At 46.4% G+C, this 144,179-nt stretch overlaps 4 protein-coding genes and 1 long non-coding RNA gene across 8 annotated transcripts; 3 read left to right on the top strand and 2 right to left on the bottom strand.

Moving 5' to 3' along the window:
• The first annotated feature begins 12,366 nt into the window (after window positions 1-12,366).
• On the top strand, window positions 12,367-18,038 carry LOC140420130 (uncharacterized). Of its 4 annotated transcripts, none has more exons than XM_072504153.1 (2): window positions 12,367-12,513; window positions 16,666-18,038. In XM_072504153.1, exon 2 carries the CDS (start codon window positions 17,020-17,022, stop codon window positions 17,947-17,949), a length of 930 nt encoding a protein of 309 aa, XP_072360254.1. In that variant the 5' UTR covers window positions 12,367-12,513; window positions 16,666-17,019; the 3' UTR covers window positions 17,950-18,038. The 4 variants fall into 4 exon arrangements, with proteins under 4 accessions (XP_072360254.1, XP_072360255.1, XP_072360253.1 ...); XM_072504154.1 differs by lacking the exon at window positions 12,367-12,513 and adding an exon at window positions 12,523-12,720; XM_072504152.1 differs by lacking the exon at window positions 12,367-12,513 and adding an exon at window positions 12,523-12,898.
• An 18,402-nt stretch (window positions 18,039-36,440) lies between these two features.
• Window positions 36,441-122,136, bottom strand: LOC140420137 (uncharacterized). Its single transcript, XM_072504165.1, is given in 4 exon segments — window positions 36,441-39,189; window positions 55,547-55,780; window positions 61,945-63,062; window positions 121,975-122,136. Coding segments are annotated over 3 exon segments (1,947 nt in total). The 5' UTR covers window positions 62,710-63,062; window positions 121,975-122,136; the 3' UTR covers window positions 36,441-38,241.
• Window positions 41,479-46,329, top strand: LOC140420143 (uncharacterized). Its single transcript, XR_011946200.1, has 2 exons — window positions 41,479-41,835; window positions 42,840-46,329. It is a non-coding gene; the product is annotated as an uncharacterized lncRNA (long non-coding RNA).
• LOC140420119 (uncharacterized) lies at window positions 70,528-76,938 on the bottom strand. The gene has a single exon (XM_072504136.1). It carries the CDS (start codon window positions 76,581-76,583, stop codon window positions 75,396-75,398), a length of 1,188 nt encoding a protein of 395 aa, XP_072360237.1. The 5' UTR covers window positions 76,584-76,938; the 3' UTR covers window positions 70,528-75,395.
• Window positions 122,137-122,317: 181 nt separating the features above from the next.
• Window positions 122,318-132,789, top strand: LOC140420121 (uncharacterized). The gene is made up of 2 exons (XM_072504138.1): window positions 122,318-122,495; window positions 124,465-132,789. Exon 2 carries the CDS (start codon window positions 125,016-125,018, stop codon window positions 126,132-126,134), a length of 1,119 nt encoding a protein of 372 aa, XP_072360239.1. The 5' UTR covers window positions 122,318-122,495; window positions 124,465-125,015; the 3' UTR covers window positions 126,135-132,789.
• The last annotated feature ends 11,390 nt before the right edge of the window (window positions 132,790-144,179 follow it).

The following is a 144,179-nucleotide window of genomic DNA, read 5'->3' as shown; positions in this document are numbered from 1 at the left end:
TGAGTAGTGAGTTTAAAAGCTCTTACCTTTACAGGAGCAGCCCTTTGGATTTCGGCGGCAGCGGTGCGCAGGGGCCTTCTGGGAGGTGAGTAGTGTATTTAAAAAGCCTTACCTTTACAGGAGCAGCCCTTTGGATTTCGGCGGCAGCGGTGCGCAGGGGCCTTCTGGGAGGTGAGTAGTGAGTTTAAAAGCTCTTACCTTTACAGGAGCAGCCCTTTGGATTTCGGCGGCAGCGGTGCGCAGGGGCCTTCTGGGAGGTGAGTAGTAATTTAATAAGCCTTGCCTGGTCCCGTGTCTGTTCTTCTTTTCTGTTTTATTTGTTTTTATATAAGGCGGGAACCGGAAGTTCGACCTCTGGCAAGTCCCCCCCCCCCCAACCAATAAATTCTGGTGGAGAGGAAACCCGAGACACTACACGTGTAGTGTCTCCCACCCGCCCTCCTCCTCTAACCTAATAATAAGACCCATTGGTGTAAGGTAAGTGCCATATTATATTATTATATTATTAGCATTGTGCAGGTCAAGGATCGGAGGTGGAGGAGCAGTCTCTGTCAGCGAGAGAACCTGAGAACATCTCAGACACTCAGAAGGTAAGAAGGTAAGTAAGTGATTTTTACTTTTATACCTTTTTTCAAATTGTGTGTGTCGGGGGGAAACTGAAGTGACATCACAGAAAAGCTGTGGCCAGAGTGGCTGGTTGGGATTCTAACCTAAATTTTAAAAAAATTTGAGTATTAGGGAACTAATTAAACATAATAACTTAATTATAATTTAGAGGATATCTAAGCCAGAGATCGGAGAGTATTATAGTTAGCTATCGCATTTCTATTAGAAATCTAGTGCTAGGAAACAGATAGTTGACAGTAACTTTGCAATTTAAAAAAAAAAAAGTATTAAAAAAAAAAAAGACAAATTTTAATTTTAATTAATTGACGCAATGTCAGTTAGAGGGGTGCTGTGCTCTGACTGTGAGATGTGGCAGGTCCGGGAGGCTTCCAGCGTCCCGGATGGCTTCATCTGCAGAAAGTGCACCCAACTGCAGCTCCTCACAGACCGCATGGTTCGGTTGGAGCAGCAATTGGATGCACTTAGGAGCATGCAGGTGGCGGAAAGCGTCATAGATCGCAGTTATGTAAATGTGGTCACACCCAAGGTGCAGGCAGAGAAATGGGTGACCACCAGAAAGGGCAGGCAGTCAGTGCAGGAATCCCCTGTGGTTGTCCCCCTCTCGAACAGATATACCCCTTTGGATACTGTCGGGGGGGATAGCCTATCAGGGGAAAACAGCAGCAGCCAGAGCAGTGGCACCACGGCTGGCTCTGATGTTCAGAAGGGAGGGTCAAAGCGCAGAAGAGTAATAGTAATAGGGGACTCTATAGTCAGGGGCACAGATAGGCGCTTCTGTGGACGTGAAAGAGACTCCAGGATGGTATGTTGCCTCCCTGGTGCCAGGGTCCAGGATGTCTCCGAACGGGTAGAGGGAATCCTGAAGGGGGAGGGCAAACAGGCAGAGGTCGTTGTACATATTGGTACTAACGACATAGGCAGGAAGGGGCATGAGGTCCTGCAGCAGGAGTTCAGGGAGCTAGGCAGAAAGTTAAAAGACAGGACCTCGAGGGTTGTAATCTCGGGATTACTTCCTGTACCACGTGCCAGTGAGGCTAGAAATAGGAAGATAGAGCAGACAAACACGTGGCTAAACAGCTGGTGCAGGAGGGAGGGTTTCCGTTATCTGGACCACTGGGAGCTCTTCCGGGGCAGGTGTGACCTGTATAAGATGGACGGGTTGCATCTAAACTGGAGAGGCATAAATATCCTGGCCGCGAGGTTTGCTAGTGTCACACGGGAGGGTTTAAACTAGTATGGCAGGGGGGTGGGCATGGGAGCAATAGGTCAGAAGGTGAGAGCATTGAGGGAGAACTAGGGAATAGGGACAGTGTGGCTCTGAGGCAGAGCAGACGGGGAGAAGTTGCTGAACACAGCGGGTCTGGTGGCCTGAAGTGCATATGTTTTAATGCAAGGAGCATTACGGGTAAGGCAGATGAACTTAGAGCTTGGATTACTACTTGGAACTATGATGTTGTTGCCATTACAGAGACCTGGTTGAGGGAAGGGCAGGATTGGCAGCTAAACGTTCCAGGATTTAGATGTTTCAGGCGGGATAGAGGGGGATGTAAAAGGGGAGGCGGAGTTGCGCTACTTGTTCGGGAGAATATCACAGCTATACTGCGAGAGGACACCTCAGAGGGCAGTGAGGCTATATGGGTAGAGATCAGGAATAAGAAGGGTGCAGTCACAATGTTGGGGGTATACTACAGGCCTCCCAACAGCCAGCGGGAGACAGAGGAGCAGATAGGTAGACAGATTTTGGAAAAGAGTAAAAACAACAGGGTTGTGGTGATGGGAGACTTCAACTTCCCCAATATTGACTGGGACTCACTTAGTGCCAGGGGCTTAGACGGGGCGGAGTTTGTAAGGAGCATCCAGGAGGGCTTCTTAAAACAATATGTAAACAGTCCAACTAGGGAAGGGGCGGTACTGGACCTGGTATTGGGGAATGAGCCCGGCCAGGTGGTAGATGTTTCAGTAGGGGAGCATTTCGGTAACAGTGACCACAATTCAGTAAGTTTTAAAGTACTGGTGGACAAGGATAAGAGTGGTCCGAGGATGAATGTGCTAAATTGGGGGAAGGCTAATTATAACAATATTAGGCGGGAACTGAAGAACATAGATTGGGGGCGGATGTTTGAGGGCAAATCAACATCTGACATGTGGGAGGCTTTCAAGTGTCAGTTGAAAGGAATACAGGACAGGCATGTTCCTGTGAGGAAGAAAGATAAATACGGCAATTTTCGGGAACCTTGGATGACGAGTGATATTGTAGGCCTCGTCAAAAAGAAAAAGGAGACATTTGTCAGGGCTAAAAGGCTGGGAACAGACGAAGCCTGTGTGGCATATAAGGAAAGTAGGAAGGAACTTAAGCAAGGAGTCAGGAGGGCTAGAAGGGGTCATGAAAAGTAATTGGCAAATAGGGTTAAGGAAAATCCCAAGGCTTTTTACACGTACATAAAAAGCAAGAGGGTAGCCAGGGAAAGGGTTGGCCCACTGAAGGATAGGCAAGGGAATCTATGTGTGGAGCCAGAGGAAATGGGCGAGGTACTAAATGAATACTTTGCATCAGTATTCACCAAAGAGAAGGAATTGGTAGATGTTGAGTCTGGAGAAGGGGGTGTAGATAGCCTGGGTCACATTGTGATCCAAAAAGACGAGGTGTTGGGTGTCTTAAAAAATATTAAGGTAGATAAGTCCCCAGGGCCTGATGGGATCTACCCCAGAATACTGAAGGAGGCTGGAGAGGAAATTGCTGAGGCCTTGACAGAAATCTTTGGATCCTCGCTGTCTTCAGGGGATGTCCCGGAGGACTGGAGAATAGCCAATGTTGTTCCTCTGTTTAAGAAGGGTAGCAAGGATAATCCCGGGAACTACAGGCCGGTGAGCCTTACTTCAGTGGTAGGGAAATTACTGGAGAGAATTCTTCGAGACAGGATCTACTCCCATTTGGAAGCAAATGGACGTATTAGTGAGAGGCAGCACGGTTTTGTGAAGGGGCGGTCGTGTCTCACTAACTTGATAGAGTTTTTCGAGGAGGTCACTAAGATGATTGATGCAGGTAGGGCAGTAGATGTTGTCTATATGGACTTCAGTAAGGCCTTTGACAAGGTCCCTCATGGTAGACTAGTACAAAAGGTGAAGTCACACGGGATCAGGGGTGAACTGGCCAGGTGGATACAGAACTGGCTAGGCCATAGAAGGCAGAGGGTAGCAATGGAGGGATGCTTTTCTAATTGGAGGGCTGTGACCAGTGGCGTTCCACAGGGATCAGTGCTGGGACCTTTGCTCTTTGTAGTATATATAAATGATTTGGAGGAAAATGTAACTGGTCTGATTAGTAAGTTTGCAGACGACACAAAGGTTGGTGGAATTGCGGATAGCGATGAGGACTGTCTGAGGATACAGCAGGATTTAGATTGTCTGGAGACTTGGGCGGAGAGATGGCAGATGGAGTTTAATCCGGACAAATGTGAGGTAATGCATTTTGGAAGGGCTAATGCAGGTAGGGAATATACAGTGAATGGTAGAACCCTCAAGAGTATTGAAAGTCAAAGAGATCTATGAGTACAGGTCCACAGGTCACTGAAAGGGGCAACACAGGTGGAGAAGGTAGTCAAGAAGGCATACGGCATGCTTGCCTTCATTGGCCGGGGCATTGAGTATAAGAATTGGCAAGTCATGTTGCAGCTGTATAGAACCTTAGTTAGGCCACACTTGGAGTATAGTGTTCAATTCTGGTCGCCACACTACCAGAAGGATGTGGAGGCTTTAGAGAGGGTGCAGAAGAGATTTACCAGAATGTTGCCTTGTATGGAGGGCATAAGCTATGAGGAGCGATTGAATAAACTCGGTTTGTTCTCACTGGAACGAAGGAGGTTGAGGGGTGACCTGATAGAGGTATACAAAATTATGAGGGGCATAGACAGAGTGGATAGTCAGAGGCTTTTCCCCAGGGTAGAGGGGTCAATTACTAGGGGGCATAGGTTTAAGGTGAGAGGGGCAAGGTTTAGAGTAGATGTACGAGGCAAGTTTTTTACGCAGAGGGTAGTGGGTGCCTGGAACTCACTACCGGAGGAGGTAGTGGAAGCAGGGACGATAGGGACATTTAAGGGGCATCTTGACAAATATATGAATAGGATGGGAATAGAAGGATACGGACCCAGGAAGTGTAGAAGATTGTAGTTTAGTCGGGCAGTATGGTCGGCACGGGCTTGGAGGGCCGAAGGGCCTGTTCCTGTGCTGTACATTTCTTTGTTCTTTGTTCCTTGTTGACACGGGGGAAACTTCGGCAGCAGTGGTTTGGGAAGCACTGAAGGCGGTGGTAAGGGGGGAGCTGATCTCGATCCGGGCTCATAGGGAGAAGCTTGAGAGGACAGAGATGGACAGACTGGTAAAGGAGATACTACAGATTGATAGGAGGTATGCGGAGACCCCAGAGGCAGGGCTATTCAGGGAACGACGGAGGTTGCAGGCGGGGTTTAGTTTGCTGATCACAGGGAGGGCGGTGGAGCAGCTGAGAAAGGCGAGGGGAGCGATTTATGAACATTGGGAGAAGACCAGTAGAATGCTCGCACAGCGGCTTAGGAAGAGGGAGGCAGCTAGGGAGATAGGGAAAGTAAAGGACTGAGATAGGAACCTGGTTGGTGATTCGGTAGGGGTGAATAAGGTGTTCAGAGATTTTTACAGCAGGCTGTACAGGTCGGAAACCCCTGCGGGGCCGGAGGGGATGAGGCGCTTCTTGGAGGGGCTGAATTTCCCAATGGTGGACGTGGAGCGGGTAGAAGGGCTGGGGGCCCCAATTAGGCTGGAAGAGATAGTGGACGGCTTGAAGGCAATGCAGGCAGGTAAGGTCCCGGGTCCGGACGGGTACCCAGTAGAGTTCTATAAAATGTTCTCGGGGATATTGGGGCCAGTGTTGTTGCGGATGTTCACTGAGACAAGGGAGAGAGGGATGCTGTGCCCGACGATGTCACAGGCAATGATTTCGCTGATTCTTAAGCGGGACAAGAACCCGGAGCTGTGGGTCTGACAGGCTGATCTCCCTGCTGAATGTGGATGCCAAGTTACTGACCAAAAACTTGTCCTCCAGGATTGAGGATTGTGTTCCGGACGTTATTGGGGAGGACCAGAAGGGGTTTGTTAAGGATAAGCAGTTGGTGGCCAATGTAAGAAGGCTGTTAAATGTGATCATGATGTCCCCGGAAGGTAGGGAGGTTGAGGTAGTGGTCGCAATGGATGCAGAAAAGGCTTTTGATGGGGTAGAATGGGATTATCTGTGGGAGGTACTGGGATGGTTCGTATTTGGGCGGGGCTTTATTGACTGGGTCAGGTTACTGTATCAGGCTCCTGTGGCAAGTGTGTGGACGAACAGGACAACTTCGGACTATTTTGGACTGCAGGGGAGACGAGACAGGGATGCCCCCTCTCCCCACTACTGTTTGTGCTGGCTATAGAGCCGCTGGCAATTCTCTGAGAGCTTCAAGGAGCTAGACTGGTCGGGGGTGGGGGGGTGGGGGGTGGGGGGGGGGGTGGAGCACAGGGTTTCGCTCTATGCGTATGATCTTCTGTACGTTTCTGACCCAGTAGACGGGTTGAAGGAAATCATGAACATTTTCGGGGAATTCGGCTGCTTTTGAGGGTGTAAGCTAAACATTCAGCAGAGGGCAGTAGAGCGGAGCTGCTGATTGACTGTTGCAAGGGAAATTTGCATACCTCCGTTGTGGTCACCCTAACTTGAAGGTGGTTTGTGGAAGAGCTGTTGTCAAGTGACACTTAAACCCGAAACACTTCTTCAGTGTTTCCCTCCCTACCTCCTCCTCTAATCAAAAAAAAACAACCGCTGTAAAGATCAAGAGGAAGGCACGAGGGCAGGTAGAAGTAGAAAGAAGTTGAACTGTGACATCACAGCCTGCAGGTAAGGGATTGGCTGGTGACTGGTAAGTAGTTTTTCTTTTATTTTCCCTCGGGTGTTATCGTGCAGGGCGCAGAGGTTGCTGAGTGAGTGCTTGCTGAGAAGGGGAGTGAATAACAGGTAAGCTCTTTCTTTCGTTTTCTTTTTTAAATCTAGATAGGATGGCAGGGAAGGCAGTGCAATGTTCCTCCTGCAGAATGTTTGAGGTGAGGGACGCCGAAAGTGTCCCTGCTGATTTCATCTGTGGGAAGTGCACCCATCTCCAGTTCCTCAGAAACCGCGTAGGGCACTGGAGCTGGAGCTAGATGAACTTCGGATCATTCGGGAGGCAGGGGTGGTCATAGATAGAAGCTTCAGGGATGTAGTTACTCCGAAGAATAAAGATAGATGGGTGACGGTGAGAGGGGCTGGGAGGAAGCAGTCAGTACAGGGATCCCCTGTGGTCGTTCCCCTTAGTAACAAGTATACCGCTTTAGAAACAGGAAAGAAGAGGTCACCCTCGTAGGGGTTTTCTATAGACCTCCGAAAAGTTCCAGAGATGTAGAGGAAAGGATTGCAAAGATGATTCTGGATAGGAGCGAAAGCAACAGGGTAGTTGTTATGGGGAACTTTAACTTTCCAAATATTGACTGGAAACGCTATAGTTCGAGTACTTTAGATGGGTCCGTTTTTGTCCAATGTGTGCAGGAGGGTTTCCTGACACAGTATGTAGATATGTATGAGAGGCGAGGCCATATTGGATTTGGTACTGGGTAATGAACCAGGACAGGTGTTAGATTTGGAGGTAGGTGAGCACTTTGGTGATAGTGACCACAATTCAATTACGTTTACTTTAGTGATGGAAAGGGATAGGTATATACCGCAGGGCAAGAGTTATATCTGGGGGAAAGGCAATTATGATGCGATGAGGCAAGACTTAGGATGCATCGGATGGAGAGGAAAACTGCGGGGGATGGGCACAATGGAAATGTGGAACTTGTTCAAGGAACAGCTACTGCGTGTCCTTGATAAGTATGTACCTGTCAGGCAGGGAGGAAGTGGTCAAGCAAGGGAACCGTGGTTTACTAAGGCAGTCGAAACACTTGTCAAGAGGAAGAAAGAGGCTTATGTAAAGATGAGACATGAAGGTTCAGTTAGGGTGCTCGAGAGTTACAAGTTAGCTAGGAAGGACCTCAAGAGAGAGCTAAGAAGAGCCAGGAGGGGACATGAGAAGTCTTTGGCAGGTAGGATCAAGGATAACCCTAAAGCTTTCTATAGATATGTCAGGAATAAAAGAATGATGAAGGTAAGAGTAGGGCCAGTCAAGGACAGTAGTGGGAAGTTGTGCTTGGAGTCCGAGGAGATAGGAGAGGTGCTAAATGAATATTTTTCGTCAGTATTCACACAGGAAAAAGACAATGTTGTCGAGTAGAATACTGAGATTCAGGCTACTAGACTAGAAGGGCTTGAGGTTCATAAGAAGGAGGTGTTAACAATTCTGGAAAGTGTGAAAATAGATAAGTCCCCTGGGCCGGATGGGATTTATCCTAGGATTCTCTGGGAAGCTAGGGAGGAGATTGCTGAGCCTTTGGCTTTGATCTTTAAGTCATCTTTGTCTACAGGAATAGTGCCTGAAGACTGGAGGATAGCAAATGTTGTCCCCTTGTTCAAGAAGAGGAGTAGAGACAACCCCAGTAACTATGGACCAGTGAGCCTTACTTCTGTTGTGGGCAAAATCTTGGAAAGGTTTATAAGAGATAGGGTGTATAATCATCTGGAAAGGAATAATTTGATTAGACATAGTCATCACGGTTTTGTGAAGGGTAGGTCGTGCCTCACAAACCTTATTGAGTTCTTTGAGAAGGTGACCAAACAGGTGGATGAGGGTAAAGCAGTTGATGTGGTGTATCTGGATTTCTGTAAAGCGTTTGATAAGGTTCCCCACGGTAGGCTACTGCAGAAAATACGGAAGCATGGGATTCAGGGAGATTTAGTTTGGATCAGAAATTGGCTAGCTGGAAGAAGACTGGAAGAGATTTACCAGAATGTTGCCTGGTATGGAGGGAAGATCTTATGAGGAAAGGCTGAGGAACTTGAGGCTGTTTTCATTAGAGAGAAGACGGTTAAGAGGTGAATTAATTGAGGCATACAAGATGATCAGAGGATTGGATAGGGTGGACAGTGAGAGCCTTTTTCCTCGGATGGTGATGTCTAGCACAAGGGGACATAGCTTTAAATTGAGGGGAGATAGATATAAGACAGATGTCAGAGGTAGGATCTTTACTCAGAGAGTAGTAGGGGCGTGGAATGTCCTGCCTGCAACAGTAGTGGACTCGCCAACACTAAGGGCATTCAAATGGTCATTGGATAGACATATGGACGATAAGGGAATAGTGTAGATGGGCTTTAGAGTGGTTTCACAGGTCGGCGCAACATCGAGGGCCGAAGGGCCTGTCCTGCGCTGTAATGATCTATGTTCTATGGATAAGACTGAGATGTTTGTGGTTCAGGTGCGGGGACAGGAGGGGCAACTGGTGGAGCTGCCGTTCAGGTAGGTAGGGTGTAGTTTTAGGTACCCGGGCATCCAAGTGGGACGGGAATGGGACCGGCTGCATAACTTGAATCTGGCCCGGCTAGTGGACCAAAGGAAGGACTATTTTCGGAGATGGGACGCGCTCCCGTTGTCTCTGGTCGGGAGGATGCAAACGGTGAAAATGACGGTCCTCCCGAGGTTCCTATTTGTATTTCAATGTCTCCCCATTTTTATTCCGCGTTCCTTTTTTAAGCGGGTCAACACGGTGATCTCGGGCTTCATCTGGGCAGGCAAGACTCCGCGGGTAAGGAAGGTAATGCTCGAGCGGAGCCAGGGAGAGGATGGGCTGGCGCTGCCATATTTTAGCAATTATTACTGGGCAGCTAACATAGCCATGATCAGGAAGTGGGTGGTGGGAGGGGGGTCGGCGTGGGTGCGTAAAGAGGCGGCTTCTTGTAAGCACCAGTCTGCGTCTCTGCCATTCCCGCTGGCACGGTACTCCACGAGTCCAGTGGTGGTGGCGGCCCTGAGAGTTTGGGGCCAGTAGATGTGGCATGTGGGAGCAGTGGGAGCATCGGTCTGGACCCCAATTTGTGCTAACCACCGGTTTGCCCCGGGGAGTATGGATGGGGGGTTCCAGGTATGGCGGAGAGCGGGGAATGAGAGGATGGGGAATGTGTTCATAGAGGGGAGTTTCCCGAGTATGAGGGTGCTGGAGGAAAAGTTTGGGCTGGCGAGGGGAAACAAATTCAGGTATCTGCAGGTGCGGGACTTCCTTCGTAAACAGGTGTCAACCTTCCTGCTCCTACCGCTGAGAGGGATACAGGACAGGGTAATTCCCAGAGGGTGGGTAGGGGAGGGGAGCGTCTCAGACATCTATAAGGAGCTTATGGGGTCGGAGGAGACGTAGACCGACGAGCTGAAGCGTAAGTGGGAGGAGAGATAGAGGATGGTTTATGGGCAGACGCGTTTAGCGTCAACACGTCTGCCACATGTGCCAGGCTCAGCCTGATACAATTTAAGGTTGTGCACCGGGCTCACATGACAGTGGCCCGGATGATCAGATTCTTTTAGGTGGAGGATAGGTGCACCATGTCCACATGTTTTAGACATGTCCAAAGCTTCGGGGATTCTGGCAGGGGTTTGTGTACGTCATATCCACGGTGTTAAAAACAAGGGTGGCGCTAGGTCCAGAGGTGGTGATTTTTGGCTTGTCGGAAGTTCCGGGAATCCGGAAGGAGAGAGAGGCGGATGTTCTGGCCTTTGCTTCCCTGGTAGCCCGGAGACAGATACTTTTGGCATGGGGGGGACCCAGAGCCCCTGAAGTCGGAGATCTGGTTATCGGACATGGCTAGCTTTCTCTGTATGGAGAAAATTAAGTTTGCCTTGAGAGGTTCACTGTTTCACTCGGAGGTGGCAACCGTTCGTCGACTTCCTTGCGGAAAATTAAACGTCATCAGACGGGGGAGGGGGGGAGAGTAGGTTAAGTTAGAGTCGGGGGTCATTAGGGGGAGGGGGGGGGGCGGGGGGAGGGGGAGAGTAGGTTAGGTTAGACTCAGGGGTCAATGAGGGTGAGACCTGTACCAAAGGTAAACGGTTTTTGCACGATGTTTATGGTTTCATGTATCTTTTCTATTTTGTTGTTTCTACACCAAGAATACCTCAATAAAATGTTTATTAAAAAATAAAATTATGGCTGGACCATTCAAGAGAGATGTTAGGAAGAACTTCTTTACTCAAAGAGTTGTAGAAGTTTGGAACTCTCTCCCACAAACTGCAGTTGAAGTTAGATCAGTTGTTCATTTTAAATGAGATAGTTAGATTTTTGTAAATCAAAGATATGAAGGAATATGGGCCAAATGCAGGTATATGGAGATAGGTCACAGACAAGCCATAATCTCATTGAATAGCGGGACAGGTTCCAGGGGCTGAATGGCCTGCTCCAGTTCCTGTGTTCCAAAAAGTTGTAAATCTCCATCCCACACACTCTCCCTCCATTCGCTCTCTGCTGTATTTAATATAAACCTCCCAATTTTCCTGAAGGTGCTGATTCAGGCTGTTTGATAGATCCATGCTCACTGCTTTATAATAATAATAATCTTTATTGTCACAAGTAGGCTTACATTAACATTGCAGTGAAGTTACTGTGAAAAACCCCGCGTCGCCTCATTCCGTCGCCTGTTCGTGTACACAGAGGGAAAATTCAGAATGTCCAAATCACTGAGGGGCTGGTTTAGCACAGGGCTAAAGCGCTGGGTTGTAAAACAGAACAAGGCCAGCAGTGCGGGTTCAATTCCCGTACCAGCCTCTCCGAACAGGTGTTCGAATGTGGCTTTTCACAGTAACTTCATTTGAAGCCGACTTGTGACAATAAGCGATTTTCATTTCATTTTTCATTTCACCGAACAGCACGTCTTTCGGAACTTGTGGGAGGAAACCCACGCAGACACAGGGAGAACGTGCAGACTGCACAGACGGTGACCCAAGCCGGGAATCAAACCTGGGATCCTGGAGCTGTGAAGCAACAGTGCTAATCACTGTGCTTTCATGCGTTTCAACACAGAATAAATAGGAGCTGCATTAGGCCCATCAAGCCTGCTCAACCATTCGATGAAATAATTGGCCCCTCTACCTCAGCACCATTTTCCCCAGTATTGTAACCCTACAGGAGGCCAAGGAATCTGCAACCTCCGATTCCCTGGGGCCTCACCCGAGTACAATCTACCTGGATGAGGCGGGCAGAGCGACCCCCTTAACCCAGGGGCCTTTGTGACATAAACACCTCGGCCCAAGTGTGGGTCGGAGACAGGAGACCCTTCAGGCGACCGCTGGGCCAAGCACATTGGAACCACCCAGGGGCTCGGTCCAAAAGCCTGGTCCCACTGTCTGTGCGGCATCTGCATGTTCTCCCCGTGTCAAGCTGAGGGAGCAAAGGATGTCAATGTCTTTCAGAGAGAGAGAGAGAGAGATCTGGGCCAAGCTTTCCAGAGTCTGCACCCTCCCTGGATTCACTTCCTTTCACTTCAGTTGCTGCAAGTGACCAATTGAAGGTGAGAATGAGAAAAGAAATGGAATGGGGAAGAAAAGAAAGTGTTTTAATCACAGATGTTGGAGACAGGAGGACGTTTCAGTCTGTGTGAAGCTCAATCTAATTTACACAAAGCCCGCGTGCTGATTGGCTGGAAGACCGGAGACCTTCCGGTTCTCCAACTCTTCCCATTGGCCATTACGTCACAGGAAGGTCAGGGGGGTGGGCGCCGCCGCAGCCGCACATGCGTAGTTCCGGGCCGGGGCCGGGGGAGGGGAGGGGGAAGGTCACTGAGTGGGGTTGTCCTCCCGTCAGACCCGCAGCACCGACCGGCGACACCGAGCAGTGAGTCCCGAGGCTCTCGGCAGCTTGACCAGGCTGCACGGAAAGAGCTGAAGCGGCTCCCTGTCGGAAGGGAAGCCGCGCACCTCCCGCCAGACACCCGCAAATGTAAATATTTTTATTTATTTTCTTTTCAACATTTTTCAAACAATGAAAGCAGCAGAAAAACTGGCGGGAAATGGGCCCAGAGAACAAGAGATATTGCCGCAGAAATACAACCAGACATTGAGAATTCATTCAGAACAGGATATCTGAGGGAGCACAGCCTCCAGATCAAATGTCAGCAATTCAACAACCAGTCAACATGTTCACATAGTGAGTGGGGAAAGAGGGTTAGATTCTATAAAAACAGGAGGATAACAATGCAGCTCACACACCCCAAAGTATTGGCAAACTGACTAACAACAGAGTCAACTTGAAATGGATAAATTGAATTCGCTCATGGAAAGCCCAGGAGGAGCAAGCCAATAAAATTGAAACATCTGAATTTGAGGTTGGGATCTCGTACGTTACAGAATGTGGGGGGGGGGGGGGGGGGGGGTTTAAAAAACATAAGACAGAATCAGCGCACATGGCGGCACGGTAGCCCTGGTTAGCGCTTTGCTTCACAGCTCCAGGGTCCCATGTCAAGGGATATCCAGGGTTGGATAAGGAATTAAAGGTGAGTCTTATCACAGATACCGAGGACTCAAAGCAGAAGTCCTAGAGGAACAGATAAAGTGCAAAGGATTACTTAAGAAAGGAATTAGGAGAGCAAAGAGGGAGCATGGAAAAGCACTGTCAGGTAAAATACAGGAAAATCCAACAATGTTTTATAAGTGTATTTGGAGCAGCAGGTTGACCAGGGTAAGAGTAGGGACCAATGTGGCAATGTGTGTATGAAACTGGAAGACACAGGTGAGGTGTTAAATGAGCACTTTGTTCACTACGGCGAAGGATGATATAGGTATAGAAATCACAGAGGCACATTGTGATTTGCTTGAACAACTTAACATTGAGAGGGAGAAGGTATGAACAGTTTTACCAGGTCTGAAAGCGAATAAATCCCCAGGGCCAGATGAGATGTGTTCCAGGCTGCTGTGGGAGGCAAGGAAGAAGATTGCAGAGGCTCTGACAATTTTCAAATCTTCTCTGGCCACAGGAGAGGTGTCTGAGGACTGGAAGACAGCTAATGTGGTGCCATTGTTCAAGAAGGCAAGTAGGGACAAACCAGGAAATTACAAGCCAGTGAGTCTATCTTCACTGCCAGGGAAACTACTGCAATACATTCTGAGGGACAGAATTAATCTCCACTTGGAGAGGCAAAGATTAAACAAGGGAGAGCATGTCTTACAAATTTGATTGAATTTTTTGAAGAGGTGACGAGGTTTGTCGATGTGGGTAGTGTGGTTGATGTAGTCTACATGGACTTTAGTAAGGCTTTTGACAAACTCCCACATGGGAGGCTGATGCTGAAGGTAAGAGCCCAGGGGATTCAGGGCAATTTGGCAAACTGGATCCAAAACTGGCTTAGTGGTCGGAGGCAGAGGGTGATGTTTGAATGTTGTTTTTGTGCCTGGAAGCCTGTGTCCAGCGGTGTTCTGCAGGGATCAGTGCTGGGTCACTTGTTGTTTGTAGTACACATTAATGATCTGGATGTGAATGTAGGAGGTATGATTAGTAAGTTCACAGATGACACAAAAAATGGTGGTGTGGTAATAGTAAGGAACAAGGCCTTAGATTACAGGACAATATAGATGGGCTGGTTAGATGGGCAGAAGAGGGGGCAGCAGGATGGTGCAGTGGTTAGCACTGCCACCTCCCGGCGCCGAGGGTCCAGGTTCAATCCCGGCCCGGGTCACTGTTGGTGTGGAGTTTACACATTCTCCCCATGTCTGCTTGGGTCTCATCCCCACAACCCAAAAGATGTGCAGGGTAGGTGGATTGGCCACGCTAAATTGCCCCCTAATTGGAAAAAAATTATTGGATGCTCGAAATATATTTGAAAAAAAGATGGGCAGAAGAGTGACAAATGGAATTTAAACAAGAAAAGTGTGATGTTGTGCATTTTGGTAGGACTAACGAGGCAAGGGAATATACAATGAATGGTCGGACCCTATGAAGTACAGAAGAGCAAAGTGACTTGGTGTGCATATCCACAGATCTCTGAAGGCAGCAGGGCAGGTGGATAAGCTGGTTAAGAAGGCCAATGGGATTCTTTCTTTTATTAACAGAGGCATTGAATATAAGAGCAGGGAGGTTATGCTGGAGCTGTATAAAATGCTGGTTAAACCCCAGCTGGAGTACTGTGTGCAGTTCTGCTCACCACACTATAGAAAAGAAGTGATTGCACTGGTGAGGGTGCAGAGGAGATTCACTAGGATGTTGCCAGGGCTGGAGTGTTTCAGCTATGAAGAGAGACTGGGGTTGTTTCCCTGGAACAGAGCAGGCTGAGAGGGGAACTGAATGAGATGAAAACAATTCTGAGAGACAGAGATAGGGTGGCTCGGAATGTACTTTTTCCCTTAGTGGAGGGGTCAATAACTAGGGGCACAGATTTAAAGAAATCGGCAGGACGTTTAGAGGAGATGTGAGGAAAAGCTTTTCCCCCAGAGGTTTGTTGAAATCTGGAACTCACTGCCTGAAAGGGTGGGAGAGGTGGGAACCCTCTCCCTATCCACCCGGATTCCTCCCTAACTACTGCATCCCACAGCGTGGTGGCTGGGACGTCCTCCATATCGTTCTACTCGACATAGCAGCTGTAACCCACTCACTCACCCCCTCATCCGCCAATAGCCCCACATCCAACCTCCACTGCAACTGTTGCCCCTCCCCCATCCTCAAATCCACCCAATGCAGCGCGTGGTCGAAAAACACAATGGCCGAGTACTCCGAGTCGGGATCCTCTCTAACACCCACCTCACAAAGGCCACAGTGTCCCACATTCGGGGCATAAACATTCACCATGACCATTGGCATTCCCTCCAGCTTCCCACTGACCATCCCAGAGCTACCCCCACCCTCCGGATCGGCCACAATGCACCCCCACCTCAAAAGCCACTCTCTTATTAACCAACACTGCCACCCCTCGTCTTCGTGTCTAACCCCGAGTGGAACCCCTGCCCCACCCATTCGTCTGATCCCCAAACTTCAGCTGCATCTGCTGCAAGAGCACAACGTCCGCCTTCAGGTTCCTCCAATGACCAAAAACACGCGATCGTTTAACCGGCCCATTCAACCCTCGCATGTTCCACATGACCAGCCTGGTCAGGGAGGGGGGCCCCGCTCCCTTCCCCTGCCGATCAGCCAGATCCCCTTTTAAGCCAGCCCCCAGCATGCACCCCTCCAGGCTCGCCCTTGGATGTTCACCGTCATCTCTCCCTTTACCACACCAACCACACCCACGTCAGCACCTCCCCCCTTTCGCACTCTCACAACCAAACAAAGAACCAACCCAATATCTCCCCCCCCCCCCCCCCCCCCCCCCATGCCTTCCATCCAGCAACCCCCCACTTCACTCCCATTAACTACCCTGCCCAGCTCGCATGGCGGTCCCTGCCCAAGGCCTCTGACTTCTTCTCGCCCTTCCAGTCCACCCCTTCCCTCAACCCTCCCGACCAGCAACAAACAAAGAGAAACAAAAGGCACACTCCCCATCACCGCTCGGGGAATAACCCAGAGATTATAACCCTTGGGACCTGTTCTTTAATTTTCTTCCTAGTTCCTGATATTCCCAAACAGATCCTCTTTCCGAGTCTTGCTGATGTTGTTTGTCCCAATTTGGACCACAACACCTGGATCCTCCCCCTCCCTCTCCAATATCCTTTCAAGCCGGTTAGAGATGCCCCTCACCCTGGCACCGGGCAGGCAACATACCATGTGGGACTCTCGGTCCTTATTCCAAAGGATGTTATCAGTTCCCCTAATTATAGAATCCCCGACAACTACCACTTCCATCCCCCCCCCCCCCCCCCCTTCCACTTGAATGGCTTCCTGTACCAGGGTGCAGTGGTCAGCTAGCTCATCCTTCCTACAGTCACTGATCCGATACCCTGCCCCTCCGAGTCCGCTCCCTGGAGACTTGGCCGCGAATCCCCGAGGTACGGTTGTTATACTTACTGTTCCAATACTCCATTCCTCCTTGGAGACTAGATATTGGGGAATAGGTATTGGAGATGTGGTATTGGGGAATGAGAGAGGAAATAATGTTATTCTGAAACTAGAATTGTTTGTTCTGAATTTCTATCCGATACTGAGTTGACTTTGTAAACTCCTTTTAAGGATATTACAAGAGGAGGAATTACAGACAGAAATCTCAATCGTCACTTCTCGATCTGAAAGAGCCACTTGATTTGTTAGGATCTGAATATCATCGACCTTTGAATCCAGAAGAATTAATGTTAACCCGATCTGTCGCCGTCATTTAAACCATCAGTGTGACTGGAAAAGCACCGAGACACACACACCCGAGTGAGTGTGTTCCAGAGCACTAACTGTGGAAAGAGCTTTAACTAGTTACAGAGCCTGAATAAACATTGTACCATTCACAGGGGGGAGAGACCATACACGTGTTCTGTGTGTGGACGAGGCTTCAACTGATTGTCCAACCTGGAGAGACACGAGGAGACCCAAAACATGGAGAAACCGTGGAAATGTGGAGATTGTGGGAAGGGATTCAGAGTCCCATCTCAGCTGGAAGCTCATCGACGCAGTCACACTGGGGAGAGGCCATTCACCTGCTCTGTGTGTGAGAAGGGATTCAGTCGGTTATCTGACCTGAGGAAACACCAGCAAATTCACACTGGGGAGAGGCCGTTCACCTGTTCTCAGTGTGGGAAAGGATTCAGTAGGTTATCTGACCTGCGGATACATCAGCGAGTTCACACTGGGGAGAGGCCATTCAACTGCTGTCAGTGTGGGAAGGGATTCAGTCGGTTATATGCCCTGCGGGTACATCAGCGAGTTCATACTGGGGAGAGGCCGTTCACCTGCACTCAGTGTGGGAAGGGATTCACTCAAATCTCCAGTCTGATGTCACACCAGCGAATTCACACTGGGGAGAAGCTGTTCATCTGCTTACAGTGTGGGAAGAGATTTAGACAGTTATCCAGCCTGAAGTCACATCAGCGAGGTCACACTGGGGAGAGGCCATTCACCTGTTCTCAGTGTGGGAAAGGATTCGCTCGGTTATCCCACCTGCAGACACACCAGCGAGTTCACACTGGGGAGAGGCCGTTCAGCTGCTCTCAGTGTGGGACGCGATTCACTCATTTATCTAGTCTGAAGACACACCATCGAGATCACACTGGGGAGAGACCATTCACCTGCTCTCAGTGTGGGAAGGGATTCACTCGGTTATCTAACCTGAAGACACACCAGCGGGTTCATACTGGGGAGAAGCCGTTCACCTGCTCCCAGTGCGAGAAAGGATTCAGTGATTCATCCACCCTGCGGAAACACCAGCGAGTTCACACTGGGGAGAGGCCGTTCACCTGCTCTCAGTGTGGGAAGGGATTCACTCAGTTATCTAACCTGCAGAGTCACCAGCGAATTCACACTGGGTAGAGGCCATTCATCTCCTCTCAATGTGGGAAGGGAAAGCATGATTCATTGCATCTGCTGAGACACCAATAAATTGACAAGTGATTACAGGAGTTAGATTCTGCTGTTATTGTTTCTGCTCTTAGTTACATCCAGGACTGCATTTCATTCATTCTGTCAGTTGCTCAATCGGGAACGTCGGAGGGTTTCATTCTGCTGGACTTTCCGGTCTCACGACTTTGCCTCCAGTGGGCTGATGCTCTTTGTCTTGTTGCGAATACCTGGTTTCAAATTTCATAAGGATCACAGAGTAAAAGGATGTTTTGCAAGAGAGAAGATATTCAGTTTGCATTCCTGTTTGGATCCCCCAAAACAATGCCACATTGCCATGAAGTTGGGCCGTGATGGTTACATGGGATTTTTTTTCGTTTAATTTATCTGGGTGTTGCTCACAGAAGAACGCCATCAGGGTATGAGGGGCAAGTTGTCTGAGGTGGACTGGGAAACTGATGGGAGACCTAGAATAGCTAATATTTAAGGAATGATTACATATTTACCAGGGGCTTTTTCTCTATTGAGTTTTTTGTGGTATACAGAAGAAGGATCAGTGTGTACATACAGACACGGTTGTTCTTTCTCTCGCATTATTCACAGTGGTGGTTGTGGTTTCCTGGTTTTCGTTCCCCACTGTTTATTTTGTTCCGGCTGTTGCCCCGGCCCACCCCCCCTTTTTCTCTTTTCCTGCCCGCCCCCCCTTGTTTCCCATGCTTCTTTTGTTGGGCGTGGTTGGGTTCCATGTCTCCTGCCCCCCTGTCATTCCCCTATCCCACCCCCCCCCCCTTCCTTACTGTGTCATGACTGCCTTCTCCTGTTCTTTGTCTTCTAAGCTATTAGCTACTAACAGGTCTTGGAACAGTCGGGTGAATGGCTCCCACGTTTTGTGGAAGCCCTCTTCCGACCTCGGATGGCAAACTTAATTTTTTCCATTTGGAGAAATTCCGATAGGTCGGACAGCCAGTCTGCAGCTTTGGGTGGTGCTGCTGACCGCTAGCCGGGCAGGATTCTCCGGCGAAAGGAAAGGGCGACCGCCCTCCTCCCCATGAAGAGATCTGGCTGCTCTGATACCCTGAAGACTGCCACTCTCGGACATGGCTCCACCCTCATCCCCACCACTTTGGACATTGCCTCGAAGAAGGCTGTCCAATACCCAGCAAGTCTGGGGCAAGACCAGAACATGTGGCCGTGGTTGGCTGGGCCTCCTTGGCACCGTTCACATCTATCCTCCACCTCCGGGAAGAAGCTGCTCATTTGGGTTCTAGTTCAGTGGTCTCTGTGTAAAACCTGTAGCTGCATTTGGCTTAGTCTTGCGCATGTGGAGGTGGAGTTGACCCTGTGCAGTGCTTCGCTCCAGAGTCCCCACCCTATTTCAAACCACAAGTCCTCCTCCCACTTGTGCCCTGTCTCATCCAGTTGGATGTTGGCCCCCATTAGCAGTCGCCCGTACATGTCACCACAGTTCCCTTTCCCTCAGCTGTCTGTGTCCAGCAGGTCCTCTAGCAGTGACTGGCGTGGTGGTCGTGGATACGTCCATGTTTCCCTTCATAGGAAGTTTTTCAGTTGGAGGTACCTAAGTTCATTACCACCTGTCAGCTGGAATCTTTCAGTCAGTTCTTCGAGCGTTGTTAGCCTGTTGTTGGTGTAAAAGTCCTGAACTGTCAGTGTCTCCCCGTCCTGTCCCCACCTTTTGAAGGAAGAGTCCATGGTCGCCGGTGCGATCCTGTGGTTGTTGCAGATGGGGCTTTATCGAACATCTCAGTTAGCCTGAAATGCTGTCGCGGTTGGTTCCATGACAGGAGAGTTGCTGCCACTGGGCTAGTTGAGTATTTATTAGGTGGGGATGGGAGTGCTGCAGTGGCTCGCCGCCAGGGTGAGTGGGAATGTGTTCCATCTCTGCAGGTACTCCACCAGGCTGGTCAGGTCCCACTTGTGGATCCCAGTCCAGTGATGAGCGATTTGGATCCCCAGGTAGTGGAATTTGTGCCGGGCCTGTTTAAACTGCAGCCACTCCAGCTCTGCTCCTCCCCCTTCCGGGTTCAATGGGAAGATCCCGCTTTTGCTCTGGTTAAGTTTGTCGCCCAAAAAGATTCCAAACTCTTTCAAAAGCACCATTATTCCTCCCATGCTGCTTCGCGGGTCCGAGATGTAGAGGAGGTCATCTGCATAGAGTGAGACTCTGTGCTCTGTGTCTCCTCTCCGGAGCCCTTTCCAGTTCTTTGCTGTCCTAAGCACGATCACTAATGGCTCGATCGTTCATGCAAACAACAGCGGGGACAATGGGCATTCCTGCCTTGTGCCTCTGTACAGTTGGAAATACTTAGAGCTGCTGGTGTTTATCCGAACACTCGCCGTGGGAGCGTTGCACAGGAGTTTCACCCAGGTGGTGAATCCTGTTCTAAGCCCAAACCGCTCCAGTAACTCGATGAAGTACTTCCATTCGACTGTGTCAAAGGCCTTTTCTGTGTCCAGGGAGATGTTCACCTCAGGTTTTCTCTCCCCAGATGGTGTCATGATCACATTCAGCAGGTGCCTGATGTTCGAGTTCGCTGCTTACCCTTAACAAAGCCCCTCTGGTCTTCTGATACACCTCTGGTAGGCAGTTCTGCAGCCTTTAGGCTGGGATCTTGGCCAGTAATTTTGTGTCTACATTTAGCAGCGAGATGGATCTGTAGGAACTGCATTCTTTTGGGTCTTTGTCTTTCTTGGGTATCAGCGAGATTGAGGCTGGTGCTGGTGTAGGCGGCAGGGTGCCCCTTGCCAGTGAATCTGTGAACATCTCCGGCTGCTGCAGGGCCAGAGCTGTCGCAAATCTTTTGTAGAAGTCCGCCGGGAAACCGTCCGGTCCCGGTGTCTTCCCCGCCTCCATGGAGCTAATATTCTCATGATCTCTCCCAGTTCTAACGGTGCTTCCAGGCCCCGTCTCCTATCCTGCCCCACAATGGGCACGTCCAGTCCATCGAGGAACTGCTTCATCCTCAAGTCACCTGCTGGGGACTCGGAGGTGTACAGGCCCCAGTAGAAGGTCTCGAATGCCTTGTTGACCTTTACCGACTCCGCTACTAATTTGCCTCCGCTGTCCCTAATCTGGGCTATTTCCCTCATTGCTGCCGCTTTCTCAGCTGGTGAGCCAGCAGGCGGCTGGCCTTCTCTCCGTGTTCATACAGGGTCCCCTGTGCACTGCTTTCCTCGTGGAGATCAGGTCAAAGACCATCCGTAGCTTTTTCCTCTCTGCCAGGAGCTCTACAATCAGGGCCCCGGAGTATCGCCGGTCTACCTCCAGTTTGGAGGCGACTAGCTGTTGCCTAGCCACCCCTATTTCTTCATTTGTTGTAAGCTATAATTTCGCCCCTGACCACAGCCTCCACATTCTGATTATTAGTCATATATTTGCCGATGGCCTGTGAAATGTTTTTGCAGAAAGCCTTATTGGCCAGGAGGGCCATGTCCAACCTCCTTGGGGGAGGTGGTCGGAGATTAGCAGGAATGGTAGGTCTGTCCCACCCAGCCCTTCCTTACCCACAGTCAGTCCTTCTCCCTCAGGTGTGTCCCTTGGAGGAAGACTATGTCGGCTTTCAAACTTTTCACATGGGCGAAGACTCTGGATTTTTCCACTGGGCCATTGAATCCTCTGACGTTCCAGGTGATTGTCCTGGTGGGGGGTTTCTCTCCCCCCGTTACTGCGGGATCAATACTTACCTGGTGGATGCGCCCTGCAGTCCGGGGTTTCCCTTTGTTTGGGGGTCGTTCAAGATGGCCGCGGTCACTGTTCTCCCCATGAGGTCGGGCCCCTGCGCTCCGGGGTTTCCCTTTGTCCAGGGGACACCGAACATGGCCGCCAACTGTGAGTTCTCCACGTGGGTGAGCCCCTGAACTCTGGGGTTTCCCTTTGTTCAGGGACCCTCCAAAGTGGTTGCTTGCAGAGCCATTTTGTTCCAAGTCCCCACGTGTGACCTAATGTAGCCGGTCTAATGCCCTAAATCTTTACCTGTCTCTCCCTTGTGGTTACTTCCCCTGATTGTCCTCCAATTCACGATGTCTGGCCCCCCCTCACCAGGCGCTTTCCCCCTTGCAGGAGACGCACCACAGACTCTTTCCTGCACGCTTCCCGGTGCTAACTACCTCTTTAGTGTGGCCCCCTTTCCCGTGGTGAGTTATGCATCCTCTGTCGCCCGATCCCTGGGCTCCCTGTCCGCCATTCCCCACAGCTTCTCTCTGCTGCCCTCGTTCATGCCCCCCTCTCTTTCCTCCTTGGTCCCTAGAACGAGGCAGTACTCTCCCGCACCACGTGGCCGATGTGGTGATGGTTCACAGTTGGCTGTACAGAATGTAACAAATAAACACTAAGCATTAAGAGTGTCTTTCTATGGGCTCTCCATCGCTGTCCCTGCTGTCGCTTCTCCAGTCCATTCTCCGCGACGAACTTGTCCGCGTCCGCAGGGACCGTGAAGAAGTCTCTCTGCCTTGGGACGTGACCCAGAGCTTGGCTGGGTCCAGCATCCCAAACCTCACACTGTTTTTGTACAATGCGGCCTTTACTGTGTTAAATTCAGCCCGACACTTGGCCAGGTCAGCCCCAATGTCCTGATAAATCCAAATCCGGTGGCCTTCCCAGCTGCAGTTTGTGGACTGCCTGGCCCAGCGCAGGATTCTTTCCCAGTCCTGGTACCGGTGCATCTTGCCGATTATCGCCCTAGGCTGTTCCCCGATTTTGGGCTTTGGTCGGTGCGACCGGTGCACTGTGTTGATTTCTGGTGGGTTGGGGAAGCTGTCCCTTCCCAGCAGGTTACCCAGCAATTGGGCCACAAAGTCTGTGGGGTTCCTACCTTCAATCCCCTCCGGAAGGCCCACGATTCGTAGGTTTTGCCACCCGTTCTTCTGGTCCTTGATTTCCCCTTTTAAATTCCCCAGAGTCGCGACCAACCTTACCACCTCCTTTTCCAGGGCAATGATCCGGTCGCCCTGATCTGATGCAGCCCTTTCCAGCTCCTTGATATTTCCCCCTGGACTTCCAGGTGCCTTTCCGCCTTGTCCAGGTCCACCTGCATGGTCGCCATTGCTTTGGCAACCATACTCTTCACCACAGCTTGGATGTCCAGTTTAGTTTCCTCCCAATGTTGTCTCATTTCTGTTGAGAGAAACATCCTCCACCCATCCCCTGGTGTGTGGAGTGGGGGGGGGCTTCTCGTGTGGCAGGCCGGTCCCTCTCGCTCTGGCGAAGCCTGCGTTTCACTGCCTCGTGTGTCAGCCGGTTCGGTCGTTTGCTTGTCCAGGCTTTTTCCACTCCTGGTTTCCACTTGTCCTCTGGATTGGCTGCTGTTTGGTATTATTCTCTCTCTGCCGTGTTGTGGAACTGGTGTGGGGGTGTTTTTTGGTGTTCGCATTTTTCGGTCAAAAAGAGCCTATTTTTCAGGTTCGTGGGAGGAGAGCCACCTGATGTGGGACTTCTCAGCACATCCCCATCACTGGAAGTCCAGCTCTCTCTCTCTCTCTCTCTCTCTCTCTCTCTCTCTCAAAGGGGAGAGCAGCCCACAGGCCTCTCAGACTCTGGTGACTTTCACTTCACATTTATACAACAACTATAGATTCCTTGAAGAAACAAAAATCCAACAGGAAAAGTGAGGAAACCATGGCTAACATTTGATCAAAGGAAGAGGCTCATAATGTGGCCAATATAGTAGCAGGTCTGAGAATTGGGAACTTGTTTTGGAATTCAGCAAAGGAGGACCAAGAAACTGATCATGGAAAATAGAATATGAGAGCAAACTGGGGAGAACTGGAAAAGCTCCTAAAGGAATGTGAAAAGGAAACGATTAGCAAAGACCAATGTGGGTCTATTCCAGGCAGAGACAGGAGAGTTTATAATGGGTATAGGGATTCTTATTTTTCTCTTTGAATAAGAATCGGTAGTCCAGTTGGTGGAGGTGTCAGAAATACGACTTTGTTGTTAGTGACTCATTGGTATATTCTTGAATAAGAGGCTTTGTCCTTCTGTCCATGAACAGCAGCTAAACTGTATGTTTTTTTTACACCATCATTGCTCTCATTACCCATCACATAGATTCCACTTTTAATTCCCTCCCGCTTTGTTCCACTATCGCCCATCCTGTTCTTGGCTCTTCATTCACTCCGCCAGATCCCATCGAGAAACAGGGTCCCAATGGCCTCCTTTAATCGTTCTTCTCCTACCCTACTCACTTCCTCAATTCCAATCTTTTCCCCCTCTCCTTACCTTTTCTCCCCTTTGCTTCCCCCCTACATCTGTCACACTTTACCCTCTGATTTTAGTTTCTCTGCTGTTTGGCCTTTCACATCTTTTATTCTCGCTGGGGACTGCCATTAGCACTCTTTTCCCTTGGTTTCTGTGGCTATGACTCATCTTTCATTCCCTCACCCCACAGTATAAATATCTCCCACTTTCTAAGCCTTTTAGCTTTGACAAAGGGTAATCTGAAACATTTGAAACGTTTGCTCTTTTTTCTCCCTACAGATGCTGCCAGACCTGCTGAGATTTTCCAGCATTTTCTCTTTTGGTTTCAGATTCCAGCATCTGCAGTAATTTGCTTTTAATACTCTTAAGATTTCTGCCATTTACTGCATATTTCCCATCTGTATTTGACCTTCCAAAATGCATTACCTCACATTTGTCCGGATTAAACTCCATCTGCCATCTCTCCGCCCAAGTCTCCAACCAATCTATATCCTGCTGTATTCTCTGATCGTCCTCATCGCTATCCGCAATTCCACCAACCTTTGTGTCGTCCGTAAACTTACCATCAAACCAGTTACATTTTCCTCCAAATCATTTATATCCATTACAACAGTCCCAGCACTGATCCCTGCGGAACGCCATGGCCCTCCATTCAGAAAAGCACCCTTCCACAGCTACCTTCTGTCTTCTATGACCGAGCCAGTTCTGTATCTATCTTGCCAGCTCACCTCTGATCCTGTGCAACTTCACCTTCTATACCAGTCTGCCATGAGGGACCTTGTCAAAGGCCTTACTGAAGTCCATGTAGACAACATCCACTGCCCTACAGTCATCAATCATCTCCGTCACTTCCTTGAAAAACTCAATCAATTTACTGAGACACGACCTCCCCTTCACAAAACAATATTGCCTCTCACTAATACGTCCACTCATTTCCAAGTGGGAGTAAATCCTGTCTCAAAGAATCCTCTCCAATAATCCTGCCACTGACATAAGGCTCACTGGCCTTTAAATACCTGGATTATTCTTGCTGCCCTTCTTAAACCAAGGAACAACATTGGCTATTCTCCAATCCTCTGGGACCTCTCCTGTAGCCAGTGAGGATACAAAGATTTCTCTCAAGGCCCCGGCAATTTCCTCCCTTGCCTCTCTCAGTATTCTGGGGTATATCCCAACAGGCCCTGGGGACTTGTCTACCTTAATGTCTTTCAAGACCCCCAATACCTCCTTTTTGATCTCAACATGACCCAAACTATTTACACACCCTTCCCCAGACTCATCATCCACCAAGTCCTTCTCTGGTGAATACTGACACAAAGTACTCATTTAATACCTTACCCATTTCCTCTGGCTCCACGCATAGATTCCCACCCCTGTCCCTGAGTGGGCCAACCTCTCCCTGGCTACCCTCTTGCTCTTTATATATGTATAAAAAGCCTTGGGATTTTCCTTAATCCTGCTGGCGAATGACTTTTTGTGACCCTCTTTAGCCCTCCTGACTCCTTGCTTAAGTTTCTTTCTATTTTCCTTGTATTCCACGCTTGCTTTGTGTGTTCCCAGCCTCCTACCTTTGACAAATGCTTCCTTTCTCTTTTTGACTAGGCTCACAATATCTCTCGTTATCCATGGTTCCCAAAACTTTCCATACTCATCCTTCCTCCTTTCCAGGAACATGCCGGTCCTGAATTCCTATCACCTTACACTTGAAAGCCTCCCAAAAGCCAGATGTTGATTTGCCCTCAAACACCTGCCCCCATCTAAATCCTTCAGTTCCTGCCTAATGTTGTGGGAATTAGCCTTCCCCCAATTTAGCACATTCACCTGAAGACTACACTTATCTTTATACATCAGTACCTTCAAGCTTACTGAATTGTGGTCACTGTTCCCAAACTGCTCCCCTACTGAAACGTCGATCAGCTGGCTGGGCTCACTCCCAAATACCAGGTCCAGTACGCCCCCTTCCCTAGATGGACTATCAACATACTGTTTCAAACATTGGTGCTCCTTACAAACTCTGCCTCATCCATGCCCCCAGCACTAAGTAAGTCCCAGTCAATATAAGGGAAGTTAAAATCACCCACAACAACCCTGCTACTTTTACACCTTGCCAAAATCTGTTGACATATCTGTTCCTCTCTCTCCCGCTGGCTGTTGGGAGGCCTATACTAAACCCCCAACATTGTGAAGCCACCATTCCTATTCCTGAGCTCGACCCATATTGTCTCGTTGTATGAGCCCTCTGAGGTGTCCTCCCGCAATACGGCTCTGATATTCTCCTTATGCAGTAGTGCAACTCCCCCACCTCTTTTACAACCCTCTATATCCCGCCTGAAATCCTGCCAATCCTGTTTTTCCCTTAACCAAGTCTCTGTAATGGCAATAACATCATAGTTCCAAGTACTAATCCAAGCTCTAAGTTCATCTGCTTTACCTGTTACTCTTCTTGCATTGAAACAAATGCACTTCAGTCCACCAGACCCGCTTTGATCAGCAACCACACCCTGCCTGCTCTTCCTCTGATTCTCTTCCCTGGTACAAAGCAATCAGTCTCTCACATCTCACCTCTTGATTCTTAGTACATTGAGGTGCCTGGCAGGGGTCTATACAATACATTTCTATACAGTCCCCTCTAACTTTATATTTCACAATAGAGCGATTGGGGTTGTTGAGGGCACTGTATTTTCTGCTCCGTCATTTTAAAATACACTGTCATCTTGCCTGGGAGGAAGGGTCCTGTGTCCCAGCTTTCCCTATTACCTGTAATTCCCTTGATCCTGGGTTCCCCAACTGATATAGGGCCGAGGTATTTCAGAACTGCAGGTAATTGGTAAAAGCTGCCCCGCAGGACGTATAAAGTCCCATTGGTACATACATCCTGGGTCTCGTCATAATAAAAACCTATACCGCTCCTTCCCCTTATGTCTCTTATTGCAATTATAGTGGCCCAACACACCCACGTGACATTAGTATACATGTGATCATTGGTTTTCGTGTCAGTGATGTCCGGCTCCTTCTGTGTCCATGGTGAGGAGGTCGATGTCAGTGTTTGAAACCAGATATTGGATGGGGCCCCAAAACGCGCTGGCAATACAATTCTGGAGGTATAAAGAGACGCCTTCCGGATCTCAGTTAGTATTATATCATTTGTATCATTTCCAATCCTCCTCTTCTTTGTCCTTTTGGTTCCGTTGTCCCATAACCTGGGCTGCACTCGTGGCCCACTTACAAATCCAGATGATTCCTTTCACAAATGCAGCGGCTGCAAAAGCCACGTCTACCCCCAGTTCCGTGGGTTCGTTGACCTATCGGAGGGTCTCTCAATGTTTGTGATTATGGGACTAATTGGGGTATGATTTTTAACTGTCTCCAGTGGGTTTTTCATCTATTAGGACACGTTTGTCCAGTGACTATTAATTCATAGGGTTCCTCCCATCAAACCCCTAGTCCCTTTTTACCTGTCATGTCTTTGACTATTACCCTGTCCCCTGGCATGGGTAGTTTAGGGGTTTCCTCTCCTGTCAGTTTGGTCCAGTCTCTATGCTGTTGCTGTGTGATTACTTGACCTTTCAGGACCAGCAGGCGGTCTACCAGATCTTTCATACATTGGAGCACAGTTCCTGTGTTTATCTGAAGTTCCACCCCTCCGGTTATCACCTCCTCCAGGAGGCGCATTGCTCTTCCTGTCATTAACTCAAAAGGGGTTAATCCTGTTCCTCGGGCTGGGGTGGCTCTTTGACACAACAATATTGCGGGCAAGGCCCGTACCCAATTATTCCCTTCCTTCAGCATGGCTTTGGCTAGGCTGTTTTTTAAGCTTCTGTTCATCCGCTCTACCATTCCCGAACTCTGAGGATGGTCTGGGATGTGGAATCTCTGCTCGATTTCCAAAACTTTACAGGCCTCCTCCATGGCTTTTCCCGTGAAGTGGGTCCCTTGGTCAGAATCCAGTTGGAGGGGCACCCTCCCACCTTGGTATTATTTTGTTAGCCAATATCAAAGCCATGGTGCCAGCGGTGGCGTCCTTATACAGGAATGCTTCCACCCACCGGTGAATTGACGTAGAACCAGCAGACAATATGTTTTACCCTGTATTCCAGGCAAGGGTCCAGGAAAATCTAGTTGCAGGTTTTCCCAGGGTCGTTTGGGCCGGGGCTGACTTTGATCGTGCAGGGACGGCCTGGTTCCACCAGGGTGCACTATATTCATCATTGGCAGTATTTGGCCACATCCCTGACCATGAAGTGTGTGATCAACCCCACATACTTCCTTGCTCCATCCAGATAAGGAAAGTGAGTTATATTCATAGACTCTATCTCACTGTATTTTCCACCAGAACCATTGACCTGCACATCTTCTATTTGTTTATTCCATTCATGGGATGTGGGCATCGTTGGCTGGGCCGCTTTTGTTGCCCATCCCTAATTGCCCTTGAACTGAGGGGCTGCAGCTAAGAGTCAACTGCATTGCTGTGGGTCTGAAGTCTCAAGTAGGCCAGACCAGGTCAGCATGGCAGATTTCCTTCTCTAAGACATCAGTGAACCAGATGGGTTTTTACAACAATCGGCAATGCTTTCATTGTCATCAACTTAAATTCCAAATTTTTTGTGACTTCAAATTTCACCATCTGCTGAACCTGAATTCCTATTGCATTACCCTGGGTCTCTGGATTGCTAGTCCGGCTTTTGATTTCCCAGATGTGTCTTGTGAGAGATGAAGTCATTCTAGCCGATAAGCATGAGCTGTTATCAAGTTATATTTTGTTTTCCGTAAGTCCTGTACTTTCCCACTAACTTGCAGATAAAGCAGCCTGGCCAGCTGCAACTGGACTGTGTATAAATGTGGGTTATTGTAACTGCTCCTTCAGATACTTTGGTTCACTGAAGCATTCCCCTGCGTGCTTGTAATAAAGATTCCCAAACTTCTTTAAAAAAGATTTAGAGTAGCTGATTGTGGGGGGGGGGGGGGGGGGGGTGGGGGGGGGGGGGGGTGGGGGGGGGGGGGGGTGGGGGGGGGGGGGTGGGGGGGGGGGGGTGGGGGGGGGGGGGTGGGGGGGGGGGGTGGGGGGGGGGGGTGGGGGGGGGGGGACTGGAACCTGGTGCAGGAGCCAAGGTTGGACAGATCACGGCCGCGCTCGCTGGTCCCATCAGGGGGGGGGCGAAGGCGTTGGCTGGGCTAATGGTGGAAATGGGAGGGGTGGTTCCTTGGAGGTTCCTGCACCCAAGGGAACGGGAGTATTCGTTTTTCTCAGCGGTCCGTAAGGTATACTCGCGGATCAACTTTCTTGTGGTGGGGAAGGCTTTGCTGGCTGGAGTCAAGGAGTCGGAATACTCTGCAATTGCAGTGTCAGATCACGCTCCACATTGGGTGGATATGGTGCTAGAGAAGGGGGCAGCGCAGAGACCGGGGTGGAAACTGGATGTGGGGCTTTTGGGGAACCAAGTATTCTGTGAGAAAATTGAAAACGTAATTAAGGAATATGTAGGTTTCAATTGTACGGGTGAGGTGTCGAAGGCAGTCGTCTGGGAGGCTCCAAAGGCGGTGGTGAGAGGTGAGGTAATTTCGTTTGAGGCTAGGGTGGATAAGGAGGAGAGGTTGGAGCGGCAGAGGGTAATAGATGAGATGTTGGAGGTAGATAGGAGGTATGCAGAGGATGGGGACCCGGCGAAGCTGGAAAAGAGGTCGGAACTACAGGCGAGCTTCGACCGACTGTCCACCAGGAAGGCGGTGCGCCAACTGAGACGAGCAAGGGGTGCAGTTTATGAACATGGAGATAAGGCGTATGTTAGCAGGTCAGCTCCAGAGGGAGGCAGCGGCAAGGGAAATTCTTCAGGTGAAGGATAGGGCAGGGAAGTTGGTGGTGGCCCCAGTGCTGATTAACAAGGTTTTTGAGGAGTTTTATGAGAGGTTGTACAAGTCAGAGCCACTCGGAGGAGACCGTGAGATGCAGGAATTTCTTGATGGGTTGGAGTACCCGAGGCTAGGGGAGGGGGACAGGGCTACATTAGAAGGAGCAATAGTGGAGCAGGAGATAAAGGATGCGATTGGGAGGATGCAGTCGGGGAAGGTGGCAGGGCCGGATGGGTTTCCGGTGGAATATTATAAAAAATTTAAGGATAGGTTGGCACCCCTGATGGTGGGGATGTTTGAGGAGGCGATAGGGAAGGGGGTGTTGCCGCAAACCTTGGGGCAGGCATCGATTTCCCTGTTACTAAAAAAAAATAAGGATCCGACGGAGTGCGGGTCGTATCGGCCCATATCACTTCTGAATGTGGACGTAAAAGTGTTGGCGAAGGTACTGGCGGGTAGGCTGGAGGAGTGCCTTCCGAAGGTAATAGGGGAGGATCAGACGGGGTTCGTGAAAGGGAGGCAGCTGTTTTCGAACATTAGGAGGGTTTTGAACGTTGTTACGGCACTGGTGGAAAGAAAGGAAACAGAGGTAGTTGTGGCATTGGACGCCGAGAAGGCGTTTGATCGGGTAGAATGGGGGTACCTGATGGCAGTGCTGGAGCGGTTTGGGATTGGACCCAGGTTTGTGAACTGGGTAAAGCTATTATATAAGGATCCAAAGGCGAGTGTCCGCACAAATAATATCAGTTTGAGATATTTCTCTCTCCACCGTGGGACGAGACAGGGATGTCCTATGTCCCCCCTGCTGTTTGCACTTGCGATTGAGCCGCTGGCCATCGCATTGAGAAGTTCGGGTGCATGGAAAGGAATAGTGCCGGTTGTGGGGGGGTGGGGGGGGATAGAGCATAGGGTGTCCTTATATGCCGATGACTTGCTGCTGTATGTGTCGGAGCCGAGTGCGTCGATAGGAGGAATATTGGAGCTACTGCGGGTATTTGGGTCTTTCTCGGGGTACAAGTTGAACCTGGACAAGAGTGAGTACTTTGTGGTGTCTCGGCCGGGGGTGGGGGCAGGGGTGGGGGGGTTGCCATTCCGTAGAGCAGGGACTCATTTTAGGTATCTGGGGGTGCAGGTTGCCCGGGAGTGGGGGAGGCTTCGCAGGTACAACATCACTAGTTTGGTGGGGAGAGTGAAAGCTGATCTGGCAAGGTGGGATGGCCTTCCGCTGTCACTGGCAGGTCGGGTACAGGCGATTAAAATGAATGTGTTGCCGCGATTCCTGTTTATTTTTCAATGCCTACCGATTTTCCTGCCAAAGTCTTTTTTCAGGGAGATTGAGGGAGGGATTACCTCATTCATATGGGGAGGGAAGGTGGCCAGAGTGAGAAAGGTGCTGCTACAGAGGGGAAGGCAGGCAGGGGGTTTGGGTCTCCCGAACTTGTTGTACTACTACTGGGCGGCGAATGTGGAGAAAGTGAAGAGCTGGGTCAGAGGGGTGGATTCTCAGTGGGTCAGAATGGAGGAGAGTTTGTGCAGGGGGTCGGGGCTGAAGGCACTTGCAACAGCGCCGCTCCCAATAGCTCCGGGGAAATATTCAGGGAGTCCGGTAATAATAGCTTCATTGAAACTCTGGAGGCAGTTTCGCCAACACTTCGGGTTGGGTTTAGGGTCAAGGGAAATGCCGATTTGGGGGAACCACAGATTTGAGCCAGGGAGGTGGGATGGAAGTTTTCAGAAATGGGAAGAGAAGGGGATTAAGACGCTAAAAGATTTGTTTCTTCGGGATCGATTTGCAGGATTGAGGAAGCTGGAAGCGAAGTATGGGCTAGAGCAGGGAGAAGTGTTTAGGTACATGCAGGTTCGGGATTTTGCCAGGAAGGAGATACAGAGCTTCCCAGAGGAACCGGCCTCCACATTGCTGGAGGAGGTGTTGACGACAAGGGGACTGGAGAAGGGGGCAGTGTCAGCGGTGTACGGAGCTATTCTGGAAGAGGATAAGGCACCACTGGAAGGGATCAAAGCAAAGTGGGAGGAAGAGCTGGGAGAGGTTATAGAGGAGGGGGCCTGGTGTGAGGTGCTCCGGAGAGTGAATGCCTCCACCTCGTGTGAGGTTGGGGCTGATACTGCTGAAGGTGGTATATAGAGCACACCTCACGAGGGCGAGGATGAGCTGATTTTTTGAAGGAGTAGAGGATGTGTGTGAGCGTTGCGGGGGGTGGGGGGGGGGGGGGGGGGGTGGGGGGGAGGGCGCGAATCACGTTCATATGTTTTGGTCCTGTCCAAAGCTAGGGGAGTACTGGAAGGAGGTGTTTAGGGTAATTTCCAAGGTGGTGCGTGTGAAACTGGACCCGGGTCCCCAGGAGGCCATATTCGGGGTGTCGGACCAGCCAGGGTTGGAAACGGGAGAGGAGGCAGATATCATAGCCTTCGCCTCGTTGATCGCCCGAAGGCGGATCCTGCTGGGATGGAGAGCAGCCTCTCCACCCAGTGCCCTGGCGTGGCGGGGGGGACTTGTTGGAATACTTGACCCTTGAGAAGGTTAAGTTCGAACTGAGGGGAAACTCGGAGGGGTTCTACAAGTCATGGGCACTATTTATTATGCACTTTCAAGAACTGGATAACATCGAACATTAGTTGGGGTGGGGGGGTGGGGGAAGGGGGGCTGTGTAGATTAAGGGTGACTATGGGTAATCCCTGATTCCTTTGTGTCATTTGTTTATGTAAACATGTGGGCTGAGGTTTGGGGGTTGGTGGGCGGATGGGATCGTTGTTATTATGGGGATTAACATATCTTGTTGATTATTGTTGATGGGTGTAAATGTGGGAGAAAATGTGAAAAAAAATTTTAAAAGAAAAGATTTAGAGTGCCCAATTCATTTTTTCCAGTTAAGGGGCAATTTAGCGTGGCCAATACACCTACCCTGCACATCTTTGGGTTGTGGGGGAGAAACCCACGCAAACTTGGGGAGAATGTGCAAACTCCACACGGACAGTGACCCAGAGCCGTATCGAACCTGGGACCTCGACGCCGTGAGGCAGCAGTGCTAATCACTGCGCCACTGTGCTGCCCAAGATTCCCAAACTTTAACCAACTCTGGACCCCGAGTGACATTTGTCCCACAACAATCTGGTGCCAGGAACAGGATCCACTGACGGCTCTGATTAAAGGAAAGTCCCCGTAGACAGCAGATACCGGGGTGAGTTTTATACCACCCGGATTTAGTTCAGTCTGACTGACCACTGGGGTCTCCTGGAATCTCAGGGATCTGCTCTGGTTTGTTTCTTTGGCGTCCATTTGATGTAATTTCAATGACTGGAACATTCCAGACAGAGAATTGTTGGTTTTATACCAAGGATGTGTTTGGGGGCGATGTTGAAGTCCCCGTGATCGAGAGGGTTTTGTTGCTGCTGACAAATTAAGGCTTAAAGCTATATGGGAGGCTAACCAGAAAGAGTTAGGCAGGTGGAGAGAGTTTGGCGTGTTCAGAGATCCCAAATAAGGGGTCATTTAGCATTATTGCCTCGATGGATCTGCACAGAAAAGCTCCAAATTGTGTGATCAATGCAGGAATTTCAGAAATATTGTGTTATAGATATTTGGTGCATTAAGGGTTAAAAGTCTCGGTTAGTGTGTGACTGCTGTAGTCATGTTTATAAAAATCCTGGTTTGTAAAGCAGCTCGGCATTTTTGAGAGAGGTGCAATTAAGGCATCGTAAAATCTTGGGAAATGTACTTTTTTATATAAAGAAGCTTCTCTGGTGAATAAATAATTGGATAAATTGTGTTTAAACTTGAATAATCAGGTCTTGATATCCGGGAAGTGGCAGAAGGGTAATGTAACTAATGGGAGGTGTGAGGGTACCAGATATCTATCAGGCCAGCGGTGTTTTCGTTTTTTGGCTGGAAAGTGAGCTGAGAAACATTTTCTGAAGAATACAGCCAGCAATTGTGCATTATTCTGACTGTACTCCAGTTTCTTCAAAAGACCTCTATCCAATATTAAGCAAGTATGCTTGGTCTGCTAACTGTATTTAAACGTGGATTTTGACCAGAGATGGGTTTGTTTGAGTGCAGATAAAGATAGCAGTTAAGGGTTATTTTTTCATTGTATTGTTAAGCATTGTTTAATGGGTAATTGTAAGCTATTTTCTTTGTGATGCAAAAATTAGTAATAGTGTGTTAGTAATAAAGTTTGTTTTAATATCGCTACATGTGTGTGAAATCAATCACGCCTGGAGCGAAGTATCCTTTCCTCGCAGTCTTACAAATTGAATAAAATATTGGGGTTTCTGTCCGGTATCCCAGCAACTGTTGTGGTCTGGTCCAGGATCATAATACCGAATGGAACTTATCAGGCCAAGACTAGGTTAGCGGCTCAGGGATTTGAAGAAACCCTTCGGAGATAAAGAGGTCAGAGTGGACTCGCCCACAGCGGAAAAGGTCATTTAAATGTTTTATCATTCCTTTTAACGACTTTTTCTTGTGAATGTAAATCAATAGATTAAAAAGCTCCTTTTCTGCCAAGGATCACCTCCAGAGGGCAGTTTTTTGTAACTTCCTAAGATCTTCCTCCGAAGATCAGAGGCTGAATGCCTTTGACTGCTGAAGTGTTCCCCGACTGGAAGGGAACATTCCTGCCTGGCGATTGTCGTGTGATGTCCGTTCATCCGTTGTTGCAGCGTCAGCATGGTCTCGGCGATGTACCACGCTTCGGGACATTCTTTCCTGCAGCATAGGAGGTAGACAACGTTGGCTGAGTTGCATGAGTATGTACCGCGTACCTGGTGGGTGGTGTTCTCACGTGTAATAATGGTACCCATGTTGATGATCTGGCCAAGCAGGAATGTTCACTTCCAGTCGGGGAACACTTCAGCACTCAAGGGCATTCAGCCTCTGATCTTCGGATAAGCATTCTCCAAGGCAGCCTTCAGGACGCGCGACAACGCAGAATCGCCAAGTAGAAACATATAGCCAAGTCCCGCACACGTGTACAGCCTCAACCGGGACCTTGGATTTGTGTTGCATTACATTCACCCCCCACTCTTTGGCCTGGGCTTGCGAAATCCTACCAACTGTCCTGGCTTGAGACAATTCACACCTCTTTAACCTGTGATTATCCCTCTCTCCAGTTGCTCAGTCTGGACCTGTAAATTTAATTACCTGCAAAGACTCGCATTCAAAGTATTGGCTTGCATCTTTGACTTTGTCTATGTATATGTTTCTGGAATCCACCTCCTCATTCACCTGAGGAAGGAGCAGTGCTCCGAAAGCTAGTGATTCGAAACAAACCTGTTGGACTTTAACCTGGTGTTGTAAGACTTCTTACTGTGCTCACCCCAGTCCAATGCCGGCATCTCCACATCATAAGAAGGTGCCAGATGTAGAATGAAGACTTTGGAAGTTAAATAAGTTTGTCTCTGTTTTGAACAATGTTTCAGAGTGTATGGCACTTCACAGTTAATCAGTTTTGTCCAAGTTGGATTGTCTCCTCCTGAAGGCAGAAGCTGCCGTGCTTTATTGGTACCATGGCAGGAAACTCTCGGACATCTTTATGATGCATGTTAATGACTGCCTATGTGGTGGTACTAGTGAGTTCCAAAATAATGTTACTGACAGCAGCAGAACAACATTTAAGATTTGGAGTCAGGCTTCTGGGACCTTGAAGTAAATTGGATTGGAAATCGGGCAGTGTGTGGTCTGACATCACTTTACATCAACAATCTCAGGGAGACAGTATGAACCCTGTCACAGTCAATGGGGCCGGGGCCTCACAGAAAGATGAAGATGTTTCCAAAGCTGGGACTGAGCAGCTGCAAAGTCGAAGCCAATTGGATTGGTTGGGCTCACAGACAAGGCCGGATACAAGTGTTGATGTCTTCGAGATGAGTTCTGTAATGAAACGTCCAAAGGTCGAGGACATTTAACGGGAGAACAGAACATTAAAAAATACAAGGTGGTTGGGTGAGCTGAAGAATATAAAATGGATTGTTTTTCGTGATGCCTTTCACTGGCAGGAGCCTGTCTCAGTGTCTGGACACTGAGTGATGTTTAAACATCTCTTTTAGCAGAACAGACAAACATTTCTCCTTCTAAATTCAAAGGCCATGATATTCAGCTCCCATGAAGTGACTGACACAGTCTGGTCTTGGCCTAATGTTTGACTTGCGATTTCTGACTGTAAATCCTCCCCTTCTAATATTCTGGAAAAGGAGTTTACAAAGGTTATCACTGACAATATAGGATAGAAATTCAGAACAGATCATTCTAGCTTCTCTGGAACATTGTTTCCTCTCTCATTCCCCAAAAGGTGTAAATCTCCGTCCCGCACATCTCTCCATTCTCATGTTATTAGTTAGTAATTTCCTGCTTCTGGACTGTAGTAGAAAGATTCAACAATGCTCGTTAAGGCAAAATAACAAGGCTTTATTTACGAAGACTGCATGCAGTAATGGCTGAAACATGAGGTCAGAGAGCAGTTTGTACCACTGCTGATTCCTTCCCAAGTCCACGCTTTCACAGAGAATCAGCTCAGTATTTATACATTATCAAGGTTGCGTGACTACAGCTTAGTCAGGAATTCAATCTGAAGTAGAAACGGAAGCAATGTCATAAACCTGCTGACCTGTTGATCTTCTCGGACTCTTTGTCTCATCCCTCATACCATTATCTTGTCCTTTGATAGAACATTAAAAGGTCGGTGAAGACTCATTCATTCCTTATCTTGTCTTATTCATACCGCCCTAGGTTATGACGGGTTAGCCTTATCAGAAATACCAGAGGTCAGGCATTTTGGATTAGCTATATTAGCATTCCTTACAAAGGGCTCTGGTACATTGAAGTGGCTAGGTCAGCTTTTCTTACATTGTACTGAATAGTTGACCAGTTTTCCCATCATGCCATTACTTAATTCGTACAACATCACACTCACTCTGCTGTATCTAGTATTCACCCTCCCAGTTCTTCTGAAGGTGCTGATTCAGGCTGATTGACAGATCCATGCTCACTGCTTCCTGTCCTGGTTTGAATTGGATTGGATTGGATTTGTTTATTGTCACGTGTACCGAGGTACAGTGAAAAGTATTTTTCTGCGAGCAGCTCAACAGATCATTAAGTACATGAGAAGAAAAGGGAATAAAAGAAAATACATAATAGGGCAACACAACATGTATCCTGGACAGAGAAACCTGAAAATCTTCCTGCAGACTGCTAGTCTAAATACATATAGATATCTGTATATTTATTGAGCGAAAGATACGTTTAATAGTCACAGTTACTTGAACAGAGATACAAGGATGATGTGAGGAAGAGCTTTATTAAACAGTGAGTAGTCATGACCGGGAACTCGCTGCCTACGAGGATGATAGAAGTGGAGACAATCAACAATTTCCAAATTTAAATTCTTGGACTTTTGAAGGAAATAAACTTACAGGAGAACGGGGATAGAGAGGGGGATGGGACAGACTGGATTGTTCTACAGAGAGTCTGGACTCGAGTTATTGAATGGACTCCCCCTGTGCTGTAAGGACTCTATGACTGGAGATATAGAACGTAGCTACAGTACTATATTACAAGAGTAGAAATAGTAAAAATTTACTTCATTACAGAATCTTGAATAACATATGTTATACCACAGTATTAAACATTTAATCTCTATTATACAATTATACTCAAAATATTTCTGTCCTATGTTAGTTTATAGTCCCCATAAATGTCAGCCAACTCCTGGGAAACCGCTGCTTTATTTGTGGACATTAGGAAAAAGACCGTCCTTTTACCCAAATAAATGTGTCGAGAGGGCGTGAAGGATGTCAGAATGGGCGGCACGTTAGCACCGTGTTTAGCACTGATGCTTCACAGCTCCAGGGTCCCAGGTTTGATTCCAGGCTTGGGTCACTGGCTGTGTGGAGTCTGCACATTCTCTCCACGTCTGCGTGGGTTTCCTCCGGGCGCTCCGGTTTCCTCCCACAGTCCAAAGATGTGCAGGTTAGGTGGATTGGCCGTGCTAAATTGCCCTTAGCATCCAAAAAGGTTAGGTGGGGTTACTGGGATGGGGTGGAGGCTTCAGTAAGGTGCTCTTTCCAAGGGTTGATTAGACTTGATGAGCTGAATGGCCGCCTTCCGCACTGTAAATTCTATAAATGAACACGGTTGATCCTGGATGTGATTAACAGCAACACCGACAGCAGAATCTGACCCCGTGTAATCATCTGTGAACTCTTTGGTGTGACTGCTGGTGGGATAACTGAGAGAATCCCTTCCCACACACAGAGCAGGTGAATGGCCTCTCCTTGGTGTGAACTCGCTGGTGCCTCTGCAGGTTTGATGAATGAGTGAATCCCTTGCCACAGTCAGAGCAGGTGAACGGTCTCTCCCCAGTGTGAACCCGCTGGTGTGTCATGAAGTGGATTGAATGGTTGAAGCCCTTCCCACACACACTGCAGGTGAACGGTCTTTCCCCGGTGTGAACTGTCTGGTGCGTCTGCAGGGTTGATAATCGAGTGAATCCCTTCCCACACACAGAGCAGGTGAATGGCCTCTCCCCAGTGTGAATCCGCTGGTGTTGCAGCAGGCTGGATGACTGAATAAATTTTTTCCCACACACAGAGCATCTGAACGGCTTCTCACCTGTGTGACGTCGCTGATGAATCAGCAGGGTAGATGACTGAGTGAATCTCTTCCCACATTGAGAGCAGTTGAATGGTCTCTCCCCAGTGTGAATTCGCTGGTGTGCCCGCAGATCTGGTGACTGAGTAAATTGCTTCCCACACTCAGTGCAGGTGAATGGCTTCTCCCCTGTGTGAACTCGCTGATGTCTCTGCAGATTGGGTAAGTGAGAGAATCCCTTCCCACACACAGTGCAGGTGAACGGCCTCTCCCCAGTGTGAACTCGCTGGTGTGTCTGCAGATTGAGTAACTGAATGAATTCCTTCCCACACTCAGAGCAGGTGAATGGCCTCTCCCCAGTGTGAACTCGCTGGTGTCTCTGCAGATGGGATAACTGAGTGAAGCCCTTCCCACACTCCGTGCACGTGAATGGCCTCTCCCCAGTGTGAACTCGCTGGTGCGTCTGCAGATTGGGTAACTGAGTGAATCCCTTCCCACACTCCGTGCAGGTGAATGGCCTCTCCCCGGTGTGAACTCGCTGGTGTGTCTGGAGTTTGAATGAATCACTGAATCCCTTCCCACATTCAGTGCAGGTGAAGGGCATTTCCCCGGTCTGTCCATGTTGATCAGTTTCCACTTCAGACAGGCATCCAAATTTATTCCCAAAATTCCCGTGTTCCCACAGATTCTGCATGATAAAGGTGTCCCTTGTGTGTCCCCAGATTCAACAGTATGTTGAAAATTCACTTACATAGAACACAGGTACGGTCTCTCCCCACTGTAAATGGTGCAATGTTTTTTCAGGCTGTGTAACTGTGTAACAACAGTCTGTGCTGTGGAACACTCTCACTCGCTGTGTGTGTGTTTTCCAGTCACGCAGATGATTAAAATCTTTTGAAGCCGTCAGAACAGAGAAACGTTTTCTCCTTCTAAATTTAAAAGCTGATGATATTCTGATCCCAGCGAATGGAGCGACTCCACCAGATCTTGATGTGACGTTTGGTTTGAGATATCAGTATGTAGATCCTAACCTTCTGATATCCTGTAAAAGGTGTTTACAAAAGACATCACTGTCAGCCCAGGACAGAAATTCAGAACAGACAATTCTAGTTTCTCTGGAACATTCTTTCCTCTCTCATTCCCCAAAAGCTGTAAATCTCCATCCCACACACTCTCCCTCCATTCCCACTCTGCTGTATCTAATATTCACCCTCCCAATTCTCCTGAGGGGCTGATTCATGAGGGATCCAGGCTCACTGCTTCTTGTTGAAGAGGTGAAAATCTTCATCCAAGCGTCTATTGATTCGATAAAGGGGGGGGGGTCTAATAATAATCTTTATTAGTGTCACAAGTTGGCTTACATTAACACTGCAATGGCATTGCTGTGAAAATCAACCAGTCGCCACACTCCGGCGCCAGTTCGGGTACATCGAGGGAGAATTTAGAATGTCCAATTCACATAACAAGCGCGTGTTTTGGGAATTATGGGAGGAAACCGAGGCAACCAGAGGAAACCCACGCAGACACTGGGAGAACTTGCAAACTCTGCACAGTGACCCAAGCTGGGAATTGAACCCGGGCCCTAGCACTGTGAAGCAACAGTGCTAACCACTGTGCTACCGTGCCACCCTGAGGAAGGGTTTAATTTTGGTAGCGAGTGGTTAAGAGTTTTCTGCCTATGATGGAGGTGGAAGTGGAGACGAATATTGATTTTAAAATAAAATTGGACCAGTATTTGAAGGAAATTAACTTGCAGGGGAACGAGCAAATAGAGGGGGGATGGAACTGACTAGTTTGTTGTAAAGAGAGTCGATATGGACTCGAGTTACTGAATGGATTTCTTCTGTGCTGTAATGACTCCATGACTGGAAATATATAACATAGCTACAGCACTATATTATACAACTAGAAATAATAAGAAATGTACTTTATTGCAGAACTATAAATAGTATATCTATTATGTACCATATAACACTAAACATATCTCTGGCCTATATTAATTTATTGTCCCCTTAAATGTCAGCCATCTCCTGGGGAAAGCAGCCCTTTAATTGTGAATATTAGGAAAGAGACCATCCTTTTAGCCAGACAAATAAATGTGTCAAGCTGAGGGAGCAAAGGATGTCAATGTCTTTAAGAGAGAGAGAGACCTGGGCCAAGCTTTGCAGAGTCTGCACCCTCCCTGGATTCACTTCCTTTCCCTTCAGTTGCTACAAGTGACCAATTGAAGGTGAGAATGAGAAAAGAAATGGAAAGGGGGAAGCATTGATTTCCTCCTAGATGTTGTACAGAGGAGAAAGTTTTAGATCTTTTAGTTTGTTAACAATTCTACAATACAACAGGACAACGCTGAATACAGAACAATCAGCAAGAAAACAAGGCCAGCGACTCCCCAGCGGTAGCCCCACATCAGTGGAAACGTGTGTGGGGTAAATCATGGGTGTGGAAGCAGTACATGCATGTCAGCAAGAGCAGGCGTGTGTGAAGGAGTATCTGAGTGAATGCTGCATGTGCCGGTCTGTGAGAGTGTGTGGGAGAGAATGAGCAGCACCGACCATCAGGAAAGGACACACCGACACCGAGAGAGACCCCTCCCCTCCCCGGAGGGGCACAGTTCAGCCCCAAAAGGCGGTTCCATTGCCCAAGAGACCAAGGCAGAGGACAGGGTAAACACACAAAACACAATAGTCACGATGCAAAAACACATCAGCTGCACCAAAGACAAAAAGCTCCAAACAATCAATAAAACGAAGCCGCCAGAAGGCGAGCCCGCGCGTGCGCACTCCCCCGCCCCCCCCGCACATTCTTCCACATCCGCGGAAAGGCCCCAAACACATCTCCGGGTTCCAGTGCGCGTGCCCGGCGCGCGGGCACCGGATCCCCGCCCCCACCAATTGTTCCCTCTCCCGCCACACCTCCTCGAGACAAGGTTTCCAGGCAACCGGCTCCGGCCAGAGCGAGAAGCCGCTCGGTGATCACCCTCTCGGCCCGGGACTGCGCATGTCCAAGGGAGCGGGGAGACTGCGCGTGTGCGGGGTAGAGCCCGCCTCCTGACCTTCCAGCTGACATATTGACCAATGGGTCGAATTGGAGGACCGGAAGGACTTTGTCCACCAGCCAATCAGAGCGCGTGTTTGTGTGAATGACGATTGAGCTTTGCACGGACTGAAATCGACTCTTGTCTGCAACATCTGTGAGTAAAACACTTTCTTTTCTCCCCCTTTCCATTTATTTTCTCGTTCTGACCTTCAGTTGGTCACTTGCAGCAACTGAAGGGAAAGGAAGTGAATCCAGGGAGGTTGCAGACTCTGCAAAGCTTGGCCCAGGTCTCGCTCTCCCTTAAAGACATTGACACCCTTTGCTCCCTCAGCTCGACACATTTATTTGTCTGGCTAAAAGGATCGTCTCTTTCCCAATGTTCACAATTAAAGGGCTGGTTTCCCCAGGAGATGGCTGACATTTAGGGGACACTAAAAATATCAGACAGAGATATGTCGAGTGTTGTTATATGGTACAGATTAGACATATTATTTATGGTTCTGTAATAAAGCACATTGATTATTATTTCAAGCTTGTAATCTAGTACAGTAGCTATGTTATATATTTACAGTCATCTTTTTCCTCAGAAGGTTGTTAGTCTCTGGATTTCTCTTTCACAGGGCCCAGTGGAGTCTGGGGTCATTGAATATATTTGAGGATGAGTTGGACAGATTTATATTTGATGAGGGAGTCAAGGATTATGGGGAACCGGCAGGAACATGGGGAGAAAGCTGAGATGAGTCTCAGTCATCAGGTATTTTCAAGACAAAGGTTGATGGGTTTCTAGATATTGAATATATCAAGGGATATGGGGGAATAGTGTGGGAAAATGGTGCTGATGTAGATCACCCAATGATATGATTGAATGGTCGAGCAGGCTGGATGGGCCATAAGCTTACTCTTTATTATGATCTCTGTGTCCAGGACAGGAAGCAATGATCATGGGTCTGTCAATCAGCCTGAAACAGCACTTTCAAGAGAATTGGGAGGGTGAATATTAGATGCAGCAGTGTGAGAATAGAGGGAGAGTGTGTGGGATGGAGATTTACAGCTTTTGGGGAATGAGCGAGGAAAGAATATTCCATGGAAAATAGAATTATCTGTTCTGAATTTCTCCCTGTTAAGACAGGTGATATTTTTTGAAAATTGTTTTTATAGGATATTAGAAGAGGAGAAATTACAGATAAATCTCAAACATCACGTCTAGATCTGACAGAGTCACTTGGATTCCTTGGGACCTGAATATTATCGGCTTTTGAATCTACACAGAACAATGTTTGTCTGTTCTGGCTGCTTCAGAAGATTTTGAACATTTGTGTGACTGGAAAAGCACCGAGACACATACACCCAAGTGAGCGTGTTCGAGAGCAGTGACTGTGGGATGACCTTTAACCAGTTACACAGCCTGATAGAATATTGTAACATTCACGGTGAGGAGAGACCGTGCTTGTGTTCTGTGTGGACGGGCTTCAACTAATTGTTTGACCTGGAGAGACACGAGAAGACGATGAACATGGAAAAACCGTGGAAATGTTGGGATTGTGGGAAGGGATACAGATACCCATCTACGCTGGAAATTCATCGACGCATTCACACTGGGGAGAGGCCGTTCACCTGCTCTGTGTGTGGGAAGGGATTCACTTGCTTATCCCAGCTGCAGAGACACCAGCGAGCTCACACTGGGGAGATGCCATTCACCTGTTCTCAGTGTGGGAAGAGATTCAGTCATTCATCCACCCTGCGGGCACACCAGCGAATTCACACTGAGGAATGGCCGTTCACCTGCTCTCAGTGTGGGAAGGGATTCGCTCAGTTATCTAACCTCAATTCACACCAGCGAGTTCACACTGGGGAGAGGCCATTCACCTGCAATCAGTGTGGGAAGAGATTCACTGAGTTATCCAGCCTGAAGTCACACCAGCGAGTTCACACTGGGGAGAGGCCATTCACCTGCTCTGAGTGTGGGAAGGGATTTACTCAATTATCGACCCTGCAGACACACAAGCGAGTTCACACTGGGGAGAGGCCATTCACCTGCTTTCAGTGTGGGAAGGGATTCACTCATTTATCCAACCTGAAGTCACACTATCGAGTTCACACTGGGGAGAAGCCATTCACCTGCGCTCAGTGTGAGAAGGTATTTACTCATTTATCCAGCCTGAAGTCACACCAACAACTTCACACTGGTGAGAGGCCATTCACCTGCTCTGTGTGTGAAGATGTTCAAGGAGTTATCCAACCTATTGGTCCACCAGTGAGTTCACACCAGGGAGAGGCCATTCACCTACTCTGATAAGGGAAAGGCATTCAATGATCCATCCCGCCTACGGAGGCATCAGTGAGTTCACACTGGGGAGAGGCCATTCACCTGCTTTCACATGAGGGAGAAAGGAATAGAAGGATATGCTGATGGGGGAGATGAAGAAGGGTGGGCAGAGCCTCATGTGGAGCATAAATACTGACAGATACCAATTGAGCCGACTGGCCTGACCCTGTGCTGTAGACTCAATGGAACAGAGACAAATGTATTTATTTTAGATCTACCTGTAGTGGGAGGAAAAACACCATAAAGTAAATGTCCTTCAGCAGCTTTTAAGAATATAGGACATACAGTGCAGAAGGAGGCCATTCGACCCATCGAGTCTGCACCGACCCACTTAAGCCCTCACACCCTATCCCCATAACCCAATAACCCCTCCTAACCTTTTTTGGTCACTAAGGGCAATTTATCATGGCCAATCCACCTAACCGGCACATCTTTGGACTGTGGGAGGAAACCGGAGCACCCGGAGGAAACCGACACGCAGACATGGGGAGAACGTGCAGACTCCGCACAGACAGTGACCCAGCAGGGAATCAAACTTGGGACCCTGGTGCTGTGAAGCCACAGTGCTAATCACTTGTACTTTGTGGATCATTTCAGTGGAAATGTGCTCTCCCAGGCTCAAAGAGCATCAGCCCACTGGAAGCAAAGTCGTGAGATTGGCCAGAATATACCCATTGTATAGAACCTTGGTTAGACCGCAGCTGGAGTACTGTGTGCAGTTTTACTCCCCTTACCTTAGAAAAGGTATTATTGCCACAGAGGGAGTGCAATAAAGGTTCACCAGACTTGTATCTAGCTTCCCCTTCAATGTATTCACGTTGTTTACCTCAACCACTCGCTGTGGTAGTGAGTTCCACATTCTCACCACTCTCTGGGTAAAGAGGTTTCTCATCAAATCCCTATTGGATTATTGAACCCCTTTCTCATCTTAAAGACTTCCATCAGGTCACCCTTCAGTCTTCTCTTTTCTAGAGAAAAGCAGCCCCAGCCTTTCCTGTGGGTTAATGTTCTCAGTTCTGATATTATTCCTGGGCAGCACGGTACCACAGTGGTTAGCACTGCTGCCTCTCAGCACCAGCGACCCAGGAGGTTCAATTCCGGCCTTGGATAACTGTCCGTGTGAGTTTTCACTTTCTCCCTGTATCTGTGTGGCGGATGTGCAGGTTAGGTGGATTGGCCATGCTAAATTCCTCCTTAGTGTCCAAATGTTTAGGTTGACGGGTTATTGGGATAGGACAAGTGAGTGTGCTTGGGTGGTGTACTCTTTCAGCGGGCTGGTACATAATGTGAGGGGCTGAATGGCCTCCTGCACTATAGGGATTCTATAAATCTTAGTTGCACCTTCTCCAGTGCCTCTATTTCCTTTTTCCAAATGGAGATCACAAATGTTGACAGTGCTCCCAGTGTAGTCTAACCGTTGTCTAAACAAGTTGAACATAACCTCCCTGTTTTTCAATTCTATCCCTCTCGAATGGAACCCTCTGTATGGGCCCCACAGTTTAGGAAAGATGTGAAGTTCTCAGAGAGGGTGCAGAGGAGGTTTATGAGAATGTCACCAGGGATGAAGGACTTCAGTTAGTTGGAGAGACTGGAGCAGCTGAATTTGTTCTTTTTCAGACATAGTCATTAGTACCCAGAAGGAGGACATTCAGCCCATCGAATGATATGGGAAATAAAGTGTGAATGTGATTAAAGTAAGTTATATTCATGAAAGCTCTCTGTCTCTCTCACACACTTTTCCCCACCAGATCCATTGGCCTACACATCTGTTGTTTCATTCATGGGATGTGGGCATTGCTGGCTGGGCTGCATTTGTTGCCCGTCCCTAATTGCCCTTGAACTGAGTGGCTGCCACATTGCTGTGGGTCTGAAGTCACAAATAGGCCAGACCACGTCAGCATGGCAGATTTCCTTCTCCAAAGGACATCAGTGAACCAGATTTTTTTTCCAACCATCAACAATTCCTTCATGGTCATCAATGACTTTAATTCCAGATATAAATGAATGCAAAATTCACCATCTGCCGAACCTGGATCCCTATTGTATTTCCGTGGGTCCTTAGATTATTAGTCTAGCTATTGTTTTCCTAGATCTGTTTTGTGAGAGATGAATATAGATCACTATAGCCGATAATTCTGAGCTGTTTTCGAGTTGTTTCCTTGACATCCTGTACTTTCCCACTAATTTGCAGAAACAACAGCCTGACCAGCAGCAACTGTACTGTGTATAAATGTGTGTTATTGCAACTACTCCTTGAGATGCTTCGGTTCGCCAAAGCATTCCCTGCATGTTTGTAATAAAGATTCCCAAACTTTTACCAACTCTGGACTCCGAGTGACATTTGTCCCACAACAACCTGGTGTCAGGAACAGGATCCACTGACGGATCCTGATTTAACAGTAAGAATTCTTACAACACCAGAGTAAAGTCCAACGGTTTGGTTTGAATCACAAAACAAACCTGTTGGACTTTAACCTGGTGTTGTAAGACTTCCTGCTGTGCCCACCACAGTCCAATGCCGGCATCTCCACATCATGGCTCTGATTAAAGGAAGGTCCCCGTGGACAGCAGACACTGGGGTGTTGTTTGTTTTATACCACCCGTGTTTAGTTCAGTCTGACTGACAACTGGGGCCTCCTCGGAACCTCAGGGATCTGTTTCTGGTCTGTTTCTGTGACATCCACTCGATGTAATTTCAATAACTGTAACATTTCAGACAGGAATTGTCGGTTTTACACCAAGGATATGTTTGGGGGCGATGCTGAAGTCCCCGTAACCGAGAGGGTTTTGTAGCTGCCAAAATATGAGGGGATAAAGCCGTAAGGGAGGTGAAAAAAAAAGAGTTAGGCAGTTGGACAGAGTTTGGCATGTGTTCCGAGGTCCCAGATAGGGGTCAGCCAGCATCATCACATCGATGGATCTGCACAGAAAAGCTCCAATCAGGCGGAACTTACAAGTCCATGGTGAGGTTAGTGTCTCGGGGATTTGAAGGACCCTTGGAAGATAAAGAGGTCAGAGTGGACTCCCCCACAGCAGGAAAGGTAATTTTGAAATTCCTTTGGTCCTCTTCACAACATTTTCTCGGGAATATAATTCAAGAAACATAAAAGCTGCGTTTGTGCTGGGGGTCACCTCCCGAGGGCAGTGTTTCTGCAACCTCCTAAGAAGGTGCCAGATGTAGAAGGAAGACTTTGGAAGTTAAATAAGTTTGTCTATTTTTTCAGAGTATATGGTACTTTTCATTTGGATCAGTTTTGTCCAAGTCGGGTTGTCTCCACCTGAAGGCAGAAGCTGCCGTGCTTTATTGGTACCATGGCAGGAAACTCTCGGGCATCTTTATGATGCATGTTGATGACTGTCTATGTGGTGGTACGAGTGAGTTCCAAAACAATGTTACTGACAGGATCTGAACAACATTTAAGGTTGGAATCAGGCTTCTGGGACCTTTAAATAAATTGGATTGGAAAGCGAGCAGTGTGGGTCTGATGTGACTTTACATCAACAATTTCACAGAGACAGTATGAACCCTGTCACAGTCAATGGGGCTGGGGTCTCAGAGAAAGTGGAACATAGGAATTGGGCAGCAGTAGTCAATTCAGCCCTTCGACCCTGTTCTGCCATTCAATCAGATCTTGGCTGATCTCTTCCTGATCTAAAATCTACCTCCCCACATGTTGGCCATATCCCTTTAACCGTTTTTGAAATCAAAATATATCTCTCTTTCTTGAAAACATTTAATTACTGAATTTTGCAAATTCACCGCCGTCTGCGATAAGTAGTTCTTCCTCATCTCAGTTCTAAATCTACCGCCTCTCAACTTATATCCGTGACCTCTTGTTCCCCACAAGGGGGAACATTTGGTCTATGTTTACCTTATCAATCCCATTTAGTATTTTATACAACTCGATCAGATCCCTCTCATCCTTCTAAACTCCAGCAAGTATAAGCCCAAACTGTTTCCTCACGTCAAACCGTTCATCCCCGGAATCAATCTGGTGAACCTCCTCTGAACTGCCTACAATACCACCACATCCTCCTTCAAATAAGGAGGCCCAAACTGGACACAGTATTCCAGATGTGATCTCACCAACACCCAGACAATTACAACAACACTGCTCTACTTTTATACTCCAGTCCTTTTGCAATAAACGCTAACATTCCATTTGCCTTTTTAATTACATGCTGAACCTGCACTTTCTTGTTGAATACAATCTGATCACACAGAGGGGTGTCTGATAATAGCGAAAAATTACAGAGCTGCGCTTTGAGCCTGAGATCTCTTATGAAACTGTCAAGTGTTTCACATGCCTTTTGGACTCTTTTTCGGAATATATAGCACTCAAACATTTCATTAATCTGCAATTCACAGTGTCTGTTGAACTTTTCTGTGACTATTATATTTTTTCTTATCAACTTCACTCTTGAAGTGGAATGAGTTATACAATTCTAACGCTTGTGGTCCAACCATGGTTAAGCACAGCGCAATCTTTCACTGATCACTGCCCGCTTCGAGGTCTGAGGCTGAGAAGTACAATTTAAACTGTGGTTTGAAATTCCTCCAGTTTACATCTACTTTACCCAATGTTCTGAACTGCTTTGGAGCCTGCAAACCCTCCATGAAGCTTCGACTGGGCTCTTCTGTTCAAAATGACTGGCTTCCATGAGGGTGTTGCAATTAGTCTGGATGAGATTTTTTTTTGACCTTCGCAAGTATTTTGGGGGGGGGAGATTGTTTTCTTTTCCTCTCTAAATCTAACTATTCTATCTTAGGATCCACACCTGGTACCATGTGATGTTCTCTGTTGTGTACGTGGTGTTGAACAAAGAACATCAAGCTAAGTAAACAAACAAAGCTGATTTATTTACACTACATAAATAAGATACGAACAAGTTCCAAGGTAAAAGTTATTAAATGAAACAATATCTCTAACTACTGATCTCTCAACTATGCAACTAATCTCTCATGCCGAAACATCTTCTCCCAGAATCCCAGGAGTCACCTTATATTTATTTGACTGCTCCTTATCTCCATCTGGTGGTGAGAAGTATTAACATAAAATTGTTAACCCTTTGTCATCTTTACAATTTTCATATTGTTACAGATCCCTCTGCCCAGATGCATCTTGAATCTGCTTTCCATTTAAATAATAATTTGCCTTTATTATTTTTGGCCAAAATGGATAACCTCACACTTATCTACATTAAACTCCATTGCCAAATTTTAGCCCAATCTCCTATCCTACCTATATCCATCTGTAAAATCTTTACCTCCTCTTCACTGCCTGCATTCGCACCACTTTTAGATGTTTCCAAAGCTGGGACTGAGCAGCTGCAAAGTCGAAGCCAATTGGATTGGCTGGGCTCACAGACAAGGCCGGTCACAAGTTTTGATGTCGTCGAGCTGAGTTCTGTAATGAAACGTCCAAAGGTCGAGGACATTTAACGGTTGAACAAAACGTTAAAAAATACAAGATGGAGAAATGTGAGCTGAAATTTCCATCTTTGGGTGAGCTAAAGAGTATAAAATAGATTGTTTGCAGTGATGCCTCTCACTCGCATGAGCCTGTCTCAGTGTCTGGACAGTGAGTGATGTTTAAAAATCAAACAATATTTTTCCTTCTAGATTCAAAGGTCGATGATATTCAGCTCCCATGAATCGTGTGACTCTGTCAGATCTTGATGTGATGTTTGGTGTGAAATTTCTGTCTGTAAATCCTCCCCTTCAATACCCTGTAAAAGGAGTTTACAAAAGCCATAGCTGTTAGTGCAGGATACCCAAATGGAGTGCGAAATTCGATCCTGTTGTAAGATCTGGGTTTGGCTCCAATCTCAATTGTAACACTCAAATCAATTACATGTCAGAATGTGTTGCGATCGTTATCTAAATGGAACCTGCTGCTCCTGACTAGTTACAGACCATTCCGGGTACAAGAATGTTGTCACAGAATTCATTAAGTTGATTGTAATAAAATCACAATACTTAACATCGTCAGTGGATCAGTCTGTTTACTCTGGGTCACCAGCTCTCGAGTTCCGAGTGACTGTGGGCTGTCCCTTGTTCTTTTTTCTAAAATACATTTAGAATACCCAATTAATTTTTCCAATGAAAAGCAATTTAGCGTGGCCAATCCACCTACCCTGCACATCTTTTGGGTTGTGGGGGTGAAACCCAGAGTGACCCAGAGCTGGGATTGAATCTGGGACTTTGGCACTGTGCTAACCACTGCGCCACCATGTTGCTGCTGTCTCTTGTTCTGTTGACCGATGTCTAACTTCTTACTTCATGTTGTGTTGTGCACCGAGCTCAAGAGAATTTGTAGCTCATTAACCTTTTCTAGAAACCAGCTCGATACATGGTCGGTAGTATCCTGAACTTCAGATTGGCCCAAACAGCACATGATCAGTCGCTGATTGATTAAATGGTGCAACATCAATGTCTGATTGGTCTCTGAAGGTTGTTGGTCACCTTGCCGATGTTGTTTCCCATTTACCCAGTCACCTTGCTGTTGTCACTTCCCATTAACTACTAAATAGTTACCCAGGACCTCAGTCACTTGTGGTAACATCCTTTTTTTATTGCTGTCTCTTGCTGTTTTATTACGTTTCTAGCTTTTGCACTAAGATAGCAAGGCAGCACAGGTAATTTGTGTGTCTACGTACTTGTAATAAGAGGATATGTGGTGTCAATTCCTCATGATTGATGTCCGTCAGGCTCATCGTCCTAATACATCTCAGGTGTTATGTGTAACTTCTTAGTGACTGCTGATGCCTGAAGCAAGTTACTTAACTACAAATAGCTGTAAGTACACGAGATACACAAACTTAAACTAACACAGCAACTACTACAGAGCATAGAAAATAAATCCATAAAGGTGATTGGTGTACTAAAGTTCAAGTAGCAAGATACACATTACAAAACAGCATTATCTATTAATAAATGACGTGTTCATAAGAAATACAAATCACAGAAACTGCATAACGACAACATCATTACAGAAATATTACAAAACCCAAATTAATGCAGATAATCTGTGTATACTTTGAAGGAAAGTGATTATTTTGCTTTAAGTTAAAAAGCGAATACAATTGAAGACATCATTTCTCCAGCATTGACACGCACAATTAATCTACAAGAAACATCACATACAACAGAGATTCTCATTCTGCATTAGTCCTGTGGTAAAACCATAAAACGTAACCCTACTTTGGGCTAAGACAATATGGTACAAGTCACTTGTCAAGGAGGTGTGCACCTGAATACAGAAACTCACAGAGTGCGATACTGTATTGAGTGAATTGATTCATACACTTTGATTCTGTGATAACCGAACATAACTAAACCAAAACTATTAAAATGACTAAATAGTGACTTCCCTTGAATATTATGATCACTGTTACCCAGATGCTCCATCACCATGTTTATTGATGAATCCTGTCTCACTGCACACTGAGGTCTCGGATAGACTGCTTCCTGGTTGGCTCCAGAAGGAACAGCTCTAAGAAATTCTCCCCCAAAAACTTTATCAACCCAACATATTTTTGCCAATCTGATTATCCCAATCTACATTTTTTTCTTTATAAATTTAGAGTACCCAATTCATTTTTTCCAATTAAGGGGCAATTTAGCGTGGCCAATCCACCTACCCTGCACATCTTTGGGTTGTGGGAGTGAAACCCACGCAAACACGGGGGGAATGTGCAAACTGCACACGGACAGTGACCCAGAGCTGGGATCGAACCGGGGACCTCGGCGCCATGAGGCAGCAGTGCTAACCACAGCGCCACCATGCAGCCCATCCCAATCTACTTTGATTAAAGCCACCCATGATTATTGTGGCACATTAATTACAAGCCTTATTTATCACTCCTTGTTCATTCTATCTGCAGTATAACTACTGTTAGGAGGCCCATTAACTACTCCCAAAAAATACATCGTACATTTACTATTTGTTAGTTTGACTGAAATTGATTGCTCATCCTCATCTTTCAGGCTCAGGTGATCACTTAGTACTGAAAAAATGTTATCCTTAATTGACAGGAGTGATCTCTTCAACTTTTCCTAGCTTCCTGCCATTCCGACAATACCCTTTTAGATTCCCGCCTTTGTCAACTTTTGACCAAGTCTCTGAAATGTCTATCAGGACACACATTTATCTCTTTCCACACTGATAATTCATCCCTTTGTTACAAATGCTGCGCATATTTCCAATCCATTTTCAGGAGTTCAACAATCCAACCGGGATATGATGAGAAACCTCTTTACCCAGCGAGTGGTGTCAATGTGGAACTCAATACCACAGAGAGTACATTGACGGGGAAGCTAGACACAAACATGCGGGAGAAAGGAATAGAAGGATATGCTGATGGGGGAGATGAAGAGGGCTGGGTGGAGGCTCATGTGGAGCATTAATACTGACAGAGACCAATTGAATCATCTGGCCTGGTCCTGCAGACTCAATGGCACAGAGACAAATGTATTTATTTTAGATCTACTTGTAGTGGGGGTAAACACTATTTACTATCCAGGATCAAAGAAATGTACTTCATCAGATTTTTTAAATAATAATAATCTTTATTGTCACAAGAAGGCTCATATAAACACTGCAATGAAGTTACTGTGAAAAGCCCCTAGTCGCCACATTCCGGCACCTGTTCGGGTACACCGAGGGAGAATTAAGAATGACCAATTCATCTAACAAGCACATCTTTCGGGACTTGAGAGAGGAAACCGGAACATCCGGAGGAAACCCACGCAGACACGGGGAGAACATGCAGACTCCACATAGACAGTGACCCAAGCCAGGAATCGAACCTGGGACCCTGGGGCTGTGAAGCAACTGTGCTACACACTGTGCTAACGTGCTCCCCTTGTAGATCATTTCAGTGGAAATGCGCTCTCCCAGGCTCAAAAAGCATCAGCCCACTGGAAGGAAAGTCGTGAAACCGACCAGAATATTCCCATTGTATAGAACCTTGGTTAGACCAAGGTTCCATCTGGAGGACTGTGTGCAGATTTACTCCCCTTACCTCAGGGAAGGTATTATTGCCACAGAGGGAGGGTAATGAAGGTTCACCAGACTTGTTCAGGGAATGGCGGGACTGTCCTATGAAGAGAGATTGGGGAAACTGGGCCTGTATTCTCTGGAGTTTCAAACTGAGAGGGGATTTCATTGAAACCTACAAAATACTTAAAGGAATAGACAGGGTGGGTGCAGGTGAGATGGTTCCCCTAGTTGGAGAATCTGGAACCGGGGACACAATTTCAAAATAAGGGGGAAGTCATTTAAGATCGGTCTCGGAGGAGACATTTCTTTACTCAGAGGGTTATGAATCTTTGGAATTCTCTACCCCAGAGGGCTGTGGAAGCTCAGTCATGGTGTGTTTAAAGCAGAGACTGACAGATTTCTAAATAACAATAACACAAAGGGATATGGGGATAGTGTGGGGAAAAAGGCATTGAAGTGGTTGATCAGCCGTGATTGTATTGAATGGTGGAGCAGGCTCAACGGGCTGAATGGCCAAGTCCTGCTCCTATGTTCCAAAATTACAAAGATAGGCAGGAATGTAAATTGTGAAGAGGACATAAGGAGGCTGCCAAGTAACATAGATCAGTTAAATGAGTGGGAAAATGTTAGTGGGAATGAATCCGAAAGAATCACTCGACACTCGGGTCTGCACCAATCGTCAGTTTATTGAGGTTACACCGGCAGGGAACGAGTCACAGAGCGATACAGATACATCTCCGCCGAACAAATAAAATCAGCGATCTTTATACCATTTCAAACAGTTACTCCGCCCATCTCGGCTGGACTCAATCCAATCATAGTGATTATAGATTACATATATTGACCTTTAGAACCAATGAAATTGGATATTGGGCAGCAAGGACCTGTGTGATCATATCATGGACACTTGGGGGGGGGGGGGAAAGAGTTACTCATGGTCTTATGACATCTTCCAGACCCCCTTATCAACCACCCCTGGGTCTTTTTTTTTCATTAAAAAAAATAAAATTAGAGTACCCACTTCTTTTTTCCAATTAAGGGGCAATTTAGTCTGGCCAATCCACCTACCCTGCACAACTTTGGGTTGTGGGGGTGAGACCCATACATACGGGGAGAATGTGCAAACTCCACACGGACAGTGACCCAAGGACGGGATCGAAGCTGGGACCTTGGTGCCGTGAGATAGCAGTGCTAACCACTGTGCCACATGGACAGATTTCTGATTTTCTCTCCTTGATTTAAGGTACTGGTCTGTGGTTCCCCATTTTCTCTCTCCCTCCTTAAATATTGGGGTTACATTTACCACCTTCCAATCTGCAGGAACCACTCCAGAATCTATAGAATTTAGAAGGATGACCACCAATGTATCCACTATCTCTACAGCCGCCTCTTTCAACACTCTGGGATGTAGAGCAGCAGCTTTTGGAGATTTATTAACTTTCAATACCATTCATTTCTCCAGTACATTTTTTACTAATACTAATATCTTTTAGTCCCTCGTGCTCACTAGTCCCTTAGTTCTCTCGTGTTTTGGGGACAATTTCTGTCTCCATGAAGACAGACACATTGTTTAGATTCTTTGCCATTTCCTTATTCCCCCTTGTAAACTCTCCTGTCTCTGCCTGGAATGGACCCACATTGGTCTTCGCTAATCTTTTTCTTTTCACATACTGATCGAGGATATTCATTGATTTTTATGTTTCTCGCCAGTTTGCTCTCGTATTCTATTTTCTCTTTTATCAGTGTCTTGGTCCTTTGCTGAATTCTAAAACATGTTCCCAATCCTCAGGCTCACTACTATTTTGGCCACTTTATGAGTCTCTTCCATGGATCTAAACTTTCCTTGTTAGCCATGGTTGCACCACTTTTCCTGTTGACAGTTTTGTTCCTCAAAGCAATCTAATTTAATGTCAATAGGTAATAATTCCTGAAATGCTGGCGATTGCATATCTGCCATTGTATCTTTTATTGTCATTTCCTAGTCTACCATAGACAACATGCCCCTCAGCTTGACAGTTTTCTTCTGTGAGAAACACCCAGATAAAATAATCAAAAGAACCACGTGACCACCATTGTCCATCTCTATGGCAACAAGCATAATTTAGGGGGTTCCAAACAGAAATGTGATCTAAATATATTCTTACACCCTTTCACTCTGTGATCCTTGTGAAATTTGAAGCCAAGTATTTGCCACAAGGCTCAAGAGCATCAGCCCACTGGAGGCAAAGTCGTGAGACCGGCCAGTCCAGCAGAACGAAACCCTCCGACCCTCCCCATTGACCAACCTTGAACACAATGCAATCTGTGGTGTAATTGAGAACAGAAACAATAACAGCAGAATCCAACCCCTGTAATCAATTGTGAACTTGTTGGTGTCTCAGCAGGTGTGATGAAACATAGAATCCCTTCCCACATTGAGTGCAGGTGAACGGCCTCTCCCCAGTGTGAACTCGCTGGTGAGTCTGCAGGTTGGATGAATCACTGAATCCCTTCCCACACTGAGAGCAGATGAATGGCCTCGCCCCAGTGTGAACTTGCTGGTGTCTCAATAGGTGGGATGAATCACTGAATCCTTTCCCACACTAAGAGCAGGTGAACGGCTTCTCCCCAGTGTGAATTCGCCGGTGTTTCTGCAGGTTGGATAATTTGGTAAATCCCTTCCCACACTGAGAGCAGGTGAATGGCCTATCCCCAGTGTGAATTCGCTGGTGTCTCAATAGGTGGGATGAATCAGTGAATCCCTTCCCACACTGAGAGCAAGTAAATGGCTTTGCCCCAGTGTGAACCCGCTCGTGAATCTGCAGGTGAGATAACTGAGAGAATCCATTCCCACATTGAGAGCAGGTGAATGGTCTCTCCCCAGTGTGAACTCGCTGATGTTTCTGCAGAGTGGATGAACGACTGAATCCCTTCTCACAGTGAGAGCAGGTGAACAGTTTCTCTCCAGTGTGAACCCGCTGATGTGTCTTCAGGCTGGATCACTCAGTGAATCCCATCCCACACACAGAGCAGGTGAACAGCCTCTCCCCAGTGTGACTGCGTCGATGAGCTTCCAGCTCTGATGGGAATCTGTATCCCTTCCCACAGTCCCCACATTTCCACGGTTTTTCCATGTTTTGGGTCTCCTCGTGTCTCTCCAGGTTGGACAATCAGTTGAAGCCTCGTCCACACACAGAACACGTGTACGGTCTCTCCTCGCTGTGAATGGTGTGATGTTTCTCCAGGCTGTGTAACTGGTTAAAGCTCTTTCCACAGTCAGTGCTCTGGAACACTCTCACTCGGGTGTGTGTGTGTCTCCAGTCACACTGATGTTTAAAAGCTTTGAAGCTGACAGATCGGACAAACATTTCTCCTTCTAGATTTAAATTCTGATGAAATTCAGGTCTCAAGGAAGCGAATGACTCTGTCAGATTGAGACATACGTTTGAGATTTCTGTCTGTAATTCCTCCTCTTCTAATATCCTGTAAAAACAATTTACAAAATACATCACTGTCAGTACAGGATAGAAATTCAGAACAGACAATTAAATTCCAGTTTTCTGCAACATTTCTCCTTTCTCATTCCCTAAAAGCTGTAAATCTCCATCCCACACACTCTCCCTCCATTCTCACTCTGCTGTATCTAATATTCACCCTCCCAATTCTCCTGAAGGTGCTGATTCAGGCTGATTGACAGATCCATGCTCACTGCTTCCTGTCCTGGGCATAGAGGTCATATCAAATAGGAGCTGCAGTCGGCCATTTGGGCCTGTTCAACCATTCAACGAGATCATTGGCCGATCTATCTCAGCACCATTTTCCCAAACTATCCCCCACATCCCTCGATATCTTTAATATCTAGAAACCTATCAATCTCTGTCTTGAAAATAATTGATGACGGAGGCTCCACGGTCTCTGGGGTAGAGAATTCCAAAGGTTCACCACATCCTCGAGTGAAGAAATCCCTCCTCATCTCAGCTTTCTCCTCATTTTCCTGCCTGTTCCCCATAACCCTCGACTCTCTCGTCAATCAGAAATCTGTCCCGGGGGGAGAGTATCCCGTAATACGGCCATGGGAGTAGCTGCTATTCCACAGGTTCTAGTGTCACTCGCCTATAATCCATCATTTATCCTGATTGCCCGGCACTCATCTACCTAATCCTTGAATTAATATTTGTTGTCATGTCCCTGGAACGTTTCGGGATTACGTTTGGTAAGATTATGCTGAAAAGCATCAAGGAATCCGTTGATAAAAGAGTGCAGGCGGATTCAGTGGGGGTGGAGCCACCATTTCAACATGGGGCCTGACCCTCAGGAGGTCCCTCGACCCTGCGCTCTCTGGGACTCTCTCAGAGGCGGTGAAAATGATGACTGCCGATATTCTCCGTGTTACTGACCAGAGGCTGAGTGTGCTGACTCAATAGCTGTGAGCTCATGAGGCCGAGCTGCAAAACACCATGAAGAGGCTCGATGATCCGGAGGAGAGAATCTTGAACGTTGAGCAAGATGCCTCCTCGGCATCTCCTCAATTCTTGGAAAACCGGCCGAGTGCTGTGGTGGACTCCTGGAAGACTTGGAGAACTGAGGGTCAGAGAAAGAACATCCGAGTCGTCGGCCTGCCGGAATAGGTGTAGAGGGTAAGGTTCCCGTTAGGTTCTGGATCCTGTCTTTGACGCCGAGGGATAGTTTCCAACCCAGACCTGTAATCATTCATTTCCACAACTTGAAAGATCACCAGTCGGTCCTGGAGACAGGTAAGGTGAGGTGGGACCTGGCTCCATGAGGGAGTGAGGATTTCCTTCTTCCAGGACTTTCCGGCAGCCACACAAACGAAGCATCGGGGCTTTCAGAAAGTATTTCCCAAGGTGCCACATCAAAGGTCACTGCACAACAAAGGAGCTCATGGTGTAGACTAGAGGCCAACATATAGAGGATTGGTTAGCTCACAGGAAGCAGAGAGTGGGTATAAATGGGTCATGTTTGGGTTGGTAAGATGTGACAAGTGGAATGTCACAAGGATCAGTGCTGGGCCCTCAACTATTTACAATCTATATTAATGAGTTGGATGGGGTTAAATTTGCTGATGACACAAAGAGGGATTGGAAATTAATTTGCCAAGTGCTCTTCAAGAGAATGCAAAGTGCAACAAATAGATTAAGTGAGTGGGAGCAAATTGACAGATGGAGTATAACTTGGGAAAATGTGAACGTGTCCACTTTGGCAGGAAGGATTAAATAAAACATTATTTAAATGGAGAGAGATTACAGAACTCTGAGGTACAGAGGGATCTGGGTGTCCTGGTACAGGAATCACAAGTTAGTTTGCCGTGTTACGACACCCTGGGATAGTGCGCGGTCAATTCCAGCCCCACGTGCCCCGGAGTCACAGCACAAGCGAATTAACCAATAATTCTTATAAAAATACCCTATGTCTTTGGCCCTTGGCTGCCCAATAATCAGTCACCATTGTTGCAAATGTAAATACGATTACTGTTTATTTATAACAAGAACAATAATAAAATATGCAGCAAACACAACTGATTAACTATAAGCCAATTCCTAATTCCCACTTTAACCTGCCCCCAGCCTCTATATATACACACACATAGACAGACAAACACAGAGGGGTGGAAAGGGATAAAATCAAAAGTGAAATAAATTATTTTTTTCAGATGATGGTTTTTAGTGCACTTTTCTTCACAGCAAACCTGCAGATTAAAGTCTTTAGTTTACAGCCTGTACTGATCTCTGTAGATTAATTTGTTCAGGTGCTCTGTAGTTTAGAAATGCAGTACTCACACTTTTCTGGAGAGGCACCTCATCTCTGTTCAAACTTTTCTTGCAGTTTGTGGTTTGTATTTGGGTCTCCATGGTTTCAGGAATACAGCACCCACAGGCTATCTGGGAAGAGAGATAGCACTCACAGCTGCCTTCTGGAGAGAGAGTTAGTCAGTTCTGCCTCGTGTTGCTAGAATCAAACTGCAAGCTTGGGACTCTGAAAAACATCCCAGTGTGATAGGATCCAATCACCGCCTGTTACCTCGGAGCACAGCCTTTTGGGCCAATTCATTGGCCACCAGCGAATCAATCAAACCGAGTCCCAACCCCAATTCTTACACTGGTGCCTAAAGGTCTGCAGCTCCAGTTTAAACCAGCACAGACGCCTGGATTCTTCTGCTTGAATTAAAGATACAGGCTGCTTGCCTTAAAATGACTTGTCCATTAATCATCCATGGACCAAAAATGTAACGGCAAAAATAAAAGAAAGGGGAAATAAGGTTATGAAAAGGAAGGGCCCTTCCAGCCGGTACAGCAAGTGATGAGGAAGGTGAATGGAATATTGTTGTTTATTGCAAAGGGACTGGAATATAAAAGTTGGGATGTTTTGCTGCAGTTGTACAGGGCCTTGGCGACGCCATGGGCTGGATTCTCCACTGGCGAGATTCTCTGTTGCGCCGGCAGCGCACCCACGCCCGGGGATTTCCAGACGACGAGCTGGCAACAATGGGAAACCCCATTGGCCACCATTGGTGGGGGCGCCTCAGGATGGAGAATCCCGCCCCATATTGAGAGCACTGTGTACAGTTTGGGTCTCCTTATTCACAAATGAGATAATTGCATTAGAAGCAGTTCAGAGGAGGTTGACTCCCAGATTCTGGAATGAGGGGGTTATCCTCTGAGGAAAGGTTTGACAGGTTGGGCCTGTATCCATTGCAGTTGAGAAGAATGAGAGATGATCGTATTGAAGCACATGAGATCCTGAGTGGAATTGACAGAGAGAATGCGGAGAGGATGTTTCCCCTGGTGGCAGAGACTAGAAATAGGGGAGACCCGGTTAAAATCTGAAATGTCCGAGCAAGCCCCTCAGTTCAAGGGCAATAAATTCTGGTCCAGCGACTCCCACATCCTATTAAGAATTTACAAGACTCTCCACAAATCCTCACTCAATTTCACTCCATTATTGTCCAGTTCTGGCTCCGCCTGGGGTAACATCTACTCGATAATTTCTTCTTGTGCGGTGAGTTCTAGGTTACTGGTGCATAAGGATAGATGCTTCAAACAACAGATCAAACATGGATGTGAAAGATTTTCCAACTCCCTCTCTACCCCACGGCCAAATTGTGGACAGTTCTTACTCAGCATTATTTCTCCCAAGCCCTTCATTGTCCCATTATCGCTTTAATTTCACTCCCACTTTGACCATGTCCAGTGTGTTTAATTCTATCCTGATTGTTTTAAAGTCAGTTTCTCTCTGGAGTGTGTGTCAATGTCTTGATGATGTCACAATGGTGTCTCAATCCCCTGGCCACATTAACCATTTCATCTCCTGCTGTGTCTCCAGTAGTTGTGTGTTTGGGACCCGGTCTTCAGTCCATTTCACCATGAATTTAGGCTTGTTATTTTTCACATGTAACAAATCACATCTGCACACCCACACCGGTATCCCAAAATCATGTCACATATTCTTAACTCTCAGATGCGCTGAAGATCAAAGTGAGTGTCTGTCTGTCTTATCTCCCCTGTTATGGTGCTGATATTTCATGTCGTGGCCGGGCTTTCAAATGTGGATTTCTTTAAAACAAAATTCATGGGCCAGGATGTAAATATTTCCAGGAGAAAGTGATCAATTTATTCATCCCATCTAAACATTCCAGACTTTAACTGGAACACAGGTGGAGACCAAATTGATATAGGTTTGCCTTTCAGTAGTCAATGGTCAGACGCCCTGTACCATTTGCCAAACTGGACTATTTGACGAACTGCGTGTTTTAATTAACATCCCTCTTTCCTCCAGTTGCTCTACTGTGGGTAAAATCCCTTCGGTTGGGGACGGGTTGATGGGTATTGTTTGGTACACGGTGGAACATTACCAGTGAATGATGCTGGTTCCATCTGTAATTGGCCACAATCATTCTTATCTTTTGCCACATTGGATGTTCATAAAGCTGATCTTTCCTGATGGTTCTGATTGACCATGTTACTTTCCCATTTTCAAAGCTTAAGGGAGAATTCAATTAGGATAAAATATCCAGACCCAGAATAGCCTGGTCCACTGGGCCTATCCAGACTGAAGATATCAGAGAGAGAGGGAGCGAGAGCGAGATGACTGGTGGTTTAATCTGAGGGTCACCACACCTCAGGCGAGGGGCAATGTTGAGAAGGTGGACCCTTCATGGATAACCTCAGCCAGTACGACAGTTGCACCCCAGCTATTGGAGTCACTCCGCATCATGAACCAGCCATCCAGCCAACTGAGCTAACTGACACCCCCCCCGTAGATGAATAATAATGCCTTAAAATATTAGCTATTGCCTGTCTCCCATCATACCATTTAATGCAGTTTCCCAGTCTACCTCAGACAACTTGCCCCTCATACCCTGATTGGATGTTCACCCAGATAAATTAAACAAAAACATGGAACCACCAATGCCCATCTTCATGGTAATGTGGCAGGATTTAGAGGGATCCAAACAGAAATGCAAACTGAATATCTTCTCACTTCCAAACACCCCTTCACTCTGTGATCCTTGTGAAATTTGAACCAAGGTAGTCGCAACAAGGCTCAAAGAGCGTCAGCCCTCTGGAGGCAAAGCCATGAGACTGCCAAGTCGAGCAGAGCAAAACCCTCCGACCCTCCCCATTGACCAACTGACAGAATGAACAAAATGCAGTCCCGGATGTAACTGAGAGCAGAAACAATAACAGCAATAGCCCCTGTAATCACTTCTGTCTCGGCAGGTATGAGGAAACACTAAATTCCCTACCACATTGAGGGCAGGTGAACGGCTTCTCTCCAATGTGAATTTGTGGTGTGACTTCAGACTGGATAACTGAGAGAATCCCTTCCTACACTGAGAGCAGGTGAATGACCTCTCCCCAGTGTGAACTCTCTGGTGTGTCTGCAGGTGGGATGGAACACTAATTGCCTTCCCATACTCAGAGAACGTGATTGCCTTCTCTCCACTATGAACCCGCAGATGTGTCCGCAGGTTGGATGAATCACTGAATCCCTTCCCACACTGGGAGCAGGTGAACGGTCTTTCCCCAGTGTGAATTCGCTGGTGATTCTGCAGGCTGGATAACTGAGTGAATCGATTCCCACACTGAGAGCAGGTGAATGGCCTGTCCCCGGTGTGAACTCGCTGGTGTGTCCGCAGGTTGGAGAACTGAGTGAATCCTTTCCCACACTGGGAGCAGATGAAAGGTCTCTCCCCAGAGTGAACTTGCTGGTGACTCTGCAGGTGGGATAACTGAGTGAATCCCTTCCCACACAGAGAGCAGGTGAACGGCCTCTCCCCAGCGTGAACCCGCTGATGTGTCCGCAAGTTGGATGATTTACTGAATCCCTTCCCACACTGGGAGCAGATGAACGGTCTCTCCCCAGAGTGAACTCGCTGGTGACTCTGCAGGTTGGATAACTGAGTGAATCCCTTGCCACACTGAGAGCAGGTGAATGGCCTCTCCCCAGTGTGAACTCGCTGATGTGTCTGCAGATTGGGTAACTGAGTGAATTCCTTCCCACACTGAGAGCAGGTGAATGGCCACACCCCAGTGTGAATTTGCTGGTGTGTCTTAAGGCTGGAGAACAGAGTGAATCCCTTCTCACACATGGAGCAGATGAATGGCCTCTCCCCAGTGTGAATTCGTCGATGAGTCTCCAGCTGTGATGGGAATCTGTATCCCTTCCCACAGTCCCCACATTTCCACGGTTTCTCCATGTTTTGGGTCTCCTCGTGTCTCTCCAGGTTGGACGATCAGTTGAAGCCTCGTCCACTCCACACAGAACACGTGTACGGTCTCTCCCCGCTTAAATGGAGCAATGTTTTTTCAGGCTGTGTAACTAGTTAAAGCTCTTTCCACAGTCAGTGCTCTGGAACACTCTCACTCGGGTGTGTGTGTCTCGGTGCTTTTCCAGTCACACTGATGGTTAAAATCTTTTGAAGCCAACAGATTGGGCAAACATTTCTCCTTCTAGATTCAAGGGCCGATGATATTCAGGTCCCAAGGTGACTCTGTAAGACCAAGATGTGACAATTGAGATTTCTGTCTGTAATTCCTCCTCTTGCAATATCTGTAAAAGAGGTTTACAAAAGTCAACACTCAGTACAGGATAGAAATTCAGAACAGAGAATTCTAGTTTCTATGGAACATTCCTACCTCTCATTCCCCAATACCTCGTCTCCAATACCTATTCCCCATACCTAGTCTCCAGGGAGCGGACTCGGAGGGATGGAGTTTCGGAGCTGTGAGGACAAAAACCTTATCTCGGGGATTCACAGCCGAGTCTCCAGGGAGCGGACTCGGAGGGGCAGGGTATCGGAGCAGTGACTGTAGGAAGGATGAGCTGGCTGACCACTGCACCCTGGTACAGGAGGCCATCCAAGCGGGGGGAGGAAGTGGTAGTTGTCGGGGATTTTATAATTAGGGGAACTGATAACATCCTTTGGAAGCAGGACCGAGAGTCTCACATGGTATGTTGCCTGCCCGGTGCCGGGGTGAGGGGCATCTCTAACCGGCTTGAAAGGATATTGGAGAGGGAGGGGGAGGATCCAGTTGTTGTGGTTCACATTGGGACAAACAACATCAGCAAGACTCGGAAAGAGGACCAGTGTTGGGAATATCATAAACTAGGAACAAAATTAAAGAACAGGTTCCCAAGGATTATAATCTCTGGATTATTCCCCGAGCCACGTGCAAATTGGCATAAGGATGAGAAAATTAGGGAAGTAAACTCGTGGCTAAAGGAGTGGTGCGGGAAAGAGGGGTTCCATTTCATGGGGCACTGGCATCAGTACTGGGACAGGAGGGATCTGTACCGTTGGGACGGTCTCCACCTGAACCGATCTGGGACCAGTGTCCTCGTGAAAAGGATAAATAGGGAGGTCACAATGACTTTAAACTAACAAATGGTGGGGGAGGGGGAAGAGTTCTCAGCGGAACTCAATACAGTTCCAAAAACAAGTAGCAGGACAGTCTGGACTGGGTACCAAATATACCGGTTATAAAGTTTACAGGAGGGACGGAGAATATGGCAGAGGGGGTGGAGTAGCCTCACTGATTAGAAATACTATCACCTCAAGAGTGAGGGAGGATATAATGAGGGGAAGCATCCAGCGGAGACCATGGGCTGGATTCTCCGTCGGCAGGATCCTTCGCTTCGCCGGCAGCGCGCTGATGCCCGCGGATTTCCCAACGGCATGGGTGTGCCCACAACGGGAAACCCCATTGGCCGACGGGATGGAGAATCCCGCCCCATATGGGTGGAACTGAGGAACAAAAAAATCTAAAACTGTAATGGGTGTTGTGTATCAACCGTCGAGTGGCAGTTCTGAGGTGCTAGATTGTATAAAGGCAGAAATTAGGCGAGTGTGTAGCAAAGGCAGAGTAGTATTAATGGGGGATTATAACTGACACAGATTGGGAGAGGCAGACAAGCACCTGACAGAAAGGGAGTGAATTTCTGGAATGTGTCCGGGATAGTTTCCTGCAGCAATATGTTCCAGATGTAACAAGGGGACAGGCAATATTAGATTTAGTTGTGAGTAATGAGCCCAATTTAATTAGTAGCCTAACTGTGCACGAACATTTATCAAACAGTGATCACAACATTATTGAATTCAGTGTAGTGTTTTAAAGTGAAAAGCACGTTACAGACAGTAGAATTTTAGACTTGGGTAAGGCTGACGTTAACGGGATGAGACAGAGACTGTCCACGGTAAACTGGGGAGATCTGGTAATGGGTCAAACAACTGAAGATCAGTGGAGAATATTTAAAGAAACATTTAACGAGATACAGAACAAGTATATACCCCCGAGAGGAAAAGGCTCCACTTCACAAACAAAAAAGGAGCCAGGGACAAATAAGAGGTTAGGGACAGCATAAAACTAAAAGAAAGGGTGCAAAAAATACAAGACACAGGACAGATACGGACGAATAGGATAGGTACAAGGACCAGCAAAGGGTCATAAAGCAGCTTGCAAGAGCGACTGAAAGGGATTATGAAAGGAAACTCGCAAGGGACATCAATATCAATGAGAAGAACTGTTTAGTTATATAAAGGGAAAGCGGGTGTGAAGAGCAATGTAGGCCCAGTAAAAGCTGAAAATGGAGATATTGTCAGTGATAATGGGGGAATGGCAGACACGCTGAACAATTACTTTGCCTCAGGATTTACAGTTGAAAAGGCGGATAACTTGCCAGAAATTAATAGTCGATAGAGGACAAGGACTTAATACAATTAACATGACGATACCATCACTAACTAGGAAACTAATGGAACTAAAGAGTGACGAATCCCCAGGACCTGACGGTTTCCATCGAGGGTGTTAAAGGAAGTCGGGGAGGACATTGTAGATGCTCTAACTAGAATCTCCCAGAGTTCCCTAGATTCAGGAGTAGTCCCCCTGGGTTGGAAAATTGCACTTTTTGAAGCGCGGATACACCAGCGAGTTCACACTGGGGAGAAGCCATTCACCTGCTCTTAGTGTGGGAAGGGATTCATTTTTTAAGAAGGGTGAAAGGGGAAAAACAGGGAATTACAGACCAGTTAGCCGAACACAACATGGTAGCACAATGGTTAGCACTGTTGATACATAGCGGCAGCAACCCAAGTTCGATTCCTGCCTTGGGTGACTAAGTGTGGAGTCTGCACGTTCTCCGCCGTGTCTGCATAGGTTTTATCCTGGTGCTCCCACAAGTCCCAAAAGACGTGCTTATAGGTGAATCGGACAGTCTGAATTCAGTCCCTCAGTGTTAATGTAAGCCTACTTTTGAGACTAATAAAGATTATTGTTATGAACATCTATGGTGGGGAAACTGCTGTAATGTATAATTAGGGGTGGGGTAACTGAACACTTTGAAAAAACTTTGTTTGATCAGGGATACCAGCCTGATTTATTTTACTGAATTTTTTGAGGAGGTGACTGAGGTCGAGGACAGGGGAATGTCTATGGATGTCATTTATATGGACTCCCAGAAGGCATTTGATAAAGTCCCACACAAAACACTGTTAGCTGAGGTGGAAGCCTTCGGAGTTGAGGGCAAATTATTGACACGGTTAGGAAATTGGTTGAGTGGCAGGAGAGTGTGGGGATATGGGTATTTAATAAGATACAATGAAGAGTATAACACCGAGTTGTAGAGAAAACAAAACTTATTTTATTTAACATTAACTATATACACAGCTCCAGTTGCTGAGTTAGGAGAGATTACTTGAATTTGACCTGTTGCACTTTTCAGGATTAAATTCAATTTGCCACTGTTCTGCCATCGAACCAGCCCGTCCATATCATCCTGTAATCTGAGGCGTTCCTCACCATTTCCCACACCCCCAAATTTTTGTGTCATCTGCCATCCTATCATATCTCCAACATTCACATCCAGATCATTGATGTACGCTCCGAACAACATGGAACCCAACACCGATCGCAGTGGAACACCACTGGACACAGGCTTCCAGTCACAAAGACAATCTTTGACCATCTCCCTCTGCCTGCTGCCAGGAAGCCAATTTTGGTATCAATTTGCCCTGGATCCCATCTTGACCAGTCTCCCATGTAAGACCTTGTCACAAGTCTTACTAAAGTCGATATGGGCTACATGTGGGCGTCACAGTGGGTAGCACTGTTGCTCCATAGTTCCATGATTCCAGGTTCAATTCCCGGCTTGGGTCACTGTCTGTGTGGAGTCTGCACGTTCTCTCCGTGTCTGTGTGGCTTTCTTCCGGGTGCTCTGGGTTCCTCCCACAAGTCCCGAAAGACGTGCTTGTTAGGTGAATTGGACATTCTGAATTTTCCCTCCATGTACATACAGGGGCTGGTTTATCACAGGGCTAAAGAGCTGGCTTTTAAAGCAGATCAAGGAAGGCCAGCAGCACGGTTCAATTCCTGTACCAGCCTCCCCGACCAGGCACCGGAATGCGGCGACTGTGGGATTGTAAGCAGTGTTAATGTAAGCCTACTTGTGACAAAAGATATTATCAACTGCACTCCCCTCAACTACACACCTCGTCATATCCTCGGAAAATGTAGACCATAGATCTCTTCCTTTCCAACCCCCCACCGTCTTCCTTCAAACCAACTTTTTCCTTCTGATTTCCTGCTTTCAGAGACCCAAACTTTAAAGAGTCATAGAGTTTTACAGCACAGAAAGATGCCCTTCAGCCCATCGTGAAAATGCTGCCTGTTCAGCCATTGCACATCAAAGATGAAAAGAGAGAGCAACAGCTTAGCACTTCATGAAGACACATAGCCATTTGATCTGTCCCTCACTGCCACCAGCTCAGATACAACACTGCACAAACTTAGCAGCCACGATAGGTTGGGATCAGCTGTGGTGAAACACTGGAACTGGATCCAGGTCAGGGTGAAATATAGTTTGCTTGCCAGTTCATTGGATGGTGAGATCAGAGATGGGTTCTGCTATGGGTGGACTCAGATGAAGATTTTAAGAGGCACTGATGAGGGTGTACATTGAGATGCTGAGTGGATTGGCTGTCTTGTCCCTCCCCCCCCCCCCCCCCCCCGCCCGTCCTCCAAACATCTTTTTTTAAATTTAAAGTACCCAATTCATGTTTTTCCCAATTAAGGGGCAATTTAGTATGGCCAATCCACTTACCCTGCACATCTTTGGGTTGTGGGGATGAGACCCACGCAGGCACGGTGATTTTGTGCAAACTCCACACGGATCGAACCTGTGTCCTCGGCGCAGTGAAACTAGATAGATTTCTGATTGATGAGGGAGTTGAGGGTCACGGGGAACAGGTAGGAAAATGGACTGAAAGTTAAGATGAGGAGTGAATTCTTCACTTGAGGATGTGGTGAAGCTTTGGAATTCTCTACTCCAGAGGACTGTGGAGCCTCAGTCATCAAGTATTTTCCAGATTGAGATTGATAGGTTTTGAGATGTTGATGTCACCAAGGGATATGGGGGATAGTGTGGGGAAAAGGTGCTGAGGTATATCGGCCATTGGGCTCATTATAGGGTTGAACAAGTTCAGTGGGCCATATGGCTGACTGCAGCTCCTATTTGTGATGGTCACTGTGTCCAGGACAGGAAACCGTGACCATGAGTCTGTCAATCAGCCTGACTCAGCACCTTCAGGAGAATTGGGAGGATAAATATTAGATACAGCCGAGTGAGAATGGAGGGAGAGTGCGTGGGATGGAGATTTACAGCTTTTGAGTGGAAAGAACGTTCCATAGGAACCAGAATTGTCTGTTCTGAGCTTCTATCCTGTACTGACAGTGATAACCTTTGTAAACTCCTTTTACAGTATATTAGAAGAGGAGGAATTACAGACAGAAATCTCAAACATCACATCTTGATCTGACAGTCACTTGATCCCTTGGAGAACACACACCCGAGTGGAAGTGTTCCAGAGCACTGACTGTGAAAAGAGCTTTAAATCAGTCACACAGCCTGAAAAAACATCGCAGCATTCACAGTGGGGAGAGACCGTACATGTGTTCTCTGTGTGAGTAAGGCTTCAATTGTCTCACCTGGAGAGACACAAGGAGACCCAAAGCATGGAGAAACAGTGGAAATGCCAGGACTGTGGGAAGGGATTCAAAGCCTCATCTGCACTGGAAGCTCATCGGCACATTCACTCTGAGGAGAGGCCATTCAGCTGCTCTCAGTGTGGGAAAGGATTCAGTCTGTCATTCACCCTGCAAACACACCAGAGGGTTCACACTGGGAAGAGGCCATTGAACTGCTCTCAGTGTGGGAAGGGATTCAGTCAGTCATTCACTCTGCAAACACACCAGAGAGTTCACACTGGGGAGAGGCCATTCATCTGCTCTCGGTGTGGGAAGGGTTCAGACATTTATCCACCCTGCAGAGATATCAGCGAGTTCACACTGGGGAGAAACCATTCACCTGCTCTAAATGTGGGAAGGGATTCACTCAATTATCTAGCCTGCAGAGGCACAAGTGGGTTCACAATGGGGAGAGGCCGTTCATCTGCTCTGTGTGGGAAGGCATTCTGTGAATCATCCACACTGCGGAGACACCAGCGAGTCCACACCGGGGAGAAGCCATTCAGCTGCTCCGAGTGTGGGAAGGAATTCAATCAATTATCTAGCTTGACGTCCCACCGGCGAGTTCACACTGGGGAGAAACCGTTCTCCTGCTCGCAGTGTGGGAAGGAATTCTGTGTTTCCTCGTACCTGCTGAGACATCAATAAGTTCACAAGTGATTACAGGGATTGGATTCTGTGTTATTGGTTCTGCTCACAATTCCATTCAGGACTGCATTTTGTTCATTCTGGCACTTTGTGAAGTGGGAGGGTGTAGAAGCCAGGTATTTTGAATACAACTAGTATAGGTAAAAGATTGCTGTTTAAGCATAAATATTAAGCTCCAGTTTTAAATATCCATTTATACAGCATAATTCACTTTTACTGAGGTCCTTTGTTCTGGCAAATGCATATTTTCAAAGTCAGTGTGACATTCCAATTTGACACTGCTTGTGCTAATTGTCAAGGACAAGGACTGAATACCATAGCAACATGAAGGCACCATTGTTCACAATGCAGATAACAGCTAAGCTACCTTAAAACCAGTCTATTGCTGGTAAAGATTAGCAGAATATCACATTCCATAACATGAAGATTGAAACAATTAAAAGCTGATGTTGCACATTGAAGATGGACGGCTTGCCATCAAATCAAATGTGTTTGAGTCTAACCCAAACCAATTAGGATTATATTGGGGTGTGATTAGATGACTTAAGACAGATATGAAAGTGTATAACGGAAAAGTTTCCGCCCGCCATTTTAGTGTTGTCTGTCCTTAATTGCTGTCTTTAATTCTCTTAGTCTTTCTGTTAATGTGAGATGTCTTTTGGGGGTTCTGTCTTTGTGTTAGTCTGTGTCAGTGATGTAGTGTACTTTTGTACTTTGAGTTTGAGTTTAGCTGAAGATTAGCTCTCTCTCTCTTCATGTTTCATTGCCAGACTTTGACCTTTTAAAAGTTACTTTCGAGCTGTCTGCCTAAGCAAAAAGATAATGCCTGTAATTCTCTGAAAGCTTCGAATTGTCTACGAATTGCCTTTTAAATTACTTTCAAATTTTAATCAAGCAACTACAAATAAAACAATTCTTTTTGGCACTTGAGAAGTTTTAACTGAAGTTTCTGCTGAGTCCCAGTATTCGCAAAGTGCTACTGGTAACTGAATAGCAGAAATGATATAAATTCCTTCAACTTTACACAGTCGAATAATACTAGGAATCCAACAACTTGGCATAGTCCAGAAATATTAAAAATCTTACAACTTGTCGTATTGCGCCAGGACTTTGATTCATCAACTAAGCTTCCCCCAAACTTGGCGTAGTTCGGCAGGTTAAGATCCCTTCAAATTAAAGATTTCAACAATTGGCGAGCCAGCCAAGGTTAACATCCTATAAATTACAGATTCCAACAGAGGGTCGGAGGGTTTCTTTCTGCTGGACTGGCCGGTCTCACGACTTTGCCTCCAGTCGACTCCAGTAACAAGAAACATTAAAGATTCCATTAGGTCAAAGGAAGAGGCTCATTGATAGAATACAGATTTATTGCTTCACTGATTTATTGGTAACCTTGAAGAATTGATGCAGTATAATTCTGAAATTCAGTACACAGACAGAAAATGGAAAATCCACAAGGCAAAGTCATTGTTTCAGATAAAATATGAGAATTGCTGTACAACAATTTAATCTGTGTCCGAATCTAACACTGCTTCACAAAAAATTGCATAAAAGCCCTCGTAACGAATAAACCATTGTTCTAAAATACATCTAGTAACAAAAAAGTATTGCAGCCTCAGCAACAGAAACATTTACAAATATTGCAAAACCTTAGCAACAAGCAAGGTTAATGCAGAACACCATATCTTCATAGGATTGGTACACATGGCGGGAGCATGTAGACATTTAATTAATTTGATAGACATTAATGAATCTTAAGTAATGACCAATGCCTGGATAACAAATCATGCTCCAAGTGACAGAGAGTTATTTGAATAAATCAGGAAGCCTCAGCTGAGAATTTGAAACCAATAAGGGGTTCGACCATTGATAAGAATTTCTTAAGAATAAGTTTTCATAATTAAAGTTTGTTCTGTATTCATGCTTCAAGAAATTCTGAACCATCTATTGATTTCCTAATATTTTCTTATGTTTTTGTTTAATTCTCTTTATGATTTGATGTTTTATTTGTTCTAAGTTTTGATTCATTTTTATGTAAGAGAATCAAGGTGGATATTTAGCAATAAAATTGTATTTTTGGACACCTCCAATCAACCTGATCTTGGGCTGTTATTTGAAGATAAAATAAGAGATCTTTTCACTCAAAGTTGCCAAACTAAGTATAACTCTGAGGATTAGAAACATGACTTAGAATTCAGCAAAGGAGGATCAAGGAACTCAAAGAGAAAATTGAATATGAGAGCAAACTGGCTCGAAACATTAAAAAAACGACAGGAAAAGCTCCTGTAAGAATGTGAAAAAGAAAAGATTAGCAAGGACCAATGTGGGTCCATTCCAGGCAGAAATAGGATAGTTTACAATGGGGTACAATGAAATGGCAGAGAAACTAAACAATGTGTGTCTGTCTTCATGGAGGACATGAAATTGGCCCAAAGACACGAGAGAACCAATGGACTAGTGAGCACGAGGAACTGAAGGAGATTTGTATTAGTTAAAAAATAGTACTGGAGAAATTAATGTGGTTGAAAGTTAATAAATCCCCAGAAGCTGATGCTCTACATCCCAGAGTGTTGAAAGAGGCGGCTGTAAAGATAGTGGATACATTGGTGATCATCTTTCAAAATTCTATAAATTCTGGAATGGTTCCTGCAGATTGGAAGGTGGTAAATGTAACCCCACTATTTAAGGAGGGAGAGAGAAAACGGGGAACCACAGACCCATTGGCCTGGCATCAGTAGGAGGGAAAATGCTACAATCTATTATAAAGGATGTGATAACATACGAATTAGGAGCAGGAGTAGACCACTCGGCCCCTCGAGCCTGCTCCACCATTCAATAAGTTCCCGGCTGATCTGATTGTAACCTCAATTCCACATTCCCGCCGACCCCCCGATAACCTTGTTTAACCAGAATCTATCCAGTTCCGCTTTAAAAATATTCAAAGACCCTGCTTCCACTGCCCTTTGAGGAAGAGAGTTCCAAAGACTCACGATCCTCTGAGAGAAAAAAGTTCTCCTCCGCCTTAAATGGGCAAGTTATTACTTTAAAGTGACTCCAATTTCTAGATACTCCCACAAGAGGAAACATCCTTTCCACATCCACCCTGTCAAGGCCCCTCAGGATCTTATACACTTTAATCAATTCACCTAAACTCCATCGAACACAAGCCCAGCCTGTCCAATCATTCCTCATAAGACCAGCCTCCAATTCCAGGTATGAGTCCAGTAAACCTTCTCTGATCTGCTTCCAACACATTTACATCATTCCTTAAATGAGAGCATTACTGTACACAGTGCTCCAGATGTGGTCTCACCAATGTCCTGTATAACTGAAGCATAATCTCCCTACTTTTGTATTCAATTCCCCTCACAATAAACAATAACATTCTATTAGCTTTCCTAATTTAAGGGCTATGGAGAGAGAGCAGGTAAATGGAGTTGAAATCAGCCATGATTGAATGGTGGAGTGGACCCGATGGGCCGAATGGCCTTACTTCCGCTCCTATGTCTTATGGTCTTATTACTTGCTGTACCTGTATACTCGCCTTTTGAGATTCATGCACTTGGACATCCAGATCCCTCTGAGTCTCAGAGCTCTGCAATCTCTCACCATTTAGATAATAATCTTTTTTATTCTTCTGGCCAACATGGACAATTTCACGTTTTCCCACATTATTCTCCATTTGGCAGATTTTTTCCCAGTCACTTAACTGATCTATATCACTTCGTAACCTCCTTATGTCCTCTTCACAATTTACTTTACCACCTATCTTTATATCATCGGCGCAGGAGTTGGCCATTCAGCCCGTCGAGCCTGCTCCACCATTCAATACGATCATGGCTGATCATCCACTTCATTGTCTTTTTCCCCACACTGTCCCCATTTCCCTTTGTGTTATTGGGATTTAGAAATCTGTCAGTTGGGTGGTACAGTGGTTAGCACTGCTGCCTCACGGTACTAAGAACCTGGGTTTGATCCTGGCCCCAGTCACTGTCCATGTGGAGTTTGCACATTCTCCTCGTGTCTTGTGGGTCTCAGACCCACAACCCAAAACGACGTGCAGCTGAGGTGAATTGGCCTTGCTGCACTGCCCCTTAATTGGAAAAGAATAATTGGGTACTCTTAAATTTATTAAATAAAAAAAAAGAAATCTGCCAGTCTCTGCTTTAAACACACTCAGTGTCTGAGCTCCCACAGCCCTCTGGGGTAGAGAATTCCAAAGATTCACAACCCGAGGAGTAAAGAAATGTCTCCTCCGAGACCGGTCCTAAGTGGCTTCCCCCTTATTTTGAAATTGTGTCCCCTGGTTCTAGACTCCCCAACCAGGGGAAATATCTCACCTGCACCCACCCTGTCTATTCCTTTATGGATTTTGTAAGTTTCAATGAAATCCCCTCTCATTCCTTGAAACTCCAGAGAAAAGAGGCCTAGTTTCCCCAATCTATCTTTTCATAGGACAGTCCTGCCAAACCCGGAACAGGTCTGGTGAGACTTTGTTGCTGTTCCTCTGTGGCAATACATTTCCTCAGGTAAGGGGAGTAAAACTGCACACATTACTCCAGCTGTGGTCTAAGCATTTCGTAATGATCGATGTCAAGGCCACCGGACGGTATTCATTGAGGCACATTGCCTGGTTCTTCTTTGGCCCTGGTACGATGGTGGTCTTCTTGAAGCAGGTAGGAACCTCAGAACGGAGTAGGGAGAGGTTGAGGATGTCCGCGAACACACCCGCCCGTTGGTCCGCGGAGGATCGGAGTGCACGACCAGGGATCCCGTCAGGACCTGTCGTTTTCCGAGGGTTCACTTTCAAGAAGGCCAATCTGACTTTGGACGCTGTGATGATAGGTATGGGTGTGTCGAAGGCTGCTGGGGCAGATGACAACGGTTTGTTGGTTTCCTGCTCGAAATAAGCATAGAATAAATTGAGTTCATCAGGAAGGGGTGCGCTGTTACCAAAGATTCTACTCGGCTTTGATGTTTTAGTCCATTGTGTTGTTTAAACCTTGCCACAATCGATGAGAGTCCATGATTCTAGCTTAGTCGGGTATTGTCTCTTGGCATCCCTGTTGGCTTTGCAGAGGTCGTACCTAGATGTTTTGGTATAGGTCAGGATCGCCTCTCTTGAACTCCTCACACCTGGCCTTCAGCACGGAGTGAATCTGCCGATTAAACCACGGTTTCTGGTTTGGTAACGTACGTACTACCTTCTTTGACACACAATCTTCTACACACTTGCTGATGAAGTCTGTGGTGGTGCTGGCATACCCGTTTAGGTTAGCTGCTGTGTTCTTGAATATGGACCAGTCACTGACTCCAAACAAGTTGCGTCGGAGCTCTTCTGTTGCCTCAGACCAGCATTTGCACAACCTTCTTAACCGGATTCTCTCGCTTTGGTTTCTGCTTGTATGCCGGGAGAAGGAGCACCATCTTGTGGTCCGATTTTCCGAAGTGTGGTCCGGGGATGGAGCATCAGGCGCCCTTGATGTTTGCGTAGCAGTGGTCAAGGATGTTGGGGCCCCTGTTGGGACAGGAGATGTGTTGGTGGAATTTTGGCAGTACACTCTTGAGGTTGGCCTGGTTGAAGTCCCCGGCCACGATGAACAAGGTCTCCGGGTATTCTGCTTCATTGTTATTTATAGCGGTTACAATTCATCAAGCGCCTTCTTCACTTCCGCCTGGGGTGGGATGTAGACCGCCGTGATGATGGCAGAAGTGAACTCCGTGGAAGGTAGTATGGACGGTACTTCACAGTCGGGTATTCCAGGCCCGGGGAGCAGCAGTTCGCCAGGGTCGCCACGTCCAAGCACGAAGAGGAGTAGGTGAGAAGAAAAATCCCTCCACCCACTCCATGTTCAGTCCTGGATGTGATGAACAGCAGGAATAACAGCAGAATCCAACCCGTCATCACTTGTGAACCCTTTGGTGTCTCAGCATGTTGGATGACTGAGTGAATCCCTCCCCACAGTGAGAGCAGGTGAATGGCTTCTTTCCAGTGTGAACTCGCTGGTGTATCAACAGGGCAGATGAATCACGGAATCTCCTCCCACAATCAGAGCAGGTGAATCAAGTGTAAACTCGCTGGTGTCTCCGCAATGTGGATGATGTTTGAAACCTCTTTGTGCAGTGAGAGCAGCTGAACGGTCTCTCCTCAGTGGGAATGCGCTGGTATTCCATCAGTACCTGAGAGCTTTTAAACCCACTCCCACAGTCGGAGCATTTAAAGGGTCTCTCGTTGCTGTGAGTGACATTGTGGCTCAGCAAGTGATGACCGAGTGAATCTTTTCCCAGTCGGAGAGGTGAACGGGCTCTCCCCGGTGTGACCTCGCTCGTGTTTCATCAGGTTGGATGAGGATCTAAACCTCTTTGTGCAATGAGAGCAGCTGAACGGTCTCTCCTCAGAGTGAACGCGCTGGTGGCACATCAGTAGCCAAGAGCTTTTGAAACCCCTCCTACAGTCAGAGCATTTAAAGGGCCTGGTCTTGGTATGAGTGACATTGTGTTTCAGCAGGTTGGATAACTGAGCAAATCCCTTATCACACACAGTGCAGATGAACGGCTTCTCCCCGGTGTGAAGTCGCAGGTGTCTCTGCAGGTGGTGTAACTGAGTGAATCGCTTATCACACACAGTGCAGATGAATGGCCTCTCCCCGGTGTGAACTCTCTGGTGTCTCTGCAGGTTCCCAATGTCAGTGAATCCCTGTTCACACTGACAGCAGGTGAAAGGCCTCTCCCCAGTATGAACTCGTTCGTGTCTCCGCAGGTTGCCAATGTCAGTGAATCCCTTTTCACACTGAGAGCAGGTGAAAGGCCTCTCCCCAGTGTGAACTCGTTCGTGTTTCCGCAGGTTGCCAATGTCAGTGAATCCCTTTTCACACTGAGAGCAGGTGAAAGGCCTCTCCCCAGTGTGAACTCGTTCGTGTTTCCGCAGGCTGCCAATGTCAGTGAAACCCTTTTCACACTGAGAGCAGGTGAACGGCCTCTCACCAGTGTGAACTCGCTGGTGGCTCTTCAGGTTAGATAACTGAGTGAATCCCTTCCCACAGTCAGAGCAGGTGAACGGCCTCTCCCCAGTGTGAACTCGCTGGTGGCTCTGCAGGCTGGATAACTGAGTGAATCCCTTTCCACAGTCAGAGCAGATGAATGGCTTCTCCCCAGTGTGAACTCGTTCGTGTCTCCGCAGGTTGCCAATGTCAGTGAATCCCTTTTCACACTGAGAGCAGGTAAAAGGCCTCTCTCCAGTGTGGCTGCATTGATGCCTTGCCAGCTTGCACGGGGCTGTGAATCCCATCCCACACACAGAACAAGTGAACGGCCTCTCTCCAGTGTGACTGCATTGATGCCTTTCCAGCCCGTACGGAGCTTTGAATCCCTTCCCACAATCCTCACATTTCCATGGTTTCTCCATGGTCTGGGGGATCTTGCGTCTCACCACGTTGGACGATCAGTTGAAGCCTCGTCCACACACAGAACACCTATACAGTCTCCCTGCTGTGAATGGTGTAGTATTTTTTCAGGCTGCGTCACTGGTTAAAGCTCTTTCCACAGTCAGTGCTCTGTAACAGTCTCACACGGGTGTGTGTGTGTGTGTGACTCAGAGATTTTCCAGACACACTGATGTTTAAAATCTCTTGAAGCAGACAGAACAGACAAACATTTCTCCTTCTAGATTCAAAGGCCGATGATCCCAAGAATTGAGTGACTCAGTCAGTTTTTGACGTGATATTTAGTTTGAGATATCGGTCTCAAACTCCTCTCGTTCGAACTTCCTGCAAAGAGATTTGACAATGGTAATCAGTGTCAGTACAGGATAGAAACTCAGAACAGACAATTCTAGTTTCTATTGAACATTCTTTCCTCTCTCTTTCCCTGAAATGCTCTAAATCTCAATTGCACACACTCTCTCTCCATTTTCACTCTGCTGTATCTAATATTCACCCTCCCAATTCTCCTGAAGGTGCTGATTCAGGCTGATTGACAGATCCAAGCTCACTGCTTCCTGTCCTGGACATAGAGACCTGAAAATCTTCATGCAGGCTGCCAGACAGATATATGTCGATATTACTGGATGAAAAATGAGTGTAATATACAGACTGTATTCACTTACTTTCCCTCCCAATTTTCCTGAAGGTGCCGATCAACAAATCTAAACTCACTAAAACCTGTACAAGAGTAGAGAATCTCCATATAAGTACATTTACTGATTAGAGATAGGGAGATTCTGAGGAAGAATTTTATTTAGTCATGGAGTGGTCATGACAGGGAACTCACTGCCCACAAGGGTTGTGGAAGTCCAGATGATCAATAATTTAAAATAAAATAGGATGGTTACTTGAAGAAAATAAGCTTTCAGGTGAACAGGGATATTGAGGGGGAATGGGACTGACTGGATTACTGTACAGAGAGTCAGCATTGACTTGAGTTCCCAAATGGATTCCGTCAGTGCTGCAATGACTGTATGACTGGAAATATATAATTTTAGGTACAGTACTATTTACAAAACTAGAAATAATAATACATGTATTTTATTGCAGAACCATCAATAATATCTACAATACATACCATATAACAACACGAGACATATCTCTGTCCATTATTAAATTTTTAAAAAATAATTTACGGGATATGGACAATGCTGGTTAGGCCGGCATTTATTACCCATCCCCAGTTGCCCTTCCGAAGTAGTGATGAGTTGCCTTCTTGAACTGCTGCAGTCCTTGAGGTGTAGGTACATCTACTGTGCTGTTTGTTTTAAATTTGTTTTTTATAAATTTAAAGTACCCAATTAAATTTTTTCCAATTAAGGGGCAATTTTGCGTGGCCAATCCACCTACACTGCACATCTTTGGGTTGTGGGGGCGAAACCCACGTAAACAAGGGGAGAGTGTGCAAACTACACACGGACAGTGACCCAGAGCCGGGATTGAACCTGGGACCTCGGCGCCTTGAGGCAGCAGCACTAACCACTGCTCCACCATGCTACCCTACATCCCCTGTGCTGTTAGGGAGGGAATTCCAGGATGTTGCCCCAGGGACAGTGAAGGAACGGCAATATATTTCCAAGTCAGGGTGGTGTGTAACTTGGAAACGAACCTCCAGATGGTGAGGTTCCCAGGTATCTGCTGCTCTTGTCCTTCTAGATTGTAGTGGTCGTGGGTTTGGAAGGTGCTGTCTGAGGAACCTTTATGAGTTACTGCAATGTATCTTTAGATGGTATACACAGCTGCTACTGTTTGTCAGTGGTGGAAGGTTTGAATGTTTGTGGAAGGTGACACAATCAATCAGGCTGCTTTGTCCTGGATAGTGTCGAGCTTTTTCAATGTTGTTGGAGCTGCACTCATCCAGCAAAGTGGAGTGTATTCCATTACACTCCTGACTTGTGCTTGTAGATGTCTGGTGGGCAGGCTTTGGGGCATCAGATGGTGTGTTACTCACTGTAGGATTCCCAGCCTTTGACCTGCCCTGGGAGCTACAGTATTAATATGGCTAGTCCAGTTCAGTTTCTGATCAATGGTAACCTCCAGGATGTTGGTTGTGTGGGTTTCAGCGATGGGAATGCCACTGAATGTCAAGGGGTGGTGGGTAGATCCTCCCTTGCAGCAGATGGTCATTGCCTGGCACTTGTGTAGCACGAATGTAACTTACCACTTATTAGGCCAAGCCTGGATATTGTCCAGGTCTTACTGAACTTGGACATGGACTGCTTCATTATCTGAGGAGTTGAGAATGGTGCTGAATATTGTGCAGTCATCCACAAACATCACCACTTCTCACCTTATGATGGAAGGAAGATCATTGATGAAGCAGCTGAAGATGTTTGGGCTGAGGAACTCCTGCAGTGATGTCTTGGAGCTGAGATGATTGACCTCCAATCACCACAACCATCTTCCTTTGTGCCAGGTATGACTCCAACTAGTGGAGAGTTATCCCCCGATTCCCATTGGCTCCAGTTTAGTGAGGGCTCCTTGATACCATACTCAGTCAAATGCTGTCTTGATGTCAAGGGCAGTTACTCTCACCTCACTTCTGACATTCAGTTCTTTCGTCCAAGTTTCAACTAAGGCTATAAAGAGGTCAGGAGCTGAGTGACCCTGGTGGAACCCAAACTGAGCGTCCAGGAGCAGGTTATTGTAGAATAAGTGCCGCTTAATAGCAACTTTGATGACTCCTTCCATCACTTTGCTGATGATGGACAGTGGACCCACAGAGAAGTAATTGGCTGAGTTAGATTTGCCCTGTTTACTGTCCCCTTAAATGTCAGTCATCTCCGAGGGAAACCAGCCCTTTACTTGTGAACATTAAGAAAGAGATCGTCCTTTTAGCCAGACAAATAAATGTGTCAAGTTGAGGGAGCAAAGGATGTCAGTGTTTTTAGGAGAGAGAGAGAGAGACCTGGGCCAAGCTTTGCAGAGTCTGCACCCTCCCAGGATTCACTTCCTTTCCCTTCAGTTGCTGCAAGTGACCAATTGAAGATGAGAATGAGAAAATAAATGGAAAGGGGGAGAAAAGATAGTGTTTTACTCACAGATGTTGGAGACAGGAGTCTGTGTGCAGCTCAAGCTCATTCAGGGTTGGAGGAACAACAGCTTTGCTCTGCAGAAACCTCCATGTCCAGCTTCCGCATTGAGACAATGGGGGAGCTCTGATTGGCGGAGAAACAGAGTCCTTCCGGTCCTCCAATCTTCCATTGGGCACAAGTCAGCGGTAAAGTCAGAGATATCGAGTTCACCCTGTACATGCGCAGATTCCCCTCGCTCTGAGACATGCGCAGTCCTGAGTTGGGGGGAGGGGCTGCACGCTCTGGTCTCAGCTGTCAGCCGGTTGCCTGGAAACCGTCTTGACGATGTGCTGGGGGAGGGAGAACAAAGGGTGGGGGCGGGGCTCCCGTGTTCTCACGCCGGGCGGGTGCGCTCAAATGCAGTGACGTCACTGCGGAATGGTTTTATTCCTATTAGCTGATTTAGAGGATGAGCTCCTTTGTGATGTCACAATGTGGAGGTTGGACAATGGGTTTCAGACTAAAACTTCTTCCTCTGGGCAACATCTGGGAGCAAATCAATGTCTCCCCCTTTCATAAAGTCATGAGATATAGGAGCAGAATTAGGCCATTTGGCCCATCGAGTCTGCTCTATCATTCTATCATGGCTGTTCTCATCCTGGCTTTAATTCCACCGTACTGCCAGTTCCCCATTACCCTTGAACCCATTAAAAATCTGTCTTCTCTAAATCTGGATTTTACATAAAGTGTGTGACATTCATGGAAGTTTGCCAACCGGAGCGTTATTCTCAGTTCAATTCAACCCTCAGCCCCGTCGCTGCCTGTCATTGACATGAGCAATCGAGAGACAGAAAGGTGCCCGAGGCTCAAATGGGAAGTCAAATCTTGTGACTCGAAACCAACACCTCAACATTTGTCAGTCAAATCCATGTTATTTATACTGGGGGTTTTATTATATTTAGGCACTGGAGGCAAAGGGTGGGGGTTTTAAAGGGTAGCTTTCACTTTCTAACTTTGTATTGTCTATAATGTCAGCCGTGGCTCAGTGGGCAGCTCTCACCTCAGAGTCAGAAGGTTGTAGGTTCAAGTCCCAATCCAGGGACCCGAGGACAAAAATCACATCCAACATTCCTCCTCGCATCACTGAGGGAGTGCTGCACTGTCAGAACAGCCTTCTTTCAAATACATGAAATGAAATGAAAATCGCTTATTGTCACAAGTAGGCTTCAAATGAAGTTACTGTGAAAAGCCCCTAGTCGCCACATTCCGGTGCCTGTTCGGGGAGGCTGGTACGGGAATTGAACCGTGCTGTTGGCCTGCCTTGGTCTGCTTTCAAAGCCAGCGATTTAGCCCAGTGCTCAACCAGCCCCTAATAATAAGATTCAAATAAGATTCTAAACGAAGGCCCTGTCTGTCACTATCAGGTGGATGTTAAAGATCCCACAGCGGAGAGGGAGAGGCTGGTGGGAGAGATACTTAGGGTAGACAGGAAGTACGCGGAGGCCCCCGAGGGGGGCCTGCTAAAGGAGCGCCGGAGATTACAGGCGGAGTTCGATTTGCTGACCACTGGGAAGGCGGAGGCACAGTTGAGGAAAGTGAAAGGGGCAGTTTACGAGTATGGGGAGAAAGCAAGTAGGATGCTGGCGCACCAACTTCGCAGGAGAGATGGGGCCAGGGAGATCGGGGGAGTGAGGGATAAGGAAGGTAATACGGTCTTGGGCCCAGAGAAGGTCAATGAAGTCTTTAAGGAGTTTTACTGTAAACTGTACGAGTCAGAACCCCCGAGGGGAGGGGAAGGGATGAAGCAATTTATGGATCGATTGAGGTTCCCAAGGGTGGACGAGGAGCGGGTGGAGGAACTGGGGGCCCTGATTGAGTTGGAGAAGATGGTTAAGCGCCTAGCAAGTATGCAGTCGGGCAAGGCCCCGGGTCCAGATGGCTTCCCTGTAGAATTTAATAAGAAATTCTCGGAGCTTCTGAGCCCACTCCTGCTAAGAACCTTTAACGAGGCAAAGGAGAGAGGAACCCTCCCCCCGACGATGTCGCAGGCACTGATCTCGCTCATTTTGAAGAGGGGGAAGGATCCGCTTCAATGTGGGTCCTTCAGGCTGACATCCCTCCTCAATGTGGATGCCAAACTGCTAGCAAAAATTTTGGCTACCAGAATAGAGGACTGCGTCCGGGAGTGATTGAGGAGGACCAGGCGGGTTTCGTCAATGGCAGGCAATTGAACACAAATGTGAGGAGGCTCCTGAATATTATTGTGATGCCCTCAGAAGGAGGGGACGCAGAAGTAGTGGCTGCAATAGACGCAGAGAAAGCCTTTGACAGGGTGGAATGGGAGTACCTGTGGGAAATGTTAGGTAGGTTGTATATTTCGGACCCGCCAGAGGGGATGGGGGAGGTCATGCGGATCCTAAGGGACTTTGGGAGCTTCTCGGGATACAAGTTGAACGTGGGGAAAAGTGAGCTTTTTGTAATCCACGCTCGGGGCCAGGAGGAGAGACTGGGGGAGCTCCCGCTCAAGATGGCGGAGGGACGTTTTCGTTACCTAGGTATACAGGTGGCTAGGAACTGGGATGCCTTGCACAGGCTCAATCTATCTCGGCTTGTTGTGCAGGTGGAGGGAGACTTTAAAAGGTGGGACATGCTCCCGCTTTCCCTGGCGGGAAGGGTGCAGACTGTGAAGATGATGCTTCTCTCCAGATTCCTGTTCGTTTTTCAGTGCCATCCCATCTTTATCCCCAAATCCATCTTCAAGCGGGTGAACAGGATTATCACAGGATTTGTGTGGGCAAACAAGACCCTGCAAGTTAAAATACTTTGTTTGAAGCGGGGGGGGGGGTTGGCACTGCCAAACTTCTGTGGCTACTATAGGCGGCTAATGTGGCCATGATCAGGAAATGGGTAGTTGAGGAGGAGTCGGCGTCGGGCGGGTAGAGGCGGCGTGATGCAAAGACACCAGCCTAGGGGCACTAGTAATGGCACCGCTGCCGCTCTCGCCGGCACGATACACCACGTGCCTGGTGGTGACGGCGGCGCTGAGGGTCTAGGGTCAGTGGAGAAGGCACAGGAAGGAGGAGGGGGCCTCAGTGTGGACCCCGATACAGAATAACCATAAATTTGCTCCGGGCTTGATAGACGGGGGGTTTCAAGGCTGGCATAGGGCAGGCATTAGAAGGATGGGAGACCTGTTTCTAGATGGGACTTTCCCTAGCTTGAAGGCGCTGGAGGAGAAGTTCAGCCTACCCCCGGGAAATGCCTTCAGATACCTCCAAGTCCGCGACTTCCTCAAAAAACAGGTGGGGACATTTCCGTTGCTACCTCCTCGAAGGATACAGGACAGGGTGGTGTCTGGCATCTGGGTAGGAGAGGGGAAGGTGTCAGATATCTATCAGGAGCTGCAGGAGGCGGAGGAAGCCTCAGTGGAGGAACTGAAGGGCAAGTGGGAGGAGGAGCTAGGTGAGGAGCTAGATGAGGGCCTGAGGGCTGATGCCCTGGGCAGGGTGAATTCGTCCGCATCATGTGCCAGGCTCAGCTTAATTCAGTTTAAGGTGGTACACTGGGCTCACATGACGATGGGAGAATGAGCAAGTTCTTTGGGGTGGAGGACAGTTGTGCGAGGTGTTCAGGGAGTCCGACGAACCATGTCCATATGTTTTGGGCATGCCCGGCGCTTAAAGAATTCTGGCAAGGCTTTGCTAGGGCTAGGTCCAGGATTTTGGACACGCAGGTGAAGCCGAGTCCAACAATAGCGATCTTTCGGATGTCAGAGGGTCCGGGAGTGCAGGAAGTGACCGAGGCCGAGTTGTTGGCCTTTGCCTCCCTGGTAGCCCGGAGACGGATCTTGTTAATGTGGAGGGACTCGAAACCCCCGAGTGTGGAGACCTGGGTTATCGATATGGCGGGGTTCCTCAGCCTGGAGCGAATAAAGTTTGCCTTGAGAGGGTCCTTGCTGGGGTTCTCCCGGCGGTGGCAACCGTCCCTTGACTTTCTAGGGGAGCAGCAAGTGTCAGCAGCAGCAATCGGGGGGGGGGGGGGGAGCTGTCTATTTAATGTATATTTTATTTTTGTATAATGATAACAGCCACCTGGTTTGTTTGTTATTAAATATTTTTTGTTTATTTTTTTGTTATTAGTGATGTAAAAATTTGTTTGAAAAAAAGCATTAATAAAAGAACAATTAAAAAAAAACATTCTATTAGCTTTCCTAGTTACTTGCTGTACCTATCGACACGTCTTTTGTGGTTGATACCCAGATCCCTCTGAGTCTCGGAGCTCTACAATCTCTCACCATTTTGATCATAAGCTTTTTTTATTCTTTCTGGCAAAATGGACAATTTCACATTTCCCCCATTAAACTCCATTTGCTGCGCACATGAAGGAAACACATCCTGAGTGAGACACAGCCAGAGTGGGATTTGGAACTTGGTAATTTGGTGCAGTGAGGTAATTCGGTGCAGAGTGGGAGAAGGTGCTTTTTCCCGACCGTTTTGTTTTCTTTCTTCTGGCCTGTAACTGTTAATCTGCAGGGAGAGAACCAGAGAGCATCCTGGGAAGGTAAATGATTTTTATTACCTTTTCAAATTTGGGGGGGGGGGGGGGGGGGGGAACTGAAGTGACATCACAGTAAAGCTGTGACCTAGATTGGCTGGTTGGGAATCTGTTAAATTTGAAAAATATATATATATTGCAAAACAAATATAATTGATTAACTAGATAGTGGAGTAACTAAACCTGAGGGCAGAGATCGGTATTTAGCATTTAATTTTACAGTAATAATCTAGCGTCAGGGCCATATAGTTAATTGTAACTCAATCTAACAATAATTCAAGTGTTTATTTTAAATTAATTAACTCGTACTTAAATGTCACTCAGCAGGGTGCATTGCTCCAACTGTGAGATGTGGCAGATTTGTGACGTTTCCAGCATTCCGGTTGACTACATCTGCAGCAAGTGTAGCCAATGGCAGCTCCTCACAGACTGCGTGGTTCGATTGGAGCAGCAGTTGGACGTACTTAGAAGCATGCAGGTGGCGGAACGCGTCATAGATAGGGGTTATAGAGATGTGGTCACACCCAATGTGTAGGCAGAGAGATGGGTGACCACCAGGAGGGGCAGGCAGTCAGTGCAGGAATCCCCTGTGGTTGTCCCCCTCTCGAACAGGTATACCACTTTGGATACTGTTGGGGGGAATAGCCTATCAGGGGATAACAGCAACAGCCAGAGCAGTGGCACCACGACTGGCTCTGATGTTCAGCGGGGAGGGTCAAAGCGCAGAAGAACAATAGTCACAGGGGATTCTATAGTCAGGGGCACATAGGCGCTTCTGTGGATGTGAAAGAGACTTCAAGATGGTATGTTGCCTCCCTGGTGCCAGGGTCCAGGATGTCTCAGAACAGGTAGCGGGCATCCTGAAGGGCGAGGGCAAACAGGCAGAGGTCGTGGTACATATTGGTACTAACGACATAGAGGAAGGGGGATGATGTCCTGCAGCAGACGTTCAGGGAGCTGGGCAGAAAGTTAAATGACAGGACCTCTAGGGTTGTAATCTCGGGATTACTCCCTGTGCCACGTGCCAGTGAGGCTAGAAATAGGAAGATAGAGCAGCTAAACACGTGGCCAAACAGCTGGTGTAGGAGGGAGGGTTTCAATTATCTGGACTACTGGGAGCTCTTCCGGGGCAGGTGTGACCTGTACAAGAAGGATGGGTGGCATCTAAACTGGAGAGGCATAAATATCCTGGCTGCGAGGTTTGCTAGTGTCACACGGGAGGGTTTAAACTAGTATGGCAGGGGGTGGGTACCGGATCAATAGGTCAGAAGGTGAAAAAATTGAGGGAGAACTAGGGAATAGGGCCAGGATGGTGCTGAGGATGAGCAGACAGGGAGATGTTGCTGAAAACAGCGGGACTGGTGGCCTGAAGTGCATATTTTTTAATGCAAGAAGTATAACAGATACGGCAGATGAACTTACAGCTTGGATTAGTACTTGGAACTATGATGTTGTTGCCATAACAGAGACCTGGTTGAGGAAAGAACAGGATTGGCAGCTAAACGTTCCAGGGTTTAGGTGTTTCAGGCGGGATAGGGGGGGGGGGGATGTAAAAAGGGTGGTGGAGTTGCGCTACTGGTTCAGGAGAATATCACAGCTGTACTATGAAAGGACACCTCAGAGGGCAGCGAGGCTGTATGGGTAGAGATCAGGAATAAGAAGGGTGCAGTCACAATTTTGGTGGTTTACTACAGGCCACCCAACAGCCAACGGGAGTTAGAGGAGCAGACAGGTCGACAGATTTTGGAAAGGAGTAAAAGCAACAGGGTTGTTGTGATGGGGGACTTTAACTTCCCCAATATTGACTGGGACTCACTTCGTGCTAGGGTCTTGGACGGGGCAGGGTTTGTAAAGAGCATCCAGGAGGGCTTGTTAAAACAATATGTAGATAGTCCAACTAGGGAAGGGACTGCACTGGATCTCTTATTGGGGAATGAGCTCGGCCAGATGGTAGAAGTTTCAGTAGGGGAGCATTTCGGGAACAGTGACCACAATTCTGTAACTTTTAAAGTGCTGGTGGACAAGTATAAGAGTGGTCCTCGGGTGAATGTGCTAAATTGGGGGAAGGCTAATTATAATAATATTAGGCGGGAACTGAAGAACATAGATTGGGGGCGGATGTTTGAGGGTAAATCAACATCTGACATGTGGGAGGCTTTCAAATGTCAGCTGAAAGGAATTCAGGACCGGCATGTTCCTGTGCGGAAGAAGGATAAATATGGCAAATTTCGGGAACCTTGGAAAACGAGAGATATTGTAGGCCTCAGGGAGGCATTTGTCAGGGCTAGAAGGCTGGGAACAGTCGAAGCCTGTGTGGAATATAAGGAAAGTAGGAATGAACTTAAGCAAGGAGTCAGGAGGGCTAAAAGGAGTCACGAAAAGTAATTGGCAAAAAGGGTTAAGGAAAATTCCAAGGCTTTTTACACGTACATAAAAAGCAAGAGGTTAGCCAGGGAAAGGGTTGGCCCACTGAAGGACAGGGGAGGGAATCTATGTGTGGAGCCAGAGGAAATGGGAGAGGTACTCAATTAATATTTTGCATCAGTATTCACCAAAGAGAAGGAATTGGTGGATGTTGAGTCTAGAAAAGGGTGTGTTGATAGCCTGGGTCACATTGAGATCCAAAAAGACAAGGTGTTGGGCGTCTTGAAAAATATTAAAGTCCCCAGGGTCTGATGGGATCTACCCTAGAATACTGGAGGCAAGAGAGTAAATTGCTGAGGCCTTGATAGAAACCTGTGGATCCTCACTGTCTTCAGGTGATGTCCCGGAGGACTGGAGCATAGCCAATGTTGTTCCTTTGTTTAAGAAGGGTAGCAAGGATAATCCCGGGAATTAAGGCCCGTGAGCCTTATGTCAGTGATAGGGAAATTACTGGAGAGAATTCTTCGAGACAGGATCTACTCCCATTTGGAAGCAAATGGACGTATTAGCGAGAAGCAGCACTGTTTTGTGAAGGTGAGGTCGTGTCTCACAAACTTGATAGAGTTTTTCGAGGAGGTCACAAAGATGATTGATGCAGGTAGGGCAGTGGATGGTGTCTATATGGACTTAAGTAAGGCCTTTGACAAGGTCCCTCATGGCAGACTGGTACAAAAGGTGAAGTCACATGGGATCAGAGGTGAGCTGGCAAGATGGATACAGAACTGGCTAGGTCATAGAAGGCAGAGGGTAGCAATGGAAGGGTGCTTTTCTGATTGGAGAGCTGTGACTAGTGATGTTCCGCAGGGATCAGAGCTGGGACTTTTATATATAAATGATTTGGAACAAAATGTAACTGGTCTGATTAGTAATTTTGCAGGCGACACAAAGGTTGGTAGAATTGCGGATAGCGATGAGGACTGTCAGAGGATACAGCAGGATTTAGATTATTTTGAAACTTGGGCGGAGAGATGGCAGATGGAGTTTAATCCAGACAAATGTGAGGTAATGCATTTTGGATGGTCTAATGCAGGTACGCATATACAGTGAATGGTAGAACCCTTAAGAGTATTGACAGTCAGAGAGATCTAGGTGTACAGATCCACAGGTCACTGAAAGGGACAACACAGGTGGAGAAGGTAGTCAAGAAGGCATACGGCATGCTTGCCTTCATTGGCCGGGCATGGAGTATAAAAATTGGCAAGTCATGTTGCAGCTGTATAGAACCTTAGTTAGGCCACACTTGGAGTATAGTGTTCAATTCTGGTCGCCACACTATCAGAAGGATGTGGAGGCTTTAGAGAAGGTGCAGAAGAGATTTACCAGGAAGTCGCCTGGTATGGAGGGCATTAGCTACGAGGAGAAGTTGAATAAACTTGGTTTGTTCTCACTGGAACGATGGAGGTTGAGGGGCGACCTGATAGAGGTCTACAAAATTATGAGGGACATCGACAGGGTGGATAGTCAGAGGCATTTTCCCAGGATAGAGGGGTCAATTACCAAGGGGCATAGGTTTAAGGTGTAAGGTGCAAGGTTTAGAGGAGATGTACGAGGCAAGTTTTGTTTTTTTTACACAGAGGGTAGTGGGTGCCTGGAACTCACTGCCGGAGGAGGTGATGGAAGCAGGGATGATAGTGACGTTTAAGGGGCATCCGGACCCTGGAAGTGTAGAAGATTTTAGTTTAGACGGGCAGCATGGTCGGCACAGGCTTGGAGGGCTGAAGGGCCTGTTCCTGTGCTGTACTTTTCTTTGTTCTTCTTTTCCCACTCGCTTAACCTATCTGTATCCCTTTGTAGTCTCCACATGTCCTCTTCACAATTTACTTTCCTACCTATCTGTGTATCATTGGAACATAGGAGCAGAGGTTGGCCATTCAGCCCGTCGAGCCTGCTCCACCATTCAACATGATCATGGCTGATCATCCCCTTCAATGCCTTGTTCCCCACACTATCCCCATATCCCTTTGTGTTATTGATATTTAGAAATCTGTCAGTCTCTGCTTTACACACACTCAATGACTCAGCTTCCACAGCCCTCTGGGGTAGAGAATTACAAAGATTCACAACCCTCTGAGTAAAGAAATGTCTCCTCCGAGACCGGTCCCAAGTGGCTTCCCCCTTATTTTGAAACTGTGCCCCTTGGTTCCAGACTCTCCAGCCAGGGGGACATCTCACCTATATCTCTCCTGCCTATTCCTTTAAGTATTGTATAAGTTTCAATAAGATAACCTCTCATTCTTCAAAATTCCGGAGTCTGGACACCCTGTTTCCCCAATCTCTCTTCATAGGACCATCCTACCATCCCTGGAACAAGTCTGTTGAACCTTCATTACCCTCCCTCTGCAGCAATAATACCTTTCCTAAGGTAAAGGGAGTAAAACTGCACACAGTACTTCAGCTGTGGTCTAACCAAGGTTCTATACTATTGAAGCAAGTCTTCACTACTCCTGTACTCAAATCCTCTTGTGATAAAGGCCAACATCCCATTCGCCTTCCTGCTTGATGCACCTGTATGTTAGCCTTCAGTGACTTATTGACAGGATGCCCGGGTCCATTTACACCCAGGTCCCTTTACCACAATACCATTCACGTTAACTGCATACGAGGCTCAGATTGCACAGAGTGAGACCATTCGGCCGATTGTGCTAATTCCAGATCTGTTAAAGAGCCAACGAATTAATCCCACTGTCCAGAAATTTTCTTTTCTTTTCAAGGATTTGTCCAATTCCCTTTTGAAAGAAATAGTTGAATCTGTTTCTTGCGCCCTTTTCAGGTAATGCTCGCCTGATCACAACAACTCGCCTGTGTTTTAAAAACAAATTATTCAGGCTATAGTGTGTTTAGATTTTCATTGAGAATTTCAGAGAGAATCAAAATATTGCTCAAAATTAAAGCTCAATCTTCATCAATCATTTTGAGGAGGGGACCAACTGTAATATATCCCAAGTATGAGGACATTCTTTAAAAAATCCTTTTCTATAACATCACAAAACCTCCAAAAGATTGAGATATATTGTTATGTGTACTGAGGTACAGTAAAATGTATTGTTCTGCGTACAGTGCAGGGAGATCGTTCCAAAGGTGAAAAACATAGGACATACAATAAATACACAATGTGAATATAGACATCAGGTGAAGCTTAATGAGTGCAGTGCTAAGTGTAGTCATTGTGTACAAAACTGTAGGTAGGACTGGGAAATCCATTACATTTTATAATTCCATCACGTTTCCACCATATTTATGGTTTGAGTAACAAGGTCAAGGAAGCTACTTTAAACTCTAACATGTAGCTTCCTTTTTGAACAGATTATCTAACATTTCTTTGTTAATCACATATTGATTTCATATTAGAAGCCAGTCACAAAACAGTTGATTATTCAACAATGAACTTTGATTAAGTTATAATTCGCGAAACAATGTAATAGATAGTATTGTAATGGCTGAATTGTTCTTTTATAAATTAAGATTGTACAAACCCAAATGTTTCTAAACAGCAGAGCTAGCAAAAATTGTTTATACAAAGAAAGTATTTTGATAAATGGCAGGCTTTCATATTCTACCCACGCCTGGCTCAAGAATAAGCTTATTATTCAACCTGATCAAGATTAGTAAAAAAGAAAGCTATTGCCTTCCACAAACTGTATTTTTAAACCACTGTAACTTGTATTAACCAAGTGTATGAATTAGATTACTGTATTAATTAGAATTAGCTACCAGCCAGTAGCAGTAATACCTACTGAGGTTTAATCAAATTGCAACTAATGATCCATCATGAATCAGTAGTTATAGTGAAAGACTAAAAGTATTTTTACATTTGCTGTAAAAATGTACAAGCTTAATTGCTGTGCATGTAAAGAATGTGAAATGAAGGTAAATGTACTGGCAAGAGAAACCTTCAAGCTCAGATTAGCCTCAACATTTGAAACTGTATGAATAAGGGATTGTATAGAATCAGATAAAGGGATAGTATGAAACAGTTCTATTGTATTCCTGTCTAAGATAATGAGAGTAGGCAGTATAAGTAATTGGGGATCCAATTCAATTAATCTAGTGACCAAATGTCATGTTACAACAGGCCCAACTCTGACGTGAGGTAATGGTCACATTGGGGATAAAAGTTGAGGTTCCGAAGGTCTTGTTGGCCAAGACTGAAGACTCCCGAGGCCGAGTTCCAAGGAAATTACTGTCAAAGAGGCAGCCAGACTCCCAAGGCTGCATTCCACAAGAATTACTGTCAAAGAAGGAGCCAGTGAGGGTTACGCTTCTACTGACTGATCACCCACATGAAGTTGTAAAAGTCAATGTCTTAAAGTTGTTCAGTAAACCTTCTTAATTTAATAAACTTTTAAAATTTACTATCCAAAGGATTCTGCCTTTGCCTTAATTGGTTAAAGTCTTGTCTGAACCAAAGTGAATTTATTAAATGGTAAATTGGGGGTGTCTGAAGTCAATTAAGTTCCAGATAACAAGATCAGATAACAGAAATCGTCAATTTTAAAACTTGCATTTCTATAGCGTCTTTCACAACCACAGGATGTCCCAAAGTGCTTTACAGCCAATTAAGTACTTTTGAAGTGTAGTCACTGTTGTAATATCAGAAACGCGGCAGCCAATTTACACACAGCAAGATCCCACACACAGCAATGTGATAATGAGCAGATGATCTGTTTTTAGTGATGTTTATTGAGGGATAAATATTTACCAGGACACCGGGGATACCTCCCCTGCTCTTCTTCAAAATAGTGGCTGTGGGAACTTTTACATCCACCTGAGAGGGGCAGACAGGGCCTCAGTTTCACATCTTATTTGAAAGAAGGCTGTTCTGACAGGGCAGCATTCCCTCAGTGCTAGGAGAAGGAATGTTGGAACTGTTTTTTGTCCACAGGTCCCTAACTGTACCTTAACCTTCTGACTCAGAGGTGAGCGAGCTGCCCCCTGAGCCATGACTGACACTAGTTAGAAAGGAAAAGTTATACTTTAAAACCCTCCACCTTTTGCCTCCAGTGCCTAAATCTAACAACGAAAAACCCAGTGTAAATAACATATATTTCACTGACAAATGTTTAAGTGTTGATTTGGAGCCACAAGTTTTAACTTCCCACTTGCTCCTTGGGCGCCTTTCTGTCTCTGTTGTTCATTTCAATGACAGCCGGGCGACAGCTGAGGGCTGAATTTAGCTGAAAGTAACGGGGCCTGTGTTCCAGTTGGAAAACTGCCATGGGCGTAGCACTAATAGAGAGAAAGGAAGGTGCTGGAGGACTTTTTGGGAAATGGACCTTCAACCAATTGTTACATCGGTCACTATTCCGATCCCAGACCAGACCCCAAGAGTGGCCGAGATACTGGACCAAAACCCCAATATTTCAGTCTATTTGTGTGACTGTGCGGAGAGAATGATTCGCTCCAGGAGTGATCGCATGAAGAAATAGGGCTTGGTTATTTTTAAAATACAACTTTTTTGTGGCTACAATATTAAACTTTTTAACTTCACACCCAGAAACAGCTTACAATTACCCATTTAAACATTACTACTCAATCTCCCATTAAACAACAGGAAAAGAAAGATACAGCTCTCAAACTATCTTACTGTGGGAGAATTGTGGACCCAGAATTGAATTTCGCTCTCCAAATCTTTCTCCAAAAATTGTTCTCTAAAGATTTTTAAAATGTCTTTCTGCCTTCCTTGGTTGCACGCAGCAATGACCTCATCTCCCCAAGCTGGAAAACAATATGATCTCTGCCGGCTGCAAAGAACATTAATTCCACAAGTACTATCCCAGTCAAACCACAGTCCATTAGCCCAGACTGCAAAACACATTCCTTTGTCAATTTCACCTTCTGGCTACTAAAAACACCCCGGCCCTGCAAAACAGGAGCCTTCTTTAAAATAAAAACAGGACCACTGCAGTGAATCACACTCTAACCCCACGCTTTTAACCCTGAAATTGCCCAATACATTGAAAATTGCATTTTCTAAAATCTTCCAATCGTCACACCCCCTGTTTAAAAAAAATGAACCAGCAATGTCCACAGATGGCTTTATTTTTCTGAAAACTTTTTTAATTTTAAACATTTCTTATTACATGCAACTTATACTCTATAATATCATTTTACATTTTTCAACAGACAAACATACACGTGAGTGTAGTGAGTATAGTCCATTTTAGTCTCACATGTCACAGTCGCAAGCATAAATTTACCCACTCCTAGATTTCCAAAGACTGGGACGCCCTCCAAGATTACACAAGAAAAGCTTCAACAATTCACTGATATGTAGTTGCCTGGCTCTGACAGCAGAATTCTTCACTTGATGGTCAGACAGGTTGCTATCGATGCTGCAGCATTCATCATCTGTTCTTCACATTTATCAGCTGCTTTGTATTCTGTGTCTGTTGAGGATAGCCAAATGTAATTGGCAATAGATGCAGATGAGGTGTTTCCCCTAGTTGGAGAGTCTAGAACCAGGGGACACAATTTCAAAATAAGTCACTTAGGCCCGGTCTCGGAGGAGACATTTCTTTACTCCGAGGGTTGTGAATGTTTGGAATTCTCTACCCCAGAGGGCTGTGGAAGGTCAGTCATTGAGTGCGTTTAAAGCAGGGACACAGATTTCTAAATTTGGATTTCTAAAAATTTCTAAATTGTGGGTTTCACCCCCACAACTCTAAAATGTGTAGGGTAGGTGAATTGGCCACACTAAATTGCCCCTTAATTGGAAAACAATAATTGAGTACTCTAAATTTATAAAAAACAAAAATAAAATCCACCTACCCTGAACATCTTTGGATTGTGGGGGCGAAGCCCAGGCAGACACGGGGAGAATGTGCAAACTTAACTCGGACAGTGACCCATGGCCGGGATCGAACCTGGGACCTCGGTGCCGTGAGGCAACTGTGCTAACCACTGCACCACTGTGCTGCCCTATCCTCCAACCATCATTGACCAACTTTCGGAATGAATTAAATGGAGTCCTGGATGTAATTGAGAGCAGAAACAGTAACAGCAGAATCCAACCCCTGGAATCACTTGTGAACCTGTTGGTGTCTCAGCAGGCGCGATGAAACACAAAATCCCTTCCCACACTGAGAGCAGGTAAATGGCTTCTCCTCAGTGTGAACTTGTTGGTGCATCTGCAGGTTGAATGACTGAGTGAATGCCTTCCCACACTGAGAGCAGGTGAATGGCTTCTCCCCAGTGTGAATTCGCTGGTGTGACTTCAGGCTGGATGATTGAGTGAATCCCTTCCCACACTGAGAGCAGATGAACGGCCTCTCCCCAGTGTGAACTCGCTGGTGTTTCTTCAGGCTGGCTAACTCACTGAATTCCTTCCCACATTGAGAGCAGGTGAATGGCCTCTCCCCAGTGTGAAATCGCTGGTGTGTCTGCAGGCTGTGTAACCAAGTGAATCCCTTCTCACACTGAGAGCAGGTGAACGGCCTCTCCCCAGTGTGAACTCGCTGGTGTGACTGCAGGTTGTGTAACCAAGTGAACCTCTTCTCACACTGAGAGCAGGTGAACGGCCTCTCCCCAGTGTGAATCCTTCGATGAGCTTCCAGCACAGATGGGACTCTGAATCCCTTCCCACAGTCCCCACATTTCCACGGTTTCTCCATGTTTTGGGTCGCCTCGTGTCTCTCCAGGTCGGACGATCAGTTGAAGCCTCGTCCACACACAGAACACGTGTACGGTCTCTCCCCACTGTGAATGGTGTGATGTTTTTTCAGGCTGTGTAACAGGTTAAATCTCTTTCCACAGTCAGTACTCTGGAACACTCTCACTCGGGTGTGTGTGTCTCGGTGCTTTTCCAGTCACATTGATGTTTAAACTTTGTTGAAGCCAACAGATCGGACAAACATTTCTTTTCTAGATTTAATGGCCGCTGAACCGAGTGACTTTGTCAGATCTAGACGTGATGTTTGAGATTTCTGTCTGTAAATCCTATCCTTTTAACATCCTGCAAAATGAGTTCACACAATACATCATTGTCAGTGCAGGATAGAAATTCAGATTATTTTAATTTTTCTGGAACATTCTTTCCTCTCTCATTCCCCAAAAAGTGTAAATCTCCATCCCACACACTCTCCCTCCATTCTCACTCTGCTGTATCTAATCTTCACCCTCCCAATTCTCCTGAAGGTGCTGATTCAGGCTGATTGACAGATCCGTGCTCACTGCTTCCTGTCCTGGACACAGAGATCATAACAAACAGGAGCTGCAGTCGGCCATTAAGCCCATTGAGCCTGCTCAACCATTGAATGGGATAATTGGCCGATCTACCTCAGCACCATTTTCCCACACTATTCCCCATATCCCTCCATATCTTCAATATCTAGCAACCTATCAATCTCTGTCTTGGAAATACTTGAAGACTGAGGCTCCACAGTCCTCTGGGGTAGAGAATGCCAAAGCTTCACCACATTGTCTTCACATTTGACGGGAGCAGCATGGTGGCACAGTGGTTAGCACTGCTGCCTCTCAGCGCCAAGGACCCGGGTTTGATCCTGGCCCCGGGTCACTGTCCATGTGGAATCTGCACATTCTTCCCTTGTCTGCGTGGATCTCACCCCCACAACCCAAAAGGTGTGCAGGGTATGTGAATTGGCCATGCTAAATTGCCCCTTAATTGGAAAAAAAAAAGAATTGGGTACTCGACCTTTATTTATTTTTAAAATTCATTTACGGGATTTGGGCGTCGCTGGTGAGGCCAGTATTTGTTACCCATCCCTAGTTGCCCTTCAGAAGGTGGTGGTGAGTTGCCTTCTTGCACACCCACTGTGCTGTTACGGAGGGAGTTCCAGGATGTTGCTGCAGTGACAGTGAAGGAACAGCGATATATTTCCAAGTTGGTCTATTGAGTCCCCTTGGATCTATTGTGGTTTTGATTCTTTTGTATTTTTGTTATTATGGGAGGGTTTATGTGTTGTTGACTTTATCCTACTCTGGTACAGACGGGGCTTTTATCTGTGAAAGGAGCAGTTTGAGGAAACTTTGGTGCCTCTGGTGTAAAGTGAGTTGGAGGAGGGGGTAATGGCACTTCCAGTTTCCACCCCTCTATCACTTTCACCCAGTCCATCTCAGACACTTCACTTCCTTGAGCTTTCTGTCTCCATTTCCGGGAATAGACTATCTACTTACATCCATTACAAGCCCACTGACTCCCATAGCTATCTGGACTACAGCTCTTCGCACCCTACATCCTGTAAGGACTCCATCCCTTTCTCTCAGCTCCTTCGCCTCCGTCGCATTTGTTCCGACGATGCCACTTTCCAAAGTGGTGCTTTGAAAATGTGTTCCTTCTTCCTCAACCGTGATTTCCCACCTACAGTTTTTGACAGGGACCTCACAGTGTGCGGCCCATCTCCCGTGCCACTTCCCTCACCCCCTGCCCTCTCACCCAGAACAAGGATAGAGTCCCCCTCATTTGCACATTTCACCCCACCAGCCTCCGTATGTAAAGCATAATCCTCCGCATTTTCGCCAACTCCAGCATGATGCCATCACTAAACACATTTTTCCTTCACTCCCACTGTCAGCATTCCACAGAGACCGTTCCCTTCGGGATAATCTAGTCCACTCCTCCACCATACCCAACACCTCTCCCATCACCCATGGCATCTTCCCATGCAATTACAGAAGGTGTAACATCTGCCCCTTTACCTCTTCCATGCTTAACATCCCAGGCATAAAACACTCATTCCAGGTTAAGCAGTGTTTCACTTGCCCCTCTTTCAATTTAGTCTATTGCATTCGCAGTTCCCAATGTGGTCTCCTCTATATCGTAGACTGGGTGATTCAGAACCCTGACCTTCCCGGAGCTTGCCATTTTAGCACAAGACCCTGCTCCCATGTCCACATTTCTGTCCTTGGCCTGATGCAATGTTCCAGAGAAGCTCAATGCATCCTGGAGGAACAGCATCTCATCTTCCGGTTAGGGATGCTACAGCCTTCCGGTCTCAACATCGAATTCAGCAACTTCAGATGATTAGCTCTGCTATGTTTTCATTACATTTCATTTTAACTGTCTTTTAATTTTTCTTTCTTTCTTGATATATAATTTTCCTCCCCAATCTTATCCCCACTTTCCTTACCTTTTCTCCCCTCTTCCCCTCAGTTTACCTATTTCCCACCCATGACCCCCTTCTCTCCACATCTGTATCTGTCGCACCTTACCCTCTGATTTTAGTTTCTCTGCTGTTTGACCTTATACACCTTTTATTCTCTCTGGTGACTGCTATTTGCACTCTTTTTTGTTTGTTTCTGTGGCTATGACTCAGCTTTCATTCCCTCACCCTACAGTATAAATATCTCCCACTTTCTATACCCTTTATCTTTGACAAAGGGTCATCTGGACTCGAAATGTCAGCTCTTGTCTCTCCTTACAGATGCTGCCAGACCTGCTGAGATTTTCCAGCATTTCTCTTCTGGAAATATATAACGTAGCTACAGTTCTATATTACACAACTAGAAATTATAATAAATGTGCTTTATTACAGAACCATTAATAATATATCTAATCTGCACCATATACAAACACCAGACATATCTCTATCCTACATTAATTTACTGTCCCCTTAAATGTCAGCCATCTGCTGGGGAAAGCAGCCCTTTAATTGTGAACATTGGGAAAGAGACCATCCTTTTAGCCAAAAAAATAAATGTGTCAAGCTGAGGGAGCAAAGGATGTCAATGTCTTTAAGAGACAGAGAGAGACCTGGGCCAAGCTTTGCAGAGTCTGCACCCTCCCTGGATTCACTTCCTTTCCCTTCAGTTGCTGCAAGTGACCAATCGAAGGTCCGAATGAGAAAAGAAATGGAAAGGGGGAGAAAAGAAAGTGTTTTACTCACAGATGTTGGGCACACTGTCTGAAGCTGAAACTTCATTCACACAAAGCTGGAGGACCAGAGTCCTTCCGGTCCTCCAATCATTCCATTGGTTGCTGGCCGCCTGAAGACAATGGGCAACGGATGTCACGTGGTCATGGACGCCCGTTTGACCTCAATGGGAAGAATCGTTCCTGCGCACGCGTATTTTCTCCTCGCCTTTGAACATGCGCAGTCCCTGGACGCCCCCGCGCGGTGGATGGAGCGGTTCCCCCAGCGAGGGGCACTATGGGAGATTCAGCCGCCATTAACCATCTCCAAACCAATCTCCAATCCCCTGGTACTGGGATGAAAAGTGGGGGTGAAGGGAAGTGCCCCTATTCTGGACACAAAGTACATGTGGGTAGTCACTGGATTTTATTGTGACGCCCCTTAGCACAATTTCTTGTTAACTTCAGGTGTAAAGATTTAGACATATTGGGGAGAGCAATAGGTGAGTGTGAAACTGAACCCGAGAGTCAGCACCTTCAGGGGAGGAGAATTGGGGGAAAAGCAGGAGGAGGATATTGAGATGAATTAGTGTTACAATTAATAGGGAGAGAGTGTGTGGATGCAGAGTCAGAGTCAGAGAGGAATAGCATTTTCTGTCACATGATCATGAGCTTGGACAATTTTATCAAATCATTTGTAAAACTTGGATTTACAATGTCCCTGTGAAACACCTTGAGAAATTGAATTACATTAAATGTGCTGTATAAATGCAAATTACTGTGTTATTGAAGACTGACACTTGAGCTCCTCCATTACCCTGAACACCTGCTAGACGGTCATGAACAGTCTGTTTAACCATCTTATTCACACAGATCAGCCCAGCCCACCCATTCTCAGTGAATCTGCTGTTCTCAGGCTCCCTTGCAACTCTATCCCTACTCTCACTGCGCTGAGCTCAAGTGTGAACAAAGCATTTTTGTCTTCAGATTTTTAGTGTGAGAGGTTAAACCTATCAGGAGACGATGAATAGGCCGGGTCGCTGCTCTCATCGAATTACAAGGCTGAGGGGCTAATGGAGGGCTGTAAATTATGAAAGATTTTGATAAACATGGAGAATGGTTTCACTTGTAAGGGGAAGAGCAAAACGAGAGACTATCAATGTGAGACAATCTAATCAGGAATTCAAGAGAACCTTCTTCCCCAGAGAATGGTGGGAATGTGGAACTCGCTACCACAGGGATTGGTGGAGGTGAATAACATCAGTATATTTATGGGGAAGCTGGATGAACACACGAGGGAGAAATGAACAGACGGATGCACTGATAGAGTCAGATGGGAAAGCATGAGAGGAAGCTCAAGTGAAGTCTAAACACTGGCATGGATTGATTGGGCTGTTTCTATGTTGTATATTCAATGTAATTTAGCCTGGTATTGCCTTTAACTCTCACATAGTCGATTCCAGGTTAAAGAGAAACTGTTTCATTCCCAGAAAAACATTTCAGCTCATTGTTTCCAGCTATTGTCAAATCAGTGCCTCTTGTCAGTCAGGTGTCCGTGTGAAGAGTCAAGGTATTCAGTTCAACTACAAAGATCTCCTGTAATTTGTACCAATATATCTTTGAAGAGCTGTTTTTTTTCAAATGAGCTGGATCAGTTACATTTAATAGGTTTCAATCAATTCTTAAAAGTGCTTAATTATCAGTCTTACTCAAATCGGAGAGTTTGTTTTATACACGACAAAGCAGACACTGGATCATCACCCCATTCACCATCTACAAGCAGCACGGTAGCAGTGGTTAGCACCATTGCTTCACAGTGCCAGGGACCCGGGTTCGATTCCCGGCTTGGGTTACTGTCTGTGAGGCGTCTGCACGTTCTCCTCATGTCAGTGTAGGTTTCTTCCGGGTGGGCTGGTTTCCTCCCACGAGCCCTGAAAGATATGCTGTTCCCGTACCAGCCTCCCGAACAGGTGCCGGAATGTGGCGACTAGGGGCTTTTCACAGTAACTTCATTTGAAGCCGACTTGTGACAATAAGCAATTTTTATTTTCATTTCATTTCATGTTAGGTGAATTGGACATTCTGAATTCTCCCTCAGTGTGCCCGAACAAGTGCCGGAGTGTGGCGACGAGGGGATTTTCGCAGTAACTTAATTGCAGTGTTAATGTGAGCCTCCTTGTGACATTCATAAAGATTATTATTGTAAAGAAGCTCTGCATCAACTTATCAAGCATCCTTTGACGGCAGCATCCAAACAGGGTTACACCCATTTTCCAACATTAGAGGTCGCTGTGGCTGTTGGATAGAATCAATGTGGGAGCTTTAGTGAACTAGTCTGTCCAGGGTCTATTTCTAAAAACTCATCACAACATATTGCCTAGTTAGCTACTAACTGACAGAATTATTGTTACATTTCAGGATGCTCTCCTCCTTCTGGGTGGGTAGGTTTCGGAGGACGACCTGCCTCCTGCACGGTTCGTGTTATTTGGCTGTGGTTCCCCTCCCCCAGTCTCACTTCGCCAGCTTCTGTCCCTCATCGACCCAACCCTGTGCAAAGAGCAGCAAAGACAGGAGCACCGAGTCGAGGTGTAGATCAGCCAGGAACTGACTGAGTGGAGAGTCCCTAACAAATCTTCCCGTTTATTTGTGTTTTAATGGGGACTGGGACCAGTTCTAATGTTTGTCTGCCTGTCTCTCACTCAAAGATTTTAACGTGTTCACATAAAACTTGAGCATCTCAGATACACACCAAACCCATTGAATGTCCTCATTTTATTGACCTGATCCAGGTTCGACTTCTTTATCAACTAAACATCTTATTATCTTCCAGGTCTTAATAATAAACAGCGGATGTGCCAGATTAAACTGGATTTCCTTTGGTTCCTCCCACCTTTCCCAGATATCAAAAGGAAATTGGATGGGGACTTGAGGGCAATAAACTCACAGGGGTACGAGGTTAGAAGGCGCGAATGGGACTGAATGGATGATTTACACCGGGTTAGCATGGACCCGATGGGTAGAATGGCCTCCTCCACTGCCCTAATGACTCTCTGTCTCTTGTTACCATCCCTGTAGAGATTGATAACTTATTAAATGAAAGGAATCTCCAATGGAGAGAAAACCAAAGGACAAAATTTCACATTTTCAAACTTTCACTCGAACAAACCAACTAAAATCGACACAAACATGAATTAACATGGACTGGATATTTCACAGAACAAGAGAAATTTTACATTAATCGTCAGTACAACAAAGATACATCTCACGTTGTTCTGAGCCCTCACATTACTTCCTGTAGAAATGTTGCACCATGGACAATCTCACACTCTTCCCAATCTCACTCTGCAATGTCGGATTCCTCACTTCCCACCCAATGGACTTGGCCTTCGAGTCACTTCCACCACCAGCCGAATTCTATCCAAGGTCCGTGAATATTGTGAACACCAACAAACTGCACGTCTGTAAATGCTCTCTCTTTCGGATTGTGACTTTCTTATGTCCCCAGAAACTCAATTTTTGGATCTCTTAAAACAGTATGGTTGGATTTCGCATAACTGAAATAGAAGCAAATGGTGTTTTCCGATCCACAACTCCCTGCTCTCCTAGCCTTTAGCTAACTGTCCTTTCCAACTGTGTAACACACGATGTAACACAGTCCCTGCTGTATTCTCAGTGCACTGCTTCAACACCCGGACTTGTTGGAAGCTCCATGCTCTGTTTTGAACTGCAGGTTATCTTCTTAACTCTTCTTACCCCCCAGCAACTGAACCTGCTTTAGTAGGATGGAACATGTAAATGAATATACAATTATCTGTCTATTTACTCTCAGCTTCATCAGCTTTTCATTCCCAGAACAACCTCAGGTCACATGGTCATTTCTTGGAACTGATGGCCTCAGAACCAGGAAATCAATTCCTTTCCTTCAGAAGAATCTCCAGTTTCACTTTGGGTCTTAAAGGGGTCATTGCACAAATTTTCCCAAAGTACCTGGGTCATCACATGCCTGCCCATCCCCAAGGAATAAAGCTTCTGAAGTAAGCATGTTTTCAGAATCCTTTCGTACTACAACACATTTGAACATTATAAACACTGTAACAATGACCTTATTACACATTGTACAGATAATGGTTTCTCTTTTTCCCATTTTACAATGAAACATAGCACCTTGGCAAAACTATAAGCTTAACCCTGAACAAAACTAACCCAATGTGACAATGAGGTTTTAAAGTTCAGCTTGCTCGAGAGTCCCAGTGCTCTTGTCAACAAGAGTCCATTTTACTATTGGTTGAACCTTCCCAAGAGATCTTCTTTCCCAAGTCAAAGAACAAAGAACAAAGAAATGTACAGCACAGGAACAGGCCCTTCGGCCCTCCAAGCCTGTGCCGACCATACTGCCCGACTAAACTACAATCTTCTACACTTCCTGGGTCCGTATCCTCCTATTCCCATCCTATTCATATATTTGTCAAGATGCCCCTTAAATGTCCCTATCGTCCCTGCTTCCACCACCTCCTCCGGTAGTGAGTTCCAGGCACCCACTACCCTCTGCGTAAAAAACTTGCCTCGTACATCTACTCTAAACCTTGCCCCTCTCACCTTAAACCTATGCCCCCTAGTAATTGACCCCTCTACCCTGGGGAAAAGCCTCTGACTATCCACTCTGTCTATGCCCCTCATAATTTTGTATACCTCTATCAGGTCGCCCCTCAACCTCCTTCGTTCCAGTGAGAACAAACCGAGTTTATTCAATCGCTCCTCATAGCTTATGCCCTCCATACCAGGCAACATTCTGGTAAATCTCTTCTGCACCCTCTCTAAAGCCTCCACATCCTTCTGGTAGTGTGGCGACCAGAATTGAACACTATACTCCAAGTGTGGCCTAACTAAGGTTCTATACAGCTGCAACATGACTTGCCAATTCTTATACTCAATGCCCCGGCCAATGAAGGCAAGCATGCCGTATGCCTTCTTGACTACCTTCTCCACCTGTGTTGCCCCTTTCAATGACCTGTGGACCTGTACTCCTAGATCTCTTTGACTTTCAATACTCTTGAGGGTTCTACCATTCACTGTATATTCCCTACCTGCATTAGCCCTTCCAAAATGCATTACCTCACATTTGTCCGGATTAAACTCCATCTGCCATCTCTCCGCCCAAGTCTCCAGACAATCTACAAAGTCACACAGTCTTTCCAGTTTTCCCATGTCCATGTCCTTGGTTAACATAGAAAATACAGCACAGAACAGGCCCTTCGGCCTACGATGTTGTGCCGAACCTTTGTCCTAGATTAATCATAGATTATCATTGAATTTACAGTGCAGAAGGAGGCCACCCGGCCTCCCGAGTCTGCACTGGCTCCCGGAAAGAGCACCCCACCCAAACTCAACACCTCCACCCAACACCAAGGGCAATTTGGACATTAAGGGCAACTTATCATTGGCCAATTCACCCAACCCGCACATCTCTGGACTGTGGGAGGAAACCGGAGCACCCGGAGGAAACCCACGCAGACACGGGGAGGACGCGCAGATTCCGCACAGACAGCGACCCAAGCCGGAATCGAACCTGGGACCCTGGAGCTGCGAAGCAACTGTGCCACCCACAATGCCACCGTGCTGCCCTTGAGAACAAATAAATCTACACTATATCATTTTACTGTAATCCATGTACCTATCCAATAGCTGCTTGAAGGTCCCTAATGTTTCCGACTCAACTACTTCCACAGGCAGTGCATTCCATGCCCCCACTACTCTCTGGGTAAAGAACCTACCTCTGATATCCCTCCTATATCTTTCACCTTTCACCTTAAATTTATGTCCCCTTGTAATGGTTTGTTCCACCCGGGGAAAAAGTCTCTGACTGTCTACTCTATCTATTCCCCTGATCATCTTATAAACCTCTATCAAGTCGCCCCTCATCCTTCTCCGTTCTAATGAGAAAAGGCCTAGCACCCTCAACCTTTCCTCGTAAGACCTACTCTCCATTCCAGGCAACATCCTGGTAAATCTTCTTTGCACCTTTTCCAAAGCTTCCACATCCTTCCTAAAATGAGGCGACCAGAACTGTACACAGTACTCCAAATGTGGCCTTACCAAATGTGGTTAAGGGATAGGATTTGTGACAGCTTCAAAGGTTTTCCATATCTGAGGTCTGATTAACTTGGTCAGGAACCGCACTGCTGATTGCTGGCGATCCATCTGGATTTTGGGAGCTGCCTGTGAGGAATTGGACTTGGAGAGAAAATTCCATCATGTTGCTTTTTCCCTCCGAGTTAAGCAATTTGTGTGGACAGTGGGATCTGTGTACACAGCGGGATACAGTCGGGAGGGAGTGACTCTGGGAGTTCTCAACATCGACTCTGGACCCCAAGAGGTCTCGTGACATCAGGGAAAATATGGGTAAGGAAACCTCCTGCTGATTATCGCCTACCGTCCCATCCCGCTGGTTAATCAATATTCCTTAATGCTGAACATCACTTTGAGTCAAGAACACAGAATGTATTCTGGGTGGGGCATTCTAATGCCCATCACTGGCTCAGTAGCTTCACTACTAAGCAAGCTGGCTGAGTACTAAAGGACAGGCCCGGCGAGGAAAGTAACAAGAGGGAAATACCTCCTGAACTTCATCTTCACCAACCTGCCTATCACAACTAAATCTGTCCGTGACAGCATTGGGAGGAGTGATCACCACACAGTTCTTGAGCAAAGTATGATCTTCACATGGAGAATAATGCACCCCTCCCCCCTTCCCCGCATTGTGTTGTGTGGCACTACCACTGTGCTACATGGGATAGATTTCAAACAGATTGGGCAACTTATAACTGGGCATCCATGAGTTGCTGTGGACCATCAGCAGCAGAATTGAATTAAATCGCAATCTGCAATCTCATGGCCGGGTATATCTCCACTCTACCATTACAATCAAGCCAGGCGATCAACCCGGTTCAATGAAGAGTGCAGGAGGGAATACTAGGAGCAGCACCAGCCATACCTGAACATGAGGTGACAATCTGGTGAAGTGATAACAGAGGATGACTTACCTGCCAAACAGCAAAAGCAAACTGTTACAGAAAGGGCAAAGACATCCCACAACCAAGGGATCAGATCTAAGCTCTGCAGTCCTGTCACATCCACTGGGAATGGTGATGGATAATTAAACAACTAACAGGAGGAGGCTGCACAAATACCCCCATCCTCAATGATGAGGGAGCCCAGCATTTCAATATAAAAGACAAGGCTGAAGCATTCGCAACAATCTTCAACCAGAGGTGCCGCATTGATGATCCATCTCGACCTCCTCTTGAGGTCCCCAACATCTCAGATCGTAATCTTCAGTCAATTCGATTCACTCAGAAACTGAACTGAACCAACCATATCAATACTGTGGCTACAAGAGTAGGTCAGAGACTGAGAATCCTGCAGCGAAGAACTCACCTCCTCAATCCCCAAAGCCTGTCCACCATCTGCAAAGCACAGGTCAGGGGTGTGATGGATTATTCTCACTGCCTGGATTAGTGCAGCTCCATCAACATTCTGGAAGCTTGACACCATCCAGTACAAAGCAGACCACTTGATTGGGACCCCATCCAATACCTTCAACACTCACTCCCTCCACCACCATCATACAGTGGCAGCAGTGTATGTACCACCGACAAGATTCACTGCAGGAATTCACCATGACTTCATTTCTGGGAGCAGGAGAGAGAGAGGGAGCCGCAGTGCAGCTTGGGAATCACGTAGTTTCTTAAACTTACCCCCAGGTTCCAGCAGCCTTCATTTCCGGGAGCGGGAGAGAGTAAGGGAGCCGGAGTGCAGCTTGGGAATCAGGTAGGTGCTTAAGTGTTTTATTTTTACCTGTATTTAAGTTGGGCGGTTGCTAAACCCGAGACACTACACTTGTAGTGTCCCCACCCTTCCACCTCCTCTAACCTAAGGAGGTGAGTGAATATCAGGTAAGCTCTTTCTTTCTTTTCTTTTCTCCGCAAGTTATCTGGAGGGGATGGCAGGGAAGGCAGTGCAATGTTCCTCCTGCAGAATGTTTGAGGTGAGGGATGCCATCAGTGTCCCTGCTGAATTCACCTGTGGGAAGTGCAACCATCTCCAGCTCCTCAGAAACCGCGTTAGGCAACTGGAGCTGGATGAACTTCGGATCGTTCGGGAGGCAGAGGTGGTCATAGATAGTAGCTTCAGCAATGTAGTTACACCGAGTATATAGATAGATGGGTGACGGTGAGAGGGGCTGGGAGGAAACAGTCAGTACAGAGATCCCCTGTGGTCGTTCCCCTCAGTAACAAGTATACCGCTTTGGATACTGTTGAAGGGGACGGCCTACCAGGGGTAAACCATGGTGACTGGATCTCCAGCACTGAGTCCGTCCCTGTGGCTCAGATGGAAAGGGGGGAGAGCAATAGTTATTGGGAACTCGATAGCTAGAGGGACAGATAGACGGTTCTGTGGCAACGAAAGAGACTCAAGGAGGTATGTTGCCTCCCAGGTGCCAGGGCCCGTGACGTCTCGGACCGTGTTTTCAGAATCCTTAAGGGGGAGGGGGAACACTAACAAGTCTTGGTACACATCGGTACCAACGACATAGGTAAGAGAAGGGACGGGGATTTAAAACAGGAATTTAGGGAGCTAGGGTGGAAGCTAAGAGCCAGGACAAACCATGTTGTCACCTCTGGTTTGTTGCCGATGCCACGTGCTAGCGAGTTGAGGAACAGGGAGAGAGTGCAGATAAACATGTGGCTGCAGGGATGGTGTAGGATGGAGGGTTTCAGTTACGTGGATAATTTGAGCACATTCTGGGGAAGGTAGGACCTGTACAGACAGGATGGTTTGCACCTGAACCAGAGGGGCACCAATATCCTGGGAGGGAAATTTGCTACGGCACTTTGGGGGGGTTTAAACTAATTTGTCAGGGGGATGGGAAAACGAGCTGTAGTCCAGAAGCCAGTGTTGAGAGTAGTGAGGTACTGAGGAGGGTCTCAAGGTCGCAGGAGTGTACCGGCAGACAGGAAGGTGGGTTGAAGTGTGTCTACTTCAATGCAAGGAGCATCCGGAATAAGGTAGATGAACTTGGAGCGTGGATTGGTACTTGGGACTATGATGTTGTGGCCATAACGGAGACATGGTTAGAACAGGGACAGGAATGGTTGTTGGAAGTTCCAGGGTATAGATGTTTCAGTAAGAGTAGGGAAGGTGGTAAAAGAGGTTGAGGAGTAGCATTATTAAATAAGGATAGTTTAATGGCTGCAGAAAGGCAGCTTGAAGGGGATCTGCCTACTGAGGTAATATGGGCTGAAGTTAGAAATAGGAAAGGAGCGGTCACGCTGTTAGGAGTTTTCTATAGACCCCCAAATAGTAATGGAGATGTGGAGGAAGAAATTGCAAGGCAGATCATGGATAGTTGTGGAGGTCTCAGGGTAGTTGTCATGGGTGACTTTAACTTTCCAAATATTGATTGGAACCTCTATAGGTCAAACAGTTTGGATGGGGCAGTTTTTGTACAGAGTGTGCAGGAGGGCTTCCTGACACAATATGTGGATAGGCCGACAAGAGGTGGGGCCACATTGGATTTGGTACTTGGTAATGAACCGGGCCAAGTGTTAGATTTGTTTGTGGGAGAGCACTTTGGTGATAGTGACCACAATTCGGTGTCTTTCACTATTGCAATGGAGAGGGATAGGGCCATACAGCAGGGCAAGGTTTATAATTGGGGGAGGGGTAATTATGATGCGATTCGGCAAGAATTAGGGAGCATAAGATGGGAACAGAAACTGTCAGGGAAAGGCACAAATGAAAAGTGGAGCTTGTTCAAGGAACAAATACTGCATGTCCTTGATAGGTATGTCCCTGTCAGGCCGGGAGGAAATGGCCGTGTGAGGGAATCATGGTTCACAAAAGAGGTTGAATGTCTTGTCAAGAGCAAAAAGGAAGTGTATGTAAGGATGAGAAAACAAGGTTCAGTTGGTCGCTTGAGGGTTACAAGGTAGCAAGGAATGAACTAAAAAGAAAAAGGGCTTAGGAGAGCTAGGAGGGGGCATGAGAAGTCCTTGGCGGGTCGGATCAAGGAAAACCCCAAGGCTTTTTACTCTTATGTGAGAAATAAAAGAATGAACAGGGTGAGGTTAGGGCCGGTCAAGGACAGTAGTGGGAACTTATGCATGGAGTCAGAAGAGATAGGAGAGGCGTTAAATGAATACTTTTCTTCAGTGTTCACCAAGGAGAGGGACCATGTTTTTGAGGATGAGAGTGTGATACAGGCGGGTAAGCTGGAGGAGGTAGATGTTCTGAGGGAGGATGTGTTAGCAATTTTGAAAAACCTTAGGGTCGACAAGTCCCCTGTGCCAGATGGGATATATCCTAGGATTCTTTGAGCGGCAAGGGATGAGATTGCAGAGCCTTTGGCTTTGATCTTTGGGTCCTCATTGTCCACGGGGATAGTACCAGAGGACTGGACAGTGGTGAATGTTGTTCCTCTGTTCAAGAAAGGGAATAGGAATGACCCTGGTAATTATAGGCCGGTTAGTCTTACTTCGGTGGTCGGTAAGTTAATTGAAAAGGTCCTGAAGGATAGGATTTATAATCATTTGGAAAGATGCAGCTTAATCCGGGACAGTCAACACGGATTTCTGAAGGGTAAATCTTGCCTCACAAATTTGATTGAATTCTTTGAGGAGGTAACTAAGTGTGTAGATGAAGGTAGAGCAGTTGATGTTGTATACATGGATTTTAGTAAGGCATTCAATAAAGTTCCCCATGGTCGGCTCATGAAGAAAGTAAGGAGGTGTGGGATACAGGGAAATTTGGCCAATTGGATAAGTAACTGGCTATCACATAGAAGACAGAGGGTGGTGGTGGATGGAAAATTTTCAGACTGGAGACCAGTTACCAGTGGTGTACCACAGGGATCAATGCTGGGTCCTCTGCTATTTGTGATTTTTATCAATGACTTGGAGGAGGGGGCTGAAGGGTGGGTCAATAAATTTGCTGATGACACCAAGATTGGTGGAGTAGTGGATGAGGTGGAGGGCTGTTGTGGACTGCAAAGAGACATTGATAGGATGCAGAGCTGGGCAGAAAAATGGCAGATGGAGTTTAACCCTGATAAGTGCGAGGTGATTCATTTTGGATGCGGATTACAGGGTCAACGGCAGGATTCTGAGGAATGTGGAGGAACAGAAAGATCTTGGGGCTCATGTCCACAGATCTCTGAAGGTTGCCACTCAAGTGGATAGAGCCACGAAGAAGGTCTATATTGTGTTACCATTTATTAACAGGGGGCTTAAGTTTAAGAGCCGTGGGGTTATGCTGCAACTGTACATGACCCTGGCAAGACCACACTTGGAATATTGTGTGCAATTCTGGTCACCTCACTATAGGAAGGAAGCATTGGAAAGGGTGCAAATGAGATTTACCAGGATGCTGCCTGGTTTGGAGGGTAAGTCTTATGAGGAAAGATTGAGGGAGCTCGGGCTTTTTTCTTTGGAGTGGAGGAGGATGAGAGGCAACTTTATAGAGGTTTATAAGATGATGAGGGGGATAGATAGAGTGGACGTTCAGAGACTATTTCCTCGGGTGGATGTAGCTGCTACAAGGGGGCATAACTATAAGGTTCAGGGTGGGAGATATAGAAGGGATGTCCGAGGTAGGTTCTTTACTCAGAGAGTGGTTAGGGTGTGGAATGGACTGCCTGCTGTGATAGTGGAGTCGGACACTTTAGGAACTTTCAAGCGGTTATTGGATAGGCACATGAAACACACGACAATGACAGGGAGTGGGATAGTTTGATTTTGGTTTTGGACAAAACTCGGCATAACATCGAGGGCCGAAGGGCCTGTTCTGTGCTGTAATGTTCTATGACTATCACCGGCAACTTCCAAACTCACGGCCTCTGCCACCTAGAGAAGGACAAGAGCTACTGACACACGGGAACACCATCATCTGCAAACCCCTCTCTGAGCCACACATCATCCTGACTTGGAAGCAAATTGCCGTTTTTCACTGTCGCTGAGGTGAAAATCCTCGAGCATTATTAAAGAAGTAATATCAGGACATTTGGAAAGTCAAAACACAATGCATCAGAGTCGGCATGGTTTTATGAAGGGTAAATCATGTTTGACTAATTTGCTAAGAAGTCTCCGAAGATGTAAGTAACAAGCCAAGTGGAGAATGGGGATCCTGTAGATGTCGTAAAGAACTGGATGAAAACTGGAAACATTACCCCTGATGTTTGACCTTTCACATCTTTTGTTCTCTCCGGGGACTGCCATTAGCACTCTTTCCCCTTGGTTTCTGTGGCCATTAGCACCCGGTTTCCCTGGGTTTCTCTGGCCATTAGCACACGGTTTTCCTGGGTTTCTGTGGCTATGACTCATCTTTCATTCTCACTCCACAGTATAAATATTTCCCATTTTCTCTGTCTGTTAGCTTTGACAAATGGTCATCGGACTTGAAACGTTGGCTCTTTTCTCTCCCAACAGATGCTGCCAGACCTGCTGAGATTTTCCAGCATTTTCTCTTCTGTAGATCTCTAGACTTCCAAAAGACATTTGATAAGGTGCCATAAAGAAGGTTAATGAACAAGGTTCAATGAACACGGGATTCGGGGTAATTTTTTAGCTTGGATAGAAGATTGGCTGATGGGCAGAAGACAAAAAATCGGGATGAATGTGTCTTTTTCTGGATGGCAAGATGGAACTAGTGGACTGCACAGGGTTTGGCCCTTGGGCCCCAACTATTTACAATTTATATAAACGACTTGGACACAGAGTTAGATGGTTCTATAGCCAAATTTGCAGATGACACTAAAATAGGTGGGACAGTCAGTTGCAATGAGGAAATAAGAACCTTACAAATGGATATAGATAGGTCAGGTAAGTGGGTCAAAATGTGGCAGATAGAATTTAATGTGGATAAGTGTGAGGTCATCCATTTTGGTCAGAAAAATGGAAACGCAACTTATTATCTAAATGGAGAGAGACTTCGGGGTGCTCCGGTGCAGAGGGGTCTGGGTGTCCTCTGCATGAGTCACAGAAACCTAGCATGGAGGTACAGCAGGTAGTAAAGAAAGTGAATGGAATGTTGGCATTTACAGCTAAAGGCACAGAGCATAAAGGTAAGGAAGTGTTGTTGCAACTTTACAAGGCATTGGTGAGACCGCACCTGGAGTATTGTGCACAGCTTTGGTCCCCTTATTTGAGGAAAGATGTAGTAGCATTGGAGACAGCTCAGAGAATGTTCCTCAGAACATAGAAATTAGGAGTAAGCAATTCAGCCCTTCGAGCCTGCTCTGCCATTCACTCAGATCATGGCTGATCTCTTCCTATCTCAAATTCACTTCCCTACCTGTTCCCCAGATCCCTTTAACATGTTTTTAAAATCAGAAATATATCTATCTGCTTCTTGAAACCATTTATTGATTCAGTTTCCACTGCACTTTGGGGCAGCGAGTTCTACAAATTCACCATTCTCTGCGAGATGTAGTTCCTCCTCATCTGAGTTCCAAATCTACCGATTCTCAACCTATACCTGATCTTCAATTGGTGACTTGCAGCATCTGAAGGAAAAGAAAGTGAATCCAGGGAAGGCGCAGCCCCTCAGTGATTCTGTTCTGATACTGTATAAGTATTGAGGATTTCTGTTGTTCAGTGGAGAAGGCTTACTCCCTGCGAGCATAATCATTAAATGTTTGATGTTTGGAGCAGACCCGAATGAGTGATTCTTTCAGATTCATTCCTTCTAACAGGAGATTTTCAGGTTTGGAAAGAAAGGGATCAGCATAGATCTGTCAATCAGTCTGAATCAACATCTTCAGGAGAATTGGGAGGGTGAAATTAGATACAGCAGAGTGAGAATGGAGGGAGAGTGTGTGGGATGGAAATTTACAGATTTTTGGGAGCGAGAGAGGAAAGAATGTTCCAGGGAAACTACAACTGTCTGTTCTGAATTTCTATCCTGTACTGACAGTGATGTCTTTTATAAACTCTTTTTACAGCCTATTACAATGTGAGATCTATGGACAGAAATCTCACATTAAATGTCACGTCAAGATCTGACAGTCACTCAATTCACCTGAATATCATTGGCTTGTGAATCTCGAAGGAGAAATGTTTGTTCAGTCGGCTTAAACAGATTTTTAGCATCAGTGCGACTGGAAAAGCACCGAGACACACACACCCGAGTGAAAGTGTTCCAGAGCACTGACTGTGGAAAGAACTTGAACCAGTTACACAGCCTGAAAAAAACATCACAGCGGGGAGAGACCCTACACGTGTTCTGTGTGTCGATGAGCCTTCAACTCATCATCAATCTTTGATGGTAACAAGGACACCAGCACCACGAAAAAAACGTGGAAATGTGTTGACTATGGGAAAGGATTCCAGTCCCCATCTGCTCTTGAAACCCATCAACGCAGTCACACTGGGGAGAGGCCATTCACCTGTTCTGAGTGTTGAAAGGGATTCAGTGATTCATCCAACCTGCTGTCGCACCAGCGAGTTCACACTAGGGAAAGGCTATTCAACTGCTCTGAAAGTGGGAAGGGATTCACTCGTTCATCCTCTCTGCTGCGACACCAGCAAGTTCACACTGGGGAGAGGCCGTTCACCTGTTCTCACTGTGGGAAAGGATTTACTCAGTTATCCAGCCTGCAAACACACCAGTGAGTTTACACTGGGGAGAGGATGTTCACCTACTCTCAGTGTGGGAAGGGATTCAGTCGGTTATCCCAACTACAGACACACCAGCGAGTTCACTCTGGGGAGAGACTATTCACTTGCTCTGGCTGTGCGAAGGGATTCACTGATTCATCCTACCTGTTGATACACCAGCGGCTTCACACTGGGGAGAGGCCATTCACCTGTTCTCAGTGTGGGTAGGGTTTTAGTCAGTCATCCCAACTGCTGACACACCAGCGAGTTCACACCTGGGAGAGGCCATTTATCTGCTGCGAATGTGGAAAGGGATTCACTGATTCATCAGCCCTCCAGAAGCACCGGCGAGTTCACACTGGGGAGAAGCCGTTCACTTGCTCTGACTGTGGGAAAGGATTCGCTCAGTCTTCCCAACTGCTGACTCACCAGCGGGTTCACACAGGGGAGAGACCATTCCCCTGCTCTGAGTGTGGGAAGGGATCCACTCAGTTGTCCAACCTGTTGATGCACCAGTGTCTTCACAAGTGATTAAAGGAGTTGGAGTCTGTTGTTCTTGCTGCTGTTAATCACATCCATGATTGAATTGTAACATAGAATCATAAAATCTCTACAGTGCAGGAGGCCATTCAGCCCTTCGAGTCTGCACTGACCCTTGGAAAGATTACCCCACCGAGGTCCACGCCCTGACCCTTATTCCTGTAACCCAGTAACCTCACCTAACCTCTTTTGGACACTTAGGGATAATTTAGCATGGCCAATCCACCTAACCTGCACATCTTTGGTTTGTGGAAGGAAACCGGAGCACCCGGAGGAAACCCACGAAGATATGGGGAGAATGTGCCAACGCCCCAAGACTAGAATTGAACCCGGATCCCTGGCACTGTGAGGCAGGAGTGTGCACCCCTGTGCCATTGGTCTGCCCCAAACATAAAGGATTAACAGCTGGGATGCGCTAATGTCTGACACTGATGATGATGTACCAGTGGCATCAGCCAGTCGTGTGTTAGACTCAGAGGTTGGAATCCTGCCTCTGAGCAGCATGCCTGCTCTGTAACCTGTTCAGATATCGTACTAATAAACTATTTTCAAGCAGATATCAGAATGTAACCATAGTTTGTGCAAGAACCGAGGCCCTTGCCTGTAGTCCAATATAGAAGGACACATCAAAGAACATGGTGGCAGTGATGAAGATGTTGATGTAAAAAACATTTTGGTCATATCGAAGAAGGAGACTAACTGGAGAGAGAGGTAATAAATACCCTACCTGGTGAGCAGTCCTTGTCCTTGTCCTGAAGTGGAGATGCCGGCGTTGGACTGGGGTGGGCACAGTAAGAAGTCTTAACAACAGCAGGTTAAAGTCCGACAGGTTTGTTCCACATCATTAGCTTTTGGAGCACAGCTCCTTCACTGACACTCACCTGAGGAAGGAGCTGTGCTCCGAAAGCTAGTGATTCAAAACAAACCTGTTGGATTTTAATCTGGTGTTGTAAGACTTCTTGTCCTGGAGGAGGAGGTTCACTGGAGAGACAGGTAATGATGACCCTCCCTGCTGAGCAGTCCCTGTCCTTGTCCTGGAGGAGGAGGTTCACTGGAGGGAGAGGTAATGATGACCCTCCCTGCTGAGCAGTCCCTGTCCTTGTCCTGAAGGAGGAGGTTCACTGGAGGGAGAGGTAATGATGACCCTCCCTGCTGAGCAGTCCCTGTCCTTGCCCCACCCACAGAGAGGCCAGCAGTGCGAGTTGTGGAAACACCATTTTCTCTGGTACCGGCTGCATCAGGTCTTCATGAAATGAAGCAAAAGCTTCAAGTCAGCACCTTTCTTGTCTGTTACTGGACCGACAGCATCAACGTTCTCAAAGGGAGGTGTGCAGGCGGCACTGCAGACTTTGTGTACATTCTCAAAACTGTTGACATGTATTTTAGACGGCTACAGAACTCCTGGATAGTATATTTGGGAGTGGGGGGGGGGGGGGGGGGGGGGGGGGGGGGGGAGAGATCTAGTGTAACAGGTTAAGAGATGGCACATGCTACTGTATGATGTGGATGCTGATTTATTAACATGTGTTAGACTCTCAAGGGAGGGTTGAAATCGCGCCGAGGAGTAACATGCCTACTCTGTAACTTGTTTAGATGTAGAACTAATAAACAAGTGTTAAACAGACACCGGAGTAAGTCCATAGTCTGCAAACCAAGTCCCATGTCTAGAGTCCAATCTAAAAGGACACATCTCAGAATAGGGATGTTTGGTTTGTGTTTCCTGTCTGCAAAAACCTCTCTACTCATCGCGTGGGAAAGGAGATTACAAAGGACATCGCCGTAAGGAAAGGGCAGAAATCCAGAACTGACAATTCTAGTCATCAGAGAACATTCTTTTCCCTCTCAAACTATAAATCACTGTTCCCCCGCACACTCCCTATTGATTGTAACCCTAATGCATCTCCTCCCATCACACTTGCCATGGGCACCTCACTAACAGAGAGACAGGAAGGTGCTGGAGGATGGACTGGGAAATGGGCCTCTATAAATCAGGGCACGAGGGGGAGGTGGCGGGGGGGGGGGGGGGTTATTGGGGCTGATGGTGCCCTGGCCACAGGGTTCAGTGCCCATGTCCAAAGTAGGGAGTCACAGGAACAGAGTACAGAGGAACCAAAGAGAAACAATTTGCATCCTGAACATCCTTTACTCTGGTTGGCTTTGATCCTCAAATAACCTTCTATATCTCACCTTTTCTCTTAGATTAATAAACATTTGTTATAAAAGTATTTGATTTTTCTGGACTTTTCATGAATAGATTGATGTACTTTAGGGAAAGTGGGTGAGAGGGGTTGACAGGCTCTTTAACAGAAAGTGAGTCCCTCAGAGGTAATTGGCAAAGGAGCCAGAGGGAGAGATGAGAATTTATTTTTGACACAGCGATGTTAGAAATGGGGTTCCGGGGCAGAACGGTGGATCAGTGATTAGCACTGCTGCCTACGGTGCTGAGGACCCGGGGTCTATCCGGGCCCCAGGTCACTGTCCGTGTGGAGTTTGCACATTCTCCCCGTGTCTGTGTGGGTCTCACCCCCACAACCTGAAGATGTGCAGGATAGGTGGATTGGCCATGCTAAATTGCCCCTTAATTGGAAACTCTAAATTTTAGGGAGTCAGTTAGCCCTTTTTCCCCTTTTCCCAAACTCTGAAATGATTCGCAGTGATACCCTTTATTGGTGACCGTGGTTAGATGCTATTCAGTATAAATAAGAGCTGACACATGCTAATGTCTGAGCAGTAATATCAAAGTGCAGCAGCATTCCCATTACACTCTGGGTGGAAGCACCATCTCCAGGTAAATGCTCCCTGTTCTGCCCCAGATGCTATGGTCCCAGTCAGTGGAATATGTAAAACCTCAACAAATCTCTTCTTATACTTTATTACATCACAAAGTCTATGGAGACTGATTTCACCCAATCATTGCTGAGATAACGTTTGAATGGACCAATTACAAAGCCTGTCATTGAACCATCTGTACCCACCCAAGCCACATCAAACTCTCAAACAATTGTCTTCCCCACGCTCCGTCCCCGGTACGGGGAGTCAGCATTCCCATGCCAAGCAGTGAAAACATGGTGGCCTTGACACCCAGGTGTTGTCTAGGATTCCAGGCACTCTTGTTTTCTCTGTCCTTTGGGAGCTGTTTATCTCCCTGTTCCCACACAGCAAGTCGTCTGTTCTCAGCTCTGCTCGATTTCTGCTGGAGTTTGGTCCCTTTTACATCTTTCGGATCAATAAAACATTTTGTCAGTGAAGACCCAAACCACAATTTCCCATCCTGTCACCTGTCACCCATCCTTACCCATAAGACATAGGAGCGGAAGTAAGGCCATTCGGCCCATCGAGTCCACTCCACCATTCAATCATGGCTGATTTCAACTCCATTTACCCGCTCTCTCCATAGCCCTTAATTCCTCGAAAAATCAAGAATTTGTCAACTTCTGTCTTCAAGATGCTCAACGTCCCGTCCTCCACCGGCCTCTGTGGCAATGAATTCCACAGACCCACCACTCTCTGGCTGAAGAAATTTCTCCTCATCTCTGTTCTAAAGTGACTCCCTTTTATTCTAAGGCTGTGCCCCCGGGTCCTACTCTCCCCTGCTAATGGAAACAACTTCCCTACATCCACCCTATCTAAGCCATTCATTATCTTGTAAGTTTCTATTAGATCTCCCCTCACCCTCCTAAACTCCAATGAATATAATCCCAGGATCTTCAGACGTTCATCGTATGTTAGGCCGACCATTCCTGGGATCATCTGTGTGAATCTCCACTGGACCCGCTCCAGTGCCAGTATGTCCTTCCTGAGGTGTGGGGCCCAAAATTGCTCACAGTATTCTAAATGGGGCCTAACTAATGCATTATAAAGCTTCAGAAGTACATCCCTGCTTTTATATTCCAAGCCTCTTGAGATAAATGACAAGCATTTGCTTTCTTAATTACGGACTCAACCTGCAAGTTTACCTTTAGAGAATCCTGGACTAGGACTCCCAAGTCCCTTTGCACTTCAGCATTATGAATTTTGTCACCGTTTAGAAAATAGTCCATGCCTCTATTCTTTTTTCCAAAGTGCGAGACCTCGCACTTGCCCACGTTGAATTTCATCAGCCATTTCTTGGACCACTCTCCTAAACTGTCTAAATCTTTCTGCAGCCTCCCCACCTCCTCCAAACTACCTGCCCCTCCACCTATCTTTGTATAATCGGCAAACTTAGCCAGAATGCCCCCAGTCCCGTCATCTAGATCGTTAATATATAAAGAGAACAGCTGTGGCCCCAACACTGAACCCTGCGGGACATCACTCGTCACCGGTTGCCATTCCGAAAAAGAACCTTTTATCCCAACTCTCTGCCTTCTGCCTGATAGCCAAGCGTCAATCCATGTTAGTGCCTCGCCTCGAATACCATGGGCCCTTATTTTACTCAGCAGTCTCCCGTGAGGCACCTTATCAAAGGCCATTTGGAAGTCAAGATAGATAACATCCATTGGCTCTCCTTGGTCTAACCTATTTGTTATCTCTTCAAAGAAATCTAACAATGGATTCCGAATATTACTGTCCATACTAAAGATTTAACTCCATACTCCTCTCAAAATGCTCCTCTTAAGTGTGAACTTCCTGATTCAGCAAAACAATCTGTTGTTACTCTCAAAAACACCCTGGCTACCGCCCCAGCGCTAGGATGACCTATGTATGACAGACCCTTTCAGTTGTACGTTAATGTTCTTGATGAATGTGCCACTGGTGTTCTAACACAAGAACACGGTGACCGGCATCGCCCGGTCGCCTACTATTCTACGAAATTGGATCCTGTAGCTTGCGGTCTACTTCCCTGCACCCAAATTCTTACGGCTGTCCATTTGTTAGCACAGGCAGCCTCTAATCTGACCCTTCACCAGCCAGTACAAGTGCATACCTGTGGCTCTCCTAACGTCTCAGCAAACCCAGCATCTGACTCAAGCCCGCTTGAGCCACTATGAGGTTTCACTATTGCAAAACCCCTACCTCTCTTTTCATTACTGTTCTACCTTAAATCATGCTGTGTTCCTCGAACATCCCCCCGATAACCTTGCGGACCCGCCACACGACTGTTTGTTTCGGAATCACTTCCTCACCACACCTCGCCCAGATTTAATGGACCGGCCTATTGATAATCCAGATCTAATTTTTTATGTTGATGGCAGTTCCTCCATTTCTCTCACTGGCATCCCACAGTCGGGATACGCCGTGGTAACTGACACTGACGTGCAGGAAGCAGCAGCCTTCGAGACCCCTGTCTCCGCACAAAAAGCCAAGCTATTTGCCCTTACTCGAGCATGTATTTTGGCCACAGATAAAAGTACTAATGTTTACACTGATTCTAGGTATGCCTTTGGCGTGATCCACGATTTTGGTCGTCTCTGGCAACAGCGAGGCTTTCTCATCTCAGCGGGAGCTCCCATTCAAAATGCTCTTTGGGTTAAAAATCTCCTCGATGCTATTCAGCTTCCCCATCAATTGGCAATTATTAAATGTGCTGCGCACACAAAGGGGGACACTCCTGTTCAATTAGAAAATGCCCGTGCTGATTCGGCTGCTAAGGCTGCGGGTATATCAGCCTCTGTGATTGTTCCCAGTGGGGCTAATCAGGCTCTAAACCAGGTACCTGCATTAGGAACGAAGGGCATGCCAGAGATAACTGAAGTTCAAAATTTACAGAGGGACGCCTCTGATTCCGAGCGCACACTATGGAAGTCAATGGGGTGTTCACACTCCTTGACACGAGACCTCTGGCTTACTCCCGTTGGTCAAGTTTGTATTCCGAATTCTTTATTGCCGATACTTATTGATTATTTACATTCTTGTACCCATCTTGGCAAGGAGGGAATGGTACAGCTACTCCTGAAAGCTTGGTGGCACCCAGATCTGAATACAGCAGCACAAATGCGGCTGGATCGATGCGTTATTTGCATGAAGCATAATATGGGTAAAGGCATTAAATGCCCTCCAGGAACCACTCCCTTGCCAGATGGCCCTTTTGCCTGTATAACAGCTTGATTTTATCGAATTGCCAAAAGCACAGTGCTATAAATATTGTTTAGTCATAATCGATGTGTTTAGTAAATTGATTGAAGCCTTCCCCACCACTAAATGTACGGCACATACAGTGGTGAAGTTGTTGTTAACGGAAGTCATTCCTCGTTTTGGGGCACCCAAAATGGTGAGCTCAGACAATGGACCACATTTTGTGGCTCGAATCAATACTGAATTGTGCGAAGCACTCTTAATTAAACAGCAACTGCAACTGCGCGTATCACCCGCAGGCTGCAGGAATTGTGGAAAGAGCCAACGGGACTTTAAAAGACAAATTATCTAAATTAACTGAAGAAACTGGGTTAATTGGCTAAAAGTATTACCCTTGGCACTGTTCCACATGCGAGTGACTCCCCATTCGTGGACCAGACTGTCAGCTGCAGAGATAGTCTATGGTCAGCCAATGAGGACTCCCTGGGATGCCCATGAAAACCCCCTAGAGGGAGTAGACCTCCATGTGATGGGGAACAAATGCAGAACTATTTGAAGCAATTAACACTTTCTCTGAAGTTTCTCCACTCACAGGTAAAACAGGCACATCTCCCAGTAACGGCAGGGACAGCCGTCCCTTGATATCCAGTGATCAAACCCGGAGACCACGTGTTGGTGAAAAACTGGGACAGAAAGAAACTAGGACAACGCTGGAGCAGACCCTTCCTCGTACTGCTGACTACACCAACCTCCGTCAAACTTGAAGGACGTGCAAGTTGGAAACATCGAATCGATTGGCAGAAGATAGTCTCCAACCCAGACGAGAACACAGGATGAAGATCTTCATTATAATTTTTGGACTCTCTGGACTATTTAGCCTTAATGGCCACTCGGTAGTAAAAAAAAACGACCTCAACGAGACCTGCCTTCCAATACCTATTTATATATGTCATATCTTTATGCCGAAGAATTGAACGTAAGCAAGTGTTGGGTTTGTACCCACATCCCCGTCCATTCGAGGGAAGGAATACCTCTCCAATCCCTCCCCTTTCATATCGGAGATGGTTGAATGGATTTTACGACAAAATCAAACAGGGAGCAGGGGAGATAGGGGGGATATGGAAATATGGAGATCTGCTGGCTATGACATGACTAAATTTTCAGCTTCGTATCAACCTACCTATAATCATGCCTTGACTCCACCCTCCCTCACTGTCCACTCGTATAATGTTCAAGGTTCCATGTGTTTTAATAAATCAGGGAAAGGAAAGTTAATGGGGCAAAGTAGATGCAACCTTACAGTTGACTGGCAAGGACCGGTACCAGGCATATCCAACAAGGGCATGTTTAACTGTGATTGGTCCAAGGTATGGAAAATAACCTCTAACATTTCATGGGGACAGACATCCCCAATCCCCTGGATGACATCAGCTGATGATTTTACGGCCTATAATGGAACCTATTTTATATGTGGCATATCCATGGCTCCCCATTGATTGGACAGGATCCTGCTTTTTGGGATATGTTATACCTCAAATGCGTCACCTACCCAGCCTTAAGCACTCCCCCTCGCGAGCAAAAAGGACTATTTCTGAAACAGAGCAGTTCTTTATGATGGCCTTTCCCTTGTACGAAACGGGCAAGGCATCCAACGAACTGATCCACATGGCCACAGCATTGGAACAACTGGCGAACGTAATGGCAGCAGAAGCCAGGGAAGCTGGATAGGCACTGGCTGAGGTCTCAGCTGAGCTAGTAGCTGTCCGGACCGTGGCATTACAAAATCGACTGGCTTTGAATTATCTGTTAGTCTCTCAGGGAGGAACGTGCGCTATCATAGGTCAGGAGTGCTGTACTTATATTCCAGATGGCTCTGAAAATATCACTAACCTGGCCGACCATATTAAGAGACAGGCTGCTCAAATTCAAGAGATTGGCAGTGAATTTCATGACTATAACCCGCCGGGTTGGCAAGGATGGTTGGGTCACGGATTATTTGATTGGATCTTTAAGGCCTTCATTCTACTACTCCTAATTCTACTAGGGTTAGGATTGCTTGGTTGCTTGTGTAAATGCATTTTCAAACGAGTCATGGATATACCTATTTAACTAGTTGTCATGATATGACAAAAGGAGGGAATGTGATATGGTACGAATTAAGTAATGGCATGATGAGAAAACTGGTCAATGGGAAGATTGGTCAAAAGGTTTGATACAATACCAGATAGACTGAAACTACTCATTCCAGCTCCCCAGGCCCAGGTAAAGAATTCTGCCCTAACTATTTTCAGACTAGTATGGCCATGGGCCAACTCTGCATAACTTGAAGTCTGAAAAGATCAGCGAAGGTCAAGCCATTCCAAAACACCGGACCTCGGCAACTCCTGATAAAACTAACTCGTCATAACCCAGGACCGTAGGAATTTAAAACAAAGAGAATTCAGGAAAAAACAAGTCTATTCTGACCTTTCAATGTTCCCTCCGAGGACTAAATAATGGTTTGAGTGATATGGCCAAACATGGTCTGGTCTTGCTTCCGTTTGTATTTCCGCTCAAACTCCTGACCATACTGTTGTCATATAATCTTGATAAAGTTAATGTATAAATATTGAGCTAATTCTCCGCAAAAAGCGCAGAACTTGTGACAGACTGAGCAGTTTTGTTGACTGCCCTCTGACTTCAAGTTTCAGCCATTACTGCAAGCAGTTGTTTTCGAAAATAAAGCTTGTTATTCTGTCGTAACGAGTGTGTTGAATTTTTCTACCACAGAAGCGGGAAAATATTAACTTTGACAATACAATGCCCCCAAAAAGTTCACCAAATTACACGTTCCATGTCGTGACCTCCGGCCCTCGAGACCTTCCAGCCGAAACTCACGAAAAGCAACATGTAGGCAACAGTCAGTAAAAGGCTGGAAAGTCCCAGAGTCTATCCCGACTGTCCAAGGAGCCAACCCCCGGAGCCTCCAGGAGCAGCAGCAACCCAGCACCAACCCACCCCGGGCTGCAGGCGGCGGGCGCGGTCTTCCGTTAGAATTCCAACCCTGGCCCCAATCCGACCTGCCGCTTTCAGTAACATATCCAGCTCCCCTCCTTCCTCCATTCCGCAAACGCCGACCTGGCCCTCCGAGAGCCTGCGCTTGATGGAGACAGCGCAGAGGGAGCTCCACTCCCCATCCACCGCCTGCTGCGCCTGTCCTGGGCCAAGCCTTCCAGAGTCTGCACCCTCCCTGGATTCACTTCCTTTCCCTTCAGTTGCTGCACGTGACCAATTGAAGGTCAGAATGAGAAAAGAAATGGAAAGGGGGGAGAAAAGAAAGTGTTTTACTCACAGGTGTCGGAGACAGGAGGAGGTTTCAGTCTGTGTGAAGCTCAATCACCATTCACACAGAGCTCGCGTTGATTGGCTGGAGGAGCAGAGTCCTTCCGGTCCTAACTCTTCTCATTGGTCAACACCTCATCAGGAAGGTCAGGGGGTGAGCTTTTCCTCGCACATGCGCAGCCTCTCCTCTCTCTTGGACATGCGCAGTCCCGGGCCGGGAGGAGGGGAAATCACCGAGAGGCTTCTCGCTCTGGCCGGAGCTGTCAGCCGGTTGTCTGGAAACCTTGTCTCGAGGAGGGGGAACAATGAGTCGGGCGGAGTTGCCGCGCTTGCGCACTGGAACCGTGAGACGTCACCACAGATTCCTTTGCGCGCGCCGCAAAGTTGTTGCCCAATGGGAAGAGTTGGTGAACCGGAAGGACTCTCTTCCTCCATCCAATCAGCTCCCCCATTGTCTGAATGCGGAAGCTGAACAATGAGCAAAACTAGGACCTCACACGGACTGAAAACTTCCTCCTCTCTCCAACATCTGTGAGTAAAACTCTTTATTTTCTCATTCTGAAGGGAATGGAAGTGAATCGAGGGAGGGTGCAGACTCTGAAAAGCTTGGCCCAGGTCTCTCTCTCTCGTAAAGACATGGCATCCTTTGCTCCCTCAGCTTGACACATTTATTTGTCTGGCTAAAAGGACGGTCTCTTTCCCAATGTTCACAATGAAAGGGCTGGTTTCCCCAGGAGATGGCTTACATTTAAGGAGACAGTAAATGAATATCAGACGGAGACATGTCTCGTGTAATGTGGTACAAATTAGATATTTATGGTTCTGTAATAAAGTATATTTATTATTATTTCTAGCCTTGTAATATTGTACTGTAGCTATGTTATATAGTTCCAGTCATCTCTTCCCTCAAAGGGTTATTAGTCTCTGGATTTCTCTTCCACAGGGACCAGTGGGATGTGGGGGTCATTGAATATATTCACGGATGAGTTGGACAGATTTTTAATAAGTTATTATTTTTCAAATCATTTTTTAAACAATGAGTGCTACAGAGTAACAGAAAAAATGGTGGGAAATGGGCACAAAGTGGAACAAGAGATATTGCCAACATAAATCCAAGCAACACGTTGCAGAATTCATTTGGAACAGGATATTTGAGGGACCAGAGCCTCGAGATGAAATGCCAGATCAATTGAACAACCAGTTAACAGGTTAAAATAGACCATCAAGTCGTGGCAGCATCCTTGTAAATCTCTTCTGCACTCTTTCTCGTTTATCAATATCCTTCCTATAATAGGCTGACCAGAACTGTTCCTCATCATCCAGATGAGTTTTCTGCACTAAGGTTATGTCGACTTTCTCCTTAAGAAAGGAGAGGATATTTTTCCTTCTGATAGGGTGATGGATACCCCATACATTACCTGAGAAAATTTGCAGATTAACTGCCACCATTAGGCGACAGAGAGAACAGGAACAGATTTTCACACCACAATCGGGCGTGCGCCATTACCCCCTCCTCCAACTCACTGAACACCAGAGGCACCAAAGTCTCCCCAAACTGCTCCTTTCACAGATAAAAGCCCTGTCTGTACCAGTGTAGGATAAAGTCAACATAACCCCTCCCATTATCACAAAAATACAAAAGAATCACCACCACAATAGATCCAAGGGGACATTCCTCAATAAGACTGAGGACCCGGAGGATTAATCCGATGGCCAGACTGGCGTTACCCTCAGGGTACCTTCTCCAAATTGAGGAGAAGAAAAGAAGGGCCAACAAGGGAATGGGGATCGAATGTCCCTCCCACATTTTAGACCCACCCATGAAGACCTGCATCCACCACTTCCCACCCTTTGGCAATGGCACCACACGGTTCTGCCATGATTGACGCTCGGATAATAGAAGAAAGACGATGGAATATAAGCACACAGCCCATCTGCCATAACTGAGATAATATAATACAAGTCCCTGGAACACTCGAGGAGAAGAAGAAGACATTCAAACGGCCCTCACAGAATAACAACTCCCTTCAACAGGATAACAGATAACAAATTCAGACAACAACACCATCATAGGGAAAGAGTCCAGATTAGAGTCTCAGTTAGTCTGGGCTGCAAATCTTCGCTCCAATTCTTCCCCTTCAAGGATTTAGCGAAGACCAAGGCAGTAGTCGGATTATTGAAAGACTTGACGGAGTTGTCGGATACAATTTTCAGGGTCACAGGATAAAGCAACATAATTCACTGTAAGGTGAGGTGGGAGCCAGGTCTCACCTCACCTTGCCCATCTCCAGGACCCTCTGGTGATCTTTCAAGTTGTGGAAGAATTAGGAGGGTGGATATTAGATATAGCAGAGTGAGAATGGAGGGAGAGTGTGTGGGACGGAGATTTACAGCTTTTGGGGAATGAGAGAGTAAAGAATGTTCTCTAGGAATTAGAATTGTCTGTTCTGAATTTCTATTCTGTACTGACAGTGATGTCTTTTGTAAATTGTTTTCACAGGATATTAGACGAAGAGGAGGAATTACAGAGAGAAATCTCAAACTTTACGTCTCGATCTGGCTGAGTCTTTCAATTCCTTGGAACTGAATATTATCGGCCTTTGAATCTAGATGGAGAAATGTTTGTCTGTTCTGTCGGCTTCAAAAGATTTTAACCATCAGTGTGACTGGAAAAGCACCGAGACACACACACCCGAGTGAGAGTGCTCCAGAGCACTGACTGTGGAAAGAGCTTTTAACCAGTTACACAGTCTGAAAAAATATTGCACCGTTCACAGCGGGTAAAATGAAATGAAATGAAAATGAAATAAAAATCGCTTATTGTCACAAGTAGGCTTCAGTGAAGTTACTGTGAAAAGCCCCTAGTCGTCACATTCCGGAGCCTGGTACGGGAATTAAACCGTGCTGCTGCCTGCCTTGGTCTGCTTTCAAAGCCAGCGATTTAGCCCAGTGAGCTAAACCAGCCCCTGAGAGAGACTGTACATGTGTTCTGTGTGTGATCGAGGCTTCAACTGTTAGTCAAACCTGGAGAGAAACGAGGAGACCCAGAACATGGAGAAACCGTGGAAATGTGGGGACTGTGGAAAGGGATTCAGGGCTCCATCAAAGCTGGAAGTTCATCGACGCAGTCACACTGGGGAGAGGCCGTTCACCTGCTCTGTGTGTGAGAAGGGATTCAGTCGATTAGCCACCCTGCAGTCACACCAGCGAGTTCACACTGGGGAGAGGCCGTTCACCTGCTCTCAGTGCGGGAAGGGATTCACTGAGTTATCCAGCCGGCGGAAACACCAGCGAGTTCACACTGGGGAGAGGCCATTCACGTGCTCTCAGTGTGGGAAGGGATTCACTACTTCATTGAGCCTGCGGATACATCAGCGAGTTCACACTGGGGAGAGGCCGTTCACCTGCTCTCAGTGTGAGAAGGGATTCACTCAGTTATCCAGCCTGCAGACACACCAGCGAGTTCACACTGGGGAAAGGCCGTTCACCTGCTCTCACTGTGAGAAGAGATTTACTACTTCATCGAGCCTGCTGACACACCAGCGAGTTCACACTGGGGATAGGCCGTTCACTTGCTCTCAGTGTGAGAAGGGATTCACTACTCCATCGAGCCTTCTGACACACCAGCGAGTTCACACTGGGGAGAGGCCGTTCACCTGCTCTCAATGTGAGAAGGGATTCGCTCAGTTATCCCACCTGCAGATACACCAGCGAGTTCACACTGGGGAGAGGCCGTTCACCTGCTCTCAGTGTGAGAAGGGATTCACTCAGTTATCCAGCCTGCAGACACACCAGCGAGTTCACACTGGGGAGAGGCCGTTCACCTGCTCTCACTGTGAGAAGGGATTTACTACTTCATCGAGCCTGCTGACACACCAGCGAGTTCACACTGGGGAGAGGCCGTTCACCTGCTCTCAGTGTGAGAAGGGATTCACTCAGTTATCCAGCCTGCAGACACACCAGCGAGTTCACACTGGGGAGAGGCCGTTCACTTGCTCTCGGTGTGGGAAGGGATTCACTACTTCATCGAGCCTTCTGACACACCAGCGAGTTCACACTGGGGAGAGGCCGTTCACCTGCTCTCAGTGTGAGAAGGGATTCGCTCAGTTATCCCACCTGCAGATACACCAGCGAGTTCACACAGGGGAGAAGGTGTTAACCTGCTCTTAGTGAGAGAAGGGATTCAGATAGCCAGACACCCTGCGGGAACACGAGCGACTTCACACCTGGCAGAGGCCATTCACCTGCTCTGAGCAGGGGAGACATTGAATGATCCTTCCCAACTACGGAGACACTAGCAAGTTAATGCTGGGGAGAGACCATTCATCTCTCAATGTGGGGAGGGGGGGGATTGTGATTCATCACACCCTGTTGTGACTCCCAACAAGTTCACAAATTACAGATGTTGGCTCCGTTGTTATTGATTCTGCTCTCACTGACATCCAGGACTACATTTTGTTCATTCTGACATCTGGTGAATGGTGATGATTGGAGGGTTTCTTTCTGCTGGACTGGCCAGTCTAACACCTCTGCCTCCGATGGGCTGACCATTTTTGAGGCTAGTTGCGATTACCTCTTTCCAAGTTTGACGAGGAGCACAGAATGAAAAGGTGTCTGCACGTCGGAAGATATTTAGTTCCCAAAGCAGCCACGTTGCCATGAAGATGGGCTATGGTGGTTACAGGGTTCTTTTGTCTAATTTATCTGGGTGTTTCTCGCAGAAGGAAACTGTCATGGTATGAGGGGCAAGTTGTCTGTGGTAGATTGGGAAATTACAATAAACCTATCACTGAAAGTGGCAACGCAGGTGGATAAGGAGCTAAGAAGGCAGACGGCATGCTTGTCTTCATTGGTCGGGGCATTGAGTATAAAAATTGGCAAGTCATGCTGCAGCTGTACAGAACCTTAGTTAGGCCACACGTGGAATATTGCCTCCAATTCTGGTCACCACATTACCAAAAGGATGTTGCGGCTTTGGAGAGAGTACAGAGGAGGTTTACCAGGATGTTTCCTGGCCTGGAGGGTATTAGCTAAGAGGAGATGTTGGATATACTCATATTGTTTTCACTAGAGCGACGGAGGTTGAGGGACGACCTGATAAAAGTTTACAAAACTGAGTGGCATGGACAGAGTGGATAGTCAGAAGCTTTTTCCCAGGTTATAAAATTCAATTACCAGGTGAAATAGGTTTAAGGTGCGAGGGGCAAAGTTTAGAGGAGATTTGTGAGGGAGGTTTTTTTACACAGAGGGTGGTGAGTGCCTGGAACTCGCTGCCGGAGGAGGTGGTGGAAGCAGGTACGATAGTGACATTTAAGAGGCATCTTGACTAATACATGAATAGGATGAGAATAGACGGATACAGACCCTGGAAGCACAAAAGGTTTTAGTTTAGACAGACATCATGATCCGAGCAGGCTTGGTGGGCCGAAGGGCCTGTTCCTGTGCTGTCCTTTCTTCTTTGTTGTTCTATGTATGACGATAGACAATAGACAGGCAACCACTCACATTTTATTTACATAAAATATAGATTCCTTTGAGAAGCAAAAATTAAACAGCAAAATGAAGCTATCGTGGCTAACAAGAAAAGTTAAAGATTCTATTAGATCAATGGAGGAGACTCATAAAGTGGCCCAAATAGTAGTGAGCCTGAGGATTGGGAACTTGTTTTAGAATTCAGCAAAGGAGGACCAAGAAACTGATGAAGAGAAAATAGAATATGAGAGCAAACTGGGGAGAACTGGAAAAGCTCCGATAGGAATTTGAAAAGGAAAAGATTAGCAAAGACCAATGTGGGTCCATTCCAGGCAGAGACAGGAGAGTTTATAATGGGGAATAAGGAAATGGCAGAGAAACTAAACAATGTGTTTGTCTTCACGGAGGAAGATACAGAAATTGTCCCAAAAACACCAGAGAACCAAGGGACCAGTGAGCACGAGGAACTGAAAGAGATTAGTATTAGTGAAAAAGCAGTACTGGAGAAATTAATGAGATTGAAAGTTAATAAATCTCCAAAAGCTTCTCTACATCCCAGAGTGTTGAAAGAGGTGGCTGGAGAGACAGTGGATACATTGGTGATCATCTCTCAAAATTCTATAGATTCTGGAATGGTTCCTGCAGATTGGAAGGTGGTAAATGTCACCTCACTATTTAAGGAGGGAGAGAGAAAACAGGGAAGCACAGACCCATTAACCTGGCATCAGTAGGAGGAAAAATGCTACAATCGATTATAAAGGATGTGATAACATACGAATTAGGAGCAGGAGTAGGCCACTTGGCCCCTCGAGCCTGCTCCACCATTCAATAAGTTCACGGCTGATCTGATTGAAACCTCAACTCCACAGAGGCCCCTTAGAAAATACATCTGAGGAAATAGTAATAATATTCTTTATTATTATAATCTTTATTATTGTTACAAATAGGCTTACATTAACACTGCAATGAAGTTACTGTGAAAATCCGCCAGTCGCCACACTCCGGCCCCTGTTCGGGTACACAGAGGGAGAATTCAGAATGTCCAATTCACCTAACAAGCACGTCTTTTGGGACTTGTGGGAGGAAACCCACGCATTTTGGGGAGAACGTGGAGACTCCGTATAGACAGTGACCCAAGCCGGGAATTGAACCCGGGTCCCTGGAGCTGTGAAGCAACAGTGCCTCCATGTCGCTGTGTCAGTTATGGGGAACAAGGAAATGGCAGAGGAGTTAAACAGAGTTTTTTGCATCAGTCTTTATGGTGGAAGATACTTTGCCTATCCCATTAATACTAAAGAATGGAGCAATTAAATACCATCACTGGAGAAGTCATTTTGGACAAACTAATGGGGATAAGATAAGTCCCCTGGATGGCTGCATCCGAGGATCCTAAAAGAAATGTCTACAGAGATAGTGGATGCATTGATCGTAATTTTCCAAAAATCCTTGGATTCTGGGGAAGTACCAGAGGATTGGAAAACTGCCACTGTGACAACCCTCCGATTCAGAATGGGAGGGAGGAAAAAAATAAGACACTATAGGGCGATTAGCCTAACATTTATTGTTGAAAAAAATGTTGGAATCAATTATTGGGAAGTAGTAGGAGCACATTGAGAAAATCATAATCTAATCAAGCAGAGTCAACATGGCTTTGTGAAAGGGAAACCGTGTCTGACTAATTTATCAGAATGTTTCGAGAAAGTTTCAACCAGAGTGGATAGAGGGGGACCAGTAGATGTGTTGTATTTAAAATTCCAGAAGGCCTTTCACAAGGTACTTCACAAAATGTTATGTCATGAGAGAAGAACCCATGGAGTTGGCGTGGATAGAGAATTGGCTAATGAGCAGGAAACAGCGAGTGGGGATAAGGGGTTCTTTTTCAGGTTGGTGACCTGTAACCAGTGGGGTTCCCCAGGGATCAGTCCTGGGATCGCAACTGTGTACAATTTATATTAATGACTTGGAGGAAGGAAGCGAACGTACTGTGCCCAAATTTGAAGACAACAGGAAAATAGGTAGAAACGCAAGTTGCGAGGGGGATACAAACAGTTTGCAAAGAGATATTGTGAGGTTAAGCAAGTGGACAAAAAGTTGCCATATGGAGCATAATGTGGGAAAATGTGAAGTTCATTTCGGAAGGGAGAACAAAAGAACAGTATTATTTACATAGTGAAAAACTGCAGAAAGCTGCAACACAAAGGGACTTGGGGGAACTTGTGCACGAAACACAGAAAGCTAGCAGACAGGTGCAGCAGGTAATCAGGAAGGCTAATGGAATGTTGGCCCTGATTCCAAGGGGGTTGGAGTATAAGAGTCGGGAAGTCTTGCTGCAGCTGTACAAGGGGCTGGTGACACCACATCTGGAGAACAGAGCAGTTTTGATCCCCTTATGTAAGGAAATGTATTATTTCATTGGAGGAGGTTTAGAGAAGGTTCACGAGGATGATGCCAGGTATGGAGGTGTCTTAGGAGCAAAGGTTAAACAGGTTGGGACTCTACTCAATGGAATTTAGAACAATGAGAGCTGATCTCATTGAACCATACAGGATTCTTAAGGAGCTTCACAGGGTAAATGCTGAGAGGATGTTTCCCCTCATGGGAGAATCTAGGACCAGAGGGCATAATCTTAAAATAAAGAGATGTCAATTTAAGACTGAGATGAGGAGGAAATTCTTCTGAGAGTCTTTGGAACAATGAGAGTTGTGGGGACAGAGTCCTTTGTCTATTTAAGGCTGAGATAGATTCTTGATCAGTGAGGTAACCGAGAATTACAGGGAAAGGGCAGGAAAGTGAAGGTGTGAAATGTCAGATCAGCTGTGATCCTATTGAAAGATGGACCAGGCTGGAAAGGCCAAATGGCCTACTCCTGTTCCTATTAAGTCTGGTCTCAGTATGGTCTTATTCCTGCCTACCCACCCTATAACCTTTCACACCCTTGCTTTTCAAGAATCTATCCAGCCTGCCTTCAAAATATTCAAAGTCTCGACTTCCACTGCCCTTTGAGGAAGAGAGTTCCAAAGACTCCAAACCCTCTGCCTTAAATGGCCAAGTTGTTACTTTTAAAGTTACTCCAATTTCTAGATCCTCCCACAAGAGGAAACATCCTTTCACATCCACCCTGTCGAGGCCGCTCAGGATCTTATGCGGTTCAATCTTGTCACCGTAACTCCATCGGATACAAGCCCAGCCTGTCAATCATTCCTCATAAGACTAGCCTCCAATGCCAGGTATGAGTTCAGTAAACCTTCTCTGAACTGCTTCCAACACATTGACATCATTCCTTAAATGAGAGCATTACTGTACACAGTGCTCCAGATGTGGTCTCACCAATGTCCTGTATAACTGAAGCATAACCTACTTTTGTATTCAATTCTCCTCACAATAAACAATAACATTCTATTAGCTTTCCTAATTACTTGCTGTACCTGTATACTCGCTTTTTGTGATTCATGCTCTTGGACATCCAGATCCCTCTGAATCTCAGAGCTCTGCAATCTCTCACCATTTAGATAATAAGCTTTTTTATTCTTCTGGCCAACAGGGCAATTTCACATTTTCCCACATTATTCCCCATTTGACAGATCTTTTTCCACTCATTTAAAATATACCTTTTTAACCTCCTTATGTCCTCTTCACAATTTACTTTCCTGCTTATCATTGTACCATTGGAACATAGGAGCAGGAGTTGGTCATTCAGCCCGTCGAGCCTGCTCCACCATTCAATACGATCATGGCTGATCATCCACTTTAATGCTTTTCCCCCACACTATCCCCATATCCCTTTATGTTATTGGTATTTATAAATCTGTCAGTCTCTGCTTTAAACACACTCAATGACTGAGCTCCCACAGCCCTCTGGGGTAGGGAATTCCAAAGATTTACAACTTGCAGATCTCTGTAGATCAAACCATTGCCCCGTTCTATCCCCATATCCCTGTGAGTTTACTTCCCTCAAAAGCACGTCCAATTTCCTTTTAGAAACATTCCAACATCTCTGCTTCTACCCGCATTGTCGGAAGTGGCTTCCAGGTATTTCCCACTTTCTTCAAATGCAAATGAGTCTCAGAGAGCACAGGAAGAGGCCATCCCAACCATTGTTCCCATGCTAGCTCTTTGAATGAACTTTCTCATTAGTCCCATCGCCCGGCAAGTTCCTTTTCCTCCAGAATCTGTCCAGTTCCCTTTTGAAAGTTGCTGTTGAATTTACTTCCTACACCATTGTCAGGCAGTGAATCCCAACAACTCGTTCTGTTATAAATATAATAATTTCACAATACTCTGTGTTTGGATTTTCACAGGGGATTTGAAATGGGGAGAAAGACATTGTTGTTACACAAAATCAAGACTCAGTCTTTATGAATGATCTTCATGAATGGGCAGAGTGTGAAATACCCAGGTTTGTGGTGCCAGACTGGCAGTGCCAAGTGCACACGTTCCAGGGGCTGGGCCAGGGAGGGCCACCCTGCCCTAACCCTCACCACTCAGGGGCCTCCCAATGGCCCGGGAACCCTCGGGAACCGTGACGCCTGGCTCTTGTCTGTGTGGGCCAATACTAATCGGCTTCCATGTGACCGACTGGGGAGTCGCTTATATCAAGGCCTTTACATAGGGTGTCCTTCCCGTTAATGGGATGGAGATTGGCCTTAATTGTATCCAGATCTCTCCAATGGGAATAGGCCGGTTAGATCTGAAACCGATTGGCGCTTAGTGAGGTGCCTGATTTCAGACTCTCCTGCGATCTAAGTGGCGCACTTGGATTTGCACCTTGCGCATCGTGGCCATTAGATCGTACCTTGATTTTCATTTGCTGTAAAAGCTTAATTGCTGTGTATGTAAAGAATGTGCAATGAGGATAAATGTACTGGCAAGAGAGACCTTCAAGTTCTGATTCGCCTCAACATTTGAAACTGTATGAATAAGGGATTGTACAGACTCAGATAAAGGGATAGTATGAAACAGTTCTATTGTATTCCTGTCTAAGATAATGAGAGAAGGTGGCGTCAGTAATTGGGGATCCAATTAAATTAATCTAGTGACCAAATTGACCAATTGCCGTGTTACAACAGGCCCAACTCTGACGTGCGGTAACGGTCACTTTGGGGATAAAAGTAGAGGTTCCAAAAGTCTTCCTTGTTGGCCAGGTACTGAAGATTCCCGAGGCCGAGTTCTAAGGAAATGACTGTCAAAGAAGGAGCCAGACTCCCGAGGCTGAATTCCACAAGAATTACTGTCAAAGAAGGAGCCAGAGAGGGTTACGCTTCTACAGACTGATCACCCACATGAAGTTGTAAAAGTTAATGTCTTAAAGTTGTTCAGTAAATATTTTCATTTAATAAATTTATTTTTAAATTTACTATCCGGAGAATTCTGATTTTGTCTTAATTGGTTAAAGTCTTGTCTGAACGAAAGTGAATTTATTAAATGGTAAGTTGGGTGTGGCTGAAATCAATTAAGTTCCAGATAAGATCAGAAAACATAAACCTTCAATTTAAAAAGTTACAATTCTATAGCGCCTTTCACAACCATAGGATGTCCCAAAGTGCTTTACAGCCAATGAAGTACTTTTGAAGTGTAGTCACTGTTGTAATGTAGGAAACACAGCAGCCAATTTACACACAGCAAGATCCCACACACAGCAATGTGATAATGAGCAGATGATCTGTTTTTAGTGATGTTGATTGAGGGATAAATAGTGACCAGGACACCGGGGATAACTCCCCTTGCTCTTCTTCAAAATAGTGGCTGTGGGAACTTTTACATCCACCTGAGGGGGGCAGACGTGGCTTCAGTTTAACATCTTATTTGAAAGAAGGCTGTTCTGACAGTGCAGCACTCCCTCAGTGCTGGGATGAGGAATGTTGGAACTGGTTTTTGTCCACAGGTCCCTAACTGGGTCTTAACCTTCTGATCCAGAGGTGATAGTGCTGCCCCCTGAGCCATGGCGGACACTAGTTAGAAAGGAAAAGTTATACTTTAAAACCCTCCACCCTTTGCCTCCGATGCCTCAATCTAATAATTAAAAACTCCAGTATAAATAACATGGATTTAACTGACAAATATTGAAGTATTGACTTTGAGCCACACGTTTTAACTTCCCACTTTCTCCCCGGGCACCTTTCTGTCTCTATTGCTCATATCAATGACAGCCGGGTGACAGAGCTGAGGGCTGAAATTAGCTGAAAGTAACGGGGCCTGCATCCCAGTTGGAAAACTGCAATAGATGTTGCACGAATCGAGAGTCAGGTAGGTGCTGGAGGACTGACTGGGAAATGGACCTCAAATCAATTGTTACATCGGTCACTATTCCGATCCCAGACCAGACCCCAACAGTGGCTAGGATACTGGACCAAACCCCCAATATTTCAGTTTATTTGTCAGACTGCGGAAAGAATGATTCACTCCAAGAGTGATCACATGAAGAAATAGAGCTTGGTTATTTTTAAAATAAAATTTTATTATGGCGACAATATTAAACATTTTAACATCACACCCAAAAACAACAGCTTACAATTACCCATTTAAACACTACTACTCAATCTCCCATTAAACAACAGGAAAAGAAAGATACAGCTCTCAATCTATCTTACTGTGGAGAATTGTGGACCGAGAATTCAACTCCTCCAAATCTTTCTCCAAAAACTGCTCCGAAAGATTTTTAAAATGTCTTTCTGCCTTCCTTGGTTCCACCCAGCAATGACCTCATCTCCCCAAGCTGGAAAACAAATTATCTCTGACGGCTGCAAAGTATATTAATTCCACAAGTACTTTCCCAGTCAAACCACAGTCCATTAGCCCAGACTGAAAAACACATTCCTTTGTCAATTTCATCTTCTGGCTACTAAAAACACCCACGCCCTGCAAAACAGGATCCTTCTTTAAAATAAAAACAGGACCACTGCAGTGAATCACACTTTAACCCGATGCTTTTAACCCTTAAATTGCTCAATACATTTTACATAGATTACATAGAACATACAGTGCAGAAGGAGGCCATTCGGCCCATCGAGTCTGCACCGACCCACATTAATCCCTCACTTCCACCTTATCCCCGCAACCCAATAACCCCTCCCAACCCTTATGGACACTACGGGTAATTTAGCATGGCCAATCCACCTAACCTGCACGTCTTTGGACTGTGGGAGGAAACTGGAGCACCCGGAGGAAACCCACGCGAACACGGGGAGAACGTGCAAACTCCGCACAGACAGTGACCCAGCGGGGAATCGAACCTGGGACCCTGGCGCTGTGAAGCCACAGTGCTAATCACTTGTGCTACCGTGCTGCCCTTTATGATCGAAATTTTCCTAAAATCTTCCAATTGTCACACCTCCCCCTTTAAAAAAAATGAACCTGCTATGTACGCAGATGGCTTTATTTTTCTAAAAACTTTTTAACGTTAAACATTTCTTATGATTTTATGCAACTTATACTCTATAATAACATTTTACATTTTTCAACAGGCTAACATACACGTGAGTATAGTCCATTTTAGTCTTCTCACATGTCACAGTCATTAGCATAAATTTAACCACTACTTCGAGCAAGAGAGATTTCAAAGATCAGGGTGGCCTCCCAAGATTACACAAAAAAAGCTTCATCAACAATTCAGTGATAAATGCACAGAATGGTGGCACAGTGGTCAGCACTGCTGCCTCACGGCGCCGAGGTTCCAGGTTCGATCCTGGCCCTGGGTTACTGTCCGTGTGGAGTTTGCACATTCTCCCCATGTCTGCGTGGGTCTCACCCCCACAACCCAAAAATGTGCAAGATAGGTGGATTGGCCATGCTAAATTGCCCCTTAATTAGAAAAAAATAATTGGATACTCTAAATTTAAAAAAAAACAATTCAGTGATATGTAGTTGCCTGGCTCTGACAGCAGAATTCTTCTCTTGATGGTCAGACAGGTTGCTATCGATGCTGCAGCATTCATCATCTGTTCTTCACATTTATCAACTGCTTTGTATTCTGTGTCTGTTGAGGATAGCCAAAAATAATGGGTAAGTGCTGGTGCATTTGGACAGTGCAAAACAACAGTCAGTGCATGCAAACGTTTGCTGAACATTCTGGCTACATTTGTACAAGCTCTTCAGCCTCCACCACAGACGATGCTCTCTGTAAAACTGTGAGACAGCTCCAGTCCTGACCAGATACTAGTATAATCACCTCTTGTGTCACTACCGGTGTGGCATGGTAGCACAGTGGTTAGCACTGTTGCATCACAGCACCAGGGACCCAGGTTCAATTCCCGGCTTGGGTCACTGTCTGTGCAGATCTCCACATTCACCCCATTGAACCAACTTGCTTGAACTAAAATTATCCGTTTCATCCACCACCTGCTCTTGTTTTTACCAACCATCTGATCAAGCATGTTTTCTGACAACTGAACCTCAGCCTCCCTATTGGCACTCCTCAAATTATCTTCCTCCTGTCTTAACTCGTGGTTTTGTGATCTGATTGCCACGCAATCAGGAAACACTCCCGGATATATTTCTTGCAACATCTCAGTTCCACTTTCCACTGGCTTTTCACCCATAGTAGGTTGCACTCCCCCCTGTGATCCAGCTATATTATTATCTAGGATAAATCTTATCCTAAAAAGGTAATTTTTCTTTTACTCCTACTACCACTTCACCACTTTTCACCGAACTCTCTCACCATACCTTACATAGTGGCACACTACTGCTCTCACCACTAAATAATAATAATAATCGTTTATTGTCACAAGTAGGCTTCAATGAAGTTACTGTGAACATAAGAACTAGGAGCAGGAGTAGGCCATCTGGCCCCTCGAGCCTGCTCCACCATTCAATGAGATCATGGCTGATCTTTTGTGGACTCAGCTCCACTTTCCGTCCCGAACACCATAACCCTTAATCCCTTTATTCTTCAAAAAACTATCTACCTTTATCTTAAAAACATTTAATGAAGGAGCCTCTACTGCTTCACTGGGCAAGGAATTCCATAGATTCACCACCCTTTGGGTGAAGAAGTTCCTCCTAAACTCAGTCCTAAATCTACTTCCCCTTATTTTGAGGCTATGCCCCCTAGTTCTGCTTTCACCCGCCAGTGGAAACAACCTGCCCGCATCTATCCTGTCTATTCCCTTCATAATCTTATATGTTTCTATAAGATCCCCCCTCATCCTTCTAAATTCCAACGAAAAGCCCCTAGTTGCCACATTCTGGCGCCTGTTTGGGGAGGCTGGTACAGGAATTCAATGTGCGCTGCTGGCATTATTCTGCATTACAAGCCAGCTATTTAGCCCACTGTGCTAAACAAACCCCTAATTCCACAAATGACCACATTTTCTGCCAAAACTCCTCCCAAACCATTTCTCACTATTAAAGATTGACTTGCTCAAATATATTCAGAACTACCTGGAAATCAACGACACAGGTGAGGTTTCGGCGGAGTGTCTGGGAGGCAATGAAGGCGGTGGTTAGAGGGGAGCTGATCTTGATACAGGCCCACAGAGAGAAGGCCGACAGAGAAAGAGACGGACGGACTGATAAAGGAGATACTGCAGGTCGACAGGAGGTATGCGGAGAACTCAGAGGCAGGGCTTCTAAGGGAGCAACGGAGGCTACAGGCGGAGTTCGGCTTGTTAACTACAGGGAAGGTGATGGAGCAGCTGAGGAATGTGAGGGGACGATATATGTACATGGTGAGAAGGCCAGCAGAATGCTTGCACAGCAGCTTAGAAAGAGGGAGGCAGCCAGGAAGAAAGGGAAAGTAAAGGATGGGGACGGGAACCTGGTCGGAGACTCAGCAGGGGTGAATAAGGAGTTTTACAGCAAGTTGTATGGGTCGGAACCCCCAGCTGGGCCGTAGGGGATGAGGCACTTTTTAGGGGGGCTGAAGTTCCCGAAGGTGGACGGGGGGTTTGGAGAAGGGCTGAGGACCTCGATTGGGTTGGAGGAAATAGCAGAGGGACTGAAGGCCATGCAGTCGGGTAAAGCCCCGGGGCCAGACGGGTACCCAGTGGAGTTCTGTAAAACGTTCTCTGGGATATTGGGGTCGCTGTTGATGGGGACATACAATGAGGCAAGGGAACCTGGGGTGCTTCCCCCAACGATGTCACAGGCCACTATCTCATTGATCCTGAAGCGGGACAAGGATTCAGAGCTATGCGGAACCTATAGGTCATCCCTACTAAATGTGGACGCCAAACTGCTGGCCAAAATCTTGTCCTCTAGGATTGAAGACTGCATTCCGGCCGTGATTGTGGAGGATCAGACGGGATTTGTTAAGGGTAGGCAGTTGGCGGCCAACATAAGAAGGATGTTAAATGTGATTATGATGCCCCCAGAAGCTAAGGACGTGAAGGTAGTGGTCGAATGGATGCAGAGAAGGCATTTGATTGGGTGGAATGGGATATCTGCGGGAGGTACTGGGTGGTTTGGATTAGGGCGGGACTTTATTGACTGGGTCAGGCAGTTGTATCAGGCTCCTGTTGCGAGCTACGGACGGACAGGTCAAATTCGGATATCGGGGACGAGACAGGGATGCCCACTCCTGTTCGCGTTGGCCATAGAGCTGCTGGCAATTGCACTGAGAGCCTCAAGGGGCTGGTCCGGGAGGGAGTGGAACACAGAGTCTCGCTATATGCAGACAACCTGATCCTATATGTTTCGGACCCACTAGAGGTGATGGAAGAAATTATGAGGATTCTTGGGGAATTTGGCCAGTTCTCGGGTTATAAACTGAATATGGGGAAAAGTGAGAAGTTTGTGATCCAGGCAAAGGTCAGGAGAGGTGATTGGGGGAGCTGCCGTTTAGGGTAGTAGGGGAAAGCTTTTGATACCTAGGCATTCAGGTGTCGCGGGAATGGGAACGGCTACACAAGTTAAATTTGGCCTGATTAGTGGACCAAATGAAGGATGATTTCCGAAGGTGGGACGCGCTTCCGTTGTCACTAGCTGGGGGTGTGCAGACAATGAAAATGACAGTCCTCCCGAGATTCCTGTTTGCGTTTCAGTGTCTCCCCATCTTTATTCCATGGTCCTTCTATAAACGGGTCAATAAGGTGATCACTGGCTTTGTATGGGTGGGTAAAACCCCGGGAGTAAAAAAGGGGATGCTTGAGCGGAGCCGGGGGAAGGGCGGGCTGGTGCTGCTGAACTTTAGTTATTATTGGGCGGTGAATGTAGCCATGATCAGGAAGTGGGTGTTGGGGAGGGTTGGTATGGGAGCGTGTGGAGGCGGTATCATGCAACGGCACCAGTTTGGGGGCATTGATAACGGCGCCAAAGAGGAGGTAGAGGCTGCAAAACAAAAAATGGTTCTTATTTCTGAAAGTAACCATGTGCAAGAAAAGAGAGCATGTAAAGCTGGAGGGGTTGAAGAGGGTTTATTGATTAAAAATGAACCAAATATTTCCCTCAGCATTGACAATAGTGCTTGTAGTTTGACTGTAGGAAGTCTTTGAAATATGGATAAACATTCATTGGACAATCAGAAAAGACTGACTACATAACACGAGCTTTCAGAGCACAGCTCCTTCATCAGGTGATGAAGGAGCTGTGCTCCGAAAGCTAGTGATTAAAAACAAACATGTTGGACTTTAATCTGGTGTTGTAAGACTTCTTACTGAGCCCACTCCAGTCCAATGCTGGTATCTCCACATCATTACATTACACGAGACACAGAAAGGGGCATATGTCACAAAGATGCTGAAAGAGTATGAATAGAATTGAATGGAAATACCAGGCAGCACTCAGTTAACAAATCATGAAGTAAACATCAGAAATTCTAATAAAGCCACATCCTCCTCAGTTAGAAACTGAAATAAAATGCACGTTGAATATGTAGCGGAAACAACCAAAAATGCAGTGATCCACAGAACGCCAAGTAGAGTTTGACAGATTGACGGCCATGTTGGTGAGCGAACCAATGCTGGCCATCCCAGACATTTCCAGATCATATAAAATGGCCACAAATGCCAGTGACCTGGGAGTAGGGGCAGTGCTACTACAGGACAACAATGCAGGAATAAAGAGGCCAGGGAGGTATTTTTAGAAAAAAAAACAGTCTGTGCCAAAGGAAGTATTCCAACATTGAAGAGGCAGCCTTGGCCTTGCTACTAACCCTTCAGCACTTCGTAGTACATGTCCAACATGACAATCAGCAAAGCATAGTTTACACAGACCATAATCTACTTGCATTTGTAGAGAAGTTTAAAACCTGGGACGCAAGATTATTCCATTGGAGTTTATTATGACAACAGTTCAATGTTACAATTGTACATATTCCTGGAATGGATAATATGATTGCAGATGCTTTGTCATGGGTTTAAGGGCTGACTAGTTACCAATATAAAGACTAGGAAGGGAACTTGTATAATGGGGATGGATTGGACGTTTGTGATTTATGTCTTGCTTACCTCACAATGAAACGTCCGATTGATTGATTTGATGTTGCCAATGAATTGGCCCAAAAAGCTGTGATCTGCCCAGTAACAGGTGGTGATTGGATATTATTCCATTGGAATGCTTTACTGAGTCCCAAGATATCAGTTTGGTATCAGTTTTGACTCTGGCAGCTCGCTGATACATCTAACTCTCTCCAACAAGATCTAGCTAACTCTCCCCAGAAGGCCACTGTGAGAGCTGACTCTCTCTCCAGAAAGCTTGGTGGGTGCTGTATTCATGAGACTACAGGGGCTGAAAGACAAACTACAAACTGAAAGCAAAGTTTGATGTGAACGAAGATGCCTCTCCAGAAAAGTTTTAACTACTGCATTTTTAAAGTAGAGAGTACCTGAATGAATAAATCTCCAAAGAAGATCATTACAGACTGCAAACCAAATACTTTAATCTGCAAGCTTGTTGTGAAGAAAGGCTCTTTCCTCCAATTTTGATGTTTTTTTTACCCCTTTCCATCCCTCTGTGGTTGTCTGTCTTGTGTGTGTGTGTGTATATATATATAGAGAGAGGGTGGGGCAGGTTGACTTGGGTATTAGGTATTAACGTGTAGTTAATCAGTTGCATATACTGCATATTTTATGATAGTTCTTGTTATAAATGAACAGTAATCATGTTTACATTTTCTAAGTATCCTGCTGTAACCTCCTTAATAATGGATTCTCGCACTTTCCCTGTCACACATGTTAGGCTAACTAGCCTATAGTTTCCTGCTTTCCGCCTCCCTTCTTTCTGGAATAAAGGTGTTACATTCTCTTTTTTCCAATCCACTCGGACCGTTCCAGAATCTAAGGAATTTTGTGGGATTATAACCTATGCATCTACTCTCTTTGTCACCACTTCTTTTAAAACCCAAGGATGCAGGTCACCCGGTCCTGGGGACTTGTCAGCCTTTAGGTTCAATCGTTTTCCTGGCATCTTTTCTCTGGTGATTGTTCTGTGTTCCTTCCTCCCTATTACCTTTCGATTTTCAATTATCTTTGTGAATTTTTCTCAGTCTGCAACCATGACGATAGACACAAAATACCTGTTTAAATCATCATTTATTTCTTTTCCATGATCAATTTTCCAGGCTCACTCTCAAGAGGACCAACCTGGATTTAATCATTATTTTCCTCTTCAAATACTTGCAGAAACCTTTACTATCTCCTTTTATAGTCCGATAATGTTTACCCACATACTCTAATTTCTGCCTCTTTCTTATCTTTTTGGTCATTCTTTGCTGATTCTTAAAATCTGTCCAACCTTTAAGTGAACACTAACCTTTGCAAATTTGGACGGTGTTTCTTTCAATTTAATACAATCCTTGGCTTCCTTATTTAACCATGGATGATGCATTCTTCTCAAAGAGCCTTTCTTTCTCTCTGGGATAAATCTTTGCTGAGAGTTATTCAAAGTCATCCACTTCCGTACTGATGTCCCAACTTTTAACCTAGTTTCCCAAGTCCACTTTAGCCAGCTCTCCCTTCATACCCTTCAGAGTTATCTTTATTTAGTTTTTAAAACACTGGTCTTAGACCAGTCTTTAGTGTACCCCATTCTTTTTTCCAATTAAAGGGCAATTTAACGTGGCCAATCCACCTACACTGCACACCTTTGGGTTGTGGGGGTGAGACCCACACAGACTTGAGGAGAATGTGTAAACACCACATGGGCAGTGACCCGGGGCCGGGATCGAACCCAGGTCCTCAGTGCCATGAGGCAGCAGTGCTAACCACTGCTCCACTGTGCCGCCCTTAGACCAGCACTTCTCACCTTTAAACTGAAAGTGGAATTCTATTATATTATGATCACTGTGGCTTAGAGGGTCCATCACTATGAAGTTATTGAATAATCTTGTTGCACATTACCAGGTCGAGGATAGTCTGCCCCCTGGTTGGCTCCAGAATGTACGGCTCTAAGAAATTGTTCCAAAAAGACTCTGAACCCATTTTTAAGGCTATGTTTGCGAATCTGATTCTCTTAATCGACATTAAAATTATCGGGGACCTTGATGATTGTTCCTCCGATGGTGTGTGTCCTTGTGTCTCTTCGGGTTCAATGCTCAGTTGAAATTTCATCCACATACAGAACACTAGGAAGGTTTCTCCTCAATGTGAATGTTGTGATAATATTTCAGGCTTTACACAGTCAGTGCAGTGGAACTCTCACTTGGATGAGTCCTTGTGCCTTTCCAGTGAAAGTAATATTTAAATTATTTTAAAGCTGACAGATCATAACTTCTCCTTCTGGATTCAATGGTTCATGATATTCAGATCCTGATGAATTAAGTGAATCTGTCAGATTACAACGAGGTGCTTGGCTTGCAATTTCTGTCTTCAAATCCACCCATCTGATAAATGAGTTTACAAACGTCATCACTGTTAGTACAGGATAGAAATTAAGAACAGACAATTCTGTCTCCTATCCTCCCACCAGGATTTCTCCCACTGCTTATTTAAAAAGATTTAAAAAGCACGGGAGATTTAAAAAGAGCGGGAGCTGCGAGTCAGAACGGAGATTTTAAAAGATCGCGGCCTAGTTTCGGGAGCCGTTCGGAGGAGGAGGAGCTGTCTCTGTCAGGGAGAGAACCTGAGAACATCTAAGACACTCAGAAGGTAAGTAAGTGATTTTTACTCATTTTTACTTTTATACCTTTTTCAAATTGTGTGTGTCGGGGGAAACTGAAGTGACATCACAGAAAAGCTGTGACCTGAGTGGCTGGTTGGGAATCTACACTAAATTAAAAAAATTAAGCATTGGTAACTAATTAAACATAATTACTTCATTATAATTTAGAGGGGTATCTAAGCCAGAGATCGGAGAGTACTATATTTAGCTTTCGCATTTATATTATAAATCTAGTGCTAGGAAACAGATAGTTAACAGTAACTTTAAAGAAAAATATATATAAATCTTTTTTTTTAAAACTTTTAATTTTAATTAATTGACGCAATGTCAGTTAGAGGGGTGCAGTGCTCTGACTGTGAGATGTGGCAGGTCCGGGAGGCTTCCAGCATCCCAGATGGCTTCATCTGCAGAAAGTGCACCCAACTGGAGCTCCTCACAGACCACATGGTTCGGTTGGAGCAGCAATTGGATGCACTTAGGAGAATGCAGGTGCCGGAAAGCGTCATAGAACGCAGTTATATAAATGTGGTCACACCCAAGGTGCAGGCAGAGAAATGGGTGACCACCAGAAAGGGCAGGCAGTCAGTGCAGGAATCCCCTGTGGTTGTCCCCCTCTCGAACAGGTATACCCCTTTGGATACTGTCGGGAGGGGGATAGCCTATCAGGGGAAAACAGCAGCAGCCAGAGCAGTGGCACCACGGCTGGCTCTGATGTTCAGAAGGGAGGGTCAAAGCACAGAAGAGCAATAGTAATAGGGGACTCTATAGTCAGGGGCACAGATAGGCGCTTCTGTGGACGTGAAAGAGACTCCAGGATGGTATGTTGCCTCCCTGGTGCCAGGGTCCAGGATGTCTCCGAACGGGTAGAGGGCATCCTGAAGGGGGAGGGCAAACAGGCAGAGGTCGTTGTACATATTGGTACTAACGACATAGGCAGGAAGGGCCATGAGATCCTGCAGCAGGAGTTCAGGGAGCTAGGCAGAAAGTTAAAAGACAGGACCTCTAGGGTTGTAATCTCGGGATTACTCCCTGTGCCACGTACCAGTGAGGCTAGAAATAGGAAGATAGAGCAGCTAAACACGTGGCTAAACAGCTGGTGTAGGAGGAAGGGTTTCCGTTATCTGGACCACTGGGAGCTCTTCCGGGGCAGGTGTGACCTATATAAGAAGGACGGGTTGCATCTAAACCGGAGAGGCATAAATATCCTGGCCGCGAGGTTTGCTAGTGTCACACGGGAGGGTTTAAACCAGTATGCCAGGGGGGTGGGCACGGGAGCAATAGGTCAGAAGGTGAGAGCATTGAGGGAGAACTAGGGAATAGGGACAGTGGGGCTCTGAGGCAGAGCAGACAGGGAGAAGTTGCTGAACACAGCGGGTCTGGTGGCCTGAAGTGCACATGTTTTAATGCAAGAAGTATTACGGGTAGGGCAGATGAACTTAGAACTTGGATTAGTACTTGGAACTATGATGTTGTTGCCATTACAGAGACCTGGTTGAGGGAAGGGCAGGATTGGCAGCTAAACGTTCCAGGATTTAGATGTTTCAGGCGGGATAGAGGGGGATGTAAAAGGGGTGGTGGAGTTGCGCTACTGGTTCAGGAGAATATCACAGCTGTACTGCGAGAGGACACCTCAGAGGGCAGTGAGGCTATATGGGTAGAGATCAGGAATAAGAAGGGTGCAGTCACAATGTTGGGGGTTTACTACTGGCC

This window comes from Scyliorhinus torazame, chromosome 5 (genome assembly GCF_047496885.1).
Source record: "Scyliorhinus torazame isolate Kashiwa2021f chromosome 5, sScyTor2.1, whole genome shotgun sequence".
Taxonomy (NCBI): Eukaryota; Metazoa; Chordata; class Chondrichthyes; order Carcharhiniformes; family Scyliorhinidae; genus Scyliorhinus; species Scyliorhinus torazame.
The sequence above is the reverse complement of the archived record's forward strand: the minus strand, read 5'-3'. Positions and strand labels throughout refer to the sequence as shown.

Excerpts from the sequence above, each read along its gene's own strand:
- LOC140420130 (XM_072504153.1), top strand. The coding sequence starts at position 17,020 with ATGGAGAAACCGTGGAAATGTGGAGATTGTGGGAAGGGATTCAGAGTC.
- LOC140420119 (XM_072504136.1), bottom strand. The coding sequence starts at position 76,583 with ATGGAGAAACCATGGAAATGTGAGGATTGTGGGAAGGGATTCAAAGCT.
- LOC140420121 (XM_072504138.1), top strand. The coding sequence starts at position 125,016 with ATGGAGAAACCGTGGAAATGTGGGGACTGTGGAAAGGGATTCAGGGCT.